The sequence below is a fragment of the Sander vitreus genome, chromosome 13 (assembly GCF_031162955.1).
Source record: "Sander vitreus isolate 19-12246 chromosome 13, sanVit1, whole genome shotgun sequence".
Lineage (NCBI taxonomy): Eukaryota > Metazoa > Chordata > Actinopteri > Perciformes > Percidae > Sander > Sander vitreus.
The window spans coordinates 18,549,859-18,688,069 of NC_135867.1; the positions used below are offsets into that span (position 1 = coordinate 18,549,859).

Consider the following 138,211-nt stretch of genomic DNA (forward strand, 5'->3'; position numbering starts at 1 on the left):
TTAATATGAGTTCCCCCAGCCTGCCTATGGTCCCTCAGTGGCTTGACATGGCGATAGGTGTAAACCGAGCCCTGGGTATCCTGCTCTGCCTTTGAGAAAATGATAGCTCAGATGGGCCGATCTGGAATCTCCTCCTTATGAGGTCATAAGGAGGAAGGTTACCTCCCCTTTCTCTGCTTTGCCCGCATAGAAAATTTGGCTCGCCCATGAGAAAGAGAGAGACATCATGGCTTGCAAACAAGCAGTTCAAGGCCACACTCTCACCCTCTACCTTGCCCCCCCCCCCTCTCCTCCTCAGTAGCATTTAAAGCTACAGAGACAGAAATGGCACATCCTAAGGAAAGCTCATTGTGGGACTGGCTCTAGCGGCTGTAATTCTGTGCCAAGGCTGAATTTCGGGAAAGAGACTTCAGATACAGTATTAGGGGACCACTAAGGTCTATATAAAAGATACTTCAGATACAGTATTAGGGGACCACTAAGGTCTATATAAAAGAGACTTCAGATACAGTATTAGGGGACCACTAAGGTCTATATAAAAGAGACTTCAGATACAGTATTAGGGGACCACTAAGGCCTATATAAAAGAGACTTCAGATACAGTATTAGGGGACCACTAAGGCCTATATAAAAGAGACTTCAGATACAGTATTAGGGGACCACTAAGGTCTATATAAAAGAGACTCCAGATACAGTATTAGGGGACCACTAAGGCCTATATAAAAGCATCCAAAGAGCACCATGTCATAATTAATCGCAGTGTGGAAAATTACATGAAAGAGTAATTTACAAAATAACAACAGAGCATTCTTTTCCTTGCTATCCATGAATATACTACCCCCAATTTAAATAATTAGGCAGTTATTATGATTATACATGTACATGTAGAAATGTAATAGCATTAGATAAATCAATCATGCAGATGTTGTAGCTGCTCCGAATAAATAAACTGCACAAGTTGTTTAATTTAGTCCTCTGATTAATATTGATATACTTGCATATTTACATTTTATACTGCATCTTGTGTAAAAGCATTTTATTTTATAAGTACTTTAAAGTAAAGTACTTTAAAATGTACTTTACATTAACCATTAAATAAGTGTTATCTGTGCAATGTAAGGGAAACCTCAGAGCTGCCATGTGAAATCCTGCAGCCGATAGCACACCCACACATAAACATAAACACCTGGCCCGTGCTCTCTCTCCTCTACCTCCATTTATGTGAAATGGCTCATTACCAGCAGACAAATCAATTGGCTTTGCTCTCTGAACACCCACTTGTGATAATAAGAGACTCTACAGACAACCCACAGCCTGGAAACACGGTGCTGCCCTCCAGCTTGAAGCAAAGGTACACATCGAAAAAGGATGAAAGGGGAAGGAGTGACTAAGACCAAGACATGAGTTTTGTCTGTGGATTATTCATATCTTAATCTAATCTTCCAAGCCTACATCCAGCTAGACAAACATTACCAGGAATTATGTTGTTTTTCCTTTCACCTACTTTGAGATATATTTTTTACATTTACTTTTTTTTTTTTTTGCATATACATGTATGTAAAAGGACAGAAATAATTTAAGAAAACATTTTGCAAGAGAGGTTAAAAACCAAAACTGACTTATCTATTAAAGCAACTAAATATCAATATTCATACTTAAAAAGGATAAGATAATAAAAACAAAGATTACATAATTCAAAGTTTCAAAACTAAGCAGTAATACAGAATTGATGGAAATATACAATTTACATGGAAGTTTGTTGAAATTTCCATGTAAATTTCGTGTTTTTTGATTATTGACAATTAGGGCCTCAACTAACAATTACTTTTATTATCGATTAATCAGCTGATTTAAAAAAAATTAATTCAGCTATTAATTGTTTGATCTATAAAATGCCAGAAAATAGTACAACAAATTCCTATCAGAATTTTTTAAACCAAAGTTGAGAAAATCAAGCAGCTGGTTTTGTATATTACTCAGAGATATTTTGTTTACTATCATAGAGCACAAGAAAAATATTTGCAAATAAAAATGCTAAAAAAATGAGGGCTGCAACTCACAATTATTTTCATTATCGATTAATCTGCAGATCATTTTCATCATTGATCAATTAATCTGGGACTGTATGGAAATGAATAGGGGGGTAGATGGGGTCAGAGATGGAGGAAAATATTGAAAAATCCTTTTATAATTTACCAGTCTCAGGTGGCATTTTCAAATTCCTTGTTTTATCAGACCATCAGTCCAAAAACAGAAGATATTTATATTATTATCACATATGACAAAGAAAAGCAGCAAATCATCACATTTAGAGAGAGACTTTTGGCTTTCTTGCTTGAAAAATGACTGAAAGGATCAATCGATTATAAAATATTTGGAGATCAATTTCCTACTTATTGACTAATCAATGCAGCTCTACTGAAAATATGCTATTTCCAAACAAAGTAAAGATGTTTTAACTCTTTTTAATAAGTTATGAAAAGTCAAACATTCAAGAGTTCATCAAGCTTGTCCTCCTGAATGAAGGAGTAATATAAGACACCTGAATCACATTTGGTTGTTTTCCTCCTAATATAACCTTTAAAGTTTCAATCTGAGAAATCATTTCAGAAACAATTCTTTCTAAATATATTCTATATTAATTTAATTATTGCACTAATTGCTATGTTGATACAATTTAGTCTTGCCCCCTCCCTTGTTTGACCTGATTGTCTACAAGAACAAACAAAGGTGCCACTACAAACACTGCAACCCTATACAAGAGGTCTCAAACGATAATATCATATTATCATGATACATGATCATGTATGGTATCATACATGACATGACAATGGAGCCTCAGCTGTAGAAAATCAGAACATTTTCTGAACACAAAATCACAGATGTTGATTGATTGATGATTTAAATTGAATTTAGTTTAATAGATATTTTAAGATGAGATTGTTTGCAGTCCAGGTAGCACTTACCTTGACCATCCTTTCTACTGTTCTGGTGTGCTCTCAGTTCTTCTGACTTATAGAAATCAATACTGGCATAAGTGTTGAGGCCGGAGCCAGCACTGCATCCCATAGCGCTTCCTCCGATGTTGTAGGCGGCAGAGGTACGCTCCACTCCAGCTTGAGGGCTCTCCTTAATGGCCAGGTCCAGGTCAATATAGTTAAGGCCTTGTTCAGCAGATGAGGTTGAGGCTTGTGGTGGAGGTGTGGCAGATAAACTAGCTGCCTGCCTGTTCTCCCACAGTGAGCAATCCAAACCATGCCGATGGCTCGCTGCCTGGCTGCCCTCTGGGAAGATGGAGGTAGAAGAGGGTGGGTGGCGTGGTAGGGATGGAGGTGAGTTAAAAGTCTCTGAACGGTGGCTTTGCCGTCCCTGGGGGTCACCTCGGACCGATCTGCTGCTCCGCTCAGGAGACTGGAAGGACTTGACAGGGGAAAAACCCAAGCCTGTCTCCTGATCAATGGATGATGGTTGACCAGAGTGGATGGCAGGTCTCGCTGAAATGCTGGGATCGGAACCTTTGATGTCAATAAATGGAGCAGGGGCATCTGTTGGCATTGCTGCCATCTTTGCTTTTGTTCTGTACCCGGCATTGCCCTCTGCTGCCAGAGAAGAGGACATGCTGTGTTCATGTCGGGCCTTGAGGGCAACAGCTGGTGGGCCCTGTGGGGCGCTGAATGTGGATCTAACAGGAGTCAGGGGCGATGAGGACTTCCTTAAATCCATGCTGACGTATTCGACGGAGGTGGACAACGGAGCAGAGAAGCTGCGGGGAAGGTTAACAGGATTATCATGGCAAAGATGTGGTTGATTCAAAGGCCGGAGGGTTCCATGGATCACAGGTTGTCCACGTTCAGACCCAGAACGTCGCCCTCCGCCATACTTATTGTCCTCATTGAACACAATACTGACGTACTCATCAACGTTTTGAGATACTGATGACAGCAGATTCTCCTTCACCCTGGGCAGGGTGTTTGCTTTAGTGATGTCTGAAGACACACCCCTCCTTTGTTGCTTTGGGCTCTTACTACTTGATCCACGTTTTTGATGATGACGCCCATCTTTTTGTGTTCCTGCAAACTTGTACTCTGCTCCAGTTCTTACTAAACTTAACCCTTTCCCTGCAGATATAAACTTGTCTTCCAGGCTCTCACTGCTGGCTGAGCTGGAGGAGAAGGAAGAGGAAGACATGGAGAGTTGACAGCCTCCTGCAGAGCCTGCTGCAGTTTTGTTTCTCTTGCTGTATCCCACTCCCCCCCCTCTTCCGGCACTATCATGCCTACTGCTGTCCTTTTTTCCTTCCCCTTTGTTTAGGTCCTCCTCAAAGCGAGTATAGAGAGTATGTTGATAAGCTCGTGGCAGGGAGAAGTAGGAATTGAACATTTTTGGTTGCAGTTGGTGCTGTTCGGGGTGGGAAGGCGGTGTGCTGCAGGCAGAGCGGCTGCAGACAGGTGAGATATTCATGTAGTCACTTGCAGCCCGGCTCTCCATGCTGGCCCTACTATCCCACATGCACGATCCGTGCAGGTCTGTGGAGCTGCTGCTATTGGGAGACATGACCATGTAGCCCTCTGTGCTGGGCTGGCGGATGTGCTGAGGGGGGGAGACACTGTTGTTGGGAGTCATGGCCATATACTCATCATCTGCCCCAGGTTTAGCACTGGTGTCAGACATACCTATCGAGAGAGAGAGTGAAACAGGAGGAGACGTGACTCCAGGCAACATTGACATATAGCTATTATCCACGGCTGCTCCACCTTCCACTTCTCGCCTGCTTTTGTCAACCCTATTTTTCCCTACTGCATCAAGATCCCCACCTCCAACTGCCAACCCCCCTGAGCCATGGTGCAAATCAGCTCTCTCTCGGTTAGCACTCTGCGACATGATGGCGTATTCTTCATCATCCTCATCATCTTCATCTTTTCTATGTGTGGTCAGCCGTTCATGGGCAGCCAAAGGCAGGGAAGCCCTCTTACTTAGTAGTCTGCGCTCTGCCTCAGATTCCCTACTGGATGAGCGCCGCAAAATCCGTCGGCCTTTTGAGCGATGATGGGAACCAAGGAGACCCTCTCGCTGTCCCATCACTATATAACTGGAGGAGCCTTCTCCGTGATGTCCAGACAGATTGGGTACAAGCAGAGAGTGTTCCCCAGGACTGGAGCCATATTCATCTGAGGAGCCATAGTCACTCGGTGAACCTGAAACAGAAACTCTCTGAGAAACGCGAGGGTAGGAGCAGATCATCATGCCTCCCACTGCTGCTCCCACTAGGCCACACTCTGAGCCATGACCAGAGCTGGAGGACAGACTCGGCGCCGGAGAGGGAGCAGGGTTAGGCGTGTAACGTGCAAGGCTGAGGGTAATCTTAGCAGGAGTTGGGGCCCTGGTGGGCTTGGGCCTCAGTGTCGGCGTAGTTGAACAGGAACCATTAAGACTTGGGCTGGAGCTGGCCCATGTTCCTTTGGCACTTGCTCCACCCTCCTCCGACCTGGCCCCGATGCTGGCAGTCCGTGCCCTCGGAAATCCGTGGCGTGACGTAGGTGAAGTGCTCGTGCTGCTGCCTCCTGTTCCAGGGGTCTCTGTGCGGGCTCGTCTGGAGAAGCCCACCTGGCTTGGTGGCAGATTTGGATGATGCCGACGGCTCGGGACACTGATGGGGTTTGAAGCAGTACCACCTCCACACGACGTCCCCACAGACTGAGATTTACTGCGCTGACGGAACTCCTCACTTAGGGCCTTCATGGCTTCCAGCAGGGTCTCGTGCATGTGCTGGGCCACCACAGAGTCATCCACCTGCATCCAGAACTCTCCAGGGCCGGTAATCGCTGAGCGACCCACCTCAATGAAGAAAAAATTCTCTGAATGGCCACACCTGCGAACATTCATCAGCTGCAACACCACAGCTGCCACATCAGAGTTGAGTTTGACAAAGTTGACTGTCTTGTCAGTTAAGCACAGCCGATAAATGCCCACTAAGTTCCTGGCATGTCCAAGACCTTTAGGCCAAACCTTGACCTGCCATACTTCCTTGAAGGTTGGAACAGGAGACGGAGAGCTACACTCTCCACTACTGCCATAGTCTTCAGGAGTTTTACCTAGGAAAACAATAAAGAATAAATAAGTGAACAATTAAGGCATTTGATGACTAAACATATCATACATGCATACATCTGTTAACACCCTAAATTTACATGAAACACAACCTGTTAAAATTTTGATCAAAGCCAAAATTATAAATAACAAATAATAATATAGTAAAAAGTCATATCTATCATTACTAAATTGATACATGCAAGAATCTCTACTGTGTCTGCCAAGCAACAGTGCTGCAACTAATTCATTCCCCATCACTTTTAAGCTACAGCTCTATAATTAATTAATTAAGTCTTAGGAGGTATAGAATACATCTACTAAAAAGCAGCATGCTCCATTGTGAAATGATGCATCATAGTTCAGTTCAATGCCAAATACCAATACATGACAAAATACAGCATTATATATATATATATATATATATATATATATATATATATATATATATATATACACTTTTTTTTTCTTCTTTTTTTTGACACAGTTCACTGAACAACTGACAGTTTAGTGGTTTTCTCACATCCTCAAGAAAAAATATTTAATTTATAAGAGATAATCCCCACTGATATTAGGCCTAATCTAACCCAACATTAATGTGTTTCCATCGCAAATTGTGCATCCATATGCACATTATAAACATTATCATATACAGTAAAATACAACGGAATTAAATTAGAAACAGTATATTGTCGCTGTCCCTGAGACATAATCTCAACAAAATGGGGGCCTGTACTCTAATGTGTATCTTAGGTCTCCACAACATGACTAAATTAAAGCTGAGCAAGCCCATCAGTCTCAACAAACTGAAATGCAAAGGATAACAGGTAGGGTGGGTGGTGGTGTTCAGCTCCAGCATAAGGATAACAACGTAAACACGAGGATAACCATCAGAAACACATTTTCCAGTGAGAGCGCACTGACGAAGCCATCTCCTCCCTACCAGCAGCACCGTGTAACACAAATGTAGGTTAGGCGAGCGGCAGTCAGAGCTGTGCAGAAAAACAAAAACACAGGCTCCAGCAGAGTGCACTACGATAGGCTACTACTATATGATGCATCCCTTGGATGGTTGCTATATGCCCACTGCGCCATGCAAAAACACACGGTCGTATGAAATGGGCTGCATTTCAGTCAGAAAAGACGAGCATCTAAATATTATTACATATAGATGCTATTTGATATACCAAATTACATTATACTGACAGAAAATGATCCGCAGCATTTTAACGGTATTAAACCAACGATTATTAAGATTGTGCAGCACAAACACAGCACATGCCGCCCATAGCGTGTTGGTCTACCCCGTTCAGTCGGATCCACCTGCCTCTTGGTTAAAAACACACCGTCCAAATTGCATAATTTAGAGTGATTCATTTAAATTAAATGGGTAAAAGAGCTGCAGCAAACATATTCAAACAATTAGAGCCAATGATATATGCAATGAACAATCAGGAATGGCCGAGCCAATATAACGTTAGTGTATGGAGAACAAACAGCCTAAAGCAGAATAGGCCTGATGCAGACACAGATAGTAGATACCACATCACACTTTTCATATCTTACAGTTGCACTGGAGGTCCAGCATTGCTTGGTACCACTCATTCTGGACCTCCTCGCTGTCTGCGGCGATGGCAAAGCTCTCGCTGCGGGAATAAAGGACTATCATATGCTTGTTCTTGGAATCTGCCCGCTTGTTGATGTTGAAGCAAGTCTCCAGGTTCAGGACTTTTTTGGGCACAGGTGATTTACTGCGGAATTTCTTCTCGTTCTCATAATACTCAAGTCGAGCAGGACCATGCTCCGAGGCCGCCCTCAGCACGAAGAATCGCCGGTGCATTGATTTATGCTTGCGGAGATAGCCGCTTTTCTGCACATCTTCATAGTTCTGCGGCTCGGCTGCTTGGTTCTCCATGGCCAAGACAGGCTGATAAATATTAGAAGCCAATAATCTCAGGAAAAAAATCGAAGCCCATGTGTACACATCATTAATCCATTGCAACTACATCCTTCGTCCTACCCGAGTCCACATTTGAGTTTCCAGCATGTGTGTAAAGGCTCATGATGGGAAAATCAGCCAAACCATGTTTTGGATCTGGTATCATACTGTGAATCCAGCAGCTGCAGGAGGATCCGCGCACCGAGCGTGCACAGCCGCCACCTCTGCAAGTCCTGCAGCCCAGCCAGAGCCCAGCCCAGTCCTGCCCGATCAGCTCCAACCACGGTGCAGTTCAGCTGCTTGAGGACGTCTCCTCCACCTGTCTGAGGTTGCCTACAGTCTATACCCACCACTCTCAAGCTAGGGGAAATAAAAACAGATCTTCCGGGGAGAATTTCCAAAATAAAAGCAGTGTTGAATTGAATAATATCTTATCCATTCCTGTATTTTGCATTACTTATCATGGACAGGGACAGGATGCAACATGGCAAATAGAACTAGCACAACACAGGCGCAGGCGTTCTTAACCAACCTCACCAGCTCAGTGCCAACTACAGCAAGCCCTGGGGTTGTCCAGTCTCCTAAAGTTGGGTATCAGAGGAGAAACTCTCTGTAGCTCACCCCAAATCAGTTTCTCACTGTGACAGTGAGTAAAGGTTTCTACAGGCCAATAATCAAAAAGGAAGATACTTCTACTACTAGGCTACGACTACTTAGGGTAGGAATCTCTTGGCACATCACGATTCGATTCGATTCCGATTCCGAGGCCAACGATTCAATTCTAAACCGATTATTGATGCATCTCGATGCATCTCGATGCATCTCGATGCAACAATTTTTTAATGTACATTTCCATGCGTGATTTTTAAAAGGGTGAGGCTATTTGCACCCCTGGTACAATTAGCAGTGTATGCTATTCGTACCCTGGTGCAATTAGAAGAGCTATTCTACCCTGGTGCAATTAGAAATGAATGCTATTTGTACCTGCTGGTGCACACAGCAATGTGTTCTATTAATACCCCATCTGGTACAAATATGCACCCCTGGTCATTTACAGTACCTTGGCATATAGTTACACACAGTTATCCATACTACTCATGTATTACACCTTTTTGGAATATTATCGCCCTGACATTCTTACCCTAACCATAACCAATCCCACTCCTCTTGCCTAAACCTAACCAACCCAACCAGAGCAGGCATATTCATGAGTCTTCCCCTACCACCTTGCAAAAAAAGATTCGCGCTCGCGGGCCCTGACTTGCGCAATTGCATGCAAATTATGCAATTCAAAATTAAAAAAACAAGATCGCCTCATCGGGGAATCGATCTCCTGACTCCCAGACCAAAGCTCATTGTTCTAACCACTGTTTTCCTCCTCCTACTACTACTACTACTACTACTACTAATAATAATAATAATAATAATAATAATAATAATAATAATAATAATAATAATAATAATAATAATAATAATAATAATAATAATAATAATACCCAAACAAGCAGTAATCATTTTAACAAAGACAATACAAATAAAATAGCAAGATTAAAGTCTACAAAAATAAAAAAAATTATCTTTTAAAAATAAAAAGATAACAGAGTTATAATGAAACGCATTACAGCAACATTTATTTGTTTGTTTTTGTGTTTTGTGTAACAACAATGTGGGCCCTCTGCTTGCATTAATTGATCTTTCAGAGTAAAATCTATCCCAATAGCCCTAATATTGCCTTATTATCAAGCACAGCTTCATAAGGTCATGATTATAGACTGTAAAAATGAGGTCATGATTCAATAAATCATCTGAGTATTCTAATATTTAGTTGTGACTACAACCCAATATGCTTTAATTGTGAAAGCCAACCAGCTATGTTTCCGGTCTTTGCCTAGCTCTCTCTGGCTGACTTGACTTGACTTAGCTTCTGCTGGACTGACACCTCCAAGTCGGTGGCATTCAAATGCCAGGGGGGCTTCAGGACTGATGGGGTTCACAGAGGAACACGGGGTTCAGCTGGGGAAGACTTCCTTTATGATCATGCAGACGATCGGACAGTTAATGTCGTTTAATTCACCATTTATTTTGGAGATTTTACCCTACTGTGTGTGTGAAGACAGGAGGAAAACAACTGCAAAACATGCTTTTTTGAAAGGTCAGGGCTTATGCAGCTATAGGCCTCACAGATTTTGAAGTAGTAGCCCACTGTTGAAAGATATGCATTAAATGCATATGTGCATATTTTACATACATGTATGGGCATATATAATAACTCCCTAGACACTATTAGAGGGATTAAGGACTCTAATATTATAGTGATACGAAAAATAATGTTTTATGTATTATGGTTTTATCAGTGGCCATTAGTTGATTATTCGTTTTCAGTTTTATTTTATTTAAACAATTAAATGTAAAGATATTTCAACAACCACTTGGGCAGCTGCAAACTGATTGTCTGGACCATACGTTGCAAGACATCCCAGGCTGAGTTGATTATAACATGCAGTGTAGCATTCATCCAATTTGTGATAATAATCACAAGTAAAATATACTCAACAGTATCCTAATACATATAAGAGGCATCAAAAGAACCACAGTGGCCAAGCCAGCGTTTCCCAGAGCACATAATATGGTAGTGGTGGTTATCCTATTAATGTGGACTGAGGTTTTATAATTATTCATATTGTGATCCATAAAGACAGAATATTCTCTGAATAATGCCACATGTCTATGATAGCATAAACTAATGTATACCCTAAGCAACACATAACTACAAAACATGGGAGTTTTGAAAAGGAAAGTCTCTCATACTGTAGATACAGTCTGTGGTTCAATCCCAGGGATGTGATTGCATCACCAAAGTGCTAGAAAAGGTTTGGCATAGAAACCTGTCAAACTGATCAAATTGTCCTCATAGCAACCTCTGATAGTGGCATAAATAAATATTGCTTTTGAGCTGACATTGTCCTCAGGGCACTAATAGCACTCGTAGATATTTCTGCTAGCAGTGCAGACATGATCTGTACACACAGAAAAATGATGGGTTAAAAATAACCCAACTTGGGTTGTTTTATAACCCAACCGCTGGATCAATATTGCACCAGACCAGCAGTAGTTAATTTGACCCAGCGAGATGGGTTGGTCATTTTTAACCCAACAGATGAGTTAAATATTCTACCCAAATGCTGGGTCAAATTAATTACAATTCTGGGTTGATTCAACTACATATTTGTTATACAGTGTACCCAAATTATGGGTAAAACTAACCCATAAGCTGAATATTTATTTAATCATGAGCGTTTAATTTATAGTCAGTCTTCCTCTACCATATCAAAGACATCGGCAGTGTGGCAGCATTTTACAAAAAATAGATAATGGAAAAAAAGTTTTTAAAAAAAGTCAAAGTTTTCAAGCAACAGTTTGCATATCACAGCTCAACTACAAACATGGCATATCACCTAAAAACAGTAAGCTAACTTGTCTGCATTAGGTTGCCCCGTCTGTTTTGAGTAGGTTATATGAACATATCAGAATTGGCATATTCTAATGTTTTAGTCTAATAATCGTTTTATAACTGCAGGCGCACTCCGCCCGCAACTACGGTAGCATCCCCCAGGGTTAGCCGCGAAGCTGAGCTCCTATGTTCAGCCTCGCTCTGTGCAAGGACATGCACAGAGCTGCTGAAATGATAGTGTCTGTCAGTTATTATAACAAAAACAATTGTCTTATTGTATATTATTGTATAGTATTATGTTGCATATTCCTCAACAGTTCTTGTGCTGATATCACTAGTTGACATAGTACTATTTTCGGAAATCATAGCCTATGATATTGCGCAGGTGCACGTGATGCAATTTTTTGTCGAAATTTCAGGACTTCAGTTGACCAAGATTTTCTTTGGTTGATTACAGCCCTACTCTGGTGATGATGTGATGACGTTTCGAAGCACAAACAACCCACGTGCTGGGTCAACCGATGTATGTTGGGTTGATGGATTTTGACTCAATGCATGAGTTGCACAAAATAACCCAAATTCCATATAAATAACCCATAATGGGTAAAACATTTCATAACCCAGCGGTTGGGTAGATTAAATAACCCAGCTGTTTTTAGGATGTATGATTTGAATATTAACATTTTAATCATTTCACAAGTAAAAATATTAAAATATTATTTATGACATTGTTCTAGGCACAATGACAATACATATCTATTTTATCTCATTGTCTTGGTAGCTAACACTAGGACATGTTTGTGATGGCAGACTATTTCAAGAAAATCTCATGACCTTAAGGAAAACTATGTTTCACAATTTATACGTCTATGTAAACTGTTGGCTGACATTACACAGTGCAACTTCAGCTCCATGGAGGTTGTGTTTTAGCACGAAATCCATTAAATAAACATAAATAAGATTTATCAACATTTAAAATGTTCAGGATGAAATTGTGACAAAAACACTTGTTTGTTGACAGTGTGCAGTGCATTGCATAGAAGTTGCATTATGTAAAGCCATCCTTGCATTTTCATTGTTTGATTGTTCCACTACAGAGTAAAACCAGCCCAAAGCTTGTTAGCATCACTGCTTAGCGATTTACAGTGAAATGGTGAGCTAAGACTTCCATTGAGTGACAGTCTCTTCTTCATGATTGAGTGGCATTGTGGCATGTTGCTGATCCTTGAAGTGTGTCACCTCTTGTTTCCAAGTCCTTTGCCTGTTTACAGCACCGCTTTAAAAGCTTGTTATAATTGAAAGTATGAATCAGTTTTGACAGATAAAAGCCACTAACTTGGAAATATCAAGCTATAAATGGCTTAGCTGTAATTTAAAGTGTAATTTACTGGCCTTAGTGAACTTCTGACTATTGATCCACTTGTTTTGAATCATAACTTAATGTACTGCAAATGGCACCATTTTGGAAAATAGCATCAACACATACTGTAAATACCCAAGTGTTGGCAATGAGACAAACATACAAAGACAAAATCTTCACTAAAACCATAATTTATTTACAGAAACCCATTGAGAACACTTTCAAAAGGAACAATACAGTACATTCAGTTTTGATGAGATCAATCTATTTGGCAAATTGATTAAAAATCTAGCAAAAGTAGGTCCTACCAATAGAATAACTAATTTGGTCCTTTAGATACCCATCAAAGACACATTCAGACAGCTTTTCCCCATGTTCTTCATCTTGATTCAGAATCCTGCGTTTCCTCTTCATCAGGGGTTCAATCATGCTTGAAAAGCCGTGCTAAACACTTAATGGTGTAAAGACTACGCCACAAGTAACCTGATCATCAAGTCTTCAGATGTCCATTTTATGTCTATATGCTGAGCTACTGTGACAAGTTGATGTATATTAGAAGTGGTCAGCAAGTGAGCTCCCAAGGGAACAAATGTCCGCAGACTGAAACTGTTGCTGGAGAATAATCACATCCTGACGTTGCCTGCTGCCTATTATTGCTTCAATATCAGTGCTGCAGCAGACAAGTAGCAAGCCAACAGAGAGTGATTGAACAATGTGGTTGCTTCCTTTTTGAATGCAATGTGATTAAACCCTTGTGTTTTGTTGATATCTCCTTTCATGTCAGGGGTTTAGGGAACCCAAGCAGAAAAAAACTCCACTATAAAGTCCCTAACCCTGCAAAGACAAATTAACTATGTACAAATGTACAGTATATACACCTCCCCAAGCCAAAGAAAAATGACTCAGAAGACTCTGTCCCCCCTTTTATATGCTTGCTCTCCCCATATGTTCTGTAACATCCCCTGGGGTTGGACATGGGAGCAACTTAGTGAACATTTGTTCTCAGATACAGCCACTATTTGGGCTCCTGGAGAGTCCAAAAAGAAAATAATGGCTGAAAAACTCAGACACAGCCAGACATTTTCCTCAAGAAGACTGGGATACACATGAAAAGGCTCAATCTGCTGAAGCACGTTATCGGAGATAATAATTTCAGTCAATTGACTCAGACATTCTGCATATCAGTGCAGAGCAGATATACTGTGTTTCACAGAAATCAGGTCTTCTTGTTGCTGTCCTATTAAGACCCTGTTAAACACACAGCTGTACAGTACATCCAGCCATGCACACAGCATGTTTTAGTAATAGGCTACATGTACTGTAGGTGAAGCTATAGTGAAACTGAATTGTCGTTAGTGAGCAATAGTTTGGGTCTTTTCTCTTTGGTAGAAAATGTCAGCATAATGTTAAATGCAATACACACATCATTAAAAAACAATATTTGCTGTATGTAGTATCATGACATCATGTGTGCATCATTGGTCAATCTTTTAAAGAACAATACTATGTGAGTCCCATGGCATTTTTCTGAAAATTATTTGTCATTAAATGTTGGAATTTATTTATTATTTCCAGCTTTGTAGATAATTTCAAGCAAGTATCTTTATAATTACCACTGAAACAAGTCTAAACTAAAGTTTTGAGCACATTTTGCCTTAAGATACACTTAATCAAAGTGATACGTTAGAATGAAACAGTCCTATCAGTCAAATCAACTCAAATAGGTATTAATGTATTAATTCTGAGTTGTTGTGAAAGGCTAATGCTTCTAAAGTGAGTGCTCTATTATACCCGAGATGAATAGTCGAGCAGTAATAGCTTCCACTCTTGAGGTGTTCATGATAAAATCTCTCCAATATCTCTAGAAAGCCCTACGATCAGTACAAATACATAGAGTACATGAAGTACACCAGAATTACACATGATAGTGTGATAATTTTGTAGACACATCCAGTACAATCCCTCCTTGTGAGGCGGATGCTGTCCTCTAAACCAACACTTTTTGAACCTGTAATTCAACTAAAGAATATTTTAGTATAGAAATGATTTCCAAAAAGTATAAATTCTTATGTCACCAGTGCTGGAATTTTTTTTTTAATGTAGCACAAATTATAATGACGATGATTGTCGTTATTATGTTCAGCTTTTCCGTCACATATCTCTCTCTGTATTTTTTTTTACTGAAAAACAATGTTGATCTAGAAAATATCAATATTCAACCATGGACATCAGTAAAAAAAAAGAAAAAAAAACCTAGCCCATCTTCTTCTGTCGATCCAGGAATTTTTGTCTTCTGTCAAGAGGTATCTCTTCTATAGAAATACCAAGACTGGTTCCCCTGTAATAGGAAATACTGATTTTTATGTACCGTGACTGGGACACAGATCAGAACACAACATACCATTCATACCATCATTTGATTACATTAGGTTGTGCTACAGTATAAATGTAGTGCAACAATTAAATCAGGCAAATCAATTTTATGCGTATGTGGAGGAGTAACCAAAACATTCACTTACCCTTGAAGGTCTGGAGGAATGGGCAGGTGCTTGTTGAAATCATCCTTCCCAACCAACCAATATGTGTACTCAATCCCTTTTCCCTAGAAAAAAATAATCATTAGCATTCAATAGCTATTATTACGATGCCAGTGTTACAGTGGATACACTGTATATCTTCTGTGTATATTGTGAAAGTGTTTTTATTAATTTTACCTTTAATTCTGTCAGGCCTCTGGTTTGAATTTTGTATCCCATCTCCAAGCTGTTCAGGATGGCAACTGTTCTTTGGTTGACGTGGATTCTGAAAGCTATGATAGAAAATACAAAACAGTCCTCAACATTTGACACGGAAATTGCTTTACTATGAGTTATACATGTTTAATGTATTGGTTTTGGAAATTTCTAAGGTTAAAAACTATTGTATCTGAGGAATTTAGAGAGTCAGGCTGTCATTTGGGTATTAAGCCACTTGAAGGCAGTACAGTACCCATAAATGCTTTGCTGCTAATTGCAAAATACAGTAAAGTCACTAAAGAAGTATTTAGATCCTTTACTTACAGAAAGTCCACACTGTGGAATTACCTATCTACAAGTACAAGTCCTGCATTCAAAACGTTATCTACTTAAATGAAAGTATTATCACTAAACAGCTCAGGGTGCCTTTCCATGGGCAGCCCTCTCACCTCCCCTGTACTTAAAGTACAGTTGTATGAAAAGGAAAAGTACTCCTTAACTCCTTCACTGTTAGGTAGTTTAATCCACAGCAATGCATCATATTCTATAAGACCATCATATGTCTGTAATGTCGTTGTCCTGTGAGAACCACCTATCTCTAAACAATTAAAAAAACTGCCCTGTTTTCAGCTTTGTGACAATGCATTTTCCAGCTCGTCCAAGAGGGATTTAAAATAGTTAATTACTATGTTTTCGGTTCACCACTGAGATGAAGTGTAGTAGAAGTATAAAGCTGCATAAAATGGAAATACTCAAGTAGTACCTCTAAATTTGTACTTAAGTACAGTACTCGAGTAAATGTACTTAGTTAAATTACAACACTGTATTTTAGATATTGTAAATTAGATCTGTACTGTTTAGTTTAAAGGTAAATAGTTGTATGTATTACAGTATGATTTTCTGGGCGCTCCATCACATATGAGACATTATGTTTTTAAACATAAGTAAAGTGAACTCAAGTTCCTACTTAGTTTATATAGCATGCAGAGGGTAATGGAGGCAAACTTGGTCATTGACGTGGACATTTACACTAAAACTTCAAATTGGCCTCTAATTCTACTGATAGTCTTAAAGGATTAGTAAGGACTGCTCACTTAAAGCCCTGTTTAGCCTCAGGCAGCATGCACACAGACTACACCTGTCCTTCCAACAAATGTCAATTTTGAAAAATTATATATTTAAAAAAAAAAAAGAAAGAGGAGATCTGTCTGGTCCACATAATTATGTATGAGAAACTCACGCAACGATGTGGACTCCATTCGAGATGCTGTGTTGACAGTGTCTCCAAACAGACAGTACCGAGGCATCGTAAGACCCACTACCCCTGCTACCACTGGGCCTGCAAACATAGCAAGATAGAACACACACACACACACACACACACACATACACAAACTGTGACTATAACTTTGAATACTCAGTTTTGCTTCTACTCTTTCTAGTAGACTAATAATCTCTTATTATTACGATAAAAGTACACTATGAATTTATGTTTCCCAAAACATGATACTAAAGCTGTGCACTACCACTTCTCTGTGCATATAGAAATTCATAGAACAGAGTTAGAAATCCAAATTTTGCAGTGTGTTATGTAATTGGATGACAGCCCTCTAAGTGGATAGCGTTTCACTGTTCCAGGAATAAGTTCCAGACGAGGATAAAGGATGTAAAAATACCTCCTTGCCTTAGCAGCTTGGGCTCTTGTATTCTTAATCCTCTGCAACAAATTAACTTTTACTCACTCTGGAATGGAGTTTGGATTTATTTCATGTCATATTACTCATTACACGTGTATGTGACTCTTAAAATAATCACTCATGGTAAAGATCTTTCCATATGCAACATTACTTCAGTGTAGTGTTAGTAATAGGATGAACAAATTGCTTACCAGAGTGCAGGCCAATACGAATCCTGACTTTCAGGTCAGGCATGTGCCTCATCTTGAAGGTCCCAATGCAGTGGAGAATGTCAAGAGACATGTTGGCCATCTCAGCTGCATGGCGGTTGCCGTTCCTAGTGGGGACTCCTGAGGCTACCATGTAGGCATCTCCGATAGTTTCCACCTAAATACAATAAAAATAAGAGTTCAACACACACACACACACACACACACACATGCACACACACACACACACACACACACACACACACACACACACACACGCACACACGCAAAATGGCGATCTTCAACCCGGCATCACTGAAGATCTATACAATCACCACAGTTTCAAGGTTAGTGTCCCCAAAGAAGTATCCGACCAAATGTCTTCCCTTCTGTTCCTGAGTAACGGCGTTGAATAATGGCCAGAAAAGCGTTGAATGAAACATTATGATGTCACAGTGAAGTTGTATACCCTTTTGGGTATAAAATGTCACTTCATCATGTAAAATCACTTCATCATTTGATCCTATTGTGAAAAGTTGCAATTAGTGTATCAATTCTTGAGTCATGGCCCGAAACGCATGGTGAGGTCACAGTGACTTTGACCTCCAAATTCAAATCAGTTCATCCTTGAGTCTAAGTGGACATTTGTGCCAAATTTAAAGAAAGAATGGGACATACGGACGGACGGACAACCCGAAAACATAATGCATCCGGACCCAGTTGTCGCCGGCGCGGAGGCTTCAAAATCAGCTTGGCTTATTTCTTCCAAAGCTGATTTATATAGTCTATAAAAGATCTGTTCTGAGTGTCTGTCACTTTATTTAAAATACAGAAAACCATTTAAAGATACCATCAATTTGAAGGTGTTCATCATTGTACCGTATGTTGGATCCCCCAACACTCACCTTGTAGACATCATGCAGTCCAATGATAGCATCAAAGAGTGAGTAAAGGTCGTTGAGTAAGTCGACCACCTCGATGGGATCGCTGAGAGCTGAGATGGTGGTGAAGCCCACGATGTCACTGAAGTACAACGTGACCTCGTTGAAATGCTCGGGTTTGACGGGCTTGCCTGTCTTCAGCGCCTGGGCCACAGACCTAAAGGAGGAAGATGATGAGTGGATAACACTGGTGAGGTGCTTAAGCAGAAACAGTCTTCTCACAAGAGATGGAGACTGCTCAAAGTGATCTTACTTTTTTTGGATTATGTGATCATTTCAGGATTTCCTCCCAAATTATTAGCATTGATCATTGCAAACAGGCAAAGTATTGTTTCTAGAAACATGACTGAGACACACACAATGAAAGCATGGTATGAATCTCTCCTCTCAACTAATATGATAAAGATTCAATAAGATATGATTAAACTAAATCTAATGCTATGACGAGAGCACAGTTGAGTATGTTAAGGTGTTCTTGTTTTGACTTTTAGATGATGAAAATTCTGGTAACATCATCCAGCTCTGAGACAGAAAAAACAAACAAAACTGAGGCGGTTGACCTGTTACACATACACATCATGCAGTATTGTAAATGTACAGTATATCCTTTGGAGGCCTGAAGACATAAATTAACCCATTTCCTTCTAAAAACAAATACCCTCCAATAGAAACAGACTGTGACTGATATCTACGAACAGGACATGGTTGCAAGCTAAATCTAATGAAAGTTTTAATTATGGTGTTTGCTTTAGACTCTGGTTTGACTCTCTGATCACATTCTTATTATTGGTTGCTGCACCAAATAGTCCTGTAGTTGCTGTATGTAGCAGAACCATAGCCATATGTTTAGTGGAACAAAATGAGACGTGGCAAAAGAAAGAAATAAAGATGAAAATGAATGGAAAACGTTTTGACTATTTTGACAGTTTGATTGTGGTATCCTGCTCAAGAGATGACAGCACGAGCACAATGTTTTTCTTTGTGGTCTTGATTCAGCTGTATTTTGGTCTCCACAGTTCCTGAGAACTATTAAGGTAAATCCCTGCAGAAGACCTGATACATCTACAGTGTGTCAAGGAGCAGCCACAATGCTGAGATGAGACTGATTCCCTGACTGCTTCAGGGAGGCTATCTCTGACCTTTGACCTCCCTGAGGAAGTAAAATGAGCATAATTTAAGTAATCTATTATAATTGTGCTGATGCTCTACAGGCCTCCAGAGGCCATGACTTAGAGCATGACGTCACAGTTTCATTATGTCTGTCATGTGTTAGTTAGTTGCTGGACACTCACTTGGGCAACATCTGAGCCACCAGATTGTCAGTTTTCTGTCTCTCCACCTCCAGCTCGTCTGTCCTCTCTCTAATCAGATCTTCCAAGTTGGAAGAGTACTGTTCCAACATGCGCAGCATAGAGTCGATGATGTTGGTCTTCTTTCCCTTGGTGTTTTCCTTGAACTGTCACATAAAAAAGAGGGAACTTCATCTTCATCTCGAGCTTGCTACTTTCAGACAAAACAAAGCAAAGATGTGGATCAACACAGGTTTTCAGTGTTTTTACCTGTTTGAAGATCTCCTCAAAGGTCGGCCTCTTCTCTGGATCTTCACTCCAGGACTGTTTTATAATCTGTAACACCTCCACCGGGGCCTCGTCCACTGACATGACAGGCCGACACAACGGAGGAGGCTCTTTGACTTTGCTGATAATCTCTGTCAACACACACAGACAACAACACACAGTTGTTAGGCACACACAGCAAATGCACAAAAACAGACAAGAAATGCTGTGATTTGAATTCAATTGTCTCTAATGTGATTTTGTGCACCCAATTTTGTCAAATAAATGTGAATGTCATTGATGATGGATTGTATTTTCAGGAACAATTCTAATATTTGTAATTTTCTTTTCAGTTCACTGTGAACTGGTTTTGTGTGTAAAGTGAGCAAAGAGCAACAATACATTGCATGTAATTAATTTCCACAGGTGGGGAACATAAAGAACAGGATGGACATTTCAAATAGCACTTATATAAATATAAATATTTGAAATATGACTACATCTTTTGCACAAGGGGTTACTAACCCCATATCACTCACCCTTGGGAGGCATGTCCAGCATGCAGAAAGGTGTAGAGCGAGAGATGACCTCCTGCGCGATGATGGAGAAGCTGTAGACATCTCCAAAGAAAGTGCCCCTCCTCCTCAGACTGGAGCTTCTCAGCAGCTCAGGAGCCGTCCAAAGCAGATCTTTATTGAAAAAGGATGCACAGCAATATATAAACCAAACATATTGATATGTATGAGCAAAGTCCCTAAATGAGTCTGTAGATGCACATGAACTCACCCTCTGGCTTTTCCCCTTCAGTGTCAATGTTTTGGGCAATCAAAATTTCATTAAACCCATAATCTGTCACCTTCAACACAAAGCGCCCGTCTACAACACAGTTACGGGATTTGAGCCGTCCGTGGATGACGCCACGATAGTGCAGGTACTTCATTCCCTAATAACAGTTTGAGGAAAACGTGAGCGATGAGAAAACATGACAAGAAACACATGTAATATGTAATATTGTCTCTCTTACCCGAATCAGATCCATTAAGAGGGAAGACTTGAACATCCAGTCAAGACGCACTTCCTCATTGCTGAGCAGATTCTCCAAGCTGCCCCTGGAGCAGTGCTCGGTCACAATAGCAAAGATGCCAGAGTCGAAGAACATTCCCAGGAACAGATTGAGGTTCTCGTGCCTCATGTCCCTGAGCTGATTGGAAGACAATGCAAACAGCAAGTAACTCTAAGCTGCAAGAGGAATATCCCTCCGTTTGACATATTGTATTGAGGCCAGGGACCATACCAGTCTGTATTTTGTGTTTTCTGGCAACAAAGGAAAGTATTTTGAATAATTACACACATTCACGTACCTTGATAAAGACAAACTCAGTTTTGCTGTTGACACCTGAGACAGCTCCATTTGGGCATTTCTTCAACCAAACCAAGTCACCCTGGGACGTACACAAATTGACACAGGCTTTGTAACAACCAAGGACACCCAAAGGCATGGGCACCAAAATGATAAACAGGAGTTTTTGAATGTGCCAGACTTGCCTTACCTCAAACACAGCAATATTGGAGCCTTCTGGTGAGGAGGCCATGTAGCTGCGACCAGACACTGAGTGGTTAGGCGTCTTCTCGAGCTGGCTTTTCAGGATACTTTCGTCATTAAGCTTCTGCTCACACACACAGTTAAAAAAGGATGGGTCAGCTTAGAGAAGATCATCTTTTACAGGTAAACAACTTTCATACATCACACTTGCAAAGCAGAGAGAAGCAAAATACAGTCAGTACTGTCAGAGATTTAGCACAAAACTGACCCGTTTGCTGATTTGAGTGTTGATGAAGACCAGGTCATCCAGGGTCAGGACTACCTTCGTTGATCCACCACCAGCTCCAAAGCTAAGCCCAACCTTGCCAGATCTCCTGGACAAAAAAAGGACAAGAAAACTATTTTGAAAAAAATCACACAAGACATGCACTGGATGAGATATGATTCTTTGATACTCTCTTGTACGTACTTAAAATAAATAAAGATGTAAACTCCACATCCAACCAATGCAATGAACAAAAGGAAAAGAAAGAAGAGAGTGAATGCATCCAATCCTTTGGGAAGAGAAGAAAAACACAGTTTGAATGCACTGAATTATTCAGCAGTGTACTAGCTTATATTTATTTCCTGGGAAGACAGTACTAGAGCACTCACCTCCATTACAGGCAAAGTATGGGCTAAACCAGCACATTGAGTCTGTGTAGGGCGTGCTGCCTGCAAAATGGATCGAACGTCCAAGGTATGTCAAGCCACCGAACCTGCCATATGTATGAGCGGCCTCCAGAGCATGAGTGGAGTAGAGAGAGTTGCCATGGCCACTGTAGTCCAGCACTACATAGCGAGCTTGCATGCCTTCACCATTCTTGCCAGCCTCTAAGTGCTGATTAAAGCCATCAAATTCAAAGCCGCCCTTGCTGTCACCCAGTATTTTACCAGTTACCCAGCTGCCTTCATTGGTGCGGGCATGCTCAGCAGCCATAGCTATGTAGTATATCATGTTGTAGATGGTGCCAAAGAATGGAGAAACCTAACAGAGGAGACAGTGATGCAATGATTTAGATTTTATTCAAATGTTTATCATTGTCTATTATTTCAATATACAATAGAGTCTCACCTGCTCTGGTGGGGTGCTGCTGCGGATTTCAAAGCTGTCTTGCGCGTCTTTGAAGGCCTCATAGAAATTGCGTTCTCCAGAGTCCACAGTGATGGTGAGGACCCCATCATAGGCTTTCCGCAGCTTGGTGTCATTGCCTAACGAATAGTAGGCTGCATCCTTGTACGGTAGTGAGTAGAGGAGGGTGTCGTAAGGGATGAACACGTAGCCACGGTCGATCATACGCATGGACAAGGCTGTTGTCAGAAGCTGGTATTGGGCTTGGCCACCAATCAGGACAGAAGGCATGCACATAATGACCACTGTGGAGAGAGGATGGATTAAACACAAATTCATTTACATGATTCATGTGGAATGAAACAGTTTGGAGGTTGTTTTAAATTGTTTATTTGTCTTATTTCAGTAATGTTTACATCTAAAACTCACCTCTGACCCGGTCCGTTTCCCGCACTCTTGTCAAGGCTCTCCGAGGCCCATCTTTGTCGGACTCCATAGTAACTACAGGGTTGACAGGAAGGCCAAGGGCCCTCAGTGATGAGGCCAGCTCCTGTCCTGTGGCTTCCCACAAATCTGTCTCTTCTGAGATTATGGCCACATGGGCCCAACTAAAGTACCGCAACACAGCAAAAAGTACACGGGAGGACAGTGGCAGCGGCCGCAGGAAGGTGGAATACATCCCTCCTTCATCCATGTTGGGTTTGAGGCAACCCCAGGAAAGAATCCCAACATCCCACTCTTTTGCATACAAAGCAGCTGAGGAGCAGTAGCCTGGGTTGGCAGGGCCCAGGAAAGCAGCACCATAACCTTTCAGGTCAGGAAAGCGAACTAGAGCACTGGATGACTTGCAGTCCTCACTGATCAGCGTGTAGTCATACCAGTAGCCTTTGTTCAGGTAGGGGTCCTTGTTTATGCGGGCTGTGGCCAGGCTGGCTGCCAAGTCAGGGAGGGCTTTGGAGTATAAGATGTCACACGTCCAGGGTCCAACCAGGACCACCTTGAAAGTGATCGCCCAGGCTTGACAGGGCAGAAATGAGAGCATGAAAAAGGGTAGAAGAAGCCAGTTCCAACACCAGCTCCTGGAGCGTTGCACACAGGATGATTGCAACTGTGCTTTTGATGATGAAACTGCTAATGATTTAAACAAACTATATCCACTGCAACTGTTTGCAGCCACTGGTCGCACATGTCCTTTTCTCTTCACTTTTATGGAGTCGTGCTGCCATCGTGGGTGGTAGGACAGGTTGTGCAGAAAGCGAGGGTCTCTGTGACTTGCCATTTTCCTCACACAACTATTCTGATGCTTGGGTGCGGAGAGTTTAGGGTGATTAGTGTGACAGTGAGTGTGTCTTCGTGGATAGGACACTCTCCCTTGGCACTCAGCAGACCTCTAGTCCAAAACTGGACAGGCGCCGAGACAACCCCAAGCCATTACTGCCTCCGGAAAATAAGAAAAAAAGGTAGAATTAGAAAAATTGTAGCTCGTCAATTCAGCGTGATCTGTTTTTGCTTCCTATGTCATGTGATATAAGCAAGGACACCTCAGGGCTTATACAGTCTCCATGGTACAGACTTGATCTCTGACCTGAACTTCATCTTGTTGAGCTGTTTTGTTTAACATAATGTCATGTTGAATCTTATCAGCATCTATCTGTTTCACCAAGGACATGGTGCCCACAGTGTCAGCGCTGTTCCTTGAAGAATTAATGGCATGTGTGTAGCAAGCTGATTAGCTCTGGCAGGGCCGAAGAGTTTAAAAAAGGAAGTGCCAGGTAACGTGGAGCTAAATCTGGCCTTGATGTCTCTATTTGTTCTTGGTATCTCTTTTTCACACGTCTCCACAAAACTCCATGATTGGACATTTTCATGATCTACTGTAACCCTGGAAATTATGTTTTGAAAACCAACTTTAAAATCCTTCAGTTTGTATTCAGAAACACACTTAAAAATGGCTGCCCATGTCAAAAGTATTGACATTGACAGCCATTTTTTCTTTTGCAGGCCTTGCTCAAGGGCAGTGGTGGTAATGAGGGAGGGGCAAGCGCTGCCCTTTTCACTTTCCCCACCAAGATTTATCCTGCCAGTCTGGGATTGAACTGACGACCTCACTGACGGTCACTTTTAGGTCACCACTGCCTTTAGTTGCAGCTAATGCTATGATTTAAAGCATTGCTTTTTAAGTTGAAGGAAGTTCAGCTTGAAAGAGATAAAAATGTCCCACCAATATAATACTGGTTTATGAAGACAATTTAAAAATCTTAGTCCACATACGACGCTCAAAGAATTACCTCTGGTGATACACTTGCAAACACATTATTACAAACTATGTAATAATGACACTGGCTAAATGCTCTCAAACTTGGGTTCGCTATATATATATATATATATATATATATATATATATATATATATATATATATATATATATATATATATATATAGAGAGAGAGAGAGAGAGAGAGAGAGAGAGAGAGAGAGAAAGAGCTTTAGTTTATATTTGCCTATATCTTGAGGCCTATTCTGGGCAGGGTTCATACGCATTTTAACCAATACTTTTCCATGACCTTTTCATGACTTTTCCATGACATTTTGGCAAATTTCTATGACTATGTATTCCTGAAAATGTCAGTCGACATTATACAATAAGAATAAAAATCTGTGTTAAAGTTTACCCTCAGAGGTTTAACAATAAAATGAATGACAATTTATGTGGTTCATAGTGGGAGTCGTAATATCGCACCCCAAATAGAACGGTGAGCTTAGGACGACGTGAAATACATTTATTAATCACATATTATTATACTGTGTTAAAAAAAAAAAAATTCCATGACTTTTCCAAAACTTTCTGGGTCTTTTTATGTTTCCAAAACCTTTCCAGGCCTGGAATTTGCATTTTTCAAATTCCATAACTTTTCCAGGTTTTTTCAAAACGTATGAACCCTGCTAGGTTAAATTCACAATACACAATGTAAACCACCTGTGGTTCAAAAATGACATTTTAACAGCAGGGAATACCACAGAGCCTGATTTGATTAATTGCCTTCAAGCTGAAATGCAGCAAGCATGCGGCGACCAACAAGCCATCTAAAGTGGCTCATACTGACATTGGCTTATCAGTTCCTAATAGGTTAAGAGGAGCACTGACTAATGAGCTAGTTCTAAAGTGCTGCTTAAAATAGAAATATATATCGAATCATATCATTCCATCAAAATGCTTTTTACATTTCATGTATGGAGCATTTAAAGAAGCCTATAGGGATTAAGGATTAAATAATCCAGTTAAATAAACAGTCTCCCCTTTACTGGAGTATCTGTGCTGCAAACAGATTTGAACAACGCTACAATGACATTGTATAATGGAAACTTGTTAATTAACAAAACTATACCTATATTACCCTTAATAATAGAGTAGTTTCTCTACATACTGTGGGAGCCATGTTGATGTTGGAGCCTCTGGTTGTACTATTCAACCCACCTCCAGGTGGATTAAGTATACAGAAGTATACAGCAGGAACAGTTATCTTTGTCCTTTTATTGGAAAAAAATATCATAGGTAATCCAAAAAGCATGGAAAGTAAAGAAAATCAAATTATTTCCTCTTGCACCCAAGTTCCTGAAGGACAATACTGAAAATGAAAAAGCTCCACATTTCCAGTAGTTTGCTTTAGCTCTTGCTGTTCCCTTTTTGGACTGGGACCCACCCCAAACCACAGAGCAAAGGACGGTGTGTGAGGAGAGGTGCCACGCCGAACCAGCGTCTGGATTGGTAAAAAAATAAAAATAAAAATAGATTGGCAAAGAGCTATGGAGAGGAAACAGATAAAAGAAAGGGAAGAGTGGGAAGAACAGGCAAGCTTTGACTTCTCAGCCCTCTTTAGCTTTTAATCCTCACAGGTGTGGGAAGAGTGTGTCTTGGGGGAGGGCTGGAGCAGAAGAAAAAAGAAGGTGAAAGTTGAGGTGTATTCACTCTGTATCATTTACACAGCGTGTATATTTAAGTGTTGATGTAGCCAAGATTTCAAAATAACCTAACACAAATCTTAAGCATCTTAATCGATCAATGGATTCAACGGCTATTTTAACAGAATCGTGCTGAAATCGGTGGCTAACTGGACTGATTTAGACTTTCAACCCTCATTAAAGTGTTCAATTATTGCTCATCATGCATACCTTGAGAAACTCTATTCAATCTCAACTACTTAATCCTCTCGGCTACAAATGTGCCCAAAGTAAAAAATGAATTCATTCCTCATCCAAAGCCTAACAAAGAAAACCATTGCAATGTTAATAACTGCACACTGCATCTGTCATCCTCCATCACCTCATATAACCCTGCTGCTGCAGTTCAAATCCTTCTGAGGTCTTCACTTATGCTCTTTGCCTTTCCCTAGTTTTACTACAGTAGCTAAAGACGCTAACTAAAATATAGCATGGTTAAAACTCTCCACAAGATGGGTCTTTTATTTTAAGCTTGGATTGTAACTATTTGTTTTCCTCAATAACCTGCAGATCACCTTGGAAAATGTTCATGGTAAATCAAAGCTTTTGTTAGATTGGTCAATTATGTCAAGGTGTCTTTAATATGTTCACATTTCTTCATGCCCCTGCTGATATCTTTGTAGTCTCTCTCCCTTCTCGAGTTGGGGCTCCAAATTCTATAGCAGTCACAGAACAAAGGTAAATGCCAGCATCTTACAGACAAGGGAGAAATGCTAATAAAAAAACTATTTAAGCTGGAGCCAAAGGCTGAAAAAATCTTGTGGTAAGCTACTGAAAGTCTGCTGTTGCTCTTTTGACCTGGCAGCATGTACAGTTCAATACAGCTGGAATGTAAGCCTTTGGGGGGGAAGGGAAACTCCACATTTAAAACATTTAAATACAAAGATGCACATAAACGATACAGCAAACACATCCAGCATAGCTTCAGTAACCTCTGCTGAACTTTGTGTGTATGAAGATGGTCCCCTACTATGTATGGAAGTGTGACGGAGCGTTTGTTCTTGTTCGTCCTCTCCTGCACATTGATAGCAGCCTTGTTGAAGTAATCAGATTAGTTAGGTGAGGAGGTGCTAAACTGATCTGCTGCCCGCAAGCCTCTTAGTGACATGGCTAACTGCACTGACAAGAGATCACTTCAAAGCAAGGTCAGACACACAGCTGGCCCAGTTGAGCAAAGAACTAGCTTGGCCTACTGCAGAGGCAGCAGCACTGCACAAATACTGACAGGAGGAGCACTTCTGACCTAATTATTATTTAGCCCTAAATGTGATTAATCTGTAGCCCAAACCAACAACCACAGTCATGAATGCAAAACATGCTAATTAGTGCAGTGCCTATTCAAAACGTGCTTGTTTGGAACAGGCCGTTTGCTTGGCCTCCGTTCTCCAGAATCGCTTATCCAAACAACTTCACACTGTGCTTCCTTGAGTTCTGAGCATTACACCTGCCATGACATACTGTAGTTGCGTCCCCTAGCAATAGAGTGCTGCAGGAATGAGTCCTAAAACCCAGAAATGAGTTAACATTTGTGCACTTCCGGTTCCCTTGTCTCAAAGTGAATGGGTTTTTTGTATGGACTTTGGTTAGATGCCTGAAATAAGGTCTGTAGTTAACACAAGCTCAAGAGATTTTCACGTTTTGTTCTACCACATAAAGGTAAACACCCGCCTTATGAAGGTTATACATGTCTTAGAAAAGGCGGTTGTGGCTAAATGAGACTACAGAGGTTGTCTGGGACATTAAACGTTACTGTCAGCTTAGTGGTGGTGACGTTGAAGTCATGCAACAATGGTGCAGTTCATTTATAGCCTAATGTTAGCTTTTTACTTTGCATTAACACTTCTAAATTAATAAAAGTGGCGTTCATTTGTGAAGATTATCGTGTTGAACAAAACCTGTAAGTATCATAAACGTTTGTTTGCCACAGAGCTTATTTTCTGCAACAATCCAAAATCCAATGGAAAAATCTTATTGGCTTTTTGTCGAGGGAACCTGGGGGATGCTAACTTCCAGGTTGGCCTATAAAAATATGTCATCTCTGCAGCACTCTAGAGTATACACGTAATTTGCCATCAGCTAGCTATTTGGGACCAGACTATTTCCGGGGACTAAAGTGTTCATTCCGAAAGTCACATCGCTGACGCTTGAAATGTTTGTGTTTGCTACAATGTAACAAATCGGTCTCTTATTCTTCATCTGTTCTTCAATGTACTGTAGCGAGCAAAGTAGAGCAAGCTGTACCCAGAATGCCGTTCGGCGGTGTAACAGTTATTAGGGGTCCCCTCTCAATACTCTACAGTGTGACCATAAAACACTACTAATAAAAATGACCTGTAGATCTCAAGATCTCGCACTCGACACTGCACTTTGCACCTTGAGTAATGATTGTCAAGAATTTGAAGGACAGACATACAGAGACGCCTTCCATTTTAGTTCTGTTCTGTCTTTAGCAGACAGTGTGATACTGGTATGTGCTTGGTCACATGACTCTCAAATCAAAAACTGAAAAATAAAACTGTGGGAGGAGTGATAGAGAAGCTTAGACATTTGCCTACTCCATGACCCCACTTAATTGATCAGGTGAATTCATTTGGCCGCCTCCCATAGTGACATCACTGAGTATTTCTAGGATCACAGGTTCAGAGCTGTCCATGACTGGAGAAATAGCAGTAATACGATCATAAAGAAGTATGTCAACATCAGAGACACTGATCGTACAAATAAGCTTATAAACAGCATCATCACTAACACATCTCCAACCCATTCATTCAATTCAATTCAATTCAAATGCGACACCGCCTGTACAGTCACCAGATCTCACCAGCATCACCATAACACCAAATTATATAATACAAACCTTTATATTCAAATCTGTATTTAGTGATGTCTGTGATTGCCTCTGATGCTTATATGTCCTTTTGATATGTCTGGCTATGTTTTTTTCCTTCTTCTATCTGCTGTTCTTGGGTCTCTCTTGCAAAAGAGATCTTGACCTCAATGAGATTACCTGATTAAATGTTATATAAATGTGAGAATATCTTGTGGAAGAATGGTGCTCATCCATCCAATAGAGTTTAACAGACTATAGGCAAGGAAGCTGTTCTGGAGGCTCCTTGTGGCCTGACTCCAAACTGAGTCTCATTTTCAAGTTCCAGCAACCTGTCAGTCATTCTCAGAAGGCAGGACTACAGACGCTGGTTCTATTCATAGACCTGAAGTAGCATTGTTAATCTGCCTGGGGCAAAATGGCAGCTGTTAGGCTGCTGCAAGCTATTGTGAATGTAGCCTATCAGCTAGATAATAACCTGATTATCCGAGCAAACGCTCATGACAGAACAGAGCAAATACTTGAAAGTGTTGCCGAATACTTTGCTGTCACAGATATAGACGTAGATGAGGTTCTGTTTCATTTTAATATTGTCAGAGAATGCCCATGTTAGTAGTGAAAAGGAAATGGAATTATTTAATTTTAATTTTGTTAATTAATTAAAGCTATAGTGCTCGACTATTTTATATTGATAAACATCCGTTACATTCAAGCCATTGCCAGATGAGTTGATACAAAGCTAATTAAGACTATCAGCTCCACACAACTCTTTCTGTATTTGTCAGTATGGCTATGTTTACAAAGTGGTGTAGTACGGCGACATTCGCAACAACAGCAGCGTTCAGCTTTGGAGACGAATAGGACATAAAAATTACAAGATAAATTACCTCTTTTTTTAATCCTCCGCGTCCTCCTTGATTTGACGGGATACACGCTACTAGCAACAGAGGACAGGAAGAAATCCAATTCCCCCGCGTCAGGTTATTTTATACAATTTGGCAACTTATCTCTTGTCTCTACCTTCTTGTGTTCAACTGAAAATTAAGCAGTAAAACAATTAGAATCAGAATCTGCTCTATTGCAAAGTAGGTTTTCGCATACAATGAATTTGCTTTGGTGTTTTGGTGCATTCACAAGAAATGGCTTACAAGATTTCTTATATACAACCACTGCAGGCTCTGGATGGAAATTAACCTTGTGTGCGATTCATGTCACTAGAAGTCCAGCAGTCAGTCCAACAAGGAGTGAAGCAGGACCCAGTATGTTACAGTATGAATTTTACACAACACCCTCTGATTTAAAGTCATATTTGTTTATTATTAATAATGAATTACTCTTTTTTAATATATTTTGATATCCCTTTTGCCTCTTAAAAATAGACGAGGAGCAACCTCCTCTGCCTTTATAGACCAGCCTCCTCTGGCGATCACCGAAAGCTCATGTCGATGCACCAACATTGTTGTCATTACTTGGAATTTCTCATTGGGGCGACAGAAACTATGCACTATAGCTTTAACAATTAATGCATATGTAAATGAGAAATTAAAATGCTTTTGTGAGATTACATTTTCATTTAGTCTGCCAAATGCTTCTGTTGCGTTTTCAGATTTTGAGAAAGGAGAGGCTTGGTCCAATGAAGATTTAACCAAAATATTTAATAACAAAATGGCATGACAAAACAAGTTTTTACGCTTTTATGCGGTCTGAACAGCTGTCTCTCCTCACGGATCCACAACGTTCAGCTCCATTCCTTCTCTCCCCTGCTCACTATATTTTCCTGGAGATGTGGGCCGTTCCTTTTCCCCATGTGGCTTAGGGCCATTTTCCATTGGTCCTTCGTCGCCCAGATGAGGAGGGCTTACTTCTAATATCCTTGTGTGTTTGAGGCCACTCCCGGCCACAGATGAAGGCTCTATCATGACGATGTAAATTCCTCTTAAACTACCACAATAAACATTCTTTGGTCTAATCTAGTCGGCACTCCAACAGGGGTCAGCTCCAAGCTAGATAAACAAAGGGTTTCTACCTGCCATGTGACAAAAGAAGGGCCACCCCCTCTAAACCTTAGGAGAACAGTCAGACATGATTTAATTAATTAATTAACCACCCCCTGAGTTTAAGAGAGCACACAGACATGATTAAATTGTCTTGAGAAGCTTAGGAATCAGTATGAAAAAGAAGGATATTGATTGGGTCTAACAGTAGTGATACAATTGTTCTGCCGAACCCAGCTGTAGCGTATATTGTGATTACATGAAAACATAAAAGTACGTTGACATTAAAGATCAGCATTGTTTTAACATTTTTTTAAACTCTACACTTCCATACAGGTGCATTGTGTGGCTCCAGGGGTGTTTGTTGTCTGCTCCCGGTGTGTGACAGCAGCACACAGTGAGGGGTGGAGCAGTGTGGGAGGAGTGCAGTACATAAGAAAAAGTTCTCATTTCCTCTAATATAAAATTAGGATTAACCACCTTTTAAACATTCGTCCATCAAGAGAATCCTGTTCTGCTCAGCTGCAAAATGTCATTCACTGAAGTGCTGGCCATCTTTGGGGGATTTACTGTTGTTTTCCACCTGCTGAAACTGGCCTGGAAATGCTGGTGTGGATTCAGACAATTTGTTTGGTCGGAGCTTTGGCATGTTGATTTAAGAACATATGGACAATGGGCAGGTAATGTCAGAGAAAGAAAAAGCGTGTATGTATGTCTTTATGTTCTCTTACATGTTGCTTTTATTGCTAAGGGACTGTTCGTTATTTGATTAAGGAGCCACTAGACGAATTTAGGGGCCTTTTTTCAAAATAAACCTGACTCTCTTCACCAGCATTACATTTCGGATGACTCTCTCCAACAACTTATTGTACTGGTTTGCGCTTGGCAAAGATGTTCAATTTCCCATTGTTTTTCTACGACCACGAAGTATGTAAACGAACCTCTGCATTCTCATCTGACGCATCACACTCCTCTGTTATGATGTGGTGGCTATTTCGGTAGATTTACTCTCTAACATTGTTGTGGAAACACAATAAGCATGGAAACTAAATGCACACTTCATGCATTACTGCATTACTTCAAATACTAAGTTACTCATCTAGTGAACTAGTATTCACATGAAATAAAACAATAAAACATTGAGACCATTCAGCAAAGCACACTGGGTAATTCAACACTGGTTGCTATGGTCTCGTCACTAGGCTTCCTCAGTCATTGTATATTTTAGCATAGGTAAGCTTGCCGAAGCTGAACATTATCCAAAACTCCATTTCTCAGATGAGCGTCAATTTGGGAGCTTGCATGTTAACACTTCTTTCTTCTCAAATGCCTTGAAAAGGCTGTCGTTTGCACATTTTCACAAATAACTTACAAATAATCACCGGGACCGAAAGGATATACCTCCCGTCTCTTAATACATCCATGGTCTCATGTCTGCCCAGCTGGTGCTGTCTGCTCCCCGAGTTTCGGCTTTTCAAAATAAAAGCTTGCGTCTGGTGAGCTATGTTTTATTACGGTGTTTTGGATGTTTTTGAACTAAGCAGTACGGCAATCATGCTAATGAATACAATTATTTTTTCAGCAGTCTCAGTTACAACACGATTGGGCTAGCAAAGCGGTTTTGTGTTTATATGTGCGAGCGGGATTTATTCAATTTGGGTAATCCCACGGTCTCTAAAGCTACAGGTCTGGCTGACTAAATAGGGAAGGATCCATCTGCTAGCGATAGGGGCCGAGACTGAGAGAGCTACATGGATAAATATGCACCAAACAAGCCACTTTAAAATTTTGCTCTACTCATGAATACAAAAATTGGATGACCCTCCCCTCAACAAAGAATAAAAAGACATGACCCTCCCCTATTTTCCTCCGGTGGTCCATTCGATAAATACCGAACGGTCCCTAAACAAAATGTGGGCTGTCAGATGTATTTACATACACACACGTATACACACAGTATTTTAAATTATTACATAAAACATTAAAGAGCAATGAAAAACAGTTCAAAGAGATATAAAAACAATAAAAACAAGCTCAAATAGAATAAATACAATAACTAAAATACAATAATAAAAGTTACAGTGCAGTGTAAGAACATGGATATTTATTTGATGATGTTTGACTTGTCTCTCTCCCTCTTTTCTTTGTCATTTCTCACTAGCCATCCTCCTTACAAACAAACCTCACATAACATGTCATGTCACAACACTAGCCAGTTTACTACTGTGAAATTAAAGCTAATGCAGCTTTCAGTGACTAAATCTGTTCATTTCTGAAACTGGTGGATGATGTAGAACTTATTAAAGACTGTAAATTAGTGAACAACAGGGTGCAGACAGCTGAGACGTGCATGGCAATATTTGGATTTTCTTGCAACACCAACTTTTGCAATATTTGGATTTTCTTGCCAAATCCAAATATTGCCATGCAGGCTCCCTTTCTGTGAAGTCAGTTTGATAAGGGACTTGATAAGCTGTTCACATTCTTACTTGATGGGACATTTCCGTTTTGTTGCCTGCAAACATTTCAATCCTCTACAGACACACAGCAACTTCAAGTCAATTTCCCGTATTCTTTTGTTAAGTTGGTGCAGTTTTCATTTATTTATGACACTTTCTGATGAATAAACTAAGGGTCCAAACAGTATGTACAGAAGACGGTGAAAAGAAACTGGGCATTTTGTCTTGGGTTTCTGTGAGACCAGGCTCTTATCCACATACAGTAGTAGGGAATGTTTTCTCTGGCTAAGCAACAGGGGTGTTTCAGGACAAGTACCTCCTCTTCCTCTAACTTTTCCTCTCCCCTGTGCCTCTGTCTAAAGTCTTAGCACTTAGAGCTCATTGGCCTGCTTTATACTTGGACGATTTAATAACTAACATTTTTATCTGAGGCTCTCTCTGTGGCAAACTGTATTTTAGCCCTGCAGACTGGTTTAAATGCAGAATTGTGTGCAACAGTTAGTTTTGCAAATCTGAAAAATGTTACTGTATTTTGGCAGAACTGGTTGAGTTTGGTAAATGAGCTGACTTGATTGTGGTTACTGTGACAAACGTTTTAGAGATAATGTTTTAACAACAGATAAAAACAATATACTCACTGCGAGAAAGAAAAGTAGCTACTTACAATGACAGGTGCAATATTCAATTTTCAACCTTCATTTTTACATAAAAACACGACATCAGGGTGAAGTGGATCATATTGTATTGGTAGTCAAATTTTGTAAACGTCTGTCATGACTGTGTGAAACAAATGGACATTAATAATTAGGGTTGGGCATCAAGAACCGATTCCTACTTGGAATCATTTCAAAAATTACGATTCCATTGGAATCGTTTCTTTTTGGAATCGTTTGGAATCGTTTGGAGGATTTGGTTTCAAATCTGATCATCGCTTCCCAATTTAATATGTGCGAGTTTTGGTTTCCGAAGCAGCCAGGTGCTTGTTGTGATGCAGCCTTGGAGCACAGTAAGCAGCGCTCTAGTGTGGCTTTATTTTACATTGAAAAAGCAGTAAAACTGCAAACCACCATTGACTCAAAATAAAACTTTCCTCTTATTTGTGAAAATAGGCATGTGACCCATTTCAACTCCACCCCTCAAAGAATCGGAATCGAGAATCGTCAAGAACCGGAATCGAAAGGAATAATCGGAACAGAAAATCGAAACGATGCCCAACCCTATTAATAATTCAATGCAAAATGAATTCCTCTAACATGTCTGTGTTTTGTCTATTGTGCAGTTGTTACTGGTGCCACATCTGGCATTGGTAAAGCTTATGCCAGTGAGGTGAGTCTCCAACTTCATTCTACAATGATTTCTCTCCATTTTGGGGGTCCAAATTTGAAGTTAGGAGCTGGGGATAGTTGGTTGATATTTGTTAAGCTGTTTAAGATCTCGACAATGCAGAGCTACCAAACATGCCTGTCCTGCATGTCCCCTTCTAGCTGGCACGAAGAGGCCTGGATGTTGTTTTGGTAAGCAGATCTGATGATAAGCTTCAAATGATTGCCAAAGAGATAGGTGAGTGAAGTTAAAATAATACTGTTGTTCTCCTGCTGTTTTCCAGTTGCAGTAAACACATTTGTTTTTCCATGTGCAACTCAGGAGCAGAAATAATCCTAAATATTCTCCGTCCCCTTCAGAAGATCAATATGGACGAAAGACTCGCACCATCCAAGTGGACTTCACAGATGGTCAAAGTATCTACCCAGCTATAGCTGAAGAACTACAGGGACTGGAGATTGGGATTCTGGGTAATAAGTCAACCAATTACAGAACACAAGTATTCAGATGTTTATAAATTGAGAAATATTGGAAGCAATTTTTCTAGAAAACATTGACAGATGTTTTCTGGATTTAAAATAAAAAAAAAAAATTTTAAAGTCACTGCTGGCTCAGAAATAGTCCAGGACATAACCCCCATGAGTTTTAGAGGAGCTGGTGGGTGGATTTTTGCCAGGCTGGCTTTCCCCCTGTTTTCAGTCTTTGTGCTAAGCTAACTGTCCCCTGGCTGTAGCTTCATATTTATCATATTGACATGAGAGTGGTATCAATCTTCTCAGCTAGTTAACTCTCCTCAAGAAAGAAAATAAGTGTATTTAAACTATTTCTTGTGTGTTGAACGATTCCTTTAGAGGCTGATCCACCTGCAGCTCCAGATTTTAAATATGAAAATATGTTTTCTTACCTGTAAAAGGCTAATTCAACAGGCCAAATAGTTGAAGGGGAAAGGAATAGATCAGTTAAAGATTGACAAATGCTTATTAACAAAGGTTGTTTGTGTCTTTGTAATCCACACAGTTAACAATGTAGGAATGGCCTATTCTGATCATTTTGCCTATTTCCTGGAAATACCAGATGCTGAACAGGTAACTTTTGCATCGTTTTCTGAAGACAATACAATGGGTAATTCATTTTGACTGACTCAGGTCATGTTTGTCTCTAATGTATAACTCATAGTTTCTCTTGTGTGTTTATTCTGACCAGAAAATCACTCAGGTTGTCAACTGTAACATGCTGTCGGTCCCTCAGGTAAGATATCGATGTGAGGATTTACTGGCTGTGTGTTTATGAAGTCACCTTTTCCACTGTATCTGAAAACAGTTTGGGTTTATGTTCATGACTATACTGCATAAAAAAAGATGATTTTATATTTTCTTCATTTAGATGACCAGACTGGTTCTCCCAGGCATGGTTGAAAGGTATTGTCACAAACATCCAGAAGTTAACGGTTGATATAAAGTAATGAGACTGTAGGATGAATGTCAGAGTTGTTCCAACACCGATAGCAGTATCGGAAATGCCTCAGATACTGCCTAAAATGCTGGTATCGATATCGGCGAGTGTGCAAGTCGATGAACCGATCCGATACCACATAAAACATGTATTTTAAAGAAGTTAATTGATGTTCTTTTTCAGTTATGACAGACTCTAAATCTAGATAATAAAAGAAAGTTATCTGGCATTCATTCTCTGTATTTGTTGTATATGTACATATATTAACGCTGGTATCGGATCTGTACTTAGTATCGGCCGATACGCAAGTAGGTACAGGTAGGTATCAGAATTTGTTTCAGGAAGAAAAGAATGTTATTGGAACATCTCCAATGAATGTTTATCTTCCATCTCCTTCCCAGAGGGACAGGACTGATCATCAATATCTCCTCTGAAGCCGGCGTCCATCCACAGCCTTTGTTGTCTCTTTATTCCGCCACTAAGGTACTTTCTCAGATACCCTGTTATTTATGTGCACATATTCATTCAAACCACTACACATTCACTGATTAGCGCACAATTTCATGGCACTTTGTTTTGTGACTTTGACTTTCTTTCAGATTTTTGTAACATATTTCTCTCAGTGTCTGCATGCTGAGTACAAGTCAAAGGGAATAATTGTTCAGGTAAAGTATATGATACGTATACTCAAGCTGGAGGAAATTTAATAAGATACAAAAATCATCATCTTACAAAGTGAACCAACATATGATTTCAACCTGTTACCAAAACAAAACAACTTGTCAAAAGATTTCTCTAGAAATAAATGTCGGTCATGAATGAATGAGTAGAGAATAATGCACTCAACTCAACTAGAGTTGGGAAACAATGACAGTTAGGACAAAAGACAATTAGGATTATGTTCTCCTTTAATTTGGCTGTCAAAGAAAGCTACTGTACATTTGAAGTTTCTGTGTGTATGCAGTCAATGATTAATTAGAACTTAGAGCGAAATTAGAGTTTGTTTTGCTGCGCTTATTGACTCAGGTTATAAGATAAGATAAACTTTATTGATCCTACACTGAGGAAATCACTTCCTTTTCCTTTATATCTTGCTCTTTTTTAATTTACTGCATGGCTGCATCAAACACACCCTACTTTAGATATATCTGCACTGGACTCTGTTTGTCAGTCTCAGTGCTAAAACTGAAAATCACTTTTAAAAGTCAGCAATATATGTATGATGTAAAGGGAAGTTCAACTTGTCCAACCAGTCATTTTCTCCCCCCAGTGTGTGGCCCCCTTCATGGTGTCCACCAACATGACGAAAAACGTGAGTGTCAACTGCTTTGTGAAGAGTTCTTCCAGGTTCGCAAGTGAGGCCTTGAACACTGTGGGTCACTCCAGCTACACCAGCGGCTGTCTGTCTCATGCACTCCAGGTCAGAGAGATGAGAGACTGTGATCACTTACAAACTGTCAGCTGCTATGATATTTTAACATCTCATCTTCTCTTTCCTATCATCCTACAGGCCATGGCTCTTGCAATACTCCTGCCAGACTGGTTTCGTATGTCACCATTCTTCATAAGAAAGCTACGAAATGTCGCAGAAGACAGCAAACATGATATAAGAGTGTTCAATGAAAAGGAGAAGCTTGGTGAAAAAGAAGAGTAGTCTTGCCTGCATCTGCATGCTGAAGTTCTTATGGGCATGAATGTTGACTTTACACGTGAATATGGGCTTTATAATAGATTATCTTCACTGTAGGACCACTTCTCAGATACCTCAAATGTGTGTATTGAGGTTACTGTGACTACACTATACACTATATATGTAATTATGATATATTCTGTACATTTATTTATTCTCAATTATTGCATGACATTTTGATTTTATCTATGGAGCAAATCTGCAAGGTAGCATAACAGTTTCTAGCTCTATTGTTTCTATTAGTATTCATACTATTACACTTAACAGATATACAGACACAATCTGTATTGCTTTGCATTTAAGAAATCTTTTAAATACATGTTTTTTTGTTAAGATCTTACAATGTTAGTTACAAAGATACAGATACACAGTACATTTGGCATATATTTACACCTATGACAATATGTACAAGTAACAACCATTAGTATACAAGAGTCAGCCCTTTCAGGCTTTCTCACTGACCGAGAACCACAACTCAAAATAGAACATGCCAAAAGGTTGTGCAACTCTTTATCAATTTCCTATTTATGTTTTGGTAAAAGGTGAGTGTTGCACAGTATAAAAATGTGAGAAGAATGCAGTAACTTTATTCTAACTTTCTTTTATTCTGTATATATATATATATATATATATATATATACATACATACACACACACACACACATTTTGTAACAGGGTAAATTAATTGTTGTGTAAACATGTTACAACTTACTTTGGTCTGAATCATTGTTCCTGATCCTGACTGAGACTGGATTAAAGTGACCATCACTAACACTTTTTGGTGTTATTTTGAAAACGAAATCGCAATATATTTTTTCAGGTTAGCACAATAGCAACAAATACAGTTCATCATTCTGAGCTAAAACATATGTAACGGTTCCCTTTGTGAAGACTAGGAAAGCACATGTAACAGACAAGGCATGTTTGCAGAAAAGCATGGGAATCAAAAAATCTGTTCAGAAACAAAAAGTATTTGGATGACTTGGTCCAGCAACCAGCAGAAATGTGAGAATGTAGTAAAAACAAGCAGCAAAAATACAGAAGTTATTAAGTATTAACACAATACCATTAATAAACTGAACCAGGAAAATAAGTTTTTACTGTGGTCAATTGTTGGCAAATGGCAAAACAAATTCATAATTTCATCCCTGAAATTATATATAGACATTTTATATTCAATGTCTGAGACAACCCGTATTGCTCCAAACAAAATGTGTTTTTGTTTTGAGAAGTCTTTGACAAATTTCTAATTTCGGTCTCATGTGAAAAGACAGGCCTAAAGCTAATGCAAACAGGAGGTTATGTCGACATAAATCACACCCACAAAAGTTAGTATTCCCCCATTTCTTGGCTCAATCACCAAGCCAGTTCAAGTATATGTAAATAGGAAATATCCTATTTGAATGCAAAAACCTCAAGGGACCGATTTTGAAAATGCACTCGACTGTGTTCCTTTTGTAAGCTTTAGTAAAACAACAATAACAACTAAAGCTGCATTAGGTGAACGTATAGTAACTGCTGCTACATACTGTACCTTAGCATCCACTTTTCTTTACATTATGTGTTAATTTTACATGTAACAAGAGTTTATACTTACACAGATAAGACTTTGCTGCAACTTTAATATTAATGAACAAAACCCATGACTGCACATGCTCACAGATCAGTGTATGTGACTGGGGTGACACCGTGAATCAGAAGCGTTGGCCCCAAACTATTGGTCACTGCTTCCACCTGAGCTAAGTACTGCTGTGACTGGCTGCGGTGACCAGTGGGTCGAGGTAAATACAGGAAGCGAACAGTGGCTTGCGAGCTGTGCTCCATCAACATACTGTTCACCGCGGACAGGAAGTCCTCAGAAAGAGCTTGTGTTGGCTCTGCAGGGAGCTCCCCATCTGGCTGAACGTGGTGCTGCACCACAGAGTCCCACGGAACAATCTTTATCGACGCCCTGATCCTCAGCTTCCTCAGCAGCTCTCGGAACGTCTCTTCGTTAACCACCCAGCCCTGGTCGTTAGACTCAGTCTCCACATTCAGGAAGATTCTCATTCTTGCATGGCGCCATTTGCTGGACATGTTGAGCACGCAGGCCATCTGCAGCAGGAAGAGGCTGCACACATCCTCATAATCACGGCTGCCTGGCTGGAGCAGGTTGAGAGGCCACACATCTATTGTCCGTTCTGACCCGTCCACCTTGCTATCTTTGCCCTCTCCCTCTAACTGGAAGAAATAACGGGCGAGGCACACGTTCTTGTTCATTTTAATGGCATCAGAAATTATCCCTACGTACTCCTCTGGTGATAGCCAGCGCGGGCTCTCCACATGTCGGACTGGGGGAAAATGGGCCTGTAATGAAGGCAAATCAACCCCAAAATTATATTCGCCCTCACTCCCTTGACCAATCGAAGAGTCACAGAACGCAGAATCTTGTAGGAAGAAGTCCTCAGGAGTACAGCTGTCATAGAAACCCAAAATCAATGTGTTGGGCTTCATGCCACCTTGTAGAGGGAAACAGAAGTGCAGATAAAGCAACATCATAATGTGTACTGAATATGGCCATGGCAGGGATAAGAGAAATCAGAGCTTACCTAGGCCTGTGATGCGCAGCAGATGCTGTGTTCCCTGTCTGACAGAGAGAGACAGCGTCAGGTCTACAAAGGCCTTCACCCCGAGTTTATCAACTAGGCTCAACCAGAAGTTGTACTGCTGCTGGACCGGGTCAGATGGCAGGGAGTCTAAAACACAGGAAAGGCTCACATAAATTGACTGCATGGATATGAAGAATACAAACGGTAACACAATACATGGCTTTATTTCATAGATGCAATACTACTGAATACATTTCATCAAAATTGCAGAACAATGGTAGAAGAAGTACTCAGGCCCTTTACTTAAGTAAAAATACCACAATGTAGAAATGTACATGTAAGAGTCCTACATTTAAAATCCCACTGATGTCAAAGTATATAGGTTTTATCAGCTGAATGTAAAAGTTAAAAGTACTTGTTCCGCAGTAAAATGTCCCCTGGACCTAATATATTATTATTTATCACATATTAGATTGTTAATAGTGGTGCGTCGATGCATAATAGCATTTTACTGGTTTAGCTTTAGGTGGACTTTAAATACAGACAGTCCAGTGGTTCCATTGGCTGACTATTCTTAACTCATTTTCTAACTAATATTGGATAAGTTGACCTCTTTGTTAGAGGACCCCAAGTCAAAGAGGTACAGTTTAATCTGAAAATTAAGTACTAACTACAGCTGTTAAACAAATGTAGTAAAGTAAAAGTACAATATTTCCCCACTGAAATGTAATGGAGTATAATGTAGCATAAATGGAAATATTCAAGTGAAGTAAAAGCATTAAAATTTGAACTGCAGTACTTGAGCAAATGTACCTAGTTACTTTCCAACAATGCACTTGCATTGTTTGTAGAATTTGCAATGTATCCTAATGGTCACCAGGGGGCAGAAAGGCAAACTGGGAGTAAGTGAATGAATGAAAGAATATGTCAGCACCTTGCTTTCTTAATTCTTGGGGTGCATCACACAATATAATCTCACGGTTTGAAAGGTCTCTGTGCATATTTAGCAAAATAAACAAAGAGCTAGACATTTGGCTGAATTTAAAAGGATGGTTGGTTTTGAAACTCTTGGGTCTAATGTAACAATGATACAGGGGAAACTTATTATCTTATTAATAATGCAAGAGAAGCAGCAGATGGAAAGTGAAAGCCCACAAGGTAGTCTCCCATGATGGTGCCTGTGGACTTCAGGTGATCTAATCAGATCTGTGACACAACGTCAGTGATGTGCAACCTACTTTAATATTTCGTGCTCATCCTGCTCATGAGCTCTCATAATGAATGATATAAATAAATCACATGATATCATGTTGAATACATCAGTGAAAGGCTTCCAGACACATGAAAAGGCCAAAAGGTTAGTTTGACTTGGCTACACTGATTCAAAGATAAGAATAATTTCATATTGTTGGCTGCAGATGGCCTTCACAGACCATCCACAGAGAATTACCTAGATCTCCCAGCTGCACGTGGCCCAACACATACAGTCCTCCCTTCTTCAGCTGGTTGATGAACAGGATGAGCTGACAGGAGGAGCGAGGGTTGGCCACCATTAACAACATCTGCGGCCTCCAGAACTTCACATGGTCTTTCCTCACATCCAGCATCAACAGATACTTGCGCACCTAAACCAAAAGGAAGACAGCACTGTTGACACACTGAAGCGCATGTCTGTTTAAGTGTGTCTCTGCATGAGTCCAGATACCTGATGGAAAATGAGAGCCTGGCTGATGTAGCCCCAGCTGCTGGTGGGCGATCTGTAATGGAGGAAAAGCAGCAGCAGTAACAGGAGGACGATGCTGCCTGAGGAGTACACAGGGTTAATGACGAACATCATCACTAAACAGCTCAGGATGCCCAGCAGGCAGGTGTGCCAGGAGAAGAGCTGGAAGGTCGGTCTGTTAAACACACAGAGACAAAGAACTAAGGCCATCGGACACATGAAAACCCAAGGCAGAGAAAGGCAATAAATATTACTTTTACTGTCCCATAAAATATATGATGGTAATAAAGCGAGGCTGATTTGGTTGTTAATCTATATCATGTTGAGGACAAGTGCTAAAATGTCTGCCTTTCAAATATCACTTTTTGAGCCTTTACTACCTTAAATATTAGCTCTTCTCTTTTTTCACTGAGCAATTTTAAATTTCAACATGAAGGCCTAAAATGTATTTAAATTGTAATATACAGAATTTCCTAAATAGCAGGTGTTTTGACTTCACTGAAGGATTCAATTACTGGCTGTTGAAAAATATGATTGCAATGCCTGCTGATTTCTTATTTTTCTTTTAACAGTGATTGATCTTTTATTACCTGAAATTTGGTGCCGACGCCCACTCTAGAGCCAAACAGGCCAGGTCAACCGCAGCGTAGGCAAGCAAGTAAAAAACAGTCACTAAACTTGCTACGGCATTAAGCTGGCCTGCAAACACTACACACTGAAACACAAACAAACCACAAATTGCAGCTCAGGAAACCAGTTGTAAAACAGAAAATATGTGAATGCACACTGCAGAAGCTCTGCTCACCTGTGCCAGACCCCAGGTGTACAGCACTGCCACCCACGGATTCCCCGAATTTGATGTGATGGCAGCTGGAGCTAATGGCAAACCTGTGAGAGAGAACAAAAGCCTCTTTAAAAAAAAAAAAAATGACTGAAGAAGACACCGATATGATGAGCAAAAAAACCTCAAGCCTTACCAAAGAGGTGATCCAGAGCAAGAGCATGAAGGATACGGGACGCTCCAATCATAGCACACATTGCAGCTGACAGAGCAGCGCAGAATATCCCGATGGTGACGAATGGCGACCAGATGTTTATTTTCTGGAGGAACCCATAATCCTGAATCAACAGGTTTCTAAAAAAAACAAAAAACAAATAACTAATAATTTGATTGTTGATCTCTCTTTAGGTTTCAGACAACACTACCATGAACTATCTCAGACCTGTCACATGTGGCGCTGACCAAGATGAAGAGGAGGATATAGACTGTAAAAGTGTAAAAGACGGCTATGATGGTGCCTTTAGGGATGGAAACACTCGGAGTCTTCAGGTCCCCTTCAGAGACATGCGGAGTGAGAACAAACATCAGGTTGTGCATGTCTGTATGTACAATGCAGATTTACTCAATTGTAATACGTTTATAAATACATCCCATTTGACATTATTCTGCATAACGACATGGATATAATTCAAAGGCAGAAGTAGCAATGGCATGATGGAAAACTACTCCAGTGATTATACATGTAAGACAACAAGCTTTAACCTGACATGTTGGCTCCGGCCATAATCCCAGTGCAGCTGGTGAACATGACGGCAAACACGGTGGCAAAAGACATGACAGAGTTGGTGCTGTAGTCCAAAGAGTAACCAGCTGCAACGAGAAAAATAGAGAACAACAGCGATACATTTAATAGATGCCCCTAAATTTAGAAGCGCCTTGTAGCTTTGCTTGTGAATGCACTTTCATATCCTCACTAACACCAACACTCACAGTTCAGGTTGTTCCTCAGAGTGGTCGCGCTGAAGCCTGTGTAGCTGGCGTTGTAGTGGAAAGTTTGGTTATCAGATCCCTTGTGGGTGATGACAAAATCACGAGGTTTGACTGCCACAGAACTGATGAAGATGGACAGCAAGGATACGGTGACCACCAGCAGGATGACGAAGGCTGTGCGGGAGTAGATGTGGGCGCCCACCAGACACACAAGCAGACACAGCAGAAGGACTACTGAGGAGTACAGCACTGTGTACCAGTAACCCTGAGGAAGCACCCGCAGCCCCTCGGAAACAGATGACTCTATAATAGAAGAAAACAGGCAGAAAACTGAGAATGCTCAAGAATTTAAGTGGGTGTGTACTAACTGAAGTAGGTGAGGTAGTTTAGCTAAAAACAGAACATAATCAAAATCTTACCAGGATCCGAACCGAATACGTCAAGTATCGCCTCCACAAGACCAAGTACATACTCTCCACATGCAAATACTTTGGCCAGGAAGAACATCAAACCAATGCTTCCTCCAAACTCTGGGCCCAGAGACCGACTTATCATGTCTGGTCACATTTAGTTAAGGTTGATGTTTCAACTGAAATGAGTGAAACTGTAGGCAAGATTAAGAAACACTCAACAACTCAAGAAAAACAATGGTTTGGTCTCTAAGGATACAGTAGGCTCCACCACCTTGTATAGCACCATTGGTGGAAATGGCACAGATGGACAGTATTGTAAGAGATATAATGGTGTAGGCTACAATCACCATTAATAGACCCTGTAACAGTCCCGCGTGACCAACCACAAACCCTGCAAGAGAAATCAGATCAGTGTTAGTCACTACTGTACAGAACAATGACTCAGTTATATTGTAAGTGATTCATACAATCATCCACTGTCTACAACCAAATACAGCTTTTAGTTTTCCCGATCTCCTTAAACAAAGCATCACTCACCGGTTCTCAGGAACAGCACGATGCTGAACATGGAGAGGATGGTCGGCACCATCACCCCGAAAAAAGTGTTTAGTTTTCGAGAGTCTTTACTTGGTGTCTCGGAGGCGGATTCAGGGGTGGCGTCCGACTCCGCGCTGCACACCATGGCACTCACAGGCAGACAACATACCCCTGAGGGGATCAAAGGGGTGCGTTCGTTTGACATGGTTGGTGAGAAGAGCCTGGGATCAGTCTGCTTACCCTGTGAAAAAAAAAAATGAACGAGAAAGAAATATAACAACAGAATTTAATCTACTGCTGTAAGGCAAAACTTCTAACATGCTTGTTAGCCACTACTCTGTAAAACAATGTTAATGGCCTGGTTATATAGCAGTCTGTATGGTTAGTGGAGAGGAAAAGGGTTGGATTTGGAGATAACGGTCACAGTCACTTTATGGCTTTCTGTCAGCTTTGTCATCATTAAGCTGCACAGGCAAATACATCTCCTATTTTATCTCCCACAAACAGTTCTCCTTTTCCCCCAGATATGTTGTGAAAAAAGCCTACACTGTAAAGGATGTGACATGCCCTGCACACGTCTACTTTTATCTAAGTTTTTGTGTCCAATGTATGTTCTTGTTCTTGTTGGGACAAAGTGAGACCATTTATTAGTCACGCAGAATATTATGTTAGTATTATCTCATAATGTATATAGCTTTTTGAATACTCAAATGTATTGTTCTCGGTTTCAAAACAAATACATGCATACCGCAAACACACACATGCATTTGTTTTCTCACACCCATAAACACACATAGTGATGTTTTTACCCTTTCAGGCACTTCCAATAAATGAAGATCATCATGTGCCCACAGTAGAAAATGTCACGCTCTGCCTCGTGAATGCTTTCAGCATCACATAAACAAATTGTTTGCTTTAAAAAACTGCGTGAGGCTTTTGAGCAGCTGAGAATACATTGGGATTTTGACAAACCTGCAGATTCAGTGACTCAACACACGCATCAAATGAAGTCAAACAAGTCTGTCAGTACTCAGGTGCCACAAAGTCCCCTGATACTACAATGCAGTACCTGTTCTGTTACTTTATCCACAGTCAGTCACTTGCCTTATTTACATCCCTTTATTACACAACACAGCAAAAATCAAGCACGGAAATGCCACCAAAGAGAGTCTGCGATTAAAGTTAGCAACAAAGCTGTTGTTCACACTTCAGGTTGGTATTTGCAGTCAGCTGATTCGCAGCTGCTTGTCTGTTTTTACATCAAACCGAAAAGCAGACATCTCAGCTGAGCAGCCCAGGCATGCCCCTCTGTGAAGGTGACCTTGGTTGTTTTTATCAGATGCAAGTGTTCAACTTTCTCCATTCTTTCTCAAGGAGGCAGTTACATCACTAAAGCTGTTACCAGAGTCTCCTTTACGATATACTCCTCTCTGTGAGTTATTAAGTCAGCTACAAGTATCACATGATGGGGAAACCCAAAATTAGGACAGAAGGGACATCATCTTCTAATTATTACAGGGATTACACCCAGTTACTGATTCTTTTCTACATAGGATTTTCATATTATTTTAACAGTAGAGCTGAAAATATTAGTCCGTTAATCAGTTAGTGGTTAGACAGAAAATTAATCAGCAACTATTTTGATAATCAACTAATCATACGTCATCATCATAAGTATCGTACGGCTCATTTTTCGTGCAAAAATGCCCCAAACTGCATGGTTCCAGCTGCTCAGACGTGAGAATTTGCTGCTTTTATTCGTCTTATCTGATAGTTAACTGAATATGTTTGAGTTTTAGACTGTTGGTCGGACAAGCATTTAAGCTCAATAAATTGATGATTGATGATTAATCCAAAGAATAATCAATCTTGTAAATAATCACTGGTGCAGCCCAATTTGACAGATTAATGTGTGTTTCCAGGGAGCTACTGTAGGTATCCAACACTGGCTGACCAAACATCTTTTTTAACACCTAATATTAGTCGACTAGCCGTTTGTATTCCAGTTGCACAACATACAAGTTTTGAATAATACATCTGATTAGAACCCCATCATGGGGAGATGACTTGCCAGCTGTGTAAACAGGGAAGTTGTATTTTCAATGAGAACCGCACACACTGGTGCATATCACTACTTAGTTAGTTCCTTTATTGTCGATGATGCTGCAAGTGACATTTAGCCTCACGGCCATGCTCTGCAGGATGCTTTTGGTGACGCACTGAGCTGATACCTCTAATGCTTATGCAGACCGCCTAGACCTATTTAGAGAGGCCCTGTCAGGGTCCACGGACCCTACTTCAGAAACAAGTCAGTTACCAAAATAAATCACCGTTTCCGTCACATATTCTACTTACGTAGCATGAGGGTGGAGCAAATGCGGCATTAAAACTTTACGTCTTTTGGGGGGCAAAATTGGTAAACATGCTAAATAATACGCCACATTTGCAGGTGCATCTTGGGTAAATGTTTGTTTATGTTTTGAGGCTCTTGGCCAGGAAGTGGAAGTGGCCGCGGCAGTGATGAAACAACGCACCCGGCATAAAGTGTTCCTGCAGTGTGTCATTCAAACAGCAACATCCAGGATATTATCGGCCGGACGCACCCTGTGCTGTTTCGTAAGTTATCCCCTGAAATACCGAGGACAGTCAAACTTACCTCGCTGAACCTTCCCGAGACAGTTTCACACACTTCCTGCTTCTTTTGTGGCCCACTGAGTCTGCCTCTCGCTGCTTGTCTCAGCGGTTTGTTTCTGGTGGAAGATGTACCGGGTCAGATGCGCAGTGGACGGTCAAATGTAACCGCTGCAGGCCGGACAGCGAGCTGTCCAGAGAGTTGATGCTGTGAAAGATGTGCTGCCCAATTACAACACAGCAGCAATGGCACGCCTCGTTCTCCTATTATTTGTTCAAAAGTGTCACGGGAGAGCAGAAACCGCCCATGTGACTGCCAAAAGGGGAGGGCAAATATAGCACAAATATGAGCAAATGTAGCCTACTGCTTGTCTAAAATAACCACGCCCCTTATTTGCAGTCAAACATGACATCACCAATAATGTAATAACTTCCAATAAGTGCACGTGAAGTGGTGGTTTCGGTTGTATGCACTCAAAAAAACGTGCATGCATACACATAGGGCCTATATGAGCATGAGGCGCTGATGTAAAGTTATACATGTGAGCTGGACTGTAATGGCGCTTCTCCACACCAGGGGTCATTATTGTGACGGAGATCTTTTCCATAAATAGAAAGGGGATCATTATGTGGCAGGACTAACATGAGATGTCAAATAAGGTTTTCGTTAAAATAATGGATCTTTTCTCAAAATAAAAAAAACTGAAATAGCCTTTACCATTCTGCTCTAGAAAAACAAACCAGCACTGAAAATGAACAAGAGGATTGATATGGGGATTGTATGATGTTAGAGAGAGAGAGAGAGGGTCAAGGAGGGCAGGGACATGGACATGCAGGATCTCCACAATCTTACCTCACTAGCTCCTGGACAAATGGTTTCCAAGACTCTGCCCATGTCTTATAACACTAAACAAACTGTGCCAAAATGTAATGATTTCTGGGCACAGTCGCCTTTAGAGAAATACAGAATCTGGTATAGCTATATGCCTTTTTATTATTTGTTTCATGATCCCTGCTGGACTGTTAAATCACAACACCCATCACTGACCAAAACATTGCGTTAATAGTTTAAGTTATTTTACTTGTGTCATTTTGAAAATGTAACAATTTTAAAATTAGCTCCGAGCATGGCCTTTGCTTTGTTTAACAGAGACAGACATAGATAGATGGATAGATAGGGCCTAGATAGATAGATAGATAGATAGATAGATAGACAGACAGACAGACAGACAGACAGACAGACAGACATAGATAGATAGATAGATAGATAGATAGATAGATAGATAGATAGATAGATAAATAGATAGATAGACAAACATTTCAAAAGCTGCACACAATATGCCTCCCACTTCACTGTAAAGTCCAATCTGTGTGTGTGTGTGTGTGTGTGTGTGTGTGTGTGTGTGTGTGTGTGTGTGTGTGTGTGTGTGTGTGTGTGTGTGTGTGTGTGTGCGTGCACTGGAGGTTTCCACATCACACTTGTGTAAATTGCATATTTGACCACGATTGGCACAGTGAAGTGCAAACATCCAAGTGAAGTAAAAAAAACTTCACTCAACTTTTTACTCAAAACTATACAGATTGTTGTGACAAATCCTGGAGTTGGTTTCACATGACTAATGTATTATGCAGGACACTACAGTGATGAATGATTTCAATAGAATATTGACACAGGACACTCAATGAGTCTTTACTCCAGGTTAAATAAAGGTTTAATAAAATAAAACAAATTGAACAAGTTTGAATCACATCCAAATCCAATTTATTTTATATATCCCATACGAAATCTTAATGATCCCCCAGACCCACTAATCAGTCTCACTAGAGCAACTGCAAAATGTCCCCTTATCCAATCATCAGTTCAAATCTTCATACTCCCATTTCTTGTTCCTTTGACCTCCAAAATCACTGGAAATGCATTATCTTTATTTTGTAAATTTCCCATTCGAAGTGGAGAGGATGGACAGAATACTGCCATGCTTTCTACTTTCTTCATTGTGCTGCACCCTGCAAAACATGAAGTTATCATAATTAAAAACATTCAATTTGTAGGTACCCCTCACTTGAGAAACCTAAAGGTTTCAACTCTTTATCTCTCTGAAGTGAGAAAAGAATCTCAAACCTGCAGAGTGGTCTTATCAGAGGGGGGTCATGGGATGTATGCTACTATATAGTATTAAGAGATGGGTGTGGTTGAAACATGCTTCATGCCCGGATTTGAGGATCCTTCTGCAAGCGCCCACCGCGTGATCTGGCTGCCTGTTTCTGAATGATGATATTCAGAAGAAAAAAAAAAACAGGAACCGTGAGGATAACTGACCGAGAGGGCCGCCTCTCATAATACTGGGAGAAAACCCGAACAGTCGAACTACTGATGGGTTGATTTCTTGCAACCAGAAGCTTTTTTTAATGCCATTACTTTCTATTTGAGGCATATTTTTACTCAGTAATTCATTGTTGGCTCGGAGGCGGTTGTCCTGATGAAGTGTCAGCAGAGGGAGGAGGAAGCCAGAGAGAGGAAGGAAACGAGGATAACGTCACGAAAAGCAGAATCGGAGTAAAACGGACTGAATAGTAATGGACAGTGCTTGATGCGGGCCGGGGACCCGAGCTGAATTGTGTTTGTTTACGTCGCATTGGACAAAGATGTTTTTGTTAACTGGTCGGGCGTGAAAAAGGGGAAAACATTTCGAGGAGGAAACGGCAGCACAGCAGCAGCAGATTTCATCTTTTTCAGGAGGCTCCACTAAAGCAGAGAAATGGAAATGTGTGTAGCCCTCCTCCGTTTGCCTGTTCGCTGAAGGATTTGGAAACAGCCGAATCGTGACACACGGAGCTTTAAGTGGATCTTCTTTTTTAATGAGTGAAAAAGACATATAGCTAAATCTTTTTTTGGGGGACGTTGCTTTCGGTTTTTCCACGGCAGAAAAAAAAGCAGCAAAATCATCGGGGGAATTAACAGGTAGCCACCCATTATCAAACGCTGTGACAACCGCTGTTAGGCCAGCCTATTGAGTGTAAGATGGCTGGGTGATGATGTGCCTATTCGTGGCATCATTTCGACTAAATTAATTTTGCTACATCCGCATTTTAGAAGATCAGCATCTGAAACAAGATGTGGTTAGGGCCTTCATCAGCCGCTGTGCTGATCAATATGTGATGTAGCCTGCATTCATGGGGCCTGTCTTTCTATTTAAATACACTAGGAATCTCTAAAAGCTTCAGATGCTGAAATAAAATGCTTATGGTGGTCTTCCTATATATTTGAATATGTCCCGTTGTACCCGCTTCTTTCTTTACTGCGGCTTTTATTTCCGTGCGGAGCTCCCAGCCCAGGCCTGCATGTGTTTAAAACCTGGGAGTGAGCAGAGCCGCACAGTTTCTCTGACATTAACATTTACTCTGTCAAACATGCTGTGGTTGTGGGCTCTGCGCTCTGCTCCAGTTGCAGATGCCATGTTAGTGTCGTTCCACATCAGATGTGCATCCAAAGGGGTGGGGCCAGTCACACTTTGGCATCATGCTCTTTGAATTTCTCTCTCTTTGTGTTATTAAATGTGTTCTCAAAAGACCAGTAAACTCCCTCAAATGTTCAGGCACTAAGAATATGCTTTATTATAACGTCACCTTCCTCATCAGCATCATCATGAAGGAGATATAGCCTCTTGTTGGCTACCAGGCCATGCATGAGTGCAGGTGGAGTCCGTATGATATGTGTGTCTTTTTTACCACTGTCCATTGACATGACTTCAGCACAAATCTGCCCGCCCTCCAGTCGATGCTCGCAGGCGACAAAAACATCCATCCGAGCATCTGGCTGGACCCATCTAGGCCTGATCTCTGATGCATCATCACCCCCCATCCGCCCACACACACACACACACACACACACACACACACACTCTCTCTGCTTTTCTCCTCCTCATTGGCTAAATGAGCAGCTGTGCCAGGAGACTCAGACCCATGATGCACCCCTTTTGGCTTCCATTAGTGCCGTGTGATCCATCTGGTCGCAGGTCCCTCCAGGGAACAGTGACCTACTGTAGCTAATTGCTCTTCCTTTGCAGTGTGCACTGTATGCATGTTTGCTGTGGATTTGAATTTTGCTTCACAAATGCAAATAGAAGCTCCCTGTTTGGGAAGCTGTTTGAATGTGTAACTGTACTCCTATCAGGAACAGGAAATGCTGCTTCCTACTGAAAGCATGATGTGATGTACAGTGTGTTTGACCCCAGTTGGCCCATAGCTAAATTATACATCTCCTACCATGTTAATTTTTAGGAACCGCAGTGTCTCAGATGACAAAAAAAAGATGACTGTGTCCAGCATTAGCACAAGTTTTGACTTAATACACAACCTGTAAATGCATAGTCAAGTTCCGTCGGCTTTAAAGGGAGTGTTCGCTCAGCCTGGTAGCGATGCTGGCTGTTGGATAGCAGCTTAGTCATTACAGATTATTCTCCTCAGTTAAACCAGGCATGGTTGCACAGCCATAAACAGATTACACGGTTTATTCTCACTGTGTGGGTTCAGTAATCCTTAGAGATTAAAATGTGTTTTTTATTTATTTTATTATTTCTTTCCCAAATCAGGGACAAACAGTATTTTACGTAAATTATTTGATTTAATTGATCCATTTTTGATGAAAGTGGACTCCTGGATTACTGGATTATGAAAACGCGAAACTATGCTAATCCCAATGGGCCTCACTATTATACATCAGCAGTCAATTACGAGATTATACATCATGTAAATCAGAGTCTGATATTTAAAGTTTTCCAACGGCCAACAGGTGACGACCCTGACAAATCCAAAATGAGTGAGCTGGAGCAGCTTCGCCAGGAGGCCGAGCAACTGAGGAACCAGATTCGAGTAAGTCAAATTCTTTTATAGTTCAGTTTTCATCTTTAGGATGATAATGCTGATATATTTAACATGTTGTGTAATGTCTTATTTTTGCATCCTATGATTCCACGTCCATCAGGATGCCAGGAAAGCATGTGGCGATTCAACCCTGACACAGGTAAGTGCCACTGAATGTCCCAGGTGGTATAGCTACAAAACATATTTATAATAAACATGTTTTTGGGGGCTTTATTTTAGTGATAACCATGTGTTTGGCGACCACTGATATGGAAACATAATAAAAAGGTTACGGGAGAAACTTGACTGGTTTTAAAGACCTGGGAGTTTTTAGGTTCACATAGAAAAAGCAGAGCAGCTGCTCAAAATACTATATCACAGATAAATATATCGCACAGATTGGAAAAAATAGATTAATTCACTCAATTTCCACCCACATGATCACTAGAAGTATAACCATGGTGGTTTACCATTTCCCTGTGCTGTGCTTTATACATTACTTTAATATTATTCATTTTTACATCTTAAGTCATTCATATCAAATTTGGCATGACATATTAGCTGTTCTTGTGCTTATTTTGTCTCCAGTGTATTATAGCTTACAATATTGTTACAATCTCAAGAAGCTTCACTGTCGAACCTTCCATCGCACACAGTTATCAATAAAAATAAAAGGGTGAATTTCATTTGAACTAATTATTTGATTAACCTCTCCTCACTAAACTAGATAACTGCTGGTCTGGATCCTGTGGGGCGGATTCAGATGCGGACACGACGTACCCTCCGGGGGCACCTTGCTAAGATCTACGCCATGCACTGGGGCACTGACTCAAAGTGAGTCTATGCTGTACCAAACATTTTGTGTTGGTGACTTTGATTGTGATTAAAGCATTTCACTGTGCAGGTGCTGTGCACTATTACATTTGTTGGCTCCATACAATAGCAACTTCACATGGGATAATACATCACATTTAAATTATGGAACAAACAAACAAACACATCATTTGTAGCAAACATACCAAGCTGGTGCAGGTTACCTAGCCATTCTGAAAAGTGGTGGCCTAAAATAGGTCTTTGACTGTTTACACTGTGCTGTGTGTTTAGTGTTGATTAGCAAATGTTAGCATGCTAACATGCTAAACTAAGATGGTGAGCATGGTAAACATTAACATCAGCATGTTAGCATTGTGATAGCCTTCTGATGTTAGCATGTAGCTCAAAGCACAGCTGGACCTAAGTTCAGCCTCACAAAACTCATCACATCTTCGAGTTTTCAAAAACACTGAGCCAAAACATCCAAAATGTCTCTTTTCAAACTTCTTTGGAGTAGTTTTAAGTTCAGAACTATGGAATCAAAAAAGCACGAAAGCTGTAGTGTAGTTATATTCCACATGTGTGCGTTCTAAAATATTTGGTAAAACCAAAGTTTTCAGTTTTCAACATTTTGCCTGTATTACAAGTATACAAGTCACTGTGGAAGACAAATGAGAGTCGACAGTATTCATTTATTCAGAAAATAAACACACTAAGCCGAACTGGATGTCCATCGATGGATATGGTATGAAATGTTTGAATGTTTGTCTCCACAGGCTTTTGGTTAGTGCCTCTCAAGATGGAAAACTGATCGTCTGGGACAGCTACACCACTAACAAGGTAAAGTCTGCTGAATAATTCTCATCAGCTGGATAAATAGTAACACTTGGCCTCTGTCCGAACTGGAAGTGAAAGTAGAGGAAAGTCTTTCTCTTCTAGGAGTGTGGTTGACTCAACAGCTTTCTTTGCAACCATTGCAGTAACTTATTTTAACATTTGTAGCAGCATTAGCATTAGATTTTCAGTGTCAATACACATTGTTATGCTGTTATTACAAGAGCGCTTGCATTGGGTTTCCTTCTACTCCAAAAGTAAAATGTCTGTTGCTTCCAAATACCTTCCTAGATACATGCCATCCCCCTGCGCTCCTCCTGGGTGATGACCTGTGCGTACGCCCCCTCTGGGAACTACGTGGCCTGCGGAGGCCTGGACAACGTCTGCTCCATCTACTGCTTGAAGACTCGTGAGGGCAATGTCAGGGTCAGCAGGGAGCTACCTGGCCACACAGGTGAGAGAACATCACACTCTCAACCACTTTGACGAGTCAAACTGGTGAGAGGTTTCAGGCGAGCGTGCAGCAGGCAGTCTCCTGCCTCGAGGGAAAGTTCTGCTCCCAAACCCCTAAACAATAAAGATTTCATTTACATGGTTAATTAATCGCAGGGCAGAGCTGTCTTAATGAGCTGAGACATCAACTCCTGTCTGCGAGACTGGTTTGTGACACTGTAGCTACTGTGCTGCTGTACATCATTTGCAAAATGGGCTGCGACTTAATATCAAGATGCCTATCGTGTGTTCACAGCAATAAGCTTCATGAGCAGCAGTAGATGTTTTACCTAGGTTTTGCCTCTCAGGCTACACACAGTCCGCCAAACTTAATTGGTAGATATTTGCTTCTTTGTTGGGGCTGAATGCAGTCTGAGAGGAAGGCCGCAGACACTAGTACCTCTCTGGATATTTTGGGTTAATAAAAATCAATTAATTTAGATCTAATATTCAAATATTATATCATATTGTATTGTCCTAAAAAGACACTAGACCATTAATAAAAGATGAGGCTTTAAAGTCTCTTAGTGGGAAAGATGCAACTACAATGTTATTATCATAAAGTATCAGGTGTGTCAAGGTCTACACCACAGAAAGCACAATAACCATTTCTATCATAAATTGCTATTTTCTAGATTGATATAAATGTATATGAATGCAGCAAATGGCATTCCCATCCCCTCTCCGCATAAACCCTAAGGTTTTGTACGTTCAGTGCACTGTTACAATAATAGTTCTATTTTGTGCTTATTGTATTACAGTAGATGCTAGTAGTGCCACTCGTCTATCACCTTAATGTGTCTATGTGCAGATCACCTTTAAGTTTCATTCAGTTCCACAATACACGATACAAACTCACCTGTACTCTGTTCTCTCAGGTTACCTGTCATGCTGCCGTTTCATTGATGACAATCAAATCATCACAAGTTCCGGAGACACCACATGGTGAGCCTACAGAGATCAAAACACAGACAGTGTGCAGTGCATGTTTCCCTGAGTGGATCAGTGTCTAACTCTGCGCTCTCTGCCCCAGTGCACTGTGGGACATCGAGACGAGTCAGCAGACCACTGTTTTCTCGGGCCACAGCGGTGACGTCATGAGTCTGTCCCTGTCGCCCGACCTCCGCACCTTCGTGTCGGGAGCCTGCGATGCCTCGGTCAAACTGTGGGACATCAGGGACAGCATGTGCCGGCAGACCTTCACAGGCCACGAGTCGGACATCAACGCCATCTGTGTGAGTGTGCCGAGGCTTGTGACCAAACTACAAGTTGTCAAAAACTGATCTGAATATACCAGCAATAAATAGAAAATAAACTGTTTGCTACACAATGTGCTGCCTATTAACTCATATGTCTATTAGAAATTCCAATTGTCTGCCACTGGGTATCAGCCCAGCAGTGGTCTAAAGTGGCAGTTCTTCCTTCCCATGTACGTCTAATACATTATCAACAGAGCAGCTCCAGGATTTGTCTCAGTGACATCACATACTGTCTTGTCTCCAGCTTTGGGGAGAGGATTTAAACTTGGAGCACGCTAGAGGATTAACAAGATTATCAATTAACACCACATCTGAACGTCCTATATCAGTCCAGACTCCAACTGAGCCTGAGCCTGGACTGATGCACCACTCAGGTTAAATCTGATAGATGACAGGTAGACTGATTCAGTATTGAAACATGATGATCATCTCTCAGACTGATCTGATTCAGTCCAAGAGCAGAGACACCAGTAGCATGTAGGGAACTCTTCTCCTACACAGAATCACCTGCTTGCTGTCTCTTCTTAAGAGTATCTTGATATAGCTGTACCCACACTTCCTGCATCTCATCCATCTTCCTGGCTTCCTCCACAGTTCTTTCCCAATGGCAGCGCCTTTGCCACAGGCTCAGACGACGCCACCTGCAGGCTGTTTGACCTGCGTGCAGACCAGGAGCTCAGCCTCTACTGCCATGACAACATTATTTGCGGCATCACCTCCGTGGCTTTCTCACGCTCCGGCCGTTTGCTGCTGGCTGGTTACGATGACTTTAACTGCAACATCTGGGACGCCATGAAGGGAGATAGAGCAGGTGGGTGGAAACAGCTGTGTATTGGTGCGATGTCAAAGAATAGGTCAAGCGAGGGTTATATTAATCGTGGAGTTACCTAAGTAAGACATCAGGGAACATTATTTGTTTGTATACTTCAAAGTAAAACCAACTCTTATCTGACCATCACCTGCAATATCTCACTCAAAAACCAAGTAACAGCGCGTTTGGTGCAAAAAGAGTGACGGAAAACTTAAAAACACAATGCTCGATATCAATATGCAACTCAGAGGCTAATTTAGCTCTTTTTAAAAGAGAAAAAGAATTGCTCAGAATTCTATATAAATATATAATAATATATATTTAATAATTTCAGGGTAATGTAAATAACTGTAATACTAAACTGCTTACAATGGAGGTGATAAGAAAATATTCAATGTCCTTACTTTGGAGCTGTATTTTCATGCAAATGACTCCAATGGGATTTAGGTGAAAAGAGTGAAGATGATGGTGAAGAGTTTTTATTTTTACTGAAACCAAAACAATAATCCATAATAATGTGTTTCATGGTATGCACATAATTGTGTGTATATTGAACCTACAAAATGGAACATAAAATTATCAGGATATGGATTTACAGAACTAACGTTCAATGTTTTTTTTTCTTCTAGTTTTAAGTTTACTTATGAGTCATTTAAAGAGAGCTCAGTGAATTCACACGTGTCGAGCCTTATTTTGTAAAAACAAAAAGTACATTTGGTCAAACTGCTCACCCTGTGTTGGAAGTTAAAGCACTAATAAACACAAGCTTGCTGTGTTCTCTGCGGTTTTTGAAATGTTTCAGAGCAAAACATTTTACTGTAACAAGTCTTCTTTTGTCTGTCCTTGTCCCCCCTGCAGGGGTCCTGGCCGGCCATGACAATCGTGTGAGCTGTCTGGGTGTGACAGATGACGGCATGGCGGTGAGCACCGGGTCCTGGGACAGCTTCCTTAAGATCTGGAACTGAGCCACGCACATAAACAGCAAACACACACACACACACCGCTCCCATCTTGGGACACAGTTTGCACCCTGTATTCACTGTATGTAAGATTCAACAGACAAATTGCAACATTGTACTGTACATAATATATATGACTTAGGTATGAGTTCTCACACACACACACACACACACACACACACACACACACACACACACACAGTATGCAGGACATGACAACACACCTAAAACACCTAGCCCTAAACACATGCCCACACTACCTACAGCTGATTTAAGTACAGAAACACACACACACACACACACACACATATATAATCTTTAAAATTTTAAAATGTGATAAAATACAGTTGGATGTTCAGCTGCTCAAATAAAAAACACAAATGCCACTATTACCTGAAGCCTTTTAACACGTCTAACACACTCATTCACACCACACACACACACACACACACACACTTTTTCCTGAGAGATATTGCTCCTCGAGTTAAACAGGGGAGAAGACGTTATTGGACAATTCTGTCTTTGTTTACAATGAAGTCCAAAATGCACTCCAGACAAATTTTTCTGTACTATTTTTGTCTCAGTACCACATGTATCTCTGTGATGCTAATGAGAAGGAAGAATGGTTGTGGAAAGAGGATCATGTGAGTCCATTAACACTGAAAAAAAGACAGGATGATCGTCTGAGTCCAGGGAAAATATCAACTCTTATTTTCATCTGGCTCAAAACATTATATAGTCACTGTTTTTATAGATATGAACCCCCCACATACAGTACATCTGCTCTTAAGTTTTTGTTTTATTCTTCTTTTTTACACTTATTTTATTCATGTTCTCCCTGTGTGCCTCAGATACACTTTAAGGATTATTAATAGACAATATTGATAAAGTTAAATTAACAACAAAAAAAGATCTGAGATTCAAAAGGTGGATGAAAAAAAATAAAAGCATTACTGTATAAGACATCTTAATAAAGCAGGAGCCAGTATTCATACTTTGACTTTGTCAATGTATTATCTGGACATTACGATGGTGTAATTGTACATAATATTAATAAATAATAGCCTCTCCTGCCAGTTGTTGTGTATTTCTTTTTATTTATACACTTGGAAAGTTATCAACTCAATGGAAAATAAGGGTGCATTCAGGTGCAGTTTGACTTATAAATGGTTGTTTAGGTACTGAATGGCAACACATACATTGACCTATGCTGTTAAATTACCAATGGTATAGTTTCTAAATAGCATAGGTACATTTTAGCAGGTACAAGTTCTAGTTTGATATTATTTTACAATGACAATGAAACATTTATCACAAACATCATTGAAAGCAATCCTTGCCTTTAAGAATAAAGTGAAATTATGTTCAGTGATTGATTTAAAAAAAATAAATGCTGAAATATTGTCTCGAATATGGGGATAAAAACAAGTCATCTGTGCTCAGGTCACAGCAATGTTGTTGAATATCTTTCCCCATCATTACTCATCATTTCAGTTTAATTTCAATCAGCAGATAAGGAAAACACACAAAGTGAACTACCCTTTCCCGAACTATTGGTGTGTTTTCCTTATCTGCTGATTGAAATTAAACTGAAATGTGTCATAGAGGAAGAGATTTAGCTTCATTGCAGGATTGAAGTGTTTTTACATTCAGCCACCAGAGGAAGCTGCAGCTTACTCGGAATCTCAGATTCACAAATTAAGGATGAAAAGGGGTTTATTCAACAACAAAAACAATCTTTTAGGCAATAATTTTAATCCACTAAATAGCATACCTGTGAATATTGAACTGGGTTTCCTGTGACGTAGTCTTATATACATCACATAAACTCAGTGATTTTAGCACCATCATGTGGTTAAACACTGACATATATTTCACATTTTCACTGTAGTATTTTGTTGAAGGCCCAGCACACCCACAGTAAACCCACACGTTATCTTAATTATTCTCCCTGGAAAATGCTTGCGTACACACTGCAAGGTTGACATCTTCTTCACTCTCCTCTGATCTTTGTTGCTCCTGTTAGAGCAGGAAAAATAACATCTTATCATTCTTATTAACACAAGGAAGTCCAGTGACCTCACACAATCCCAGCATAGCTCTGCACCACCGTCAGCCTGAGCAAAGATCTAATGCGTGTGTACAGGGCCTTCAAAAAGTATGGAAACAATTATTTTTTTTTATTTTAAAGCTTAGCCCCCCCCCCCCCAAATAATGATACTTCAAAGAAATGTAGGTAATAGAAATTAAAATCAATTGTATAATGGACATTTTTTCAGAATACAAAAAAGAAACGAGACTAATGAGATTAAGGTATTTAATTTTTCAAACAATGCTGTATTAAGACATGAATTCATTCAACACAATCTTTTGAAAGTTTAAATTTGATCAGTCTATGAAATACAATCTGGAGTTAACCTCTCACAGACACAGTAACACAGACGCGCGCGCACACACACTAAAACATTGCAAAGATGTTTACCATCTTTAAAAAAAAAAAATATATATAGATATTGTAGTTCTGTCCAAAGCTCCATATCGTTTTAGAGCTCCCCAAGTTTGATCTGCCTCACTCCGAGCTACTGCTGCTAATCCATTCACACGTTTATTGATTAGAAATATAAGCTATGAGAGGAGTGCCTCAACAGAATATTATGTTTTGATATCAGAGTTCATAAAGGCAGTTTCTGGGATTTCATTATAGCAAAATAAGAACAAGCATCCCAACAGGTGCTTGTGTTAAACTGAGAGAGAAGCAGTTATTTCAAGTGATTACAAACAAAAGTACAGAACAACTTCTGTAACAAGCAACACACAAACCAGCCTACATTCAGTCCGCCAAAGGCCACTGAAGAATTGCTTTCTGTAGGCCACACACAGATGGACAGCCATGGTTTATATTTGTTCAAATGCTTGTATTGCTTATTAAAAAGAAATGTCATCGGAGAGAAGTCTCTCAAGACGATGTTCTACACCTTCAGCGCTCCACCTACAACTCAGTGGTGCCTCTTTCTTTCTGATGCCAAACTTGTTCAGAGCTTAAATGAATTCAGCAATCAACTCTGTTCATGCTTATGGTCAGACTGACACCGACTCTAAGGAGTCGTGAGGTTCTTTTAATGGCTGTTGGTACAAAATAAAATAGCACTTTTACACCTTAAGGTGCTTTTAGGGAAATCAACAAGCAGACCTACTCTCCTGTGTTACAAACCACAACCCATTATAAGAATTTCTGTTGCATTAAATTAGGCTTAATATTTGGAAGTGACTGCCTCAATCTAGTTGACGACATACTGTATTACCTCACCCAAAACTACATGTAGATATTCATCACAAGATTTTAAGAAAAAGCTCATACTGAAATCCTTTTATTGGTAAAATAAGGATCTTCGTAAAATAAACATGTCTGTTTTTATTTGCAATGATATCCAGAGACACAACTGTCAACACAAATCAGACAATAAAGATGATTAAATAAAAATGATGGTCTTGTGTTTTGCATTATTTTTAGTTAGACATTATCTGCAACTGAAATAGTTTGATGTGCCTCACTAAGCTTGTGCACCACAGCCGAGGTAGAAATACAGTTAAAGTGCCCATATTATGCTCATTTTCAGGTTCATAATTGTATTTTGAGGTTGTACCAGAATAGGTTTCCATGGTTTAATTTTCAAAAAACACCATATCTTTGTTGTACTGCACATTGCTGCAGCTCCTCTTTTGACCCAGTGTGTGCAGGCCTGTGTTTTAGCTACAGAGTGAGGCATCACACTTCTGTACCATCTTTGTTGGAAGTTGCAGTAGCTAGGTAAGGATCACATCAGCTAGCTAGGTGTTTCTCTAACTTCAGTCAGTACAAGGCAGGATTAGCCGGGAGACTTCTTCTAAACGGGGGCGCACTTCCAACTTTGCGTGGAATACCTGCAGAACAGGGACATGTAAGCAGTTCTTTTGTAGATTATGGTGAACTCGTGTATGTTGTAGCAGTGTTTTGCCATTGAGAATGAGGGGGGTAGCGCTAGCTAGTGCTAGCGGTTAGCCCCCTCGTTTTGGCTAGTGACATAGAAAGCCCTGCAGATTTTGAATAGCTCACCTGGAGACTGAAAGCAGGTTACATTCAGAAACCTGTAGCTCACTCAAAACAGCATGGATGTTTTTTTTCTTCAAGTTTGTATGCGTGTGGTAGCACCAGAGACACAAAATAACACCCCAAATCCCAGAAAAGATGATTTTTTTCATAATATGGGCACTTCAAGTATTCCAAGTAAATTGTATGTTACACAACATGAGTTGTTTTTTAAAGGAGAACTCAAACTATTGTACACATCACAGTCTCTTTTAACTTCATTTGTTAGTAAGTGCACTTACTGATGTTACCAGGCAACACCTGAGATGTTGCTAACAAAATGGCACAGGAAATGTCTACTCATCACTCTCTGTATTTAGTGTTTGGGGAAACAAAGAGTACTCCAATGATTTAGAATTTAAGTTCTATAACATGGTCGGTCTCACAATGGAAGGTAAAACAAAAAAAGTATCAAAATCGATGCATAACGTCTTTATTCCAAACATTTTTTTTTTCCCTTGTTAAAATCTGATGGCTACATTACCCACATTGCAACGCGACTGCCGACAGTTTGGTCGGAGATTCAGGTATGTTGTGCTAGTAGCGGCTAACGTAGCCTTGAGCCGCTAGCCTCATGCAGAGACGAGGAGCAGCTACAGAGATCTGTTAAGTTTACTTCTTTCTTACTCCACACCTCCAAGATTGTTTTCATTTTCAAACTTGTAATCTTCAGCCCCAACGGACACTGACTCAAGTGACATCACTTGAGGCAATTTATCACAATTCACGCAGCTCCTTTTGGAATCACAAATGGCTTTATACAAGTTTTTTCCACATATGCAGTAGTACTCCCCAAGACGGGTAAACAGACTTTGATGTGAATATCAGTGGAGTTCTCCTTTATGGACTTTCAAACCTGGTGACAAAAAGGCAAAACTTAAGTTGTCAAGAAATGATGATTAAGTAGTTGTTTTTGCCTGTATTCTGGAATTGTTATTAATTGATCGATGCACTTTTCCCTTACTAAATGCTGCCTTTTTTGATAGCCAAGAGCCAATAACTTCATGCAAGGGCCATCACGCCCCTCACATCACCACCTGTGTGAGGTTTCCCGTCATCGCCTGAGCACATTAACAGCCTGTCAACCCCACATAGGCAATTTACACCAGAGGCCAGATCCAACACCAATCTGTGAGTCACCATAAGTGTCTGAATCAAAGCCACATTGGACTCTTCTGGTAACAAGAAGACAGACATTATTTTATGTCTAGAAATGCTGCAGTAATTGACAGTCTACATACACACGGCTGTTTCAGCAGACTACTCGTTTCACTATAACCAACTACTTAGACTGATTACATACTGACGAGTTTGACGACTGCTGAGTGAATAGGGAAAAACAAACTCCATCTCTCCGTTACACTCAATGCTAGCTTTGACCTCTCTGCCTTAAAATACATTGTGCTTTGACTAATAGAGCAATACACAGTTCCATATAAATACAAATCTGTCTTATAGATGTACATTCACTTTGATTTCTCAATATAGACCAATTTACATGTTTTATAAAATAGGCTTCTCAGAATATATGAAGCTACTTTCCCCACTACAAGATTACACATCCAACATCATTCAAGAACAAGTGCTTTTCTTTGCTGCAAGAACCTACATTTTCTGAGCAGACATCGCACACAAGAGTTAGAATTTGATCTGTGCACAGGTACTAAGTTTACTCTACAAACACGTTTCATACGTATGGCTTTTCACTATGCTGGCTCTCACTGTGAGGAGATCCTTTACACTTCACACTGGATTAATTGGACATGTGTTAATTTATTTGTTATTGCATCTTTCTGAATGGATTGTCTGTTGATCGTTTTTAGGTAATATTCACGGTGCCAAAAAAGCATTTAAAGTCCATCTATAGGATATTCTGAATTTGACTGAAAGCAACACTAGAGAACTTTTCCAGCTTCGGAATTGTCCATTACATTACATTGTCCAGTTCATTCGAACTACAGATCCGCTACCCGATCTGACAAACTTGCATAATGTAATGTGATGGACAATTCCGCTTCCAACCTTTAGGGGGACCGAAGCGGGAAAAGTTCTCTAGTGTTGCTTTAAGTGGCACAGGACATAAATCACCATATTGAGAAAGAAAATAGTTATGCCTTTTCTTCATGAGATTTCAAGCAAGAGACAAGTGTGTGTGCGCGTGGGGGGGATCCTTAAATCTCTCACCGTCCCAAATCCAAGGCACTGCTTTAACTGTAAACATGGCAGATTGATAAAAAATTATGATTTGACCATAAAAAGCATAAGTGCCAGAGTTCCTGGTGGATTGTAATTGTGACATCTGAAATGTAAGTCATGGCACATGACAGATATTCAAGAATAAAAACATTCGATAAAAAGGGGAACACAACTTTGATACAGTACTATATACTCTATTTTAATGGCTTACATGCACACCAAGTATCTGCTGAAGATATATTTGTAAATGTGTTTTTGTTACTGAAGTGAAAGTGCTTTCCATGCCCATTTACAGTTTGTTTTATAGTCTCACCATAAAATTAACGATCTATTCATATAGGCTACTCTTTGATTAAACTCTTTGCCCTAAACATATACTGCATTCTTAGCAGCTTTCCTTTTGCCTGTATGAAATATATCTTCTCAGCGACTTTTAGCAGACTACCCCATTGATCACTAGCCAATATTCCTTTCATAATAAGCAAAAGCTTTTTATACTGACAGTTTCGCACAAAAAAAAATAAAAATACAGTTGCGCTCTTTTAACATGAACATGTCCGCTTCTATTTATAAGCACATGAACTAACTTTTTGAACTAACAACTCCATGCTGATAAGATGCATGATCTGGGTGACGAAAAACCATCTTGACTTTAAAAATGTCCACCTGTTGGAACACCGAAGCACTACACAAAAAGCTTGAGTCATGTGTTGACCTATCCATTGCTGACTGATAACACTGTCTCATACTTCTACCGTACTGCCTGGTGTATGAGCACACACACACACACACACACACACACACACACACACACACACACACACGCGCGCTCCCTTATGCGGTTGCCTAAACAAAGCAGGCAGTTAAATTACAGTCAAGATCTATAGAAAATGCCAAGCAGCTAGTGAAGTCGGCTGACTTTTTGAATGTATATACAGAAAGGAATTGGTTAGTGATCTATAGGAAGAGTAAAATCTTTATAGTCGCCATGTAAGCAATATTCCATTTGGCCTTGATTTATACCCCCCTTGCAGAATATGCTGTGAACTTTGGCAGAGTGTACAGATAAAAATATATTAAGTCATATATTAAGTCTCATGTGGTTCAGCCGTCCTCTCCAAAGTGCCTGATGAGATGGAGTCCTCTGTGGTATTGCAGAGTCGCCCTACATTAAATCTTTCCACTGGCCTAAGACAATTTATGAACTGTACCACACTAAGAGCTGTTCTACTGCAATCCCCTGAACAAACACTTCTCACAAAAAAGATCCACATTAACGAAATAGTCTAAGAACTGAAATATAATACAGCAGAGTAGATCACTGTGGTAGTAAGGTGAAAGGACCACGAAAATGATCTCCCTTAATCACTAGAATCTCAGTGACACCCCCCTTTCAGGTTTCTCCAATGTGACAAATCCCCCTCTCTCTTTCTCTCCTCGAAAGGTGTCATTGTACTCCTAACACTACCACCCAAATATACAAACCCCCCTCTTCAAACAAAGACTCCACAGAATAGCATATATTGCAATATAATGGCAATATAATTACAGCAAAATTAAGAATACCAGTAGGCTAATACCAATGCAGAAGCACTACATATAAATAACAGTTTTTTGTATTTTGTAAATCTATGAAAACAGAAAAGTTTAGATACAAGCCTGATGAGTCAAATAATAAATTCACCTAAACCATAGAAGAAGAAAAAAGGCAAAGCAGGAGATTTCACATTACTGATTCTGAGTACTGCACATTTACGAGACTTCCGATTGTTTTGTTTTTTTTATCATTTATTCATTTTTAAACTGAAATCTATTTTTGCTTTTGAAGCATTCAAGGCTTACTTGCTGTGATTAAGAGTTGCAACATCATTTGTCATTCAGGCCGGAAAAAGTTAGTGAAAGCCGGCCTCAGGTTACTGTCGACTATACATAAACTAAAAAATACTTCAACAAGCTACTTTGTCCTGACTTTAATGTCCCTTTGTAATATTTTATTGTACTAAATCCTTCCTTTAAGCCTCCCTGAAATTGTGGGAGCCCCAAAACATTGGGGGTTCACAAGCCACTGCAGATGGGTGTTCCAGCATTTTATTATTTGACGTCCATGTGTGCCGGTGGCAACACACCGAATGGAGGCTATATTAGAGACCTGCAAATGATTCAGATCTAAGTGTAAGGTGCTACCTATTTACAGCTTCATTTCAACATACAGTATTGGTGAATAATGCCTTCTTCAAAATGTACTGTAGAACCACTCAGGAATGTTTTTTTTTTTTAACATACTTTAGAATTAGGAACTAATCAGTTACGACTGAACACATGTCCACCAAGTAAAGGAAATCAAGAAGAAGAATATTTACAGTACAAATCAATACACTGTAGATGGTATTAACATTTGATTTCAGAGATAAGGTTATCACGGAGCCTCTGCTGAAATTGTGTAGTGTACATGTAAGCTGGAATGGATTGAAAGATTGTTTTGTGTATGCGTGTGTTTGTCTATGACAGTGTGTGTGTCTGTCTGTCTTTGGAACATGGGTGCGTGAGTGAGTGAGTGCGAGCTGGAGAGAAAGGGAGAGAAGTGTTGGCATTTGTGTGCATGCTTTTGAGAGAATTCTGGATGCACTTGCTTCTCCGAACCCTGCTGGGTTCCACACACTGACCAGAGCAGCTGTTCCTTCACCAATTCATGATGCAGTTTCTGTTCAACGTCATGAAGTACACCTGGCTGCTGCCTCCAGACCGCACTGATGCAAAGAACACCTGATGAACCGCACAGACACAAAAGGACATGCGTGTCTTCAAACAAACAGCTACAATTAGTGACCTTACTGTCCCACACTTTAATCATTTGCATCTTTCTCACCTTGTCATTTCTCTCACAAAGGAACTTCAGCCTCTGAGCTCTTTTGTGCATGAAGACACCATCCAGGTGGCCAGTCTCTACAGAACGGATCTCAATGGCCTTTTCTCCCCATCCCATGATCTGGTTTGAGCAGATATGAGCTGCAAAGGAAACATGTAACATTAGTACTAGGCAAGCTAGTTACAGTTTGTACAGAGGATACATCCACTTTTATAAAATGTCCATTTAAGTTTGTTTTTGGATTTAACCCGCACCAACAGATGTGGGCATCTCGCCCCACTGCAGGACCACGTCCTTGATGATGCGTCCGTAGGTGTTGACATAGACGCCCTCGTCTTCGTAGCACAGCAGCATCTCCATGCCGTCTGAGCTGGGCAGGAAGACAATTGCATGCGGCATCACATGGCTCTGGATCTGTTTGACATGAAAACAGAAGGAATGAGCTCCTGTAGGTTTCACCTCTCCCAAAACAATTCTGTCTGACAGCTGTACAACTCACATGAACTGGGATATAAATGTCATAGTTGTTTCCAGAGTCCACGTCGATGGCATGGAAGCCAGCACAAGAACCATAGATCACCTTCAACCTCTGCCCCTCCTCCACGGTCAGGTCGACCAGGACAGGCCTGTGTGGCAGGTCTGCAAAAGACTGGTTAAAAAGGAGCGGAGGGGGTTTGGGAACAGTGAGGGAGTGAGAAGATAATCAACTTGAATGCTCTTCTGGTTGACTGATCTCGCATAACTAATAGGAAAGGGGGAGACTTACCTTGAAGGCCATGAATTTGTGATAAGGTTTGGGCGCCCAAGCATAGACTTCCACTGCATTCTTCAAAGCAATCACCAGAAACTTTATCCTCTCGTATTTCACTAGATAGAACAACCACAAGGCCATCTGACATCAGATACTTGTAATCAATAATTCACTGTGCCAAATGCACCTATGAGAACTTCTCCAGAGTGGAACAGACTGCAGAGATAAAACAGCCATCATCTGTCACTCACCCACTTTGTAGTGCACGCAGCCCTCCATCTCCCCCACAGTGGTCCAGCCCTGTTTCTTCTCCACCTCAGGGTCATTGTGGAGAATCTTGTTCCTCAGCCAGGCCAGGTAGTACACACGCACCTTGTTTTTCTTGCCTTTTAATAGACACCGTGAGAGATCACTTACAAAGGAGACTAATATCAGTAATGGTTTAAATCAGAAGATTAAGATTTGCAAACTATACACAGAAGAGCTGGGAGTTATATTACTAAAATTAATTGAATATGAAACTAAATATAGTCTGGGATTTTGGTTCTCATAATTTCGTAATATATAATTTCAATTGTCTTTCCTATGCAGGAACGTGAGAGGGCCTTTTCATTTTAATTGTCTGCTTTACAGTTACTGACACACAATTCTAAACTTGCGTTTTAGCTGTGCAAACATGTTGACGGCATGTTCTGCATTTCTGCTTATTATTAACACTACAACTGATCGTTTGACTGAATGTTATGTGTTAATAGCTGATAAAAGCATCAAAAATAATCAACAAAATGTCATCAAATTATTAATTCAGTATATAGTAAAACATATTGGTATTTCCTATTTGTTAAAAATGTTTGTGATATTAGCGTTTGACAATACCTCCAGGCCCTAATACACAGTGCACAGAAATAAAAGCTTTCCTGCAATGCAAAAAGAATCACTCTGAAGGCATTAGCACAATTTGCCGTCTAGTGTTTGGCATCCCATTAAAGACGGTAGTCTTATGCCAAAAGTACAGACAGCTTTAACCAACTGTAGTGAGAGCAGAATGGTGATGAGCAGCAGTAATGACCTGATATGGTGATGAGCAGGTTGAGGCCCTCCAGGACATCCATCTGTTGGAACCTGCGGGAGTTGATGAGGGGGTAAACCTTGCCCTGACCACTACGGTCCAGCAGCTTCAGACCGTTCTCTGTGCCCACCAGCAGGTTAACACCTGGGGACACACACGTGCACAAATTAACAGCTTTTTCATTTTGCATAAAATGACTGTAATTATTGCCTTTCTAGTCACAACTCAAGGTATGTTGTCAGTATACTTGTGTTGCAACACTTGTTTGTAATCTCGTATGCTTTCCTTTTCCATGATCATTTCCACATCATAACCTGCAGCAACTCTACCGCCATGATATTCCATTTTATTTACAGGAGGAATAAAAAAAATACAGCTTTAATGAATATGTGATGCAACTGTGGTGACATCACCATATAAGCCTGTTTGAAGATAGAGAAAAGAGACTAACCCTTTTTACAGCACAAGCTGTTCGGCAAATATAAGATCACTTTTTTCCCCCCCAACAAGTAATCACATCGGCAAAAGATGGCGCTTATGGAAAACCGCTTGTGAAAAGAGGCTGGAAGAGCAGGTATTTATTCTATAAAAAATGCTTTGATAATAAAAGCAGAGACAACGAATTATTGATGACGCACCATGTTTGGAGTCTGTTAACTCCAGAGACAATCATATTTTGAGTAATAAGTTAGTTTCAGGGATCTAATGTCGCTTGGTGTTTAATCTTTCTTTAAGTATTGAATCTGTTCTCACCCCAGAGCGCAGCACACAGGATCTCAGAGTTGAACCTCTTCTTGTACTTGCGGATCTCAGGTGTGTCATTGGGGGGGCGCGTGTTGGTGGGATTGACATTCACCATGGATCCTTTCCTCACCTCCATCTTCAGCTGCTCAAACCTCAAGCCTAGCAGGGAGGCCGCAATGGAAATGGTTTAATCGAAGAAGGAAAACAAAAAAGGTAATAATTGTAATGTAATAGAAAATATTCTCTCAAAAAAAATAAAACTCAGCACAATTTCATTTCCTAAAGTATCTTACTGCACAAGAAATTATGTCAAAGGTTAAGGTAATAAAGAAGTTCAAGAGGTTCAAGAATTTCCAAGCAGAGGTTGCTGCAAGTCTGAAAAGCTCCTGACTCACCACTGACAGATATGTTATCCCCTGTACCTCCTGGTGTCTGGTACATGCCCAGATCCACAAAGGTGGTGAAGGAAGATTTGCCAGATGCTTTCACCAAACCTCTGGACTGATACTGGTGGAGCAGAAAGAGTGTAAGAGTTGTATAGTGTTGTTTAAGTCAACATCATGACAAAATGTTAAAGGTCCCATGACATGGTGCTCTTTGGATGCTTTTATATAGGCCTTAGTGGTCCCCTAATACTGTATCTGAAGTCTCTTTTATATAGGCCTTAGTGGTCCCCTAATACTGTATCTGAATCAAGGTGGAGAGTGGGGTCGTGGCCTTGACCAACTGCCACTTTGCTCGTTTGAAAGCCATGATGTCTCTCTCTCATGGGTGGGCCAAATTATCTGGGCGGGCAAAGCAGAGAAAGGGGAGGAGATTCCAGATCAGCCCATCTGAGCTTTCATTTTCTCAAAGGCAGAGCAGGATACCCAGGGATTGGTTTACACCTATTTCTAGCCACTGAGGGACCATAGGCAGGCTGGGGGAACTCATATTAATGTTAAAACCTCATAAAGTGAAATTTTCATGCCATGGGACCTTTAAAAACTGATATTTCCAGTGTCTATGTGGCATTAAAGGGGAACTATGCAGTTTTTTTTTAGCTTAATGTACCTTAACTGAACAGCTTCGGAGTCACTAGAATGGTTATATGACTTTTTTTGGGTTGAATGGTGGTCATCTCGCTTCCCCCTAGCGCCTGTGAGCGGAAAAACCACCCTTGCAAATTTACGGCCGGCGAGCTGCTGGCCTCAGCGCCAGGAAGCATCGTGTGATATCAGGTCTCGCGATCAACGAATTGCTTCACGGCACTGCACACATACAGGAATCGGCTAGCTATAAGAACAAGGTAGCGATGGAGTTTTTCACACTATTGTCATGGCTGAGCCGGCAAAAAAGAAGCAGAAAGCTAGGAAAGCATTGTCGGAGGAACAGAGAAAGAGGAAATGGCAGACTGACCGAGCGAGGAGTCAGACACGAGTAAACATCGGACCTGCGTTTTCAGAATGGCGAGAACTGAGACAAACTAAAAAAAATCCGATGTTGACCTGGCGTTCCTGCTGTTGCGCTTATAAGTATCTTCGGGATAAACTCAAGTTTAATCTTTGTATTTCTTGTTATTGTGACCTCAGGATGTTTGCTATTGTCTGTAAAGGTTTGTATGATGATCGCTGTCTGTACAGGCTTACTAGCTAGCTTACAAGCTGTCTACCTCAGTGGAAATGGCTCCGTGCGTTCGCCGGCTTCTATGAAAACAAATGCACATGAGAAGATGGGAGGGGGGGGGGGATGAGTCGCCAAAGAGTTTTTACAACAGTGTTGCCAAATATCTATTCCGAAGCTGTAGGGGGAGCTCTATAGAGAAACCTGTGAGCAAAAAGCGAAGACATTGCCAAAACTGCATAGCGCCCCTTTAAAACCACAATTTAAAGACCTACATTGTTGATGATGGTCAACTAACAGGCTAAACTGATTGTCATGAAATTCAATGTGTTATGGGTGGACTTCATAGCTGGAATGACAGCAGAAAGGGAACACAAGAAAATAAATCAGGAATTTAGGACTGATATATTTAGCATCAGTATAACCTACATCATAAACAGAGTCCTTCCCAGGGGAGGAGTGAGTGGCTGAATCAGTGGGGGAGTGGGAGGGCTGCACCACATCTGGCAAGTTAGTATATCCATTATGGCTCCGCTTCTCTGGGGTCTTTCAGGTAAAAGAGAAACACACACGCACAACTCGATGCATTAGATATCGCCAATGACAGATTTGGATCAAGGCTAATCTGCTGCACCAATTACCAGAATATGACCCGTTATGGTTAGCACACCAAAGTAATCACAAGAAGTGAAGAAACATTTGTGACCAAACTTGCTTTAAAAAGTCAAGTTCCTGTTCTTAACACTGGGAGAGCCAGCCGTTAATGTTTATTTTATGTCACTGATGCACCACGTAAATGCAATGGAAAAACAAAAACACCCTTTGTCTAGAGTTCTCTCCTGCTTTCGGTCACCGTCATCTAAATAGTGATCAGACCAGTTCAGCCTTTAGCTGCCGTCCACAACCAAAAGTAATCTTCTGGTTTTGGTTGAACAATAGTTGGAATGATTTACTGCCACATTAGGGGAAAAAGGGGAAACTAAAAATACAGTATATTTTTTGAATGATAATAAGAATCTAAAACACTAGTTTTAAAACTGACTGACTATGAAAAGACTAGAGAAGATCTATCTGCACAGCTTGTAATTCTTCAAAACAAAATATGGAAACTGAAAGATCAAGGGCCATTTATTGCACATTCAGTTTTTGCATACTAATCATATGTGGTAAAATATATATGCCATCTGTACATGGTGTTCTCACAGATATATTTCAAGAAATTCATGAATTTCCTTAAGATAATCTACACCTTCTATTTTGTCTCAGTTACAACCACCTTTCACATACTCAGGGTTAAATGAGAAGAATCTCATTTGCACAGTGGTATGAAATGTGACCAGAAGATGATATACATTGTGTAGTAGGGCTGCCACTGTTCTAATGTGATGCAGCTCAATTTCTGTGCCGTCAGTGAGACTCGATTGAAGACTTTCTTTAAAAACAGAAATGATATTTACATTATTTAGTGATCAGAATCCTCTGTATGATGTTTGTCATTTTAGTTATAACTTAAGTTAATTACTCCAAATCTTTCCCTGACATTCAGTTATGTCACTGTAGCTTGGCACAAATATTTGACGCTTATTGCATAATAAAATGCATAAACACACAAAACTATTGCACTTAAGTGAAGATGACCCTTCCAAAAATCTCAAAGATCTTTGCCAACCTAACACAGGGTGGCTTTGGGCATATACACCAAAAAAAACAAAAACATATTCAGTTGCAGCATTATTGACGCACAGTTACTGATCCTCTGTAAATGTGTATTAACTGGCTCGCAAAAGTTCTCATGGTCAACTCTGTGGTGATCCTGCGAGCCTCCCAGCAGCACTACTTTTTCCAAAAACTCTGAAAATTACCAACAACAGATGTGCAATATTGAAGCTGACAGCAAACTTGGCACTGTAATGTATCTGTGCTCCTCTTTGATTAATTTATTCCCAAGTGCTTTTATTACAGTGGTGCAAAGCATTAAATCTACAATGGTGCTCTTCAGTTAGAGCTGGACGATATGGAAAAAATCTAATATCACAATATTTTTTACCAAATACATCGATGTCGATATTGCGGCGATATTGTAGGGTTGACTATTGGTGCTTTCACAAAATATTAAACACAATGAGAGATTTGATAAATAATCACCAATAATGTGGATACAATGATTAAGTGGGTAAAGGCAAATAATAGAACAGCTAGAACAGTCTGGTAAGTTCAGAAAATTACATCACTTTACTGTAATGTAGCCTTTAAAACCAGGAAAAGACAACACTTGTGTCATATCACGATATTACGATATCCAAAATTGAAGACGATATCTAGCCTCATATACTGATGTCGATATAATATTGATATATTGTCCAGCCCTATCTTCAGTGAAACCTGACGATCATCGATGTTTTGGGCATCTTCATTTTTTCTGCTATCAAATTTCATTAAGGGTACATGGAAAATGGCTCCACATAATATTCTTCATTTGGTCAGTTAAGTGTGGAAAAAAAAACACCAAAGAACAAAGTGGACCCGGTGCAGCTTTGTGTCTTTGACGTGTACTGCGTTGATTTTCCATCAAGTCATAATGCATTTTAAGCATCATTACGTACACAGATGACTCACCCTCTGCACCAGCATGGTCTGATCGCCATAGCCCCCAGCTTGCTCTCCCTCTCCCCCCTCGCCTTCGTCTTCATGAACCACCATGGTGTTGACTGAATCAGTGTCTGCGTCCCTGTGACTGAAATCAATAGAGGAACAGAAGTCAAAAGAGTGAAAAAGAGACAGTTTTATGGTAAGTATTGGATACTTTATGCAAAAGTAAATTTGACAAATAAAAACCATTAATGCTCTTTATTTGTAGGTGTTAAGTGTTACCGATCTGTGGGGCTTTCTTCCTCCTCTGCTCCTTCGCCACTCTCACTCTCCTCGCTACTCTCGCTGCTCTCCGAAGAGGAGGAGTAATCATTGGCCTTGACTGGGGGCCTTGGCTGCTCCTCAGCACGCTCCTTGGCAAAGAGGCCATGGTCCTGCACACACATACACCACCATTTACTTTAAGAATGTTTTAAACATAATCTGAACTATCAAAGACAGTAATGCAACAGTAATATATACAATGCTAATATTAAAGACAATCCAACACAAGTGAAGGTGAGGGTTCGTCAAAAGGATGGGCTCAGAAAGAGTAAGGGGGGGAGGGGAATCGATACAGCACAGTATCGCAATATTTTCCTGGGCAATACTGTATCGATACACAGACGCCATGTATCGATCAATTATCATATATGTGTTGGTCAGTTTGCCTGCTTGACAATCCCATTTTGCAGCAATAAAACTGAAGTGAGATGAACAAACAGAGTAATTTATATTTTTAGATAAAACAGATCTCAGAAGTTTCCTTTTGGGGACATAATTTGAAATTGGGAAAAATTTATAAAAAAGTAATAAATTGCAATATATCCCAGAATATTGCAATATCTTTAAAATCGCCATAATATCGTATCGTGATATAAGTATCGTGATGATATCGTATCGTAAGGCCTCTGGTGAATCCCACCACTAGAAAGAGTCCAAATGTAAGTCCGGACTCAAAACTGTCAATAGTCTCAGAATTCAGAGCCTGTCAGCTGGTGACATTTTGGGATGATTCTGGGGCATAGTAACAAGGCCTGTGTTGAGTGTAGGATGTCCACATAGTAACATTCAAAAATGCCTTTATGTAAAGAGTGGAATTTCATTCAAAGACAAAACATGATTTACCCAATAAATGAAATAGTGTGGAGCATGCAGTTCATTATTTACGAACATGTACTACAGCCAGTGAATGCAGATGCAAACTCATGCATGAACACTGAGCATTGCATAACACACAAAAGAGACAGTGATACTAACCTCCCCTATAGCTCTCTTGTAACTCTGCACAAGTTGAGGTAAAGTCAACAAACCGGGTTAGAGAAGAGGAGAAACATGAAGGGAAACAGCAACAGTGTAGCACATGTACAGGAAAGGTATGTGAGGAGAAAACTTTGAGTTAGTATAACTATTTGTCAGTTTACAGAACAGGTGTGTTTGAGATCGAACAGAGCATATGTACATTACGTTAGTGCTTTTTATTTTACAATACAATATGTGTCGCATGCAATCTTACAGTAAGGTTAAAACTAGTTTTATAAGCAGGGGATACTGGAGAGAAAGCCGATGCAATGCTTGTTTGAAAGAACCACTTACAGCAGGGCGCCCAGGGCGGGAGGAGGTGCGAGACTCCCCTGGCTTATGACGACTATCATGGGAGAGAATGGGTGAATCCATTTTGGAGGAACCTGCACATAAAAATGTTGTAGAGTGTAGTTATAATTCTGAAATCAGACTTACTGCAAAGACAGTCTGCAGAGAAATAGCATTGGGGAGGCAGGGACTCACTGAGGATGCGATGCCTCTCTAGAGAGCCAGTCTGGGGCAGATTGGATATGATGCTCATACAGTCTCCTCTCTCCCAGCGATCATTGCGGCTGAGATCTGGATTGCTGCCATGGGGATACGTTGAGGATACAAATCAGTTATCTGAAGTCTATCTACCACCATTGAGCAGGCACTAATTTAAGGAAATATCTGATAAATCATTTGGCTGTCCTCAGTACCTGGCCCGTACTGGATGCCTTATGCCAGAGTTCAGGTTGGTGTTGAGAGCTGTGGCAATAGACGCTGTCCTCTGGGGAATCTGAGGACAGAAACATCATAACCAGTATTTTAACAAAACAGTAGCTAAGAAAGTGATTAAACATGTTTTGTTTTAACTCTTTTACCACCCTTAATAAACAACAGTAATTTCCTAAAAAGATTGGCCCGTCGTCAGGTAGCCCAAGTGACCCTTAATGCACATTTTAAATCACATAAACCACATTTAAAAAGGTATTCACATAAAGCTCATCCTCAACTGAGATGTAAGCAGTGAGTACAGGGTGGGATTTTAACCACCACTAAAGGCAGGTCAAAGCAGCTACACAGCTACTGTACTGTGTAAGGTAAACAGAGTTTTTATTTCCTAAAACGGAGACCTTTCATTGTCAGTTTACTAACTGTAGTCCAGCTAATATTTGCGTGTAGCTATGAGAGTCTTATTGAAAAAGAAACGCAAACTGGGGTTTTGTTTTGGGTTCATGCACTTACTGGGTTTGTGCACTTACTGCTGAGTCATAAACCAGCCACTAGATCTCACCTTGGGTGGGAGTTCCACATCTGGCAGGCGGATCCAGGGACCGCGATCCTCTCCGATTTGGTGTGCCAGTGGTGCCGGGGTTTCAGAAGTGGGGTCAGAGTTTTGACGCACCAGCTCTCTAGAGTGGATGGGGCGGGGCGTGGGGGTAATGGAGGGATCCTGGGTGGGGAATGCAGACATGGTCTTAGTGGGCTGGTCACAGAGGGACTGGGAACGAGGGACAGGGGCAGCATAAGGCTTCAACGGAACCAAGTGAGCCATCTGGAACTGCAGAGGACAGGAGCAGCAGCAGCAAACCAGGAGGGAGGAGCAGCAGAACGGAAGGAAGAGTGCACAAGACGGCAGGCCAAGGTGGAGAAGAATGCAAAGTTGTGTTTGTATTCCAAGGAGATTTGTTTAACATGTAGTGATCACAGATGTGTGGAGATGGAAAGGAGGGAAAAGGAGAAAAAGAAGGAGTAAATAAGGTCGAACAGACAATGAAGGGTAAAGCAGCTAAAGAATTAGGGGCAGAAAAGCATAATCAGTTGTATCTTGCATTGGTTTTCTAGGAGGTTTTGATAAACAGAATTTTAAACATTTGAAAACACCCACCTTTCCCTGCCCCCCTTGGGGTTCAACAGGCCTCTGCATTGGTGGGGTCTGAGCAGACTGGGCCGCTCCCGATTGGCTGATTGAGTCAGAGCGCAACTGGATGGCAGTGTCAGAGACAGTGGTGCAGATTTTGGGTGAGCCCTGTCTGTTGAGCTTACTTCGCTCCTCCACCTAAAAATAAGGATGTCAGGGAAAGAAGGATGTCCTTTGTAGGTCAGTGTACAGTAGTTTGACTGTGGTGTGTAATGCCTCTAAAGTAGGTAACATTGCTACCTCACGGGCCCAAGTAGGTTTGTTGTTGGGCTCCAGGTTTTTGTTATAGTGGTAGAGCTGGGGCTTCTTTTCTTGCTGCTGTTGTTGCAAAGACACCAGGTAGGCATGCTCCTGCTGCAGCTGCCTCTGCAGTCGCTCTGACTGACGCTGTTCCTCCAGCTGCTTGCGCTTATACTCCTGAGCAAAAAACACACTGCAGTCAAGCCGTTGATTGCCTCAGACTGATTTCATCCACTGAGATACTTTTGGGCAGACTTTATCATCTCAAAGTGTGTACTCCTATTTTCAGTACAGCAGTCAATTACAAACCCACATCAAAAGAATATTGATTGTGTCTTTAGCTTAACCTTTTTGTGATGTATATTAAAACAGACAGTGTAAAAGTGAGTCAGTTGACTTATTGGTTTTTCATTGGGAGTTGTAGGCACAGGTCTCCTAGCCTTTTGATGGTCACCACATTCATAAGAAAACAAGAAAAAAAAGAAAAGAGACTGTGGATACAAACAAACCACTGTGGTGTTCATCCACAGTGAGAAAACCCAGCCTGGCATCTGGTGAGAATGCCTCACCCAGGTGCTTCCCTGTGTGGGAGGGGACGTTTGAGTAGCTCGAGGACACAAAGGAGGGATTACAGTATAGCTCTCAGAAGGACCTTAGGTAAGTTCCTGTGGAAAAGGACATCAAGCCTGCTCTTCCTACCCTGCTGCCACCCTGACACAGATATACAGCGACTGTGCAACATGGGTATATATATATTTTCTTTTTAAGGAGGAATCCTCCACACCTCCAAAAACAGTTTTGATTCTCATTTTGTTTGCAATGCATTTCAGATCATATAATGCTGATATTCCTTTCTGAAGGATAATATAGCGGACGGCTTAATAAAACAAAAGACAAGATCTAATTACATATATACAATGGTAGCCTAATTGTCTTGAAATGTACTAACTCCCCAACAAAGAATAGCACGAGAAAAGGTCAGAATATGGATTTTGAATGATTAGCTGATTAAGCAATGACTTATGGCTGACTTCACAGTTCCTGCAGCTGCCCATCAAAGCCGTAAAGCAGTTCCTCTATATTTGTGCCTTTTGTATGATTTCATTAGATTTTTAGAACTGATTTAGTTATTTTTGATTCACATTTTTCCTGTTATGATCTTTATTAAATTTAATGAAAGGCATGACGGGGAGGACATTACTGTGAACCAGCTGCAGGAAATGTTAAATTGGCATTTTTACAGTTGATTAAAATAACAGAAAAGGAATGGGATTCATTACGGGTACTTTTGTAATGACTGTGTACGGAAAAACATTTTTTTTCTGGGCCAGTGTATGTCACGTGATCCTACAATGCCAACTGTGGCCACTATGCCAGAATTGCCTGCAGTTTGCCAGCAATGTTCCTGGGGTTGTGCTGCCCTTGAACATGGCACTGAACCCTAAAAACTACTTCAGGGCCACTGTCATATGGCTGACCCTGTGCTCTGGTCCCTATGAAGATATGCATATACACAGGAATTAAGTGTGAAATTATGTGTGACCTAGGAATGATATGTGAAAAAAACAGGAACAAAGAGCTAACACTATAGCTCAATCCAAATGACAACAACTCCTATGCTCCACAGGAGCTACCTAAAACAAAGATGTCAGGAGTGTGGCAAGTCTTCCCTTTATTGTAAGCAAGATACACTTGCACTAATAAACTGCCCAATAAATCTGCCCTCAAAATCTAGGTCAGTGCATGCCTTTTTAAGACATGCAGTAGTTTGGAAGCTACATCTATACTCTGCAACATGTAGCGTGTCTACATCAAGGTGCTGCACATCTAGAAGAGAAAACTGCTTATTTTGTTACAAATAGAACTAGTAGAATATGGACTATAAAAGTTTTCAGCTGTCTTTTACTCGACCTGAGAGCATCGGCCCCAAACACAAGCAGACACTGCAGTGTTTGTTTTGGCAAAACACTGCAACACTTTTTTCTTGTCCGAATCGAGGGCAGAGAACAGAGAGTGTCATATGCTTTACAAATTATAAAGCCCCCTGAGGCAATGTTGTGATTTGTGATATTGGGCTATAAAAAAAAAATAAAGTTGACCTGACAAAAACAAGCCATATTGTTGTGAGGGCACACTCAATATGTTTCACTGAAAAATAAATAATAAAATAAATCTCCTTTACTGATGAGGTATTGTAACCAAAAAGGACATGGAAACCTCTGCAGTCAAAGCAAGAAATGATAAGTAGTGAGGACTAGTTACCATAAGCAGTGCTTGCTCCTGAAGCAACTGCTGCTGGAGGATTTCTAATTGCCGCTGCTCTTCTTCTAACTTATGTCTGATAAACTCCTGAGGAAAGGTAAGGAGGCAGGAAGGACAGGCATTAAGGTGGGAAAAGAGAAAGGAAAGTTTTATGGGGGAGGGGTAGAAGATAGAGGCAACAGTTATGTAACGCAATTCCAATATACAACAAACTGTGCCAACACTTAATTGTAACATGCACCGTCCCTGTTTAGAAGTTGTAAGTGAGACATAAAAGTTACCAATACAAGATAACGTCACTGTTTAGCACTACATAGAGATTGTGATAAATTACTAGATTAGGAATAATTAAAATATTTAGCAGTACATTGTGATTGTTGTAAGATACCATACTAACATAAAATCAGTATTTGGCACTACAGCGTGTTGATGCTATGATGCCAGAATCTTGTGTTACTGACAGTAGACTGGAAACCGAGCACAAGAGACGCAGAGAGCTCACCCACAGAAAACTCATCTCTGAATAAATACACTAATTTAGACCCCTGCTGCTATGGCAACCTACTCATGGAATTTCACCACCAGAGCAACTTGCACAGTGTTGCTGTTGGACACACCCACACTTCACACTGATTGGCTGATTGCAGCCCCACATATCCTGCGGTTGGTTACCTGCTCCCTCTCAGCCAACCTTCTATCTTCCTCCCGTCTCATATCGTCAAGTCTCCGATGGGGACCTTTTTCTTGCTGCCTCACCATCTCTCGCTCTTTCCTCTGTTGCTGGGAGAGAAGTGTGACAGGAAAAAGAGAAATGAGCAGAGAGGCTGTGTTTGCACAGGGGAATTTATAATGGCTGGCCTGCTTATAAGCAAACCCTCCCTTTTTTTGTGCAAAGAGCTTTAAAAGAGAAATAAAGGGAGCATGAATGCAGGGCAGAGAACAGAGGCTGTGACACACACACACTTGATTGAAACTCAAACTGACAACAGTTATTCACTTTTGGCAGGGAGCAGTCTATCTGCTTTTTTAAAAGGGACATTAAAAACAACAAGGTTTGTTCTTTGTGGTGAAATGACACAAAGCACACAAAGCTCTTGTCCAATCAATTGTTGTTGGCACTTTACAGTTGAACAGAGCAATATCGGTGTAATAAAGTGTGCCTTCTTCAAATCCCACACTCCTCACACATTTACAGCTGCTGGCACTTTGTCAGCCCACCAATAAGCCGAGTTACGTAGGTGTGTCGTTCAAAATCTTCAGCAACGTACAAAACCTTTACTTCAATAATGTCTTAAAGTGTTTATGTTTTTATGCATGTCGTTATGTCAACTGCTACAACGTCCAACTAATACTTGTACTCTGCAAACATTTTAATCACCAAAGTCAGTAGGAATCTGTATTGTTCCATATAGTGGTGTGCAAACACCGTTAACAGCATGTACAAAACAGCATTTAGAGTAAAAGATTGTTTTAGATAGAAACTTTGTGTGTAAAAGGTAATACAATAAAATATAAAAAGGAAAAGCTGATTATATTTCACTAGTGATCCAGATCTGGGATGGCCAACATGTGATCATTATTATAGGTTTCTGCATGCACTTTTTAACTGTGAATGTAATGCAGTTTGTATGTCATTTCTTGGATACACTGGGTTTTTCTTTTAGCTTCACTACAGCAAAAAATAGCATGCATATAGTTTCTATGTATTATATTAGTCAAATTAACACCGGCAGATTATAGGTCTTAGTGTAGCGAAAGTCTGAATCTTGAGCCACTGATACAACTCACTAATTCCCATACTTCTTATAGGTGAAATTACCTTTTCACTGTTTCCATGCATTTTACAATCTTCATAGTCACAAAACGGCTCACAAAATCACCTCACTTGGGGCCAATGTTTGCAGAATAAATAATTCATACTTGTGTTGCAAGGAGCTGGACTTCACTTCAAACGATCTCACTGACTCTATACCCCACTGTTTACCCATTTATTCAACTATAAAGGTTAGTGAACAACACATTGAAAAGGTACTGTTATAACCAGAGCTTTTGTTCAGTCCAACTAGTTATGTAGTCATGGAGGCTTTGTGAAAAGGCCTTATTTCCACATTTAAATAGCTAAACTATTCAAACATTGTTACGCTTACATTTTGTATTTTATTACTTATATTCATAGATAGCTATACATTCAGTATATAACATAAAAGTTTAGTGGGCCGATAATAAAAGGCAGATCATAACTGCTGTGCACTTATGACTAAAGCAAGAAATGGCAAACCAAACAAGATCAGACACATCACATACAAGAAAAATTTCCATTCCTTGGTACAACTTTGAATTAAAATGTTCTGCCTGTTGCATAATGCCTTAGTATCATAAACCTCTGGTAAATGGGCAGGATTCTAATCAATTATAAAATCAAGCTGTGGAACTGTGTGCAATGGTGGATATAAGGTCAAAGACACCATTTTTCTATCCCCGACAAAATTTGATACCTTTGTATTTCATAAATGTATTAGCATGAATCAACACCAGACAAGAAAAAGGCAGACCATGATAAAAAGCTTCAAGTCAGATGTGAACAGTTGGGGTTAGTATCTGACATTATGAATGCGTGCATCTGAACTACAGACACCCAGTGAATGTGTTTTCCTTCTCTAAAGAAGGGAGATGATTCAACTTCAAAGATACATTGCGGATACTCAACCTACATAGTAATTATGTAGAACACACCTACTTTTTGTAAATGGAGTATCAATATGTCTCTATTCACAGTTCACTTTTTAATCCTTTCTTGTGATATGCTTTTCTTTACCAGTGCTGAATTCATGCAGCATTTAATTTTGCAGGTACCAGACCCCATATTTCAGCATTGGGCGCAGTATTGCAATAATCTGGGACAATGTTGGAATGTTAAGTGTTGTGTTAAAAACTTTACAGTACCCACAAGACAGAAAGAAAGACATGAAAAATATCTTAGATTTCCTTAAAGGAGTAGTTAGACATTTTTGGATGAACACGTATTTGCTTTCTTGCCAAGGTTGTATGAAAAAATTGATACCAGTCTCATGTCTGTGTGTTAAGTATGAAGGCAGAGCCAGGAATAAATTAGCTTAGCTTAGCATAAAGACTGGACTGCTTCCCTGCTTCATATTAAGCAGACAGATAGGAGAGTAGTAACATTCTTCTCATCCAACGCTTGGACATAAAGCTAATTAGTGTATTTCTCATAATGTTGACCAATTCTGTTAAAAGGTAGAAATTGATTATTACCTCTTCAAGTCGGCGACGCTGTTCCTTCTGCTCCTCAATGCGTTTCTGTCGGTCATGCAACAGTTGCCTCTTGTGTTCCTCAGGGTCCCTACGCTGAGCAGCCAGTTGGGCCTGCTGCCTCTTGTGAGCCTCCGAGCGCTCTTTGTTCTCCTGCTGCAGACGCTGGAAGTCCCGCCTCAGGGTGGACTCACCGGGCACATTGAGGATTGAACTGATGACCAAAATTGAAGATATGAGGGAGAGGACTTTGGAGGACAATCATTTGCAAAAAGAACACAAGTCATGATTCATACTCAGGGACAGAGAATATAAACTGCTACTACCTTGACTCTCGGTCATCTCCACGATTTTCATCCTCTTCATCACTACCACTGTACTCATACTCTGTTTCTTCTATAAGAACAAAATAGCATAAAGAGAAGTGAAATATTGTATAAAAAGAAAATTAAAAAAACCCATTGTGGCACAGTAGCCTACAGTATACTTCAGTTAATCAGTGTCCATAAAGGGACAAGGTACTCTGGGTTACACCCACTCAGGCTCTTTCCAGCTCTTTTGCTTACCTTTCTCTCCCCTTTTCTTGCGTGTACGGTCAATATGGTCTTTGAGCTGAATTCGGACCTGGCGCTCAGTGGGCTGGTCCCTGATGAAGGAGTGCTTGAGAAGCTGCTCTGTGGATGGTCGGCTGGTATATGTCTTCACGAGACAGCCCTCTATAAAGTCAATGTATTTCTTGGACCTGGGAGGAATGGGGAGGTTAGAGGACGATAAACTAGTGAGGGAGAGTGGGAGGGCAGGGAGGCATGGAACAGTTGGCAGCTTGGCTGTTATTGCCCAGAAGAGAGATTGAAGTGGGACAAGTTCTGTCTTTAGCCCCTTTAACATGTTCAGTATTCTCTGGGTGTGTGTGATATTTCTAGGAATCTTCCTTTCTTACACAAGTGTGAACTAAAGTCCCTAAGGTTCGCAGTTTATGCATGCAGTCTTGTGTGACACTGAAAGAAATCCCAACATTGTGCACTGACCCATTTCGTTCTGCAGTGTCTGTACAAAAAATATTTGATTGACAGGGGGCTCACTTTCTCTGAAACTGCAACTAAAATGTGTGTACAACATGATCACTGTAAAAAACAATTCAATGCTCTACAATAACCATGCAATGGATACTACCTGTATGAGGTCGATAATGTTCAAACATGGTAGTCGTTAAGTTCTTGAAATTGTGTCCTTCCCTCACTTATGTTTTTGTATTTGCATTATTGTTCATCTGGGTCACACAATATTGACTGAGAGCTTCTTTAGGATTGGAATTATAAAACGCACTGTAACATTGCATTCTGAATGCAGTGGGACAATAAACTCTACCAAGTGGGTCCATTAACGAGCAGCAGGAAGAGTAATAGGAGCAAATAAAAATGGGGTAGGAGAAAGAATATGGCAAATTAGTTTAAACGCCTTCAGCTTCTAGTTTTGCTCACAATCACATTTGTCTCAATATTTGGACAAAGTACATGAAATCTGAGTGAGACAGCTACCCAAAATGTCTTTCCCAATCGAGTGACAAATGCACCCAAAGTAACCTTAGGCTGCTTTGAGAAATCCGATTTTCTTGTAATTTTGCATCACTTCTTGTGCAAGCAGCATTCTTTCCAATCAGTGCTGTTCTCGTTAAGTGTGTTAATATGCACTTAACCTGGTTATTGTTGCCTTGCAATAACCTGCTTTCTTAAACATCAAGTAAACAGAGGTTTTAAAGTTTGTAACGCACATTTGACATCATATGAAGGGAGCCTGCTAAGTGTCTAGGATATGAGATACATAAATAACACAGCAGGATGGTTGATAACTCACCATTTTTTGGATTTAAGTTTTGGAGGGGGATTCCTGGGAATCAGGAAGAGGGCTCTCATCGGGTGCATGTCACACAAGGCTACAGAAATAAAAAGGACATGGTCAGAGTTGTTAGGTATTATTAAATCCTCCTACCCATGCTGAGAGCTATGGTAAAAAGAAGGAAAAAGTAACATTAGAATACAATTTATGTTAGACAGAATCATATACTCCCACACCTGGTATTTGTAAATAATACTAGCCTCCACTACACATATTCTTTGTATCCTTAAACATGGCTACAGCTGCTGTTATCCAATCTTTCCTGGTGCCTCCAGGTTATTGTTACATTGAATTTAAGAGCAAGGACTGTGAGTCATTGTGTTCCCAGCGTAGGTAGGTAGCTAAACCTGACTGGTTAGCTTTACGGTTTCACAGTAAACAGGCTTTAATATTCTTCTGGACGGAAATTTAATTTCAGGATTTTAAGGGCCACATTAAAACAGAGGGATCACAGCTATACCGATATTATAATGTATGCTTCATATAACATTCATGTTTTACATGTGTTATACATAGTAATTATGTTTAAGCAAAATCTGTATCTATTAAGTAGGCTTGCATTGTTTATTTTCATTTAAAAAGGAATGGATCACCCACTGACAGGATGTTGGCAGTTCAGCAAAACATAATGTAATACATTCATAAATGTCTTTAAAAAGAGAAATGAATTAATTACTAAAACTGTCTTCCATTAATTTCTGTTAATCATCTATTATTCATTCAAAAAGCCATACTAATGAAAAAATCTAATCTAAAAACAAGGGATATTGCAACTGTATTAGTGGAAACATGCTTCAGTACTGAGATTGATAGAGTGAGTAAGTACACACACTGCATAATTTACAATGGTACATCAACGCCAACTTGACAGTTGGCCTGCATGCCTTATGTCATTCACATAACCACAACATGGTCTGCAGGAGCTCTGTAGCCTTCATCAGTAATGTGAAAAAAGGCTTTCTGAACATTAAAAAGTTTGTAAGTGCAGGTACAAAAAAATTTTGACTAAGAAAACTGGACTCCACTTACGTAAACTCCCCCACCAGACATGTTTGAAGAACATAAAGAGATCCTCCTTGGAATAATGATTTGTATCTTATTTTTTTCACACATAAACAAGTTCAATTACATCTACTCCCTCATCGAAAAATCTACAATGTATTAAAAAAAAGTTTAACAGCCGTCTCCTACTTCACTGAAAAGTGTATCTGCACCGGAGGCTTTAAGTTCCCACTTTATATATTATTTTGTATATCATTTTATTCAATAGAGCTCAGTTCGTCCCCAACTCAACAATTAGCCGCACGTGGCTGTAAACACACATGCTGTAACAATGCAGAGCTCATAAAACAGTAGCCTCATATTGCACGTTTTCTAAGTCTACTTTAGTGTCCAATGCAATACTAAGTAAACCAATAAGAAAAGAGTGTAATTTGAGTCTTGCTGGAGGTAGAGTTATAATAGTTGCATAATAATAACCACCAATTGGTCAAATGTAGCAGTATACATGGCACGATAAGTTACTCATGTTGAGCCAGTGTTTAACATAGAGTTTCTTTAGCACAGCTGCGATTCATTTTACAAACAATTTAGCTGCTACTCTTAAGTGAGATTGTCTTTGCTTCTTAGTCAGGGTTGACACCAAATCTCCAGGCAAACAGATCTCCCTGCTAAGCAGACCAGAGAGATCTGTGCAATCAGCCTCCACAGGCCAACTGCCAGCTCCAGACTACACTACTTTGATTACAGTGAGTCAGCTGTCCATCTGAACGCACAGACAACAAGGCTACATATGCAAAAAAGACTCATTCATGAGGTCAGACAATGAGGACTTATCTGTTGCTGAGTACTTGTAATATTTATTACTTATGTTGTTGAGATTTTATTATAAGTTTACTGTTCATTTTATTGTTATCCTTGTTTTGGTTCGGAAATTAACTAAACTAGGTACAAAGAAATGCACGATTCAACCATGAACAGGTAAAATAAAAAAGTGTGCAAAGGAGTGTATACACTTACGAGGAGCTCCTTCTGCCATCTCAATGGCTGTGATCCCCAAGGACCAGATATCACTCTGCAAAATACACAGGGGACAAGCTCAGTCTCTACAGTATCACACACACAGACACACACACACAGACAGACACAGTGCTGCTGTTACCCTGTAGTCATAGGTGGAGTCAGGGTTCTCATCACAGGCAATAACCTCAGGTGCCATCCAGTAAGGTGTGCCGATGAAGGTGTTCCTACGCCCAACAGTCCTGTCCAACTGAGCACTCACACCAAAATCAACTGAAGTTGGACAAAGGAATCAGAGGAGGAAAGGATGTGCGATGATGAGCATATACCTACTTTTGCAATACATAAAAAGTACAACTTTCATGCGCTTAACGTACCAAGTTTGACCTCTGCATTCTCCGTTAGCAGCACGTTCTGGCCCTTGATGTCTCTGTGGATAACTTTATGGGCGTGGAGGTGAGAAAGGCCCTGCGCAGGGATTAAAAAAAAAAGTCAAAATTGGTCAGTAACGAGTGACCTGTGCTGCAGACTTGTTTTGACTGGTGCAACTGTGATTCCTCACCCTTAGGATCTCTCTGCAGATGTAAGCGATCCAGTCCTCCTTCAGAGAGCTGCCCTTAGTGTTTTTCACCAGGTCAGTCACCGATCCCGCCCCACAGAACTCCATCACCAGCTACATACAGACACATGCAAACTTAGTGGGCACAATCACTGAGGCATACTGCTATGAAACCATCAGGCCAAGGGTACAAGGGTAGACAGACCCAAAGTTGGTCATCATGTCCTGGTGGACTCTTCTTGACAAAGGCACCGTAGTATGTGGCTATGTTGCGGTGGTGGCTGTATTTTTTCAGCATGTTGATTTCCGCTTTGATCTCCTCTTCTTCCTCCTCTGTAACATCCATCACCTTGATGGCAGCCAGCTGGCCTGTCTTCACATGACGGCCCTGAAAAGTTGGATCATTGTTAAAAGTTGTCAGTAAAAATGAACCAGGGACCCCATGTTACTAAAACTCTTGAATGTTGCCCATTAAGTGTGGTTAATTGCTTCATCACACCATTTCACTGTTCTTATTTTACATTTACTTCTTTACAGAGTCTCTTATCTTTCAGTCACAGCCACTTTAAACTATTCAGACAGCTGAAAAAAGTACTGACGTAGCAGGAGACTTAATGTGCTGTAATTTGAGAAATTAATGCACAGAACACTTAAAGAACAGGCACTAGAGTGGTATTTGTAGCTAGTTTAATAGCAACTCATCGCACAAGTGAATACTTAATGTGTTGAATGCTTCAATCTCCAAAAAGAGTCCTAAATCATTAAGATATAATATAGGCATCATGTCTCACCTTGTATACCTGCCCATATGTCCCATTGCCGACGACCTCGACCAGCTCAAAGATTCCTGCTGGATCCTATTGGCGACACGGGTAGATTCAAACGTCATACAACATGCAGACAGAGCAGGGTCAGATACAATATACAAGACGCTCCAAATGCATTTCAAATAAATAAACTGCAATTAGTTTTTGTTTTAATTTGGGAGCAAAATTAAAAAGACTACACTCAGGCACATCTTTTTTTTTTGTTCTAAGTGAGGGATGTTTGCCTTGTTCTTCTTTGAATCCTCCACATCTACACTTCAGTGCTTACACTAAGTGGAGGTCGTATTTCATGTTGTTACACTGATGTTTTTTCACTTAAGAGTCACCCTTAAATACTAAAATCCTAGTTACTGATGCAATCTGGCTTCAGTAATGTTAAAAGAAGTCTAAATACAAAACACTGTTGGGGACACAAAATAAAACCAGGCTTTCATAATTGTACAAGCATTTTTTCCCATCATTTTAATTTTGTGCCTTAACAGAACAGTACAAAAATGTTGCATTTAGAATTGTCTTTCTGTGCAACAGAGGCTCTGTACCTCCCCTAAAGTGAGCATAGATCTATAGACTCATTCGGTCACATAAAACACAAACAAAAGCACAAGGGCCTCTGTAGAATAGAAACCATACATACAAACAACCCAAATGGCTTCTACTGTCTACACTAAAGCAATTTAAATCCAATATTACCATTCCATATTTCCACACAAATCATCTGAACTCAATTTTCCTAGCCACCCACCCACACACACTCACTGCCCGCCCACAAGACTTAACATGAAGGAAACAGACAAGCAGATAGACTAAATATTGATACTAGATTAGATACAAAGATGGACATGACATCCAGCCTTTTCCCGATTTCTTCATGTTAATTTTCAATGCACTGAACACATATTTCACTGACACTAATAAGGAGTAGGTTACTTTGACTTAATTATGCAACCCCCTCCCCCTAGAGACAATCGTTTCATGCAATTTCAATATGGCTTTAAGATGTGTGGGTGGTTAGACTGCTGCTTTGGGTTTAGAATGTACAGCATGACCTATCCTGCTTTTATCCATTTCCTATGATGGGTGTTCTGCCTTCAACAAGGAGGGGAAACATTTCTTTGAGACAGGAAACATTTATGAGAAAAAATAGCATCTATTAATTACTTATGAAAGATTTGGCAGTAAAAATTGGAAATGACCACACATTTGATCCAAATGCACATAGCTCATATGCTGACATAAATATACTGGCCATATTTTTAAGCATGTTATGACACAAAAGAGGAGAACTGTGACGTAAAGTAGCCGGCAAGGGAATGATGGTATGGAAGAGAATAGCGTAATGATAGAGTGGGTGGCAAGGCAGAGGCAGTAGCATCACCCACGTCCAGCGCCGAGAGTGGGATGGTAGGAACGAAGTGGTAGAAGGGGAAGGGTACAGTTATGTTCGAGAAATAGCACCACCAGCACACACAGTCAAACAAATTGTTGGCAAGGATTACAAAAAAAGGCAAGGAAACAACAGGGTAACTGGAGGCGAGATCTAGTCAGCCTGATTAAATCATAAAAATGGCACCTCTGGTAGTTCCTGTGGATAGTATGCTGTTGTATTGATGTGTAAACTCAATGTATACATAATTTCCACATCACAGATAAGGATGAACAGGATTTACATTTTTATTAATCAAGACTGCCATTGTTGGATTAAATGCTACTATTATGGGCCTGGTGTCAGTAAACACTTTGTGGGCTACATAACATCCATCCAAAGTTAGAGAATATCCACAAACTTTGTGGTGGTCATCGAACTATAACGACCTCATCCACATTGTTGAAATAATTTAAATACTGAGCCATATGGCACGGACAATCTTTTAGATCCTATCATTTCTGTAGCCTACTCCGAAACAACAGACTCCCAGAACGCATTTTTCTTGACTCACGTTTAATATCCGTTCCATGTGTAACTTTTACTGGTGTTTACAATAACACTTTTGAACTTTTATATTGTCATATTACAGCATTCAGTTTATCTCACACTTATGTAAGGTTTTTTTTATACCAAGCATAGCAAGCATGGACTGTTTCAATGCAACAACAAAGAAATCACAAGACTAGATTTCCAGAGGGCTGGTATTCATTGTTATTCAGCATCCAACATATCATCACACTATCAAAGTTTGAAAATAACCATAGAAGCCACCTGTTTTGATGCTAAATAAATTAACAACAAAACAGGTGAAATTCAGCAGACATTTTTGTTGGAGAACAGCAAATCTCTGTAGCAAATCTCTAGATAAATGCTGTGATTGAGCCACTTACACTTTGGAGATGTTGTCCTCTAGTAGCGCTATGGAGCTATCTTTCCATGAGTGGGTCCAAGTTTTGTTTCTCATGTGAATGCACAAGGACGCACATGCATGCACATGAACACGGGTGACGTGCTACACAGTCCTGCCAATGGTTTCACACTATTCCATTAATCAACAGGTGGCAGTAACAGCCAAGATATGCTGCAATGCGCCAACAAAGGCAGGAAAGAAGACGTCTGCTAGCTAGTAAACAATGCGAGATATAAAATATTCAAAATAAAAAAAATCACCTCAACAATAACAACAACAACTGAATGTTCAGCACCCCGACCAATAAGCATTCACAATATTCAAGCATTACTTCAATTTACTACCATACCAGGTCCAATTTGTGGCCTTCAGAAAGTCACTTTGTGCCAAAACACTCAACACAAAATACTTGATACTATCTTCTCATATTGCCATTTTATACAGATGTATTATAAAGAGCTGGGTCAATTCTAACAATGTGCTGGAATTTCGAGAAAAAAATGATTCTCAGGCTAAGGAAAGAAGATAAACCATCCCTGATCTCCTAAGCCCCATACATCGGTGAAAGCTACACTGAAGTGCTGCAGAGTTTCCTGATATTTTCGGAGGGCAAAGGGAATTGACTTATTCTCTTGGATATTTTATAGTTTGTATGTTCTGCTACATTTTAATTTTAAAGTTTTGGTGATGCTGATTTTTTTCCCCCCATGTACTTACCCATCAAGATGAAAGTCACAGTGTTTACACTAGCATTTGAATAACGCCACAAGCACATTCTGAGTAACCTTTGCTCATTTAAACTCTAGACAGAGATTACAAATGCCACCTAATATAAAAGTTACTATGGTTCTGTTTAAAACATGTACCCAAGTGGGCTAATGGGGCTGTAACCTATCTTTTCAAAAAAGCAGTGGCTAAATGCATACAATACTTTTTTATAATGTTAATAAAGGTCTGTCTGAGAGGATTTACTGCTGCAACACAATTATACAATTTGGATACTGTCCACTGAAATGGAGAGATGCATCAAAAGGCAGTGGCAAAACTTAATTTAATTCTTAATTCTGCAACTGTACCCTTGGAAAGAAGATTTTTCATCAAATGGGAATAGTAGTGACTAGGTTTTTTTTAATTATTATTATTTGACTTAATTTCTTGTCTGGCAAATGGGTTCTAATGTTAGGAGATTGTCAAAAAAGCCAGGTTGATTTTTAAGATTGAGGCCTTTAAAGTGGACCACTTTAAATACCAGGGAAATAAGTCCAGGACTTTATTGTTCCATCCCTGACAAAGTCTGATACAGTATGGTGTATTTTATAAATATATAGTCAAAAGGACCAGATCCAAAATTCACAATGAGTATGGTTAGAGGATTTGCCATTCAATTTGGGATTACTGACTGTCAGGCCCCCATATGAAAAAAAACAATATTTTAACAAAAAGCAATCATTTAAACAAGAAATTGTTTGTTGTTGTTTGTGCATTGCAATCTCAAGAGTTTATAATTGGTAGTTGAAAATACATATTTTTTAAACAGCAAAAATAACATGACAATTGCAGTGTTTCAGGTGCTGTTTGTCATAGCCCAGGAGACAAAAGCAGCAACATGTTTTGTTTTTTATTAACACACTAATCACGAAAAGTGGTCAAGGCTAGAAAATTCGCTTCTTTATTGGGTGGAGAAATCAGAAAATATCTTTGATGGAAATCTGTGATACTGAAGCACAGCTGTCTATAGCAATAACGTTTACAGGGCCATGGGATTGTTAATTCCACCTTTACTTTGATGCGTGGGTGTTGAATGGTCGTGCTTGTGTCAGAGCAAACTGACACTTCAGTTCATATGACATAACATCTAATAAGTCCGTCTGCTATCATTTTACATTCAAGTGCAGCACACGTATTTTATAATAACAATACTCACCCTCAGAGCTGCGAGGTCTATGTCATCCAGGCTTCGTGTGGGGGCGTTTTCAGACATAGCTGGCGAAACTTAGAACCTTAGCTAACAAGTTAGCCAGCGATTTGACAAGAGGTACTTGGGGAAATGTTAAGCGGCTGCTAAACCGATCTTGCAAGGACTTACCTATAGATTAAATATAGCAAACGGGCTGTCCAATATGATGAAACTGTTGCGGAACAACACGGTAACGTTAGCGCTTAGATTAGCAAACACATCGCAGATTGAGCTGCCATACAGACGCACCCAGCTGACTAGCTCACGTCAACTCTGGCCGAGAGCTATAATGTTATTCGCAGTGGTTTTAGTGAATGCAGTTTACAGTATCTGATCAAAACACATTTAACTTAAGAGATTTCAACAAACCGTTAACGTCACCGTTAGCCGGCCATCGGTACCGTTCTAACAACTGGCAGGCTTTCAATGCGATGCACCTCCACTGTTGTTGAACACCTTGCTGCGTTCATTTTAACGAGACGCCGCGTCTCTGCTGCTGTACAACATTCAGCTAATGTTATCTGTGATAATTCGTCGCGGAGGAAAACTACTACATAGGTATGGTGTGCCACTGAAACAGTCCTTGTTACGCTGTTAAAGTAGAAAATAACATTTACGGCTTAGCAACGAAATGGTTGTTTTTAAGGAGAACGCAACGTCTGATGTGATGGCGTCCGGGTCCGTCCGCACCACACCAGAACCGACTGTCAATATAGATGTTCTCCAAGAATATTAAGACAAGTGCGGAAAATGAAAATATTGGCCTTGTTTGAAAATACGATTATTTGCGAGTGCAGTTGTCAAACTTGTTAACACGTCCTAAAATAATCCTCAATTTCGACCAGAGCGCACGTTCATCCGTATACCGAGTCAGGTGCGTGCGTGCGATCAATCCAACGTTGCTAAACTGGTCGGCTAAATAGTCTTTTCCAGAATAAACTTTCCTTCTTCGTCCATTTTCTGTGTTGATAGTCGCGCCTAGCACTGCCAACCTTCCGGGGAAAGCAGAGACAGACAGGCAGGCACTATTTTCTCGACAGCCACCGTAATACTTGTAAACTGGGGCCCTCGACTCTTACGCGTTGCTTCCCTTCTCCAGCGTCCAAATTGTATGACTTTGTAGTTGAAGTCCAACACTACAGACACGGTGCAGCTTCAAACAGTGGCTATTAGACAAACTTGTTATTTCGCCATGTTTTGCTTCCCGAGTCCTCCCTCCCACTCCCAGCCTTGTTGTAGTCTTGCGGAGTTGTACAGACGATTGGCTGCACATAACACTCCTCAAGTGTTTTCTCCTCTTGGACAGCTACGGTGCTTCATCAGGGACAAATTACCTGGAAAATTACAGTGGACCTCAACCTACGCAACTGCCTCTGTCTGCAGAGCCGAGCTCGTCCTCTCACCTCTGCAGGGACGGACACAGACATTTGGAGGGGCTATTGCTCTCGCGAATGTCTTAAAACTCTTTTTTCTCATTGTGTTAAGTGTTTAAAAAAAAAAAAAAACAAAAAAAAAAAACATTGTTATTGCTGTGTGCAAGATCTATTCTTCTCCTTATCACACTATAAAGGTACGTGCAAGCTCAGCAGAGACTTTGAAGATGGAGCTGTCTCAAAATGAAACATTAATATAATTCTGAATAAGTTAATGTACATTTAAATTAATAATAGGCTACTATTATGCACAGCATCTATCTTTCTCCTTATCACACTTTTACTGACATGGCTCTTTTATAGTAACTCTCGAATGTATTATATATTATATATGAGATGTAGCTGTCATTATGTAGCTGTCTGATTTGTTGCGTGATGCACCGCATACTCTTCCTCACTCTCTGGTCTGGAGCCTTGTGGTAGGGCCTCATCTTGACTAGAATGATTAGAATCAAAATCGTAACGTATATGGTATACTGTATTTTACGCTGCTAAAAACGCAACTGAAGACAACTGAACACTAGTGCAGCCAGTTCGTCACCTTACTTCCTGCTTTACTCCCGTCATAACTACTACGGCCACTAGAGGGCTAGCGCGAGGTCGTAATTGCACAAACGACCTCTGGGAAAGTTTCTCAGCGAAGGACAGTCTCTTTAATATTAATCATTTCTCTAGATTAGAACGTATGTGATAACAACTAATTAGGCTACTTAAAAAAAAAAAAAAAAAAAGTAATTCTGAAACTCTCAAGTTGAAATCAATGTTGAAAATTCGCAAGTTGAAATCGGTGTTGAAAATTCGCATGTAGCCTATAAATGGATGTTGAAAATTCACAAGTTCAAAGCGACATAGGAAATCACATCCATTTATCACAATCACTCCTGTGTGAGTTACCTTAAGCAGGGTTTGGACCCTGATCTCCTGGGTGTCAGTCAGCATCAGTCCCCACTGGACCATCTTCAGGGATGAGAAAGAAGAAACATCACCTTCATCAACCTGATGAGAAACAAAGTTTGTCTTTTCCTTCGGTTGCCCCTTAAACTTCTTAAACAGTGAATCCATTAAAAACATCTTAGGACGAAGAGTAAAAACATTTTTTCAACTCACCAAACAGGAAGTGACACATAACTCAGCTAAAACGTCTCAGAGGAGTTTAAACCTGCTGATGGAGGCCACACTGATGTTTTCAAACTGGTCTCATGGGATATACAGTATGTACAGTACATCTGGCCACTTTTTTGCAGTGCCACAAATACGTACTGCCAGGTACCCTATATTCTGCCAGAGTTTTGAGTAACAAATGTCCACTGCAGGTGCTAAAGAGAAGAACTGTAATGTGGCTGAAATGAATTGTACTTTATTATTTTATATTATTAATTATATATATCAACATTATTTTAAAGCAGTTTGTTTCGTGTCGCACATATCTCAAACTAATGTATTTTAATTAGAAGCAGCCTATATTTCGTGCCTGCACCACATATTGTTTCTGTCAGAAAACACTCAATTTTACTAATGATGGACTGCTACAACAGTTAAAAAAGTAAATAAATAAAAAAAAAAGACAAAGTTTATTTAGGTTTTTTTTCTCCAGAGGGGTAACTCAGCCAATAAGGGCAAACGGACTGTTGCCCGGGCAACATTAGCCTGTACCTGTGCACTTCCCTGCATCTCTAATATACCTGTCCTGCACTGACCTACTTTGTCACTGAACAGATCTCATACAATCTCATTCAAGTAAATTCTACTTCAGCTGGATAACTAAAAAACTGCTAAATATCATCCACAGTGTCTATTTTGTCATTACGACCGTTTTCAGTTCTTTATTTTGCTCTGATGTGTCTGCCACCCATACAGCTAGTAGTCCAATAAGACAGGCCACCTACCTTTATCTCTAACAGATCATAATGCTTGTCAATAATGCATGATTCACTTCCAAAGCGGTGCACCAAGACTTTAAAAAACAATCTGGCATGCCATACAAACTGAGGCTATATGGCAATAACCTAGGGATTGCATTTTTGCTTTATTGAACATTTCAGCATTCACATATAAAATAAACTTTTTTTAATTTTTGTGTTAAATATTTTAATTTATTTTAATATATTTCCTATAAAACATGTTCCATTTCTATGTCCACTCAGTCTCAAAATGTCTCTATTACTGTAAAATACATTATTTAATCCAAGAATAAACAGATCGCAAAGGATGTTACTGTAAGTTGCAGTAATAAATAAGTGGTTTCCAGAGGATATAAGTAGGCTACATTATCACAAATATTAGGATTTTTTTCCCCCTCTTAGTTTTACGCTTGTAAAATGTCACAATCTGTCTCTAGATGATATCAGTATTTGTGGCCGTGGAAAGCAAGAGATTTTAGGAGCATCGTAAATAAAATTATGATTCTCTATGTAATATTTAAAGTAAACATGCCATTACATAAAATGCATGTTTTTTCATATTTTTTTATATTTATACCATATGTTCTCACTTAAATAAAACCCTATATAAAAAGTTTGCCATTTTAAAATCAAAGTAAAAGTAGATATTCACTTTCAAATTCCATAAAAAAAACAAGTTTATTGAGGAAACAAGAAAAGTAACAAACCTGAAAGTACAAGTTGACTGTACTTACATGTAAGTGACTGAGTAAGAATATGTATTATCTCTCTACACCTGAGTGTTAGTAACCTATTCATTAGCAACTCTAAGGTAATAACCTAAATCTACAGCATGTAGATGTGTAGCACGTGTATTTGCATACACAAAGGTTTTCAAGTGGTGACTGTTAATGGATTATAGGGAAAAGTTAAAAACACAATCATCTATTAGTAGTGTATTTGTAAAAATATATTGGTAATGCTGGCTATTAGTTCAATAAAAATAAAATTCATGATAAAAACATATACACATATAACATATAACATATATAAGTATAGGTATAAGTATAAGGTTACATCTCAGTATAACAGACATTTCTTCAGAATCTTTTAAACAAAGAATAACCCTCAAGACAACCATTTTGTGCTTTATAAGAGAAGCTAAATACCCAGCTTCTAGTGTGCACGGGATCAAAGTGGACTTTTAATATCTTCTGAAGGAAAGTGTGAATAGTTCTGAAGCCAGCAATGCACCATTTCTGAACACAGATGGTTTTCCTAGCTCCTCTGTGAAAGGGGCTACATGTAGAGGCAAGGCGGCATTCATGTGGGACACTTGGCATCTGTTAGATTCACAGACACGTATGCTCTGAAACCACCTTGGTAGTGTTGTTGACTTATGGGCATGTGTTGAAAGCGTATGAAGAAGTCTGTACAGTTTTATTGGCTCTGTCATAGGTTCAGCAAATTTCCACTTTTTTGGATTATGAACTGGATTATCACTTCAAGTCAACATTAACATACAGGTCTCTTTAAAATACATTGAAAAGGGTTTTTTTACCCCCACAAAGTCCAATGAGAACACCAGCGAAAGGTTAGGAATATAAAACATAAAGTCCCATTCAAAAGCTTCATGCCTATTGTCTGTCTCTTTGCTGGTTGTTCTTTAAACACTCTAAAAACCTTGACATGATACAAGTGCTTTGCAGAGGCTCTGGTAAAACTTGGCATGAATGTGTGTCATGTAATAACCCTTCAAACATGTAAACATTGTGTTTCCCCAAGTGTTCAATCTCAGGTTACAGCACTTACTCATTTTCCTCCCACCTTGGTCAAACTCTTTTTCTGTCACCCATGTCTTACAGCTAAGGAATCATGCATCACGTTTTGTTATTGCATAAAAGTAACCCAGGTCCTGCTTTTCTATATGAGGAAGGCAGCATCTGCTGTATGGTCTGCTGAATTATTACATATTTCCAAACAGCCAATGCAATGTTTCAAAAGGGGGATGCTACATATTTGTCCAGTACAAGACTTGCTCAACACAGTTTCTCATGGCTCAGTAAAGGGAATTAGCAGGTTTCGAGATGTGATTTTATATAAAAAAAATATATAATGGTATATAATATATAAATAAATATATTGTGGTGTGAGGCTAAAAATATGACTCGAAAAGCCACATTATGTCACTACTCAGTTATAGTGCTATGGCCAAATGTAATGCCTAAATAAAAGCCTGGTGCATGTAAATGAATATAGATATGCGAGAAATGTTATGGCACCTTGACACAGAATTGTGGAGCCACATGGAAATAGCTGAAGTAGATAGTGGAATGTTCTGTTCTACTGAAATGGTGAAATAATAATTCAATCTGGTTGTCATGGTGCCTTTAAAAGACAAAACAATTAACGGTAAATCAACCTAATTATCTTTTCCTCCTTTTCTTTCCCACCCAATCGTTCATCCAAAAATATTAAAATGACTTTGCTTCCACAGAATGTATTAGTCCGATTTCAATACTACTTTTGATTTTCCAGTATACCATCCTGATTTAGTAAGTTATCCCTCTTCTCAGTACTTTCCCATTTCTGCCCTATCCAGTCTTTATTTCAGCTACAATCCAGTCATCTCTTTATATCCGTCACCATAACAACCAAATGTTCTGACAGATTTGCTGGCACTGCAGTAAGAGGTGAAGCCTCAGAGGGAGAGGGAGAGGGAGAGAGAGAGAGAGAGAGAGAAAGAAAGAAAGAAAGCCACCCACCTAAATACCTTGCACCAATAAATGTACACTATGTTCCCAGATCATGTGAGATGTTTGATTTCCAATACAACCTCGCAATCCTCTACTGACTCATACATTCATTTATGTGTGTTTAACACCACCGCAGCCCTGCAGTTCAGATTGCACTGTAGTGCAAGGTATGAGGCAGACACTATCGTCATGAATAAACTTGCCGGTTCAGGTTAATCTACTAATTTTCTAAAGTTATAAATCATAATAAAATCTACATTTCAGTGGTTACGTTCAGGCTAGCTCATCGTCAGTCAAAAAGACAATATAAAAAACATCAATGATGCACAAAGAACTTGGGTTGATGTGTTGTCTTTTCCTCACCATTGGAGTGTCAGTGCTGCAACTACTTTAGTGTACTGTGCTGAAGATTAGAAACTACAAGGAGGAGCATGTGGTACAGCAGCCCTTTAACTATTACGTAGTGGTCTGATGTGGGCTGAGCTGCGGTTATGTCCACAGGCCGACAGGAGCCATGCCTTCTTTAGTGGCCAGTGGAGGCAGCAGGTTCTCCTCACACAGGAACCTCAGGGGGAAGTGGACCAGCAGCCCTCGGACGGCCTTCAGCTCCTCTATGGCCTGCTCAGGGTCTGTGTCGCAGAGGCGCTCCTTGCTGGAGTACTCCTTCAGCTCGCGCATGTTGTGGACAGAGTTGTGGGGCAGGCATTTGAAGACCTGTAGTAGACCAGCCAAGGAGAACAAAGGAGATGTTAGAAAAACTGAAACTACACATTGCTACTGTTAAGAATAAAAAGATCGTGATTTATGATACACTGGCATTTATTTTATGTATACCTTGTCATAAATGGTGGCATTCAGTTTAGCAGGTGCATTCCAGCTCAAGAAGAAGAATTCATCGCTGATTGGATCATCAACATTGATACTTGGGTCTGAAGAAGCTCCAACAAGAACACTGGTGGGGAAAATAAATAACGGCCAAAAGTTCAGCAAGCACAGTGTATTCAAATACAAAGGTTCTGTCACAATATGGTTTAAAGTTCTTAAGTAAGAATTAAACTATATCATCTTTGCATAAAGGGAATTATTGCTATTTTTGCACAGAAATTGTCATGAGATGATTTTCTCAGAAATCACTGTTGCCAGTTTGCATTTGGTAGCTGACACTTCCAATAAATTGCAAACTAAATTAGTCTTGATGTTTTTCATGACAGGCAGGTAGGTGATATACTCCCTTTAAAACTGTATCATGTCTAGAGGTAGTAACCATTAACAGTCATACATTAACAGAATGTCCTATTTCTTCCTGACCTGAAACACTGTTTACGCAGAGCGAGGGTGAGGGGTCCTGCCTGGTACTCCTGCCCTCCCATAATAGAAAGGACACGCTCTTCATCTTCCACAAACACTGCCATCTCACTGTCTCTGCTACCCAGCATGCTGCGGTCATTGATGTTGGCGGATCCTGGAGCACATTTGGAAAGCAAGAGAATTAACAATCTGTCTTCAGAAGCATCACTCGTTAAACCAGTATTCAACGAATGAAGCAACTTTCAGAATAAAATAGCCAATAAAATCGGAAGTATTCCTCAGAATGAGTGCTGCTGCTTCTTTTTCTTGTTCAGCACAGTGTAACCTGTATATTTGTTGTTCAGAAATGGATTTGAAATGAAATGTTACAGGCCTATACTTTATATGATATGAAATCTGTAGAACTCAAAGCTGACAAATCATCATCATCATGGGGGCTGCGGAAGAAATTCAACCTTGACAAACTTTACAATGAGATTTACAATGATTTATGTTTCAGCATTTCAAGCTGGTTTAACATTTTGTGGGCTTTAAAGTTTTAATCCCTACAATTTCAGTCCTGGCATTACATTTTATTTTTTGTAAATGCCTCATAATAAAGGCCATGCAATGTTTTGCCGGTTGAACACTCTTAATGTGAACAAGCGGCAGTGGGAAATATTAGGTTTGCATTAGCAGTAACTTAATACGGCATTAGGAGAGTGAACATAACACAGTGAGACTGATATCAATGAGATACATTACAAACAGTAAGACTGGATTACATGCATGCATTGTTTCCTGTGAATCCCTCGTGTGTGAAGGCCATTTGAATCCAGCGCAGGAATGGCAAGCTCAATGATGACTCAAGAGAAAAATGATAATCTGTCTTTGAATAGTTTGTGCCGGTGGTGACTCACCAATGATATAGCAGAGGTCATCGGCAATGAGGGTCTTGCTGTGAACATAGATGAGCTCTGTGACAAGGGACTGGGAGAGCTGGGAATGTGTTCTCAGGCCACAGAGTGTGATGTACTCCGTCCACAGGTCCTTAACTGGGGGGCAAACCAAAATCACATGATTTACAAGAGATACTACAAAAACTGTGAAAATGTATTCAGAAACTCACATAGACTCTTAAAGTGGATGTGAAAAGAAGAAGTCAAGGGTGAAAATGGAGACTGGTGGGCAGATACCTAGTACCAGTAGCTTCAGTTTAAAGGAGCAACACGAAGAGAAAGAAAGAAACATGTTAGAGAGGAAACAGGTGGTATTTTATGTCAGGTGGATTTTTGTGTGGAAATGAGAGCAGATAAATGGCAGAAAACTCACCTTCACTAAGTCTTGACAGGATGGAGTGCTCCCCTCGGCACATGGTCCTGGGACATTATTATCCATTAAAATGACATAATTAACCCAATATAGGACAATTATATAACAATAAATCATAAAAAATAATAACTCAATAATCTTGATAAACAGAATGTCTTCTGTTAGTTCACTTCTGGGCGTAACATTCACAACAAACTTGGAAATCTGGTGGATGAATACAAAGACTGAGACTTTAATAATACTGCCATGCTGTGTACTGGCAGTAACAGGGTGACTGGGCTCGTTAGAATAAAAAAGGTATATACAGAAAATCAATTACAACTCTACATGATTGGAGCCAGAAGAAAGTTCAAAGGTTGTGTCTCTTTATTGTTTCTTTAGGTTCTTGTAAGTTATAATGCTCGGTCTGGTCTGTGGGCTGAGTGCAGAATGATAACGGGAGGAAAGGGCTCTCACCTGAAAGTGAAGTGCAAAATAGCTTGGATGGCATTTCCACCTCCTGCACCAATGTCTCCCTCAAATCCAGGAAGTAGAGGAATCACCACAAACACTCTGTACTTCTTCTGCTCTCTGCAATAAGACACAATGTTAACATTTGCATTGTCTCCAAGTGTACTATTTAAACATTAATACAAGTGGACTATTCCTTTTACTCATATTTCTATTCTGTGTTATGATTTGCTAGGCAAATGCTGGAATGTACTCTTTTTTTAGTTTAAATCCACTTTGAGCTTCATGAAAAACCTCTTTATAACTGCAAGGTTCAAGAATGTGTGTATGCAAAATGAACGAAGCGCCACATAAATCTGTCTAGTACACTCAAACCAGACCTGTGTGCACGCAAGATTCGATTCACAATTGCATCACCGATCCCGTTATGGACAGTCTTCCCATCGGCACAGCTGATGAAGAACTGGTTCTGAGGGCAGAAAGGAGACAGATGGTGGCTCGGTATGAGGTGTGGGCTAAAACAGGTAGGTAGTAGCTGGCAAGGACGTGACCGAGCCGTGATTATATCCAAACTCATGAGACTGCATGATGACACGAGACACACATTGGCTACAGAATCTCTCAGTAGCCCGTGAAATTAACTAGTCAAATGGTATGTAAGTAAGAATCACGTGCTGAAACATTAGAAATAAAGGGAGGCCAATCAATCTATACAAATAGATGTATTTTCACACATTCTTAAGTGTTGCTACTAAAATGATTTGAGGTTTTTATCATTTTTTTGTTATGATTTCGACAGTGTTTAAATGCTCAGCTGTAAAACAATCATTAAAAAGCATAGGTGGACATTATCAGTAATGCTACCTGGTACATGTTTGTCTGTGACTGGCCAAAGCATTCCTGCATTACCTCGATGTAGATGTAGTGCTCGCTGTTCTCGATGGTGTGGATGTAGGCCTTGAGGATCGAGTTCTCACAGGTTCCAGTAGACCAACGGTCGGCAGAGCGCAACACCTACAAAAAAGACATGTCAGTCCATGAGACATGTCCTCTGGTTTGCAAGCAGTTCAGTAGCTGTGTCTTCTTTGCCTTACACATCATAATAACTTGCTGACACCAAATAAACTTTAACATCCAAGCGTAGCACAAGAATTACCAAGAATTACAAGAAACGTAAGTATTAGCACTTCTTAAAATACATTAAATATTTTTGTAAGTACTTTTTAAAGCTTCTGCTGTATTATATACTTGTAACAAAACCGAAACCTGAAACTGCTGCCGCATTGTAGTAATTTAAGATTGTGATGTACTCAGCTTGTTTCTTCCATTAACTTCTGCTTTACTTATGGGGACACTATAAGTTCTACAGCACTAGCACATACTGAAGTATTGTCCCTGAAACGTGAATCAAACAAACCTGATTGAAAAGCTACAGCATAATAGTGAGCAAGGGTTAGGGTTACAGGCCACCGCCCACAATAGAAGAAAATACACACAGCAAATGGTATTGTTACCAACACTCACTGTCTGAACACTAGGGCTGGGACGGTTACCGCATTACTGCAATATTGCGGTCACGTGACGCCTACCGCGGGTCTGAGCTCGTCACCGTCATCACCGCAAAAAAACATTGGCCTGCACGTGTGCACGTTGTGTCTAATGACATGGATTCATTGATTCTAATGACATTGTGTCTTACATGGATTCAAGGTTTTCTAAACAAAACTTATCATCAAATTGGAGCAAATCCGAGTTTTCGCGAGTTGGGGAGCGTAATATTCCACAACATTCCATTCGTGTTGACTATTAGGCCTATATGCGAGAGTACCTGTGTAATGTCTTGTATCGGAGAAATGAAGGCAAAGACATTTCTACATTCTCAGCTGAGGTAGACACATTAACGTTACAGCTGCAGTGTTTACCATTGCACATTAGCCTAGCAGCTAACGGAGTTTCCTTCTGTTTATAGCTTTAGCCCGATAAAACGGTACGGTTGAATTTCAGCCTGCATGCACGTTTCATAACCTGAAACAGAGCGTCTTATGTTGGTAGAGAGAGCAACTGCCAAGTCGCCCTCTCTGCTCAGCTGGTAGACAGGCTGCACTCGGCATTGTCGGCAAACTTTATTTATTTTACTTTATTGACAAAAGAGCTTTCTGAACTGTCTGTGGAATGGATCAACGGAGATAAGAGAAACCCTTGTGGCCCTAAATGACAGCAAAACTCAGTAAAGACTCTCACATTGAGCTGAAATGGAAACACTGTGCTGCAATCTTTTAATACAGTCTATGGCTGCAACACAGTGGCGCAAAAAGTGGGTATGCGCTATATGCGGCGCATAGGGGCGCAGCACCATGTGGGGCGTCAAAGCGATGGTAAAAAAATATATATATATATATATTTTTTTTTGGTATTTTCTATATGTGGCTGCTGTTGCGCATTTCTAAATCATTTCTGCATTTCCTCAATGTTATTATATAACATTTCAGAGGACTAACAGGATAGAGTAGGTGCCCTGTCTCATAAGATTCCATCATAGAATGTTGACATAGAAGGGGGGGGGGGAGTGAGCGCAGAGCAAGCAGGTACGAGTAGTGAAGTAGAGTAGTATGGAAAAAGAAAAAGAACCAAGCAAAACAGCTGTTGGGGCGAGAAATAGACAAAGAAAGAGGGAAAAGGAGATGACATGTTAAGGGATGCAACAGCAGTTAAATAAGTGGATGGTGAAAGGCAACAAGTAGGATTTAAAGTGTGACGTCTGTGCTTGGAGGCTCGCAAATATTCATGTTAACAGACTAGCTAGCGTTTGCTAACACTGGGAATGTAGCAGCCAAATGGGGGTTTACAGCTAGCTTAGAATCTGCAAAAACAAGGTTGCTGAGCTGAAAACTGATAAATATAAGGTAGCATGTACAATAAATGACAAGAATCTGGAAAACATAACTTATGCAATAACTCTGGTTTACCATGGAATCATGCATAGATTTGCTACCAAACTTGGAGGCTTGCAAATATGCATGTTAACAGACTGGCTAGTGTTTGCTAACTTAATGCAAACCAATGTTGCTGATAGCTACATTTAGATTTTGGTTAAACCCTATGGTACCAATCCCATGCATGACATATCTCAATTTTATTAAGGTCAAATAACAACTGGTAAATATAAGGTAGCATGCACAATAAATGACAAGAAGAAAAACAAATACATATGAAAAAAAATAATAATAATAATAAATATATATTTATATTTAAAATATAAAATGTGAATGTAATTTCAACAGCAGCACAACCTTACTGCATAATAGTTGTCTTATCTGATGCCATCACTAGGCTGATTTAAGAATTGAATTTAGGCTGCTATATTTAACAGTGAGTTCATTTTATTCAGGTGTGAGGATGCTGGGTCAGGAAAGACAGGGGAAGGCAACAGGTAGGTCTAACATTAGGTGAAGGTGTAGGAGGAGCCACTTGATACCAACAGATTCATTTCTTAATATTATTAATATGGAAAAACTAATGAAAAATTAGTTATCACATAATGTTTATTTGACAATATGTCTTAGTGGAGAAGAACACAGGCAAGGAGTGAATGAGACAGACATGAGGTCGGCGATGGCATCACGTAGAGATGAGACCAGTGATGACATCAGGTAGGAGTTCTATTAGACCACACAAAACTAAATGTGCAGTATGGTTTGAAGTTCTGTTGACCAACCTATTCACTGTGTCCTTTTTGGGGGGGAAATTGTGTTTTTCCGGGGGTAACGCCATTCACTTTACCGGCAGTAGCCTAGCTATTGACAATAGATAAAGCCACCGTGTCTTGAGAAGCTCTAGCTTGTTGTTTTATTGTTCACTTTTAACTCACTTTACATCAACTTCTATCTCTTTTTCCTCTCTCTTTTCCTCACAGCGGCACTCATATGCTACTCTCCGTTACCGCTCGCTCTCCTGGGCACTGACGTCACTCACTTAAGGCACCCTGCCATTCTCGCTCTAACACTACTCTTGTAAGGGGGTTGCGGTATACCGCTCTACCACGGGAATTTCTTGCTTTTCAACCGCGGTAAGAAAAAATCCATACCGTCCCAGCCCTACTGAATGCTTCAAATCAATAGCATAGAGTGAGAATGATAGCCTCATGCCAGTTATATTGCTAATGCTAGCATTAGCCATGCATGGACCACATTTCCCATGAAGTCCGTTGCAAAGTAGATGCTGTCCCCCATCCCCGTCTTTGGCAGTGCATGTGTTTTTTCTGGCTAAACTAAACAGGACAGACATGTTAAAACGAGATTTTCATCCACAGGCTTTACTCTTGTTCCAGCATCTGCCATCGCAAAAAAACTCTGAATACTTTAGCCGCACTTCAAAAGCCAGAACAGTGTTTCTTTGTTGTACTGTAAAGAAAACCATTTGACGTCCTACTAAATCTGGTCTTGATCTTTGTGTTGCACAATGTAAAATGCAAAGTAGAAGCCAGTAGGGGCTTTCAATCTCCTTTTTTTTTTTTTTTTATTTGTTTACAGTAATTACATTTGACTAATTTCCAAAAATAATATGGAGATGACCAGCAGCATGGTTTCTTTTATAAAAGGCAAAATATGGATTTCCTGTGCTGTCTGTGACACAGAAGTCTGTTTCCCACATTCATACATTAAGTTTTCTGTGTTGTCATCAAGTGTGTAAAGAACCCAAGATTGATGTTCTGTGTGTTTTCTGGTTGGCTCTAATGTAAAGTATATCTCTGGTGTTCTCTTGAGTGTTTGGTGAGCCTGTTTTACAACTGGCCACTGTTCTCCGTCTGAATTGCCACCCACAGTGAATAGAAAGAAAGTCTGATTGATCTAGAACACTAATATCACATGGGATCAGTCTTTGTATATCTTTGTCAATTCACATTTTTATTCTGTTTGTTCAGTAATGTAGTGATATTATAATTAATAGTCTGAATAGACATATATATTTATTAATTTATCAAGATTTTAAAGAGCATCACATAGCATGCACGTTGTCCATCATTAACTGTAAGATTCATATACTCATCTTTTTCTGTTTTCCTAAAAAAATCCCACACAACCTTTTGCACAGGTCAGGGACTTGGTATATGGTGAATGTGCGTGCATAAATACCTGCACTTTGGCCTTCTTGGATCCAGGCACAGTGAATGAGAGTGAATCAGCAGTGCAGTGAGACTTGGGAAGAAGGTAAGGGTAGAACTCGTCCTTGTACTTGTTTTTGAAGATCTAAAGAAGACAAAATAAATGAATGAAAGCCAGATTTGTTACCTTCCTGTTGGTCATGTTTCACACAGAAGCCTTGTTTAAAAGTTAGATGAAGTTTGTTTTACTACTATGGCCAGGTTAGCTCAGTTGGTAGAGCAGGCGCATATATATAGAGGTTTACTCCTCGACGCACTGGCTGCAGGTTTGACTCTGACCTGCGGCCCTTTGCTGCATGTCATTCCCCCTTTCATATATTCATCTGTCATGTGGAAATAAAGGCCTAAAATGCCCAAAATAATTATCTTTAAAAAAGATAATTTGTTTTACTACTAACTATCTGGGTCATACTTTTGTAGTTATGGCTAATTAACCCAATATGATATCAAAGCATAACATAGTAGAGACTGTAGCTTACTACTTCCAATAGGGCCACAGCAACAAAAGTCAGGTTTAAAAAAATATAAACTTATTTAAAACTGTGTTTAAACATCCAAATAACTGCTTTAAATAGTTAATATGTGTAAAAGTCATCTGAAGCTTGTATACCTGTCCATCTGTCAATAGCACTCATGCTCCGGTCTCTAAAATGATGAGGATGTTTATAATATTATGCTAACATATAGAGATTCAGGCCAAAACAATGACAATAAAACCTAGGTAGCTTTAAAATGACAGAACTTTCCTTTCAGTCTGACCTTGGTGAAGTTCCAGCGCTGGATGAAGTGGCGGGCTACATCCCTGGCAGCTCCGCCATGAACAGCTGCAGACAGATCACGCCACGGCATGCGGGGAACTTGAGTCCGGTCGATGTTATCTGGAAATAGATATAAAAAGCAATCCTTTCAACTCCCTGTTGTCAGAGCCTCTGTGTTTGCGTGTGTGTGATACTGAAGGAGATTTAGATAATATACCTTCAAAGGGTCTGTCCAGTTGGACCCAGTCTTTCCTGATAAAGTTGCTGTAGTCTTTGCCAAGCCACAGTTTATTATTGCAGGTCAGATCATAAGGGTCCTGCTCTGCTTGCTTATCTGGTCCAGATGGTTTGAGACCATCAGCCGCACCATTACCCTGGTTAACAGAGACATCGGTTAGTGTCTGCAGGGGGATTGGGATTGCCTGAAACTGTAGTATAAAATTTATGAAATTGTCATTGACAATTCTAAGAGTTTTGTTGTTGTGTAGACCTGATTAATTACAATATATTGATGATATAATTTGAAGGGGACATATTATCCTTAGTTAGTGTCTGCAGGGAGTGTGACATATTAAAAGAACACTGGTTCATGAACTACTGTACACATACTCCTGCTCAATCAGTGGACACAACAGGCTAAAAAGAAAAATGTCTTACTCCTTTATCTCCTTTTGGCTCCCCATCGGTTACACTGTTGGCCGTCAAGCCCAGGTCAGTTAGCCAGTACTGGTTGGTATCCCACCTCCCAAACGCCAGGTCAATCCCTCCCACAAAGGCCACCGTTTGGTCAATAGCCACCATCTTTTCATGGTGAGCCCACAGGAACACCACAGAGGACACATGGTCAGGATGTCGCATTACCTGATGGACATAAGGGGTAAATTTGACATTAGAGCATGAGATGAGGCCTCCGTTAATTGTGTATAACAAATACGTATATGTGGCGATGTGACAGACCTTGATGTTTGGGTGCATATTCATAAGAGTCCTCTTGCTGTGTTCACTATTGATGCCAAGTGCTAGCTCCACCTCTTTGTACAGCAGGACACACACTTTGACTCCTTGTTCCTGCAAGAAAAAGTTTAAAAAGAGGTCACACCATTTGAAAAAGTGATCAGCACAGGTAATGTAAAATATGACAATCATTTAATTTGCATAAAAGAGTAGAACAAGATAGAGAGAATGCCTACTGCTTTGCGTTTGAGGATTTCATCTAGACGCCAGTAGTTATCAGTTGCTGGTCGCTTTAGAAACACTTCAGGGCTGAGCCTGACAGAAAAGACATTAGCATTATTCACATTAGAAATACACTTCATATGTAGCTAAAATATTTAAATGGTACAACTTGGTAAGACAAAGCCTCTTCATTACCAAATCCAGATCTTGCTGACACTTACCACCAATCTGTGATGAAGATTTCCTCCCTGGCTTGTTCGAGAGAATCAGCCAGGTCTGCAAAGTAGCCACCTCCATTCACATACCTACAAACAATATCCATGCACCATAAAAGTTGAGCAAATAAGGGTGAAATGTGAAGACAGAGAGTTGTAAATCTCAGGTAGAATACGTATCGGACCATTTAGTGAGTGTGTTCTCCCGTGGTGGAGCAAACCCCTCGAAGCGATGCACTTTGAGAAAGTCACAGGTTTCTGCCAGCCGGTTGATTTCATGACTCCACCAATGAGTCTGTCTATAGTTGCTGCACTTGATGATCAGACTCCTGGACAAAAACAAACAGGCTTTGTATGCATCACAAAGAGAACATTACCCCAGGCATAAATATATGCTCTCAGTGTGTACACAGCTGACCTACCGAGAGAAGTTCTCAATACAAACTCCATATCTGGTGTCTGTGTGAGCGCGGCCCACTTTCACTTTGAACTCTGGGTCAAACAGCAACACAAAGTTGATGTGGCCGTTGTCTCGGTTCATATACATCAGGAAGGAGTCTTTCACCACCAGCCAGCGCCGTGACCAGCGAAAACAGAACTGATGATGGCCAATGCAGTTCAGGCCTTGGATCCGGTGACCCCCTGACCTCTTGAAGATGGGTCCCTCCCTGAGACAAGTTGACACAATTAATCTCTATCATGCACTTAGTCATTCCCCCACTTTTCCTTGTGTGTCACACACTCTCAAGAAGTTTGCTTACAAGCCTTTGGGTCCGAGATCAGTGACGAAGGAGAGAGCTCCGACAGAGAGAAATTCCATCTGAAAAAAAGTAGATGAGAAAATAGAATAATGCTACATGACATCCACTTTGTATGTGTGTATGCGTGTTTTTGTTTTAAAGCTATTACCATGCTGTGATCATTCCTACAAAATGAGTTCTCCAGCAGACCATTCAGGTACTCCTCAAGGTATTTCTGCAGTAGAAAAGCAGCAAAATCTTGTTACAAAGATAATTGTGCACACATCACTAGTCAGTGTGTGTACTGTATATACTATACATGTATCTGATTGATTGGTTTGATACCAATTTGCTGGAGGTCCTCCTGGTCCGTTCAGTCCCGTGTAGGCTGGGCATTTCTTCTGACATCGCTCTCAGCTGCTGCTTCTCCTTTGCAAATCTTTGAGAGAAATTTGAATATTCAAAATACTCGGTGCTTCAGCAATATGACGATAAAAAGTCATCACATGGATTTCGACTGCAAATCTCTCAGGGTGAGAATGTTGATTTGCATGATTAAAAAAACAGATTTGTGCACCGACCTTCCCAGAGGCAGCAAGTGAAGCATCATCTTGTGCTTGTAAAGGTCTCGATGCAGCTCCTGGAAGTGCTTGTACTTCCTCTTCACTGTCCAGTGGAAGTGGCCATGTGTTAGCTGTACTGTGTATAGGGTGCCTACATGGACCTGGAGGGACATATTGAAATGATGTACATAAGTGTGGTGGTTTAAAATGAGACAATCTTGTACATTCTTAGAGCTTATTTCTTTGTTTCTCTCAATCATATATGCCATTACACATGACCTTGTAGAAATGTACAGTAGCATGAACGTTCAAGGACAAAAGACTGTCAATGTGGAACTGTAATAGTTATAAAGTGAGCTCCTGATTACTCAAATATTTTTGTTAAATAATGGCCCTACCTTCAGAGGCCTCAGCAGTAAAACCAGGCATCCCAGAAACATCCACTTCCTCAAACACTCAACACTATACTCACCTGCTCTACCTTAGCATTGTATCTACACCTGAAATTACACTCAACGCAAAGCAACTCATCATGTTTCCAGCCTCCCTCTCTATCTGACCAACAGTAGTCTAATATAACAGCTGAGCCTGCTGGCTCAAAGCAAAACCCTCAAAGTTCAAACCCCCAGACAGCAGTTCAATAACCACACAATAAAAAGGGCGGCTGACAGTTTTACTGCTTTCATAGATTGGTATACCATAACGTCAGTGTAAAGTCTAGTCAAGTTTAACTTCAGGGTGTTTTCAGTCAGGCTTTAAAATATTAGATATTCAAAAGTGATCATGGGTTGATCATGTAGAAACAGTTTTGACATGGTTATAAAGAGTGACTAATTAAATGTAAATGTCTGTGCTTTCACCTCAGGCTTATCTAAGGCTTTCTATAAATACTAGCTTTCAGTTAACAACTACCAAACTATTTTTTTGTAATGATTTTCCATATATAGTTAAAAACAGGTGTACCTTTGAGCGAGTAGTGTGTTTCTCTGTGTTCTCCACTCTGCATGTAATAGGGATCCCAGGCATTAGGGGAGGTATCCCCTCCTCTTTTATTTCAGGAAGATGATGCACCACAAGGAAGGGACGGCCATCTGTGATTTGGAAGATTAGACCATTTTAATAAATAAATTCTGATGCAGCCAATAAAGTTTCAATGGTAATGTATTTATAAAAGGGACAGTTGTTCTTACCACTGCTGGACATGAGGCCATCTATCTCGTCTGGACTCAGACCTTGGGCGTCACGCGAAAAGCGCCTTCTGGCCAGGTTTTGGGCCGTCGAGCTTTGAGCCACTGGCTCTTCCACATCTGGGCTGGCCATTGCACTGTTGGTGCAAGTGCCAGCTTCCCTGGTGCAAAGACAAAAGAAAAGGGAGTTTTACATTTAAAATCCAGAGTTTGTGCACCATGTCACCAATAAGCATATATAATGTGCACTACAGTGGCATGCATGAGACAACTACTGATCAAACTAATGTGAAACTGAGACCAATCTACAGCATAATGAGATTTTAAAGTCACAAGCTTGAAGTTCACAGTATTTCATCACCTCAAAAAATAAACAATAAAGTGATTCAGTATTCCAGTAAAGGCAAAAGTGAAGTAGATTGCAGGCAGCACCGTACAGCGTTGTAACTCCACAGAGTGCAAGTTTTAACTTCATTAATTGCATAATTAAAATATCTTTTATATCATAATATCTTTTATATATATTGAAGAGATTCAGTGTACTGTATATGTTCTCTATACATGGCTTCATAATGTCTAATCAATCTAAATTCTTATTAGTTTATCTATGTGTTTATATTCACTAAAAATAACATCACTAGATGAAGCAGCCACAGCAGAAATTGCTTTAATGTGGGTTGCATTAGTAGCAGTTGCAGTACCAGTTGTTGACTGAGTAGCAGTAGCAACAGAAACACTAGTAGAAGTAGTTGTGTAAAAGCAGCAGCAATAACATGGTTGAACCAGCATTAGCAGTCAAAGTAGTTAATACCAGCACAGCTATTACACGTGGAGACACGGTTCAAGTATCTGAAGAGTCAGTGAAATAATCTGACAGGACAAGTAGGTTATTCAAATGAATCTAATCCTTGAGGAGAGCGACATGATTACACAAGAACAAGCATTTAATTCAGTATCACTCCATGTTAGAAGTAAATGTTAAAATGCCATTAATACATACATCGCAGATGTCTTGTGGTATTTACCTGTTGATCAGGTCATCGACACTGCGACATACAAGAAGTCTAGGACACAGCTACCAGTGTAGAAAAGAGTGCGTGAGAACTCTTTTGTATAGTGTGTGGGAAGATATCTTTGACTGACAGAATGTTTCCTGGGCAACAAGGCAAAGGGGAGGGAGTGTACGTGAGTGTACGTGAGTGAGTGTGTGTGTGTGTGTGTGTGTGTGTGTGTGTAAAAGGAGAGAGAGAGAGAGAGAGAGAGAGAGAGAGAGAGAGAGAGAGAGAGAGAGAAAGAATGTACAGACTGAGTGGACACAGCCTGACCATAAAAACAGGCTGTCGCAGTCAGAACAGACTACCCAGGGAGGCCAAGCTTTGTTCACTTTGACATAAAAGAAGACACAATCTCACCTCCTACTATACTGAGAGAAAAATGAGTTTTTCCATCTCCCCAATCTTCAGAAACTGCCCTATTTATGTGGGGAGAAAAAACAATATGCAAAATATACTAATTGTTGCCATGCACTAAGAAAAACAAACTCTGTAGTAAATGTTTCTGACTTATTACATCTGTAGTGTCTTTGTGTGATTAAAATGTAGTTGTTGTTTTGTGTTTATCTAGTTTGTTTTTTTGTGTATAACATAATTATTTGTTGTCTTAGTTGAGGCATAGTCTCGCTTTGCCAGACCATCCACACGCTGTGGAGCGGAGAAGGGTCTGGCTAATCCACATAGCATTCCGGGATGGGAGAAAAAAGTGCTCTGGTTTATTGGGATTTCTTTAAACCAATCACAATCAGTCATCAGTCATTGGCTCTAAGCTTCCACTTCCAATCCCGGAAGTGGAATGTCAAGGATATAGACTAGTACAGGCACAGCAAAGCAAGTTCAGCGATAATGCTGAAGTTAATCAAAAAGACAACGGAGTAAGGGCCCCTTCACACCAAAGAATGGATCTGGCGAATCTCCACAGGGTTGTGCGGTGGCAGGAGTGTCAATTATATGTCCCATTTGCGTGACGTCCTGTTGTGTTATTTAATCCCCCAATGTAGACTTAATATTTCCCAATTATTGTTTTCCGTCAGATCGTTTATAGAGCTCAACATTTCTGAGCGCACTTGAAGGCAGCTTCATTTCACAGAGAAAGAGAGAAAGAAAAGTAGAAATAGAAAGACCTGCGAGTGAGGACCGCCGCAGTGTGTGTGTGTGAATGCAGCCTAATATGTCTTATACAGAAATGGTTGTAACAGTTTTTCTTTCTCATGGAATTATAGTTAAACATTGACATTTTCTCTGTTGTTTTCAGTCAATTATGGTAGTCCTTTAGTAGGATTCAGATGTGGTTCTTAGATGTTTCATCATCATCTTCTTTCCCAAACTCTCAATTCAATTAAAATAAGCTTTATTGCCAAAGTTAATTTACATATTGAACTAGAATAGCACTGGGAGAGTGCAGACCTCAATGTCAATACAATGTGAATTTTCCCAGTCGGGAACCCATTTTTCAGATTAGTCCGACACAACATGAATGCAGCACAAATGCTCCATCTTGCAATGTTAAAGAAATTGAAAAATAGTTTGTATCCGCCCATTGATTTGGATCCGCTCCAAAATTGAACGGGGTTCTTTCTTGGCCCATGCTACACCCTTCTGCCAAGTTTCATGAAATTGGGATAGTAGGTTTTTTTTTTTCCATAATCCTGCTGACAGACAAACAAACAAACTAAATAACAGTTAGTTAGTTTAGAAATAATAAAGTTTTGTTATTTCTCTGCATTTATAGTTTCCTTTTCCACACTTTTGGTTCAACCTTCTTGCATCACTTGTAAAACTCCTAAAAACACAAAAAAAGTGTTTCCCCAATGCAGGAGAAACTACACAAGAGCTTGAGTGGCAATTTGCAGGTACAATCAGGGGCAATACTGAACACTAGGTGGGTATAGTGTATCACCTAAAGGCTATACACAGCATCTAAAGACTTAAGGAGTGGCAATAAAAAATAAAGGACAAGTGATTGCTGCAATAAAACAATCACTAACCAATCTGGGATCAATCATCTCACTATAATTATTTATATATACATATATATATTTTTGTTCTTGTTTAAAAGGTATGCCTTCTGGAAAGGCGATGGAACAGACAGGAGAAGAGCATTTAAGCTGAGATAATGGACAGCAATCCAGTAACAGGAGGTCTGCCTAATATTTTGTGAATTCAGTTTGAATTAAAGTTATTCCCTGTATACCCATACATTTGTTATGGGTCACTTGATACGAATGTCTTATGTAGATGTAATCTCAGTTACTGTACTCTCAATTATTTCCTTCATCACAAATATCACATGACTTAATTAAGTGTTTTGTTGTATTCAGTTGAGTTTCTATCATCTGCTGAAGAAACTAATTCTAATTAATTCTAATTCTAACTAACTCCCATCAAGATCGATCTACACCAGATGTTGCTGGGATTCTCATCCAAAGAACAAGTCATGTTTTATTTCCTATAAAACCCATATTAGGGCCATTTCCACTTAACTATTTCTGAACTTTTCAGAAAATTCTTTTGTTGTTTTTCTTCCATTCAGCCATATAAGTTGACAACATTACAATTTAAATTAACTTACAGCTGTTTGTTGACAAAATAATATTTTGCCAAATAACCTCTTCAGTCTGTTGAGTGCTATACAGAGTGGGATGTGGATGGATGTTTACCCTTAAAAGGCAGAGAAGTCTAGTGTTGTTTGACAAGATTTTCTTGTTTTTTGTTTGTTGGAGTGAAACTTTGTCTACACTATTTACTCAGGCTTCCTACCTGCGAAATACAACACTACCCACCCAGAGTCCTCTACAACATGAGCCAAATTTCCCAGAAGGGAGTGCTTTAACTGAAAGCCAAGCCACATCTTACACACCAAATGGTCATATGAGCATAACTGTTTGTGTTTGTATCAGTGGTGCTTGTTCTACAGATATTTTGAACAACACTGAATCAGTCACCACTTTAAGTTGCCAGCAGCAGTGACTGACAAGGCTATGAGAGATATAAAGCCCCTATGTGTAGGATTTGTCTATTTTCTCTACTACAAACAAAAACTTAAACCATCAAAATGATTAAAAAGTAGCTATAATCACATGGAAATACTCCACATAGGGGCTTTAAAGAGCAACTTGAGACCACCTTAAAATCATGTTTTTCTGCAGACCTCTAATAGCTGTTACACACCAACCAGACGGCCGACTGTCGGCAGAAAGTCGCACTGATCAGTCGGGTCCCCGAGGTCCAAAAAAATGCCTCAAAACATACTGAGGCAACGCCGACATGAGCGTACGCTCTGCGCGTGCGCGAACCGTAATACGTCTCCATAGCAGCAGGCGCCTTCTCTGTATTGTTTCTTTCTTGTTTCCCAGAAAATGAAAACTGGCAGCTGATAGGACAAACGCGTCACGTGGGTCTTTTTTCTCCGGAAATTCACAGCCAGACTGTCATGGCGGCTTGTTCAGAATACGATCCCATATTGTACTAAAATAGTTCACCGAAATGTGTTTCTGAAAACATTTTAAGTGAGAAATAGACCGTGCAGTTGCTGAATCTGTCTTCATTTCAGATCGACAAAGGTCAGGTTAAAAGATTTTCGTCAGATTTTGAGAGGCTCATCCGCTCGCCATTTCCGGGTGAGTCCCGAATGCCCTGTCTCCGACTGAGCATGTCGGGTCGGCCCAAATAAAGGCCGACAGCTCCTCCAACGGACGACAGCACGGAACACACTGAACAGACTCGAGTCACCGACCTCGCCAGACTGTCCAACGGCTGATTATCGAGTTGGTGTGTCGGCACCCCAAGGCTGCATTCACACCAAAAACAGGCACTTTGGCGAAAATGCCAGTCCTCCCATTCATTTAAATGTTGGTAGTGCGTATAGACTGTGGTAGTGAGGCCTGCAGGGGATGCCGAAATGTTAAACAGAATCAACTTTTAGATAGGGCTGCCCCCTTAGTCGACTACTTTTGGGTTGTTGTTTTTTTTTGAGGTAGGCCTACGTTATATTTTCTCATGTTCTAGCAGGGCTTGTACACTGAACAGTGTTTCCGGAAGTAGATATATGGTGATGATGACATAGCAAAAAGTCACACCAGCAAAGCATGGTAAACGAGACGGGGTCCATGTTTCAACACGGTTGGTTGGCTGGGTTGCTGGCATCGCTGCAGACCCCTGACGCGCCCTGGTTGACAGCCCTACTTTTAGAGAAACGCTGCGGTGGCCAATCACATATTCGGTTGCAAATCAGAATGAAGTGTAATGTTATGTTTCAGGTGTAATGATAGGCATCGCATTAGAAAAAGTAAAAGTAGCCTAAATGCGGACGGACAATCACTTAGGACCCAGCACTCTAGCAGCATGGCTAAATGCTAGCACCATGGGGAACACAACAGAGACACAAATGGGCCATTTAAGTGCAGTGTTGGGAGTAACGCGCTACAAAGTAACACGTTACTGTAATTCCACTACTTTTAGCGGTAACGAGCATGGAACTAAACGCAATTACAATTACTGAAATTTAAATGAGTTTGTTACCCGCTTTACTGTCTTTTGTGAAAAATTAACACTTGCAGACAAGAAGACAGATAGGCCTACTTTAGCTGCTTCTGATCTAACGTCGCAGGACCTTATGGTGGCGCAATGATACACCAATCGAACAATGAGCATTAAACCACAGCACAGAATGAGCTTTCTCTCCTGGAAGTTTGGACATTACTTTTCAGTCGTTGAAATTAAAGACAAAAATGTAGTGGTGAGTTGTCAATTATGTGCAGCTGTAAAGAACCTATCCACATCTAAGAGTAGCAATTCAAATCTAATGAAGCACCTGTTGAAGCAACACGCTTCGACAAAGCTAGTAGCGAAAGACCACAGCCCTACGGATGCTGAAGACGCCACTCCATGCAAACAACCAAAGCTAGATTGTACATGAACTGCAGTGCAGCCGATAAGCCAGGCAGAGCTGAATAAATTGATTGCTAGGTATGTCATCATCATCATCATCTGTCAACTGTCGAGTCAGTTGCCTTCAGGCAACTAATAAGCAAAATACCAGTGACAAATGGAGGCTCCGGGCAAATGTGCAGGAAGACGTTTTCCAGCAATTTAGACAGAGAATATGCTAAAATGCAGGTTGAGCTAAAAAAACATTTGAGGGTTTACAACATCTTGTCTCATGCTTGATTTGAAGGCCTGTTGCCCTGTTGATTATATATATATATATATATATATATATATATATATATATATATATTGCAAAATCTATCTGATCTTTTAGAAACAATATAGGCTATGGGTGTGGCATTTAAGACATAGGCTACTGCACAAGAGTCTGAAACGTGCAACCAAATGACAGGATCTGGATATGTGTCATACATTCCAATGACTAAAACAACAGTGCTGAGTCAACTAGTGTCCCATGCTAGTGCCCATCGGATTTCCCCAAATCTCCACAATTGTCGCCTTAGGAGTTATTTTTTCACATATGTTTAACCCATCGCATAAAATGACAAGTTTTGAAACGTATTAATATACAACTTTGGTGATAAATAGGCACTTATGCCTCTTTTTTGAGAGTTGATGGTAAGGTACTACAGCTTACACACATTAATGTATGCGTCATCACCAGAACACATCTCTTCATCTTACACCAACATCTGTATGAGCCAACATCTGTATGAGCCGACTTAGGCTACACCACCGAGACAACAGTGTTGTATTATTTTAGGTCTCCGGAAATCAAGATTGACTGTAGAGGTTGAAAATGCTGACAGCTACCTATATGTTTGGTCGTTTTTGTCGTCTCCACCCATATCATTAGCCTGGGTTCTTACAGCGCCGCATTCCACAAAGAAACTATATCTCAGTTTACGAACTACGCCACAAATGTCACCTGGCGAAAGTGACAACATTTACATCACACTCACGTACAGTATCTAGTAGGTAGCCATACGCGCTTCGGTGGCGTGAAATCCGCAGCAGGACAACTTTCTACCGGCAAAGCTGCGACAGTTTAGCTAGAGGAGTGCAATAACGTTATACGTCTTTAGGCCTCAAAATATACTTACTTTCAGCTCAAACACGTCGTGACTCAGCACAGCTATTCCACATGCAGGATAAAACGATATACTTAGGCTAAAAGTTGTATCGTATCCAAGCCTATGCTTAGAGTTAATTTGTATTCCCTGTAGGTGATGCACGCTTTAGTCCCTCCCATAGGGTGCCCATGTAGGAGAGTGTGGAAGATAAAAGACAAAGAATCTTAAAATGTGGCCGCTTGTTCACAAGACTTTTGTTAACAAAGTCGCAATGTGTTGTGAAACCAAACAGGCTTTTTTTTTTTTTTAGCCCTATTTGTGCAGCTGTAGGCTATCAGCAAGCATGCATGAAGAATACTGTTCACGTTGTGAGGTCTGAGCTGCTAACGAAATATGGACTAATGGGCGACAAGACCCGACTGGACGCCAGATTGGGAAACAGGGAGGGGGCAGCAATGATGTTAACATGGTATCAGAGACGATTTAGAACCTGATAATCTTTATTCTGTATCTGTATTCGACTATTCAACAAATCCATGCAATCACGGTCACGGAACATATCACGGGATTTCCGGTTAGCATTTTCAAAATAAAAACCTTGCTAGCAAATATCAAACACAAAACTCACCTCTGACAGTCATTGAATAAAAAAGCGTGTTGGATTTTTTAAGATATTTTAACTTTAACTTTCAACTTTATGTTAGCTTAAAACAAGCCTATGTCTTGTGATATTAAATTTAAAGTGTTCATATTATGCTAATTTTCAGGTTCATAATTGTATTTATAGGTTGTACCAGAATAGGTTTATGTGGTTTAATTTTCAGAAAACACCATATTTTTGTTGTACTGCACATTGCTGCAGCTCCTCTTTTCACCCTGTGTGTTGAGCTCTCTGTTTTAGCTACAGAGTGAGGCATCTCACTTCTGTACCATCTTTGTTGGGAGTCGCACATGTGCAGTAAGTACTGCTAGCTTGTTAGTTGCAGAGTATGAGGAAGTGCCATGCTAGCAGCTAGGTGAGCATTATAACGTATGTTACAAAGCGGACTAGTTATGCGCCAGGTGAGCAATTATCATCAACTGAATTCTGCGCCAATTAGGGATCCGGCATCCAGTAGGATAAAAGGGTCCCGTCATTGCCCAGCATGGCGCGACATGTAGGCTACTTCATCTGAATCCCCTTTTATATAATGTTTAAATGGCTCCCAAAGGTTGTGTCGTTTTTTTATTCAAGGACTCTCAGGTGATTTAGACGATTAGTCTCAGATTAGTGTCAGATTAACCTATTCGCTAGCAAGGTTTTCATTTTGAAAAAAACTAACTGGAAATCTTGTGATATGTTCCGGTATTGCTGTTGAATAGTCGAAAACAGATTCCATTTATCTTTTTACAGTCTATGGTAGCAGCTAGCTAGCTGTTAGCATATGCCGTTGGCGGGTGCAGTAAACATTTCCATGGTAACAGCGAGCTCCACCAATTATGGACATTGCTGTTACGTTTAGGATTGTGGGTAGTGTAGTACTTATGCATGACATCGTAAAGATGCATAATGTTATTGCACTCCTCTGTCTGAACTGTACAGCTTTGCAGATGGAAGGTTGCCTTTGTTTTTCACATAATCATCATAGGCTATGTACATAGCACTTCTCAGAATATCTTTCTCAAGTGATGTAACTTCAACACAACTCAACATAAAGAGAATGGACATGATGAACTTGAAAAGTTAGAAGTTTAAAGGGATACTTCACCGATTTAGCATTAAGCTTTGTATCAGTAGAAACACGGTAGTATTTTTGAATGATCATGCTTCCCTCCCTTATGTCCCCCTGAGAGGAGAGATCTCTGTATTGTGGGTTTGGAAAGCTTTCTACTGATGACGTAAAACGACGATTTTTGCGTCATCGGTAGAAATTTGCCCAGAGGCAAAGGACTACAGCCAGTACTTCCGCATAGCCCATAGGGGGTTGGACTGTTGGCTTTTTCCGGAGATTGCCGAGGTAAAAAAAAAGGTGTTGCTCGATGCCGCTAGCTGGTAGGGGGACATCCTCAGCGGTATGCTGAAAGCGGGACGAGGGTAGGAGTTGGAGCTAGGTGGAAAGCTAATGCTAGCCTTGCCAGGCTTCACCTGCTACGGAGACCAGCACCTCAGCCTGCGGTGTTGCTCGATGCCGCTAACCGGTAAGGGGGTTACAGCTGTGTTTATACTCTGTTTACAGCCTACCAAGCGCTAATGCTAGTATGTGTTAGCTGAACTTTACAGAGCATATAATGTGTTTCGTATGTCGTTTTTATATAATGTCGTTTTTATATATTTGAATTGTGTAACCACTTGAGCCACGGTGAAACGTTGTTTTGTGTATATGGTTGAAATGACAATAAAACACAGTTGAATTGAGTTGACCGTCTCACTGTCTGTCTGTCTCTAAATGGTAGGCGTGCCTTGGGAGTGGACTCAGAGCAGCGAAGCAAGTGCATTCTGGGATTTGGTGTCTTTCATCAACATGAGCCAAAAACACATTTCCTGGTTTTTCTCGGCCTAGAAGACACCAATTTCATTTTTTTTCACATTTATACTACATAAATGATCCAATTTAAAGTTATATTCAGCTTTCCAGCGGTGAAATATCCCTTTAAGTGATTAAACACAATAGATCAGTTTTTTTGATTTGAATTTTTGAGGAGTTTTACATTATATTTAGACTTTAGCTTAGCGTACTTAAAGCAAAACTAAAGAACTTTTCCCACTTCGGTCCCCCTACAGGTTAGAAGCGGAATTGTCCATTACCACTGTCGTAATGTCTCATTATGTTTCATTCGAACTACAGATCCGCTACCCGATCTGCCAAACTTGCATAATGTAATGTGATGGACAATTCCGCTTCCAACCTGTAGGGGGACCAACCGACGCAGGAAAAGTGTCTTTAGTGTTGCTTTAAATTCAGACTCCCTGAAGTACAGCAGACACACATAACAGTATATTTAAACACAGTACTGCTGTGACTGCTTCTAATCATTTTCTCTTTTCTGAGATGCATATGGCTCAATCTGATGTATGAAACACAACAACGTTGACATTAAATTCAAGATTCAAATGCCTTTTCCTAATTTTATGTGTCGAGGTTTTCACACAACTCACACTTAATAAATTGATTAAGCAAGTCACGATGCACAAAACAAAATATTTATTTAAAAAAACATGGCACAATGAATCTAGACAATGTCCCTTCGAACCATCTACCTTTAACAAGAATTTCTAATAAATAAGTCCTAACAATAATAAGGCTTATTATATTCTAACTTATCCAGACTTTATCAGATATGTTTTGCAATGTGATACATGGGCAATTCTTATGAGCCCATTAAAGATTGACAACTTTAGCACATTACATGTAAATAAAATCAGTTTATCAGTTAAGGAACCTTCTATATTAATATTTATGAATCCAGGTCTACACAGTGCTTGTGGCTCCATGTAGTACATAATTCCGTTGTAGTTTTGATTTGAAAGGTTCTTTGCTGCAACAGAAATAACTTCCTCAGCATGGTGGGGACTCGCCTTCAGATATGTTCCTTCAAATACACTTATGACCTGAAGTCTGACCTGCTTAAACTTACACTGTTGTCTTTTATACCACAAAACAAATACCAATTGTACTTGATGATGATGGTGATGATGATGATGATGATGATGATGATGATGATGATGATGATGATGATGATGATGATTAAAACATCACTTATTTTTAAACTAGACCTGATCCACCCATTTAATGTATACATCCAAATAACTTACACTAAGATGAAGAACTTAAAACTAAGTTGTAAGTTTGAATGAAAACTCTCAGCTGCCTGACTAGTGTTCACAAAGATAAGGCTGAGCTGTGAACATGAATCCAGACAGATTTGTTGTTAATTCTCTGTTATAAAAGCCCTGCTAACTCAACCTTGAATCTGAGTCTGGGACTCAATGAGCAAGATTGCTCAACCTTATAGACAGCATGAGGCACAGTGACCCTTGAAAAGGTTTCCTCAGAGCAAAAGGTTTTGTTTGTTTTCTAAATTGGGACATATTTTTTGCTCTGCCCAGGAAATGGAAAGTCAGGTGCCCGGTTGAAGTGTCCTGTTAAGAAGATCCACACTGTGCCAATGATAAAGAGAAGCATGGCAGCCCAGAAACACACCTTGTCAATCATCTTCCCAATCAGTACCCAGCTTTCAATTTCCTGTATTTGGAAATAAAAAGAATATAGATTAAAGAACTAAGATAACAGTTGGCCCGAAAAAAATATATCAATAAACATATAGAAAAAAGAATTACAATCACTTACATGTTGACTAGGCAGATAAAGCTTAAAGTAACACTCACAGATCCAATGTTATTTTGTTGTTTCGTACTCTCAGCAATAAAGTTGCAGGCATCCACACATTGCTTGATCTCGGGCGCAGCTTGAGCCAAACTCTTATACAGGTTGGCTGTGCTGCTGACATCCATATTATCCACTAGGGGGAAGGAGACACTGACAGTCGGAAAACAGTATGCCACAGCATTACCTGAGGCAGACACAGGCATCTTTGATCGTGATGAGGCAATAATAAAGGTGTTAAATGATATACAATACCCGTGTAATACACAAATATGTGGCTAAAATAAGGAATATTCATGAATAAATGTTCCAAATGATTCAAACTACACAAAAAAACAACTTTGTAACATGATATTTACACAAAATCAGAAATCAGACTGGGACGTAATGGCTAGTCAGATTTTAGACGTGTCATAGTTTTAAAAATAGACGTCTTACCAATCGATCGTGTGAGACCATGCCTCTCTCTTTGTTTGTCAAACATCATTTCACTGCGAGGTTGTTTCAGTACATATTCCTCTGCTCTCTGCATGAGGCCAAAGGAGCTGCGCCGTCGTTCCCTCACTCCGTTTACCTCCGTTGTCACCTCACTATCATCCACCAGTGGGGACATGCCAAGGAAGCGGGGTACCATTTCCAGGAACAACTGCAGGAGGCAGAAAAGATAACAGTTCACACACAATAACACTTGAATAGACACATTTTACTCAACTGCATAGGATATACTTACATGTTTGATGGTATGGGACATGGTATGAGTGTTGGGGCTGCGCAGGGAGAAGTTTAGCACCACAATTTGATTAGTGGCAATGAGAGTAGTGACAGACATAACAAAGATCAGGTACCTGAGGAAGGCAAAGAGAAGATCTGTGTTGGAGAGGAGACTCAAACTGTATGGATTGAAGAAAATAAATCCCAGCAGAGGTCAGCAGAGAACACATACTGACTCACTTGCCAATGAGAGGGACAGAAAGAGATGTCTCAGGGATCTTCTGAGCAATAAGAAAGAGGAAGACAGTCTGAGCCAGCAAGACAGAGATGGACACAGTCAACTTTTGTCCCCCGGCTGTGAAGGAGACAATAGAGACTTGTGAGACAGGAGGACCACACCAAATCAAAAAAATATATACCAGTTTTGGGACCCAATACTTTCAGTACATTCTCTGTGCTCAGGCACTTTATTTGCAGCAAATAATGCTATGTAGCATTATTTCAAAAAGGCTTTTAATATACAGTACAGTAGTTACAGCATCTGGATTTCGTTGATAAGGATAAGATAATACACTGAAAACAAATCTGCAAAGGCATACCAGTGTTAAGACTATTTCTAACAGAATATTCTTATCTACTATACTTACTACATTTTATTGCTTATTACAAAGCCTGTGAAGAGCTATTTCTAAATTCTGGTCTTTTTTATTATGGTCAGTATACAAGAGTAACTAGAATGAATTATTATTTTGTTTTATGTCCAAGGTACAAAACTTTACTGACCTTGTGCAGGCAGGAAGTAGGCCAGCACAACTAGCGAGGAGATCAGGGAGCAGGGCAGGATGATGTTGATGATATAGAAGAGGGGTTTCCTTTGGATGATCAGATTAAATGTGACCTCCTGATACTCTAGGTCATCTGGGGAATATCGTGTGTTGATCCTCTTCCTGGCTGGACGATGGACGATGGCCCACTCGCCATTCTCTGAGGGGTGAAAACATAATAAGGTGGATCAATTGTGTGCTTTAAATTTTGGAGTATTGAATGTGGATGCGCTGTACCTGTGAAAGCCTCAGGGTCAATGTCCACCCACTCAATAGTTTCGCCTTTTTCTCCAACAGCCAAAATGAGGTCCATTTCATTGGCACTGTACGTTTGGGACCTAAGAGTCGAGGCAGTTAGGATAGAATACAACAGAAGATTGTTGTTACCCAGACTAACTCCAATTCTATGAGCATGCACGTAGCCTTTTATTTGGTTTTCACAATTGATTTAACCTATCCAGGCTCCACCTTGGCACCCTGAGACAGCCCGTTAGAGGGCGAAGTACACTTGAAATAAAACAAACTAATAAATCAGCAATTATATATATATATATATATATATATATATATACATTTTTATAAAAAAAATTTATAAAAATATAATTGTACCACACCTGAATGCTAACGTGCAGTTTTGATAATCAAATGGGAAGTAGGTGATCTCAATGGCACAAGTGCTGCGATAGATAGCAGGAGGCAACCAGTACATCCAACCATTGCTGCTGATCAATACATTGGCGTAGTAAGCCACATCGAACTTGCCATCAATGCTGCAGAGATTGAAGATAAAGAACAGAAACAGTTGACACCAGACTGGATGATGTATGATGTGCGGGCAGGGAAAATGCAGGATTTCACTCCTCTTTGTTACTGCCTTACTTGTTCTCAAGGACAATGTCAGGAAGCCAAACAATATTGTATGGGACACGAATAACATCAATGCCGTAATAGTTAGACGCGTTCCAGGTGAGGCGATAATCGGACCATTGCTGTAGATGACATTTGAGAGAAAGGTCACCAGCATGATTGAAAACTAGCCACAACTGAGTGCTGATTAAATGGGAAGGACTGAGGTTTGCCAGGATTTGTACAAACAACAAAAAAACACAAGTATGAAGAAAGGGGAAACTCACAATTTCAATCCACACATTAGTCGTAAGAGTCTCCTCCTTTTCATTCTGTGGTAGAAGTGAAGAAGCAGTATGACTATTTGAGCTGTAAGTGTTACTACACCAGTGACCTAACAGCCATTATTGTGCATATGTTAAAAAATTGGCCATATGTTGATTGTCCTGTGGGAATGATGGTGAACAACTTTTCTTAGAGTTGTGGATATCTCACCAGGGAGATAAGGTTAGTGAGGGTAAGCTTGATCTGAACCTCCAGCTTGTCTTCAGGATGAACCACTGGGCGAATATTCTTGTTGTAGCCTTTGAACAAGTCACCGATCAGCTTGGACTCCTCATTACACTGCACTGCATGAAAAAAAATAGATGAGAAATGGAGTGAGTTCATGTGCATGTGTTGGAATTACTGTGTTTGATTAATATTTCATGACAGAGGAGGAGAAACATCTGAAATAGTGGTCAGTCTGAAAGGCGGTTAAACTAAGTTTAAAGGTCCCATGACATATGGTGCTCTTTGGATGCTTTTATATAGACCTTAGTGGTCCCCTAATACTGTATCTGAAGTCTCTTTCCCGAAATTCAGCCTTTGTGCAGAATTACAGCCACTAGAGCCAGTCCCACAATGAGCTTTCCTTTGGATGTGCCATTTCTGTGTCTGTAGCTTTAAATGCTATTGAGAAGGAGAGAGGAGGGGGAAAGGTGGAGGGTGGGGGTCTGGCCTTGACCAACTGACACTTTGCAAATTTGAAAGCCATGATGCCTCTCTCTCATGGGTGGGCCAAATTCTCTGGGCGGGCAAAGCAGAGAAAGGGGAGGTAACCTTCCTCCTTTTGACCTCATGAGGATCAGATTCCAGATCGGCCCATCTGAGCTTTAATTTTCTCAAAGGCAGAGCAGGATACCCAGGGCTTGGTTTACACCTATTGCCATTTCTAGCCACTGGGGGACCATAGGCAGGCTGGGGGAACTCACATTAATGTTAAAAAAGTGAAATTTTCATGCCATGGGACCTTTAAAGGTCAGTTAATTTAAAGCCACATCAGTACTCAAATATTAGCCCATAGCTTTTTCAATAGTTTCTTTTGACATAATTACAGAAAATGATATTGACAATGAGTAGAAAACACTGTGTATATGCAAAATATGCTTAGAAGCACATGTACTGCATGTTTAAACATGTAAAATAGCATGTGTCTCTCCTCAGATAAGATATAACAACCCATAATAGGCACAAACAGAGTTTAAAGATGACTTGATTAACTGAAAACCAAACGTTACCTCATTTCACACACTTTTCTAATAAATTCCCAGTGGTACACCAATAACAACTGCCAGGGACATGCACAGGTACAGGCTGATGTTGCCCGGGCAACAGCCCGTTTGACCTTATTGGCTGAGTTACCCCTCTGGAGAAAAAACCTAAATAAACTTTGTCTTTATTTATTTTTCATTTACTTTTTTTGCTGTTGTAGCAGTCCATCATTAATAAAGTTGAGTAAGTTTTCTGACAGAAACAATATGTGGTGCAGGCATGAAATATAGGCTGCTTCTAATTAAAATGCATTAGTTTGAGATTTGTGCTGAGCGTCACGAAACAAACTGCTTTAAAATGTTGATTTTATAATTAATAATATAAAATACTAAAGTAGCCTACAATCCATTTCAGCCACATTACAGTTCTTCTCTTTAGCACCTCCAGTGGACATTTGTTTCTCAAAACTCTGGCAGAATATAGTAGCCTAGAAATCTGGATGCACCCTAGCGGCAGCAAATGTATTTTGATGTGGGTCTGGCTGGTCAGGCTAAGAATATAGGGTACCTGACAGTACATATTTGTGGCACTGCAAAACCGTGGCCAGAGGTACATACTGTATATATATCCCATGAGACCAGTTTGAAAACATCAGTGTGGCCTCCATCAGCAGGTTTAAACCATAGACAGTATATAAGAATGGACCAACAGATCCTGTTGCTCTGGACGGAGACCAATGAAGGATATTAGAAGCACTTTTCTGGTGATGGCTGAGCGTTACTGCGCAGCCTCCAACTGAGAGAGAACACGTAAATGTGCCGTGAGCAACGTGTCTGAAAGTTGTAAGTCTTCTGATAGCTGTGCCAAGATAAATCTCAATCATTCCGAATATTGCAGAGACGGAGAGCATAGGTATATGTAAGGAGATAACATAGGCACAGGCTAATTATTGCTAACTAAAATGCTAGTTAACATTAGTAATTACACTTAAACAGCTAATGTGAGATGAAACTGCCTGCGCGCTTCTCCTGTACTATACGGTCACAGTAAGTCGCGTGGTTATGACACAATCGTTAGCCTATTTTTACAAAAACATCTGCTACGGAGCCATAACGTGAGGTACAAGGTAATGGAGCCTTTTATACATTGTCGTGTTTCTTTAGAAATAAACAATGGACAAATAGAGTCTTTAAACGCTTCAGATGTAAAGTTATTTGCTGTCAAAGTGGCGCCATGAATGGCAGTCAATGGAATGCTAACAGCAGGTGATGGCTTGGTAGCATCAAAATCGCGCCAGGGAGGTTCGCGGTCCGAGGAGAAGCTTACCCCCTTGGTTCAAACTCCTCTGAGACGTTATAGCTGAGTTATGTGTCACTTCCTGTTTGGTGAGTTGATAAAATGTTTTTACTCTTCGTCTTAAAAGAAGACATGTAACTTGGGACTTGGGACTCCTCTGATGCATTTTAATGAGTTCAGGGACAGGCTTTTCACAATAAGAGAATCCTTTATGACACAGAAAAGCAAAGATGAGATTTGAACTAACAACCTTCAGACTGTGAAACAGTTTCTCTTCCAACTGAGCTCTCAGGACTCTGAGAAGGAATCTCAATATTTTAATTATGGTTAAACTTCACAGAGTCGATTGACATCTGTGAAGCAGGTTTCAGGTTATTTAATAGATAGATAAATGTATTACACTAAAGGGTTTTGATTGGTAATCACTTATGTCTTGGAAAGTGTTTTTTGAAGGATTATCGGCACATTTAAGATGTTTTTAATGGATTCACTGTTTGAGAGGTTTAAGCGGCAACAGAAGGAAAAGACAAACTTTGTTTCTCATCAGGTTGATGAAGGTGATGTTTCTTCGTTCTCATCCCTGAAGATGGTCCAGTGGGGACTGATGCTGACTGACACCCAGGAGATCACCCAGGGTTCAAACCCTGCTTAAGGTAACTCACACAGGAGATCCTTGAGAAAGTAGTCGCTAATCAGTTATGTGACTTTCTACATAGAAATAGGTTATTTGAAGACTTTCAGTCAGGATTTAGAATGCATCATAGCACAGAGACGGCACTGGTGAAAATCACTAGCGACCTTATAACTGCTGCTGACAAAGGACTTGTTTCCATACTTGTCTTATTGGATCTTAGTGCTACATTTGACACTATTGACCATACCATCCTGTTACAGAGACTGGAACATTTAGTTGGTATTAAAGGAATCACACTAAGCTGGTTAAAGTCCTACTTCTCTGAGTGATCCCAATTTGTTAATATTAACGATAAACCATCCAAATACACCAAAGTTAGCCATGGCGTTCCTCAAGGCTCAGTGCTTGGACCAGTTCTATTCTCCTTATACATGCTTCCTCTAGGCAATATTATTAGGAAACACTAATTAACTTTCACTGTTACGCAGACGACACCCAATTATACCTGTCAATTAAGCCAGACAAAAACGGTCAGTTAGCTAAACTTCAAGCGTGCATTAAAGATATAAAATCCTGGATGACCCACAATGTTCTGATGTTAAACTCAAACAAAACTGAAGTTATTGTGCTGGGACTCAAGCACCTCCGAACTTTGTTATCTAAAGATATAGCTACCCTAGATGGACCTGGCCTCCAGCACTACTGCCAGAAATCTAGGAGTTATTTTTGATCAGGATTTATCCTTTAACGTCCACTTAAAACAAACCTCAAGAACAGCCTTTTTCCATCTTCGTAACATTGCCAAAATCAGGAACATCCTATCTCAAAACGATGCTGAAAAATTAGTCCATGCATTTGTTACTTCCAGGCTGGACTACTGTAATTCTTTACTATGAGGTTGCTCAAATAAGTCCCTTAAGACTCTCCAGCTGATCCAGAATGCTGCAGCATGTGTTCTGACAAGAACTAAGTAAAGAGATCATATTTCTCCTGTATTAGCTTCTTTGCATTGGCTTCCTGTAAAATTCAGGATTGAATTTAAAATCCTTCTTCTGACCTACAAAGCTCTAAATGGTCTAGCACCATCATATCTTGAGGAGCTCTTAGTACCTTATTGTCCCACTAGAGCACTGCGCTCCCAGAACTCAGAGCTACTTGTGGTTCCTAGAGTCTCTAAAAGTAGAATGGGAGCCAAAGCCTTCAGCTACCAGGCTCCTCTCCTGTGGAACCAGCTCCCAATTTGGGTTTGGGTGGCAGACACCATCACCACATTTAAGAATAAACTGAAAACCATCCTCTTTGATAAAGCATATAGTTAGGGAGTGAGGAGTTGCAGCATCCGCCTAACCCGGCCCACCTGCTTCTCTTCATAGTCGTCAAGTTAGGGAATGAGGAGTTGCAGCGTCCGCCTAACCTGGCCCACCTGCTTCTCTTCATTGTCATCAGATTTATATAATCTATAAACAATAATATAGTGAGAGTAGAAGGAGGCAGGCGAGTACAGCCCGTTCCGGCAGGGGAGAGTTCAAGCCCGATCCGGCACCTCCCTTTAGCCTGCCTCTCTTAGTTATGCTATTATAACTCTAGACTGCTGGGGAAGTTCCTTCCTTCCAAGGACACAATGAGCTGCTCTCTCTTCTCTCTTTCACTTGTTTCCTTTTGTGTCCATCATAGTCCCAGAAATGCTTGTTACTAACCTAGCTCTGGGGAGTTTACTCCCCGGAGTCCTTATGTTTCTTCTCCACCCAGAATATCGCCTTGGAATAGGGTGGCACCAAGACCTGGGTCTTGGGTGCAGCTGTCGCTGTGGACCTACTACACCAAGCTACGCTCTGCGATTCCCTGCAGTGTCCGGCTGCATCCTGCTGCGTCCTGCCGCGTCCACCCATGCTCTGCTGTGCCACACTACACCCCATAATGCCCTGCTGTGCCCTACTATGACATGAACTACTGCGACTACCATTGTGGTCACTGTTCCACTATCTTTATTATGACTATTATTGCCACTGTTCATCACATCCCCAACCGGTGCCGTCAGACACCGCCTACCAAGAGTCTGGGTCTGTCCGAGGTTTCTTCCTAAAAGGGAGTTTTTCCTTGCCACTGTCGCAATAGCTACTGCTAATGCTTGCTCTTGAGGCAATCACTGTAATAGTTGGGGCTTTGTAAATTACAGAGTGTGGTCTAGACCTACTCTATCTGTAAAGTGTCTCGAGATAACTCTTGTTGTGATTTGATACTATAAATAAATTGAATTGAATTGAATTGATTGTGATGGATGGGTGGATTTCAACTTATGAATTTTCAACTTCAAATTTCCAACATCGATTTCAACTTGTGGATTTTCAACAGCGATTTCAACTTCAAATTTCTCACATCGATTTCAACTTGCGAGTTTCAGAATTTCTATTTTTAAAAAGTTGTTATCACTTTAAATATGTTTTAGTCTGTAGGCTGTTCAGCGGAAATTATTAAAGTAATTAAAAGTGTTAAACCCCTTAACATATACAGAATAACATCACATGTAACTACACTTTGTGTCATGTGACTTTAACACAGAAAGAGAGATGATTAATATCAAAGCGACTGTCCTTCACCGAGAAACTTTCCCAGAGGTCGTTTGTGCAATTACGACCTCGCGCTAGCCCTCTAGTGGCCGTAGTAGTTATGACGGGAGTAAAGCAGGAAGTAAGGTGACGAACTGGCTGCACTAGTGTTCAGTTGTCTTCAGTTGCGTTTTTAGCAGTGTAAAATACAGTATACCATATACATTACGATTTTGATTCTAATCATTCTATTCAAGATGAGGCCCTACCACAAGGCTCCAGACCAGAGAGTGAGGAAGACTATGCGGTGCATCACGCAACAAATCAGACAGCTACATAATGACAGCTACATCTCATATATAATATATAATACATTCAAGAGTTACTATAAAAGAGCCATGTCAGTAAAAGTGTGATAAGGAGAAAGATAGATGCTGTGCATAATAGTAGCCTATTATTAATTTAAATGTACATTAACTTATTCAGAATTATATTAATGTTTCATTTTGAGACAGCTCCATCTTCAAAGTCTCTGCTGAGCTTGCACATACCTTTATAGTGTGATAAAGAGAAGAATAGATCTTGTACACAGCAATAACAAGTTTTTTTTTTTTTCAAATTTAAGACATTATCTTAATTCTTAATTGTATTTGCTAGATGGTGAGCCAAATGAGTGAGAGTCAGAATATGAAGAAAAACAGAATCAGTAATGGAGGATAAAGTGACAATATCATTTTCATTGATATGAGGGGGGTTAGAGCAATAGCAGGTTTATACAGTACTTGTATTTTGGGGTTTATACTAGAACATGTTTACATTTTTTAATGTTCAAAAAACACATTATTTTTCTTATACTGTCTGTCTGATTATACCTGTATTCAACCTCTGTCTAAAATGCTCCATTTTAGAGCCTGTCTCTTTAAGCCCCCCTCCTGAAAAAGCCCAGTCTGCTCTGATTGGTCAGCGTTTCCAGGTCTTCCGCATCTTCACTTACGTCATTACAGACCGGGAATGACCGTGACGGCACTGTAGCGGCACAGTTTTTTGCTGTGTGGGAGCACATGTGTTGAGACCAACCTCAGGACAAAGAGATGAGCCGGTGTATGAAGAGTCTAGAGACTAGAAGCCATGTTCCAGTCACACTTAACGGCAATGGTATCACACTGTACTCCTTGGCTACACTATGTTTCAGTATAAACTTCAAGAGAGACTAAATAAAGAGTAAAGCAGAGGTTATTTCCAACATATTGCCTCTTCCCTCCCAGCTGTCACTATCCATCACTCCGATTACACAGCTCCTGGGAAACTCTAAACTAGGACTTTAAGTCACACTCACGTCATCTACAATAATCATAAATACCACCATTAGGCAAAAATGGTGACAGTAACACATATTGCAAAGCAGTAAAGATGTCATCCACCGTGATCGATTCATTTCCAGGTCTGCCTGGTCCAATCAGGCACAAATATGTCACATAGTTTTGAGCTGTAATCTTAAAGCATTAGTGTGTAACTTTTTGATATTAATGAACGTCCGTTACATTCAATCCATTGCCAAATGAGTTGCTACAAAGCTAATTAAGACTTTTAGCTTCATATTGTCTCTGTATTTCTTAGTATAGCTGTGTTTAGAAGATTGTGGCATCCGGTGACTTTTCCGTGCAGATACGCCAGTGACAATAATTACCTCTTCTGAAGAGTCCATCATGTTTTTTTAATCCTCCGTTTTTGTTGTCATTACTTACAATTCTTCATGGGGGCAGCAGAAACTACGCACTATAGCAACTACGCACTATAGCTTTAACTCTCCCATGAGGCAATATGTGTAGTAGGCAGTGATGTAATGACAGTGGTGAGATGTCTCACCTCGCAAGGGTTTGCCAGTTGTTAATTATTTTATATTGCTAAATATTACACTTGACACAAAGATGGGAAAAGTTTCATTCCTGTATGTTTCATTAAAATCCACAACACTATAGCATCCCTTTAGGCCAATATCCCTTTGAGTTTGTAAACATAGTACTTCCTCCAATTTCATCATGGAGGAAAACATATCTAACATCTTCCTAGGAATTGCGTAGAAAGTATAAAGATCCTAAAATATTTTTTTAAAATGGAGACAGAAAGTTGACAGTCTGGCCTAATGCAAATAAACTATGAAAATCACTGTAGGGCTTATGAGATAGCTGTTTAATGATGGATGGCTGCAAAGACAACATTTTCAAAGCATTGCTGGACAGTAAACAGTAAGTAGTGTCACTCTGACTCTTGAGTGAGAAACACGCTGACTTTTAAAGTGTGCCATGTGAGTTGCACAGCATGTGATGTGATGTACTCACAGTTGTATTATCATGTGGATACAAAGTACAATTAATGTTTGTCATCTATGCTTTGACCTGGTCACTTCCTGCAGCTGCTCAGGATTGATTATGAGAAACTAGAGGCAGAGCCTGCGAATGACTACTGAGGTGATATGCGGCTCAAAAAATGGTCAAATGGGTTTGAAATCTCATAACTTTGGCAGAGGAAATCGCTAGATAGCACTAGCTGTTGGTGAGAAAATGTTTGTGATTTGGCTGAGCTGAAGCAACATGACAAGTAAACATTACAACATCACTGTTTGACTGGGGTAAGGGTAAGGGCAAGCCAAGCTCACCCTAGTTGACCATGTGCTGTTGTACAATGCACAATCCTATTCATGCATCCATTTTGAACATGAGAAGCAAAGGGATTTTAATTGAATCTAGCAAGAGGAAGAAAGTGCTGGTTCAAGTTCCAGTAAGCATCCCTTAGAGAAGGAGTTCAGCCCAGCATCTCAGGCCTGTTAGCAGTCAGTTGCATTACAGTCCACTACATCATAATCTGATCATCACACCTTGTTTAGGACCAAAGGAGAAGAGTTAATTCCTCATATCAGCACTAATATCACACCTTGATTGAGTTTTGACTCAGTATCAAGATTGTACAGCTGTTGCTCTAAGTGTATAGAGATCAAATGGCTGACAACAGCTTCAACCCAAGTGTATCTCCAGTTGTCCATCTGACAGTTTGACAATTTGATAAGTAAATTGCTATGACAGGGACTACATTTGTTAGCGTATCTAGAAGAAAGTCTGCAGTTTTTCTCCTGGATGTCCTCAGTCTTAGCTCCAACATCATAGGTATGCTTATTGCTTTCTCAGGGAGGTTGAGCAGTGTGGGGACATCAATCCAAGGCACTCCAAACCTCCATGTGACATTTCAGACATGTGATAACCATGTCAGACCAATAATATCAAAAGTGTACATTTAAGGATGAATCTTAACCATTCCGGCCCTTTGTCACTGAGCTACTCCAATGACCTCTGCCAAGGAGATGGACTCCAGGAGGATTTGCCCACAGCTGTTGAGAGCGACTCGTCATACATTTTCCCTTGAGTGGCCAAATGGATTTGCAGAATCATATGTTTTTAAACTTTCATTACATCCAGTCTTTCACTTCTGCCTCCACTGCAGCTGTAGCCTTTGTGGCCTGCTGTTACCCTCCTGTTGCAGAACCCCATCTGTGCCAAGCAGAACAGCTCTACACACTCCAGTACTGCTGCTCTCACAATAAACCACAGATGACCTTCTGCCTTCATTGATGCTAACTTACTTTTTTGTGCTCATCTAAATTGATAAATTGCATTGACTAAAAGTAAGACTTCATCATGGGACAGGCTATGGAAAAGTGGATCCCTGTGGACATTAGTATTGATGGTTATGCATAAAAGTTCCCTTACAGAGACAAAACCCCAACATGCTTTGTATACGATTTGCCTTGTATGCTAATTTTATGCAAGTCATACAAGCCTATAAATAAACAGAAGCAAACTTATATTCACTTTACAGCAGTATGTAAATTAGTATATATTGTAGAAATACTGTTTGTATGCTTGCAGATATGCTGACAACAGAAGAAAAAATAATTCTGCTTCCAAAATTGGTTCAAATCTGTATCATCTATACATTTTGCTAATTTACAACAGTATATGAGTAGAGGTTTTTTTTTTTAGATTAGATTATTTTTAGGGGCATTTCTGCCTTTAATGGACAGGACAGCTAGGTGAGAAACATGCAGGAAATCATCACAGGTCAGACTTGAACCCTGGACCTCTGCGTCGAGGCACAAACCTCTATGTAAATGTGCGCCTGCTCTACCAACTGAGTCAACTCAGCCACACGAGTAGAAGTTTTAAATACAGAAACTTTTCTCTGGCATGCCAATCAACGTAGTAAGAGTTGTAGAGTTTGTAGTTGTTTGTCTCTCTGAACACTGATCGTCTGCCTGCACATGACAGGCAGAGGATTATTTTGATAGATAAGAAGGCAGCCAGCCACTCGATGAGGATGTGCCAAAGTTTTGCCACCATGCCACTTACCCTGAACCATTGAAGTCCCGAGAATAGTTACAACTCCAAAACATATCCAAAACCTGCATGCTGCCATCATGTTCCAAGACCACTTCACTGCACGGCACTGTACTATATTTAAATATTATGTTTGAGAGAGAGAGAGAGAGTAAAGACAGAGAGGAAGAGCCCTAAATCCCCCCACCAAACAGCCCTGACTGTCGCCCACTCCGGCTGTCGCTATCCATGACTCAGATTACACAGCAGCTGAGAAGCACTAAACCCGGACTTCAAGTCACACTGCGGTCAGCCACAATAATCATCATCATGATCATTAGACAACAACTACCTGTGGTGATGCCAGTTATATACATTAAAGCATTTCTTTAACTCAATAGTGAGACATTATGCTGTTACAGATAAAAAAATAGTTGTACTTTGATATCTGTAACATATTGTAGAATTATTGATTCTTTTGATGGGAAAATCACAAATGGCACATTTTCACAGTGATGCTGACTTTGCATTTGTCCTGCTTTTCTGTGTAACTTACTGCATGTCTTAATGGGATATGTGTGTGTGTGTGTGTGTGTGTGTGTGTGTGTGTGTGTGTGTGTGTGTGTGTGTGTGTGTGTGTGTGTGTGTGTGTGTGTGTGTGCGTGTGTGTGTGTGTGTGTGTGTGTGTGTGTGTGTGTCAGACAGAGCAAAGAAAACAATAACAAAAAAACAGGGAGATACATAACACCCGTGGGTGCAGCAAGGTGTGCAGGCCTGCTCTCCCCCTGCTATGTGTCCAAGGTATTAATACATACAGCAGAGCCTTGCCACTTCAACAGCAGGACTCAAGTAGTGACAAGTCTACAGACCACAGTGTGAGGCGATGTTAGAGGGCTGGAGGCAGACAATGCTCATAAAAGTCATAAAACTCCATGGAGACAGAGACTTGGAACTGCATCAAGATAAGTTGGATAACTGTTTTGATTTCAAACTGAAATTTACAAAGGTAACTCTACAAAGTACAAACCAGACAATCAGGGCATTTTACTTATTTTAAATCCACAGACTAAATTTGCTTTTATAATTAGTACTGTGAGAAGAGTAGAAGTAGTGTCACTCTGAAGCGACAAGGGCAACCAACTGAATTTTGGAATGTGCAATGTGAGTTGCACAGTATGTGATGTACTTCTAAATATACAGTTAGAGAAACAGAGATGAGCTTCTTTAAGGTAACTGGAGCCTCCAGAAGGCAGATTATGTGTCTCACACTTAATTCAGTTCAGAGCTCAGAGACAGAAGAAGGGCTGGATCTGTCCGGCCACTGTTCACAGAGCAGAGCTGCACTTTACTGCTGTAGTAAAATAATACAGTATTAAAACATTGGGTGGGGTTGTATGAGGTACTTATCAATAGTCAGGGTATTACCTGGAGTAGATGGCGGTTTCCAGTTTGGAGAAGGAAGCAGGAGTGCCTGCAGGGAAAGCTAAGCAATGTACGGCTGTAGACACGGGCAGCAGCAAAACATATTTTATCCACCTAAAAAAAGGCCCATCTAAAAAAAATCAACATTTAAGTGTACGCTATATTAAGATTATTTTTACTGATTTACCTTGCCGTCCGACAGACCTTTCTGACAGGGAACTGAAGCCATTATTTCCATCTATGCTCTCTTCAAAGCCACCAGATTCCTTTGACAAAAAAAGGAATTTTACATCACAGAACATGGAAGTTGCTGGTCTACCACTCGGATAATTTGTTTGTGTTATTGTGGGACTTTGGTATTTTAAAGGGTCAGTTCGGATTCATCAGCAACTCCCAGCAAAGGGCTGTTTGAAGGCAAGGTAAAGCAATAAATATATTATTTAATACAGTGTACATTTAAACTGTGTTGATTTTTTTTAGGTGGCTTTTTTTTGGGTGGCTAAAATATGTTTTGCTGCTGCCCCCGTCTACAGCCGTACATTGCTTAGCTTCCGTGCAAGTACTCCGTCCTGCTTCTCCAAACTGGGCTCGTGCTGACCGCCATCTACTGTAGGTAATACACTGACTATGGATGAATACCTCATACAATCCCAATTAAAAAATATCTGAACTATCCCTTTAAGATAAAGGAACCTTCCAGCATGTTCACTTTAGGTTGGTGTTTCCCCCACAATAACCAGTCCGAGCGAAGTCCAGTGTTGGCTCTTTTAGAATTCTTTTTCAATTCCACCCAATTATATTCGGCAAGTCTTTCAAATAACTGACAGTCAGGGCAAAATGTCAGACAGGTGTGTAACTTCTTTTATAACAAGTGCTATAAAAAATAGCCACATCCATAAAGCAGGGGGTTCAAACCATTGTAGAGTTAATGCGGTTGGCACAAAGAGCTGTATTTGAATATGCAATGACAACATTTTTTATATTGCCAGTGCCTGCTGTGCATCCATGGATAGAGTTACAATAACTGTAAACTCCTATCAGTCTTATAAT

The 138,211-nt window shown here is 40.2% G+C and overlaps 8 protein-coding genes across 13 annotated transcripts; 2 read left to right on the plus strand and 6 right to left on the minus strand.

Moving 5' to 3' along the window:
• Positions 1-2,502: 2,502 nt before the first annotated feature.
• Positions 2,503-8,002, minus strand: LOC144528253 (insulin receptor substrate 1-B). Its single transcript, XM_078266741.1, has 3 exons — positions 7,654-8,002; positions 2,967-6,092; positions 2,503-2,516 (listed from the first exon to the last, which is right to left on the minus strand). The coding sequence occupies exons 1-3, from the start codon at positions 8,000-8,002 to the stop codon at positions 2,503-2,505; spliced, it is 3,489 nt and encodes a 1,162-aa protein (XP_078122867.1).
• A 7,088-nt stretch (positions 8,003-15,090) lies between these two features.
• On the minus strand, positions 15,091-23,887 carry gucy2d (guanylate cyclase 2D, retinal). The gene is made up of 18 exons (XM_078265928.1): positions 23,038-23,887; positions 22,612-22,913; positions 22,152-22,524; positions 21,967-22,051; positions 21,766-21,871; positions 21,505-21,621; positions 21,316-21,396; positions 20,979-21,155; positions 20,741-20,897; positions 20,494-20,643; positions 19,958-20,106; positions 19,691-19,854; positions 18,363-18,555; positions 17,461-17,635; positions 16,813-16,911; positions 15,552-15,646; positions 15,357-15,439; positions 15,091-15,175 (listed from the first exon to the last, which is right to left on the minus strand). The coding sequence occupies exons 1-18, from the start codon at positions 23,885-23,887 to the stop codon at positions 15,091-15,093; spliced, it is 3,441 nt and encodes a 1,146-aa protein (XP_078122054.1).
• Positions 23,888-31,852: 7,965 nt separating this feature from the next.
• hsd20b2 (hydroxysteroid (20-beta) dehydrogenase 2) lies at positions 31,853-39,126 on the plus strand. Of its 2 annotated transcripts, none has more exons than XM_078265416.1 (11): positions 31,853-32,108; positions 35,167-35,213; positions 35,372-35,447; positions 35,573-35,680; positions 36,228-36,295; positions 36,414-36,458; positions 36,594-36,628; positions 37,064-37,145; positions 37,262-37,327; positions 37,933-38,082; positions 38,173-39,126. In XM_078265416.1, the coding sequence occupies exons 1-11, from the start codon at positions 31,958-31,960 to the stop codon at positions 38,314-38,316; spliced, it is 972 nt and encodes a 323-aa protein (XP_078121542.1). In that variant the 5' UTR covers positions 31,853-31,957; the 3' UTR covers positions 38,317-39,126. The 2 variants fall into 2 exon arrangements, with proteins under 2 accessions (XP_078121542.1, XP_078121541.1); XM_078265415.1 differs by having other exon boundaries at positions 31,857-32,108; positions 35,570-35,680.
• slc12a9 (solute carrier family 12 member 9) lies at positions 38,975-48,307 on the minus strand. The gene is made up of 14 exons (XM_078265413.1): positions 48,041-48,307; positions 45,385-45,625; positions 45,104-45,238; positions 44,854-44,991; positions 44,435-44,737; positions 44,207-44,314; positions 43,887-43,998; positions 43,641-43,798; positions 43,469-43,551; positions 43,254-43,378; positions 42,646-42,838; positions 42,391-42,565; positions 40,941-41,087; positions 38,975-40,850 (listed from the first exon to the last, which is right to left on the minus strand). Exons 2-14 carry the CDS (start codon positions 45,587-45,589, stop codon positions 40,009-40,011), a joined length of 2,724 nt encoding a protein of 907 aa, XP_078121539.1. The 5' UTR covers positions 45,590-45,625; positions 48,041-48,307; the 3' UTR covers positions 38,975-40,008.
• Positions 48,308-50,313: 2,006 nt separating this feature from the next.
• gnb2 (guanine nucleotide binding protein (G protein), beta polypeptide 2) lies at positions 50,314-59,122 on the plus strand. The gene is made up of 10 exons (XM_078265495.1): positions 50,314-50,977; positions 52,808-52,887; positions 53,000-53,038; positions 53,606-53,712; positions 54,468-54,531; positions 54,817-54,979; positions 55,896-55,962; positions 56,051-56,252; positions 56,871-57,087; positions 57,946-59,122. The coding sequence occupies exons 2-10, from the start codon at positions 52,831-52,833 to the stop codon at positions 58,050-58,052; spliced, it is 1,023 nt and encodes a 340-aa protein (XP_078121621.1). The 5' UTR covers positions 50,314-50,977; positions 52,808-52,830; the 3' UTR covers positions 58,053-59,122.
• A 6,760-nt stretch (positions 59,123-65,882) lies between these two features.
• On the minus strand, positions 65,883-93,876 carry mink1 (misshapen-like kinase 1). 4 transcript variants are annotated; one of them, XM_078266467.1, is made up of 31 exons: positions 92,573-93,876; positions 88,277-88,342; positions 87,691-87,873; positions 87,489-87,599; positions 87,304-87,394; positions 87,069-87,199; positions 86,927-86,981; positions 84,866-84,944; positions 83,578-83,753; positions 83,338-83,407; positions 83,015-83,225; positions 80,414-80,521; positions 79,742-79,828; positions 77,480-77,656; positions 77,207-77,377; positions 76,613-76,819; positions 76,035-76,114; positions 75,817-75,920; positions 75,625-75,716; positions 74,272-74,423; positions 74,017-74,134; positions 71,830-71,946; positions 70,194-70,305; positions 69,808-69,957; positions 69,055-69,198; positions 68,237-68,371; positions 68,001-68,101; positions 67,734-67,883; positions 67,489-67,648; positions 67,235-67,374; positions 65,883-67,131 (listed from the first exon to the last, which is right to left on the minus strand). In XM_078266467.1, exons 1-31 carry the CDS (start codon positions 92,627-92,629, stop codon positions 67,048-67,050), a joined length of 3,819 nt encoding a protein of 1,272 aa, XP_078122593.1. In that variant the 5' UTR covers positions 92,630-93,876; the 3' UTR covers positions 65,883-67,047. The 4 variants fall into 4 exon arrangements, with proteins under 4 accessions (XP_078122593.1, XP_078122592.1, XP_078122595.1 ...); XM_078266466.1 differs by having other exon boundaries at positions 76,613-76,879; XM_078266469.1 differs by having other exon boundaries at positions 76,613-76,771; positions 92,573-93,875.
• A 2,722-nt stretch (positions 93,877-96,598) lies between these two features.
• On the minus strand, positions 96,599-118,998 carry pld2 (phospholipase D2). 2 transcript variants are annotated; one of them, XM_078265715.1, is made up of 24 exons: positions 118,649-118,998; positions 111,547-111,704; positions 111,320-111,447; positions 110,375-110,517; positions 110,139-110,232; positions 109,963-110,028; positions 109,815-109,873; positions 109,476-109,721; positions 109,239-109,382; positions 109,060-109,143; positions 108,853-108,931; positions 108,620-108,730; positions 108,320-108,523; positions 107,880-108,036; positions 107,664-107,782; positions 106,876-106,989; positions 102,653-102,757; positions 102,124-102,212; positions 101,750-101,863; positions 101,294-101,340; positions 100,882-101,016; positions 99,983-100,136; positions 99,509-99,626; positions 96,599-99,388 (listed from the first exon to the last, which is right to left on the minus strand). In XM_078265715.1, exons 2-24 carry the CDS (start codon positions 111,674-111,676, stop codon positions 99,164-99,166), a joined length of 2,865 nt encoding a protein of 954 aa, XP_078121841.1. In that variant the 5' UTR covers positions 111,677-111,704; positions 118,649-118,998; the 3' UTR covers positions 96,599-99,163. The 2 variants fall into 2 exon arrangements, with proteins under 2 accessions (XP_078121841.1, XP_078121842.1); XM_078265716.1 differs by lacking the exon at positions 118,649-118,998 and adding an exon at positions 112,569-112,683.
• A 2,906-nt stretch (positions 118,999-121,904) lies between these two features.
• On the minus strand, positions 121,905-127,350 carry chrne (cholinergic receptor, nicotinic, epsilon). Its single transcript, XM_078266742.1, has 12 exons — positions 127,299-127,350; positions 125,859-125,992; positions 125,651-125,695; positions 125,397-125,506; positions 125,132-125,287; positions 124,755-124,855; positions 124,477-124,677; positions 123,934-124,048; positions 123,713-123,827; positions 123,421-123,628; positions 122,985-123,118; positions 121,905-122,841 (listed from the first exon to the last, which is right to left on the minus strand). Exons 1-12 carry the CDS (start codon positions 127,348-127,350, stop codon positions 122,674-122,676), a joined length of 1,539 nt encoding a protein of 512 aa, XP_078122868.1. The 3' UTR covers positions 121,905-122,673.
• Between the last annotated feature and the right edge of the window lie 10,861 nt (positions 127,351-138,211).

What these genes read in the sequence shown, in the direction of transcription:
- LOC144528253 (XM_078266741.1), bottom strand. Translation starts at nt 8,002, where the DNA reads ATGGAGAACCAAGCAGCCGAGCCGCAGAACTATGAAGATGTGCAGAAA. An exon ending in GCTGGACCTCCAGTGCAACT is followed by an intron (nt 6,093 to 7,653) that starts GTAAGATATGAA and finishes TTGTTTTCCTAG; the next exon opens with GTAAAACTCCTGAAGACTAT.
- gucy2d (XM_078265928.1), bottom strand. Translation starts at nt 23,887, where the DNA reads ATGGCAAGTCACAGAGACCCTCGCTTTCTGCACAACCTGTCCTACCAC. An exon ending in ATACTTTGCCTGTAATGGAG is followed by an intron (nt 22,052 to 22,151) that starts GTGAGTGCTCTA and finishes CTCTTCCCAAAG; the next exon opens with GATTGGATGCATTCACTCTC. An exon ending in TCGTATTGGCCTGCACTCTG is followed by an intron (nt 16,912 to 17,460) that starts GTAAGCAATTTG and finishes CTATGTTTGCAG; the next exon opens with GCCCAGTGGTAGCAGGGGTA.
- hsd20b2 (XM_078265415.1), top strand. Translation starts at nt 31,958, where the DNA reads ATGTCATTCACTGAAGTGCTGGCCATCTTTGGGGGATTTACTGTTGTT. An exon ending in ACTGGAGATTGGGATTCTGG is followed by an intron (nt 35,681 to 36,227) that starts GTAATAAGTCAA and finishes TAATCCACACAG; the next exon opens with TTAACAATGTAGGAATGGCC. An exon ending in ACATGCTGTCGGTCCCTCAG is followed by an intron (nt 36,459 to 36,593) that starts GTAAGATATCGA and finishes TTCTTCATTTAG; the next exon opens with ATGACCAGACTGGTTCTCCC.
- slc12a9 (XM_078265413.1), bottom strand. Translation starts at nt 45,589, where the DNA reads ATGTCAAACGAACGCACCCCTTTGATCCCCTCAGGGGTATGTTGTCTG. An exon ending in TCTGAGGAACAACCTGAACT is followed by an intron (nt 44,315 to 44,434) that starts GTGAGTGTTGGT and finishes TTCTCGTTGCAG; the next exon opens with CTGGTTACTCTTTGGACTAC. An exon ending in TGCTCTGGATCACCTCTTTG is followed by an intron (nt 43,552 to 43,640) that starts GTAAGGCTTGAG and finishes TCTCTCTCACAG; the next exon opens with GTTTGCCATTAGCTCCAGCT.
- gnb2 (XM_078265495.1), top strand. Translation starts at nt 52,831, where the DNA reads ATGAGTGAGCTGGAGCAGCTTCGCCAGGAGGCCGAGCAACTGAGGAAC. An exon ending in ACAGCTACACCACTAACAAG is followed by an intron (nt 54,532 to 54,816) that starts GTAAAGTCTGCT and finishes ATACCTTCCTAG; the next exon opens with ATACATGCCATCCCCCTGCG. An exon ending in GGAGCTACCTGGCCACACAG is followed by an intron (nt 54,980 to 55,895) that starts GTGAGAGAACAT and finishes CTGTTCTCTCAG; the next exon opens with GTTACCTGTCATGCTGCCGT.
- mink1 (XM_078266466.1), bottom strand. Translation starts at nt 92,629, where the DNA reads ATGTCTGAAAACGCCCCCACACGAAGCCTGGATGACATAGACCTCGCA. An exon ending in CCTGCTCATCACCATATCAG is followed by an intron (nt 68,372 to 69,054) that starts GTCATTACTGCT and finishes GTCTATTAAAAG; the next exon opens with GCAAGAAAAACAAGGTGCGT. An exon ending in TTTGTGAGAGAAATGACAAG is followed by an intron (nt 67,132 to 67,234) that starts GTGAGAAAGATG and finishes GCGGTTCATCAG; the next exon opens with GTGTTCTTTGCATCAGTGCG.
- pld2 (XM_078265715.1), bottom strand. Translation starts at nt 111,676, where the DNA reads ATGGCCAGCCCAGATGTGGAAGAGCCAGTGGCTCAAAGCTCGACGGCC. An exon ending in GTAGGAATGATCACAGCATG is followed by an intron (nt 109,874 to 109,962) that starts GTAATAGCTTTA and finishes ACTTTTTTTCAG; the next exon opens with ATGGAATTTCTCTCTGTCGG. An exon ending in AGCCAAAAGGAGATAAAGGA is followed by an intron (nt 108,037 to 108,319) that starts GTAAGACATTTT and finishes TCTGTTAACCAG; the next exon opens with GGTAATGGTGCGGCTGATGG.
- chrne (XM_078266742.1), bottom strand. Translation starts at nt 127,350, where the DNA reads ATGTCCACTGGAGGTGCTAAAGAGAAGAACTGTAATGTGGCTGAAATG. An exon ending in TCACTAACCTTATCTCCCTG is followed by an intron (nt 125,696 to 125,858) that starts GTGAGATATCCA and finishes CTTCTACCACAG; the next exon opens with AATGAAAAGGAGGAGACTCT. An exon ending in CTAATGTGTGGATTGAAATT is followed by an intron (nt 125,507 to 125,650) that starts GTGAGTTTCCCC and finishes TGTCATCTACAG; the next exon opens with CAATGGTCCGATTATCGCCT.